The sequence below is a fragment of the Molossus molossus genome, unplaced genomic scaffold (genome assembly GCF_014108415.1).
Source record: "Molossus molossus isolate mMolMol1 unplaced genomic scaffold, mMolMol1.p scaffold_m16_p_12, whole genome shotgun sequence".
Classification (NCBI taxonomy): Eukaryota; Metazoa; Chordata; class Mammalia; order Chiroptera; family Molossidae; genus Molossus; species Molossus molossus.
Genome location: NW_023425347.1, coordinates 75,898,178 through 76,010,397, shown reverse-complemented (window position 1 = coordinate 76,010,397; position 112,220 = coordinate 75,898,178). Strand labels below are relative to the sequence as shown.

The window sequence follows — 112,220 nt, the reverse complement described above, 5'->3', positions numbered from 1 at the left end:
GTTATCTTGGGGTTAATGGTTTACAGGGCCCTCTATGACCTGGTTCCCGCAGACCTCTCCAGCCTTTCTCCTAACACTCCCCTGTCTGACTCACTCCTGTTTTTCCTAGTGTTTTCTTAGATGCCGTGTCCTCAGAAAGCCTTCCCAGGCTTCCCTGAACTGGGTCAGGCACAAGGGCAAGTTCCCCGAACATCTCTATTACATAGTATTACCTTATTCACTGACACAGCATGGAAGACTTGGAACTCTTTGAAGACAGGAATGTCTTGTTCACTGATATATATCTCTAGCACCTAGCATGGTAAATAGTAAGCACTCATTAAGTTGGCTGAAAAAATTAACAGATGTTCCTAATTATCAAGCTCTTATCTGTTTATTAGATTAGGCTCCCAAGTCCTCTATTTGCCTTCATGTTAGAGCAGTTGTGGACCTGAAAAAATATACAACTACTTTGTTGAAGCGATCATTCAAAATATCTAGAAGCTATTGATACAATAGAAGGGACCCAGCTCCTAAGCCCAGAGACCAGGGCTCCAGTCACAGCTCTGCTATTCTTTGTGCTGCTATGAGTGACCCACTCAGCCTCTCTGGGCCTCGATTTCTCCATCTGTGAAATCAAATGGTTCATCTAGATCAGTGACTTTCAAAATGTGTCCCACAGGGGAGGAGACATCAGAAGGTCCAGAGGCCCCTGGGACCTGCCCAGACCCCAAGCACTCTGTTTCAATCTATATTATATATTGGGAGTTCAGGTAAGATTTTATTTGGAGGAAGGAGAAAAAAGGATCCACAGCTCAAACAAGCTGGAAAACAACTGAACCAGATGATCACTGCCGCACATGCGGACACTGGGAACAATGGACAGCCAGGAATGCCACTTCCAAGGACATTCCTAAAAACCACATGCAAGTTCGAAGAGGGTGGGCTGGTACTTCCATCTGCCATCAGGAACCCACTGGTTTTCATGGGATTCCACCTCATTATGCAGATCTAGTAGGACACAGAGATATTTTTTAATTCACAAATAACATTTATATAAAGGTCTTTGCTGTAACCTCAATCCCCTTGATATTGACAAGGATGCACAGGCAGAAGACAGGAATGTACTGTTCTAGAGGCCTGGTGTGGACATGGCCTTACTTTTGTGTGGGAAGTACTGGGGAGTTACTATATGCCACTCAGGGATGTGTACTCAGAAGACCCGAGTTTCTCTGTCCTTTTTTGGTTAATCCTCACCCAAGGATATTTTTCCATGGACTTTTATTTTTTTATTTATTTTTATCCTCACCCGAGGACATTTTTCCATTTTTTGTTCAGATAGAGTGGGAGGGAGAGAGAGGAAGAGAGAGAGAGAGAAACATCGACGTGAAGGGACACATCGAGTGGCTGCCACCCGCACGACCAACCAGGGCCGGGGACAAACTGCAACCGAGGTACGTGCCCTTAGGGGGAACCGAACCCGGGTCTCTCTGTACCGCAGGCTGACGCTCCAACCGCTGAGCCAAACCGGCCAGGGCTCCATGGACTTTTAGATAGAGTAGAAGAGAGGGAGGAAGGAAAAGAGGGAGAGAGAAACATTAATATGAGAGACACATTCGTCTCCCACACAACCCCGCCTGGGGCAACCCAGGTAGTGCCTTCGACAGGGAATCCAATCTGGGACCATTTGGTTCACAGGCTGACACTCTAATCGCTGAGCCAAACTGGCCAGGGCAGGGTTTCTCTCTTAATCTGCCATTTAATGGCTGTCACTGCTCCGGTCACATACTGTTTGGTCTATTCAGCACCAATCCCATGTCCACCCTTTTTGAAAACTGTTTTTTCCCTCAGCCCTATTCTTCATATGGTTCTATAGAAAGTTGCCATGTTCTTAGGTAACGAGCTTTTCTGTTTAATCCAGGGGAGACAACAGAATGCAGCTCTGCTCAGAGTCCTTTCTTGAGATTTTAAAATTAGGGACATAGGCCCACTTCTTTGCAGTGGGGAAAAGCTATGAGAAGTGAGGTATGGAAACTTCCAATGACCATTTGGAGAAAACTGGTTTTCCTGGAGAAACAAGTGAAGTCAGGGTAGAGAAGAGACAGGAGGTAGAGCCAGTGCTGGTAGTGTCTGAGTCTCTGGTGCCCAGCTGCACCTAACCTGCCCTTTTTTATTATTATTTTTAATCCTCACCAGAAGGTTTTTTTCCATTGATTTTTAGAGTGTGGCGGGAGAGGGAGCGAGAGAAAGAAACATCAATGTGAGAGAGACACATCGATTGGCTGCCTCCTGCATGGGGCACAGACTGGGGCCAGAAATTGAACCTGCAACCTATATACATGCCCTTGACCGGGAATCGAACCTGCAACCCTTTGGTGCTCAGGCTGATGCACACTGGCCAGTGACCTGCCCTTTTTAAAATTGTGGTACAATAGTAAAATTTATTATCTTAATCATTTTTTTCTTTATTGATTTTAGAGAGAGAGGGAGAGAGAGAGATGGAAACATCAATGAGAGAGAACATCGACTGGCCACCTCCTACATGCCCTGCACTGGGAATTGGGCCCACAACCTGGGCATGTGCCCTGACCGGGAATCAAACCAACAACCTCTTGGTGCATGGGTCGATGGTCAACCACTGACCCACACTGGCCGGGCTGATCCTAACCATTTTTTTTTTTTTGGTGGTACGTGCTCCTAGCAGGAACTGAACCTGGAACTCTCTAGTCCGCAGGCCGATGTTCAACCACTGAACCAAACTGGCCAGGGCTGATCTTAACCATTTTTAAGTGTAAAGTTCAACCCTGGCTGGTTTGGCTCAGCAGTTAGAATGTCGCTGCTGACCAAAGTCTCAGGTTTGAGGGCATGTACCTCATTTGCGGTTTGGTCCCCAGACCTGGTCAGGGTTGTGCAGGAGGCAACCAGTCGATGTCTGTCTCTCTGTCTCTCTCTCCCTCCCTTCCACTCTGTCTTAAGATAAATGGAAAAAAATGTCCTTGGGTAAGGATTTAAAAAAAAAAAAGTGTAGCCGTGGCCGGTTTGGTTTAGCAGTGAGAGCATCGGCCTGTGTCCAGAGACCCGGGTTTGGTTCCCGCTAAGGGCATGTACCTCAGTTGCAGTTTGTCCCTACTCCTGGTTGGGTCATGCAGGTGGCAACCACTCAATGTGTCCCTTTCACGTCGATGTTTCTCTCTCTCTCTCCGTCCCTCCCACTCTATCTGAATAAAAAAAAGAAAAAATATCCTCGGGTGAGGATAAAAAAAAAGTGTAAAGTTCAGTAGTATTAAACATTGCACAGTGTTGTGCAACCAATCTCCAGGACTTTTCGTCTTGCAAAATTGAAACTCTATACCCATTGAACAATTCCCCATTTCCTCCTCTTTCCAGGTCCTGGCAACCTCTATTCTACTTCACAGTATTTGTTCTTTTTTTCCCCCCCTTAAATGATTTAAGAGAGAAAGGAAGTGAGAGAGATAGAAACATCGACGAGAGAGAACATCGATCGGCCACCTCCTGCACAACCAGTATCCTGATTGGGAATTTAACCAGTGGTGACCTCTCGGTGCATGTGTTGGGGTCAACCACTGAGCCACAACCAGCCAAATCTATTTGTTCTTTGACTGGCTTATTTTATTTAGCATGTCCTCAAGGCTCATCCCAGGTGCAGGATGTGCAAGGCTTTCCTTCCGTAGGGCTGAATAATGTTGCATTGTTTTTTTGTTTTGTTTTGTTTTTTATCCTCACCCGAGGACATTTTTCCATTTTTTGTTCAGGTAGAGTGGGGGGGGGGAGAGAGGAACAGAGAGAGAGAAACATCGACGTGAAAGGAACACATCGAGTGGCTGCCACCTGCACAACCCCAATCAGGGCCGGGGACAAACTGCAACCGAGGTATGTGCCCTTAGCGGGAACCGAACCCGGGTCTCTCAGGACCGCAGGCCGACGCTCTAACCACTGAGCCAAACCGGCCAGGGCTGAATAATGTTGCATTGTATGGACAGACCACACTGTGTTTATCTCTTCATTTGGTGAAGGACACTTAAGGGACTATTTCCACCTTTTGGCTCCTGTGAATTCTATGAACCTGGTTATACAAAACTGTCTTCCACACCCTTTTAGTTCTTTCGGATATATACCCAGAAGCGGAATCATTGGATCATATGAAAATTATATATATATATATATATATATATATATATATATATATATATTTTGATTTTTTAGAGAGGAAGGGAGAGAGAGATAGAAACATCAATGTGAGAGAGAAAAAACAATCAGCTGCCTCCTGCACGCCCTCTACTTGGGGATTGGGCCTGCAACCCGGGCATGCGCCCTGACCGGGAATCAAACCTGGACCTCTAGTCCGTGGGACAACGTTCAACTCACTGAGCCACACTGATTGGGTGGCAATTCTGCTTTTAATTTTTGGAGGAACCTCCAAACTATTTTTCTTTTTTTTTTTTATCCTCATCCTAGGACATTTTTTGATATTTTGTTCAGATAGAGTGGGAGGGAGAGAGAGAGAAAGGGACACATCGAATGGTTGCCACCCGCACGACCCAACCAGGGCTGGGTCAAACTGCAACCGAGGTACGCGCCCCTAGTGGGAACCGAACCCGGGTCTCTCTGGACCACAGGCTGACGCTCTAACCACTGAGCCATACTGACCAGGGCTCCATACTATTTTTCATAGTGGCTAATGCATTTTACATTTCCACCAACAATGCACAAGCATTCCAATTTCTCCATATCCTTATCAACATTTATTATTTCCTGGTTTTTTGATAGGTAGGAGCCAACCTAATGAATGTGAGATGTCCTTGTACTTTTAAACTTAGAACCAGAGAAAGTATCAGCACAATCTCTCAGGTTTAAAAGCTGTAAGAGGTAAAGTTTCGGTACTACTGGCCACCCTGTCTCCCACCATCTAGAGAAAGTCTGTTTGAGAGAAGAGAGAGTCTCCACAATATCAGGCTAGGTAGTACTAGTTGTACCTGGGGCCTTGAAACTCTCTTGTATTTGAACTTAATGAGACAGCTCAGTAACCCTATCATAGATTCACCTTTTTGATTAGGTTAGTTTGAGTTTAGCTTATTTGTGACCATGAGTCTTAACATAAACATCTTAGTAGAAGAGCTAATTCTTCAGAAATCTTTTTTTTCTTGTCTTGATTCCTTCTTATAAGGAGATGGGCTATAAATACTTTGTACATTTTTAAAGCTCTAAATGTCCTTGGAGAGTACAGCCTAATGGTTAGAACATGGATTTGCAGTCAGCCCAAACTAGTTTCAAATCCTAGCTCAACAAACGTTTACTGAGTGCCTTTCCAGCAGCAGACCCCTTGCAGGGACAAGTTAACAACGGACAAAAATCCCTGCCCTCACAGCTATCCCCTAGTACTCAGCAATACATGGTGTCCACTCTGTGCCTGCCACCACTGAGCCCTCTGAATATGTATGCCTGTTTACAAAACGGGGATAATAAATCACCTTGCCCATTTAAAAGGAATCGTGATAAGGTACACATGTGCTTACCACACAGCAAGCGCCCAGCGCAGAGCAGCCATGTTTGCTTTTGGACAGGGAGTCGTACCTTGCAGGAAAACTTGCCTCTATGGCTACTGAGCACCCACGGGATGTCCCATGCTTGTCTTAAAATGGGACTGACATCTTGGTAGAATTTACCTTCCAATAGGAACAAGAGATAGTATAGGTGATATATGCTGTAGTGGAATAATGAGGAGATAAAAGAATATGATATGAGCACAGACACTGGAACCACCCACCTGCTTTCAAATCCCAGTTTGCCCTTAGGAAAATCACTTAACTCTGCTACTGAGTTTCCCCAATTGAAAAACAGAACTAATAATAATGAGAATAGAGGGCTGTTGAGAGGACTTAATGAGTTATTATGTGTAAAGTACTTAGAACATAATTGGCACACAGTGCTATATAAGGTCTTGCTAATATTATGAACTGCTATGGGAACACACAGGAAGGAGAAACTAAGTCTCCCTAGAGGAGCCAAGGGAAGCTCTGTCCAAGGAGAGGACATCAGACTTGGGCCTTGATAGATGCACAGGAGTTTACTAGGTGAAGAGTAGGGTAAAGGTGAAGAAAAGTTTAAGCAACTGACCTAACCCATGAAGAAATCATATGCAAACTCTGGCTGGGTAGCTCTGTAGGTTAGAGCATCCTCCTGATATACCAAGGTTGCAGTTTCAATCCCCAAATAACACATACAAGAATCAACCAATGAATGCATAAAGAAGTGGAACAACAAATCAATGTTTCTCTCTCTCAAATCAATAATAAAATTTTTAAAAATAAAAGCAACAATGAATGCATAAACAAATGGAACAAATCCATGTTTCTCTTCCTCTCTCAAATCAATAAAGTTAAAAAAATAAGTTATATGCATTCAAATTATAACAACTAATAGCTAAAACCTTCTTGGGTGGCAGATAAAGCCGGAAGCACCATTTTTGGCCATTAGCACCGTGGACCACCAAACTAGTCAGAGCTTGCCCTGATAACTTTTGGGAACTGACACCCTTACCATAAACCAACACTTTAGTTAGCATGAACAATTTTCCCCCAGTGAAGCAGCTCCAATTTACAGCTACAGTTTACTAGGCACTGTAGTGCCAAACACTATACTGTTTTCAACAGGACCTAATTTGATCCTTACGATGTCCCCTGAAATGGAGGTAATTACTTCATTTTCTATGAGTAAACTCAGGCTGCTTGAGAAGTTTTCCCAACGTCACACAGACAGCATATTAGATAAAAGTGAAGTGTTCAGCTGCAAATACAAGTAGCACTTTCTTTCTTTATTTTCCCACGTAAAAAGAAGTCTGGGATAGGTAGTTAGAGCCCTTTGTTCAGTTATTCCACAATGCCACCAAAATACCTCCCATCTTTCCTCCCAATCATCTTTAGAGAGTTGGCATTGGTCCTGTCTCCATCAGGCTCACAGTCTTTAAAATGCTTTTATTTTATTTCATTACTTTTTTGTTGTTATCTTCACCTAGATATTTTTCCATTGATTTTTTTTTTTTTTTTTTTAGATAGAATAGAAAGAAAGATTGATGTGAGAGAGACACATCGATTGGCCACTTCCCACAGGACTCGGACTGGGTGCACGGGTTGAACCCACAACCCAGGTATGTGCCCTTGACTGGGAATCAAATCTGAAACACTCTGATCCATGGGTGAGGCTCTCACCACTGAGCCAAACCAGCCAGGGTCCTATGATGTTTTATTTTTCTTTCTTTATTGATTTTAGAGAGAGAGGAAGGGAGAGGGAGAGATAGGAACATCAATGAGAGAGAACATCAACTGGCTGCCTCCTGCATGCCCCCCAGCGGGGATTTGGCCCACAACCTGGGCATGTGCCCTGACCAGGAATGAAACCAGCGACCTCTTGGTGCATGGGTCAACGCTCAACCACTGAGCCACATCGGCCAGGTATTGCTTTTTATTTTATTTATTTATTTATTTATTTATTTATTTTTTTTATCCTCACCCGAGGATATTTTTCCATTTTTTTGTACAGATAGAGGGGGAGGGAGAGAGAGAGAGACAGTGAGAAACATCGACGTGAAGGGACACATCGAGTGGCTGCCACCCGCACGACCAACCAGGGCTGGGGACAAACTGCAACCGAAGTACGTGCCCTTAGCGGGAACCGAACCCGGGTCTCTCCGGACTGTAGGCCGACGCTCTAACCGCTGAGCCAAACTGGCCAGGGCCCAGGTATTGCTTTTTAAATTCTCATCTTAAGATCTCACCAGTTGCCCTGGCTGGTTTGGCTCAGGGGTTAGAGCGTCGGCCCATGGACTGGAGAGTCCTGGGTTCGGTTCCCACTAAGGGCATGTACCTTGGTTGCAGTTTGTCCCTGCCCCAGTTGGGGTTGTGTGGGTGGCAACCACTCGATGTGTCTCACATTGATGTTTCTCTCGCTCTGTTCCCCCCTTTCCCTCCCGCTCTATCTGAAGATAAATGCAAAAATGTCCTCGGGTGAGGATAAAAAAATATATATATAGCTCACCAGGCAAGATTTTGTAACTTTACTTTTTAAAATATTTCAGAGGTCAGCTCATACAACTCACCAATTTAACAGATGGGGAAATGGAGAGATTTGCCCCTAGCAAGCTATCAGAGCTAATTAGTTAAAGCAGCCTGGAATTCGGTGCTCTTTCCACTTTACTGATTAAGTGGAGACTGCAAGTTGCCCACCAAAATCTGTTCTCCTATTCTTTCTTGGCACATGGCTAGACTATATTTCTCAGCCTCCTTTGCAGGTAGGTGTGGCCATCTGACTACATTCTTAGCAACATAAAGTGAGCGGAAGTACCTGCACCACTGCAAGGTCCAGGCCGAACAGGATCAGGTATGCCTCCTCCGTGCTGTCCCCTTCCCACTGGCTGGACCCAGTGATAACCCAGCTCCAACCATGCAGGTGATGACAATGCACACAAGAGATTGGAGAGGCAACATGATATAAGGAACCAGTGTCCCTGAATGACCGCTTGGAGCAAAGTTGCCCCACTGACCTGGACTGCTCACTTCAGAAATGTTAACTCCCCTCAGAGTTGTTATGTGAGAAACAAACTTCTTTGTTCTTTAAGCCACTGTTTTGTAGTCTTACAGCAGCTTAGCTTTTTACCCTAATACAACCATGCAACTTTCTTTGTGCATATTCAAAACAGCTTTACAAATGACTAGTTAACCATCTGTTTAGAAAATAGCCCTAACCTTCTAAGTATGTGATAATCAAATAATGAAACTCCTTCCTATGGCTACTATCCCAAGATTTCTTCGTCTGGTTAAAGGCTACTTAACAACTGAAATGGATCATTTATGGAGACCTACCTAGTCTTTATACTTTCATGCAATTAAGTCAACAAATAGTTGACTTTCTAGATGCTGGATATATAGAAAGGTTACAAAATTTATAAAAACTTGCCTTCTAGTGAGTGTTGTTTTTAATGTTGTGCTACGTTTTGTTTTAAGCAGAAAAATCATCTTTGTAGAATGCGGAACTGAGGCTAAGTATACAAAGAATCAACCCATGTGCCTACAGATCAACTGTTCTCTTGCTTTGCCCTAAAAATCAAGCAAAATATCTTAAAGACTAAGCACCCAGCTTTCTTTTCAAAGTATTTCCTAACCGCTTCGAACTGCATCATCTGAACTGTAAGAAGTGTCTAAAGCCCAGTCAAGATTTTTACTTGACGTCAATTACATCTCGATAAAACTGGGAAAAAAGATTGCACTGCAGAGGTAGATGGACCTAAATCGCTTGCTGAGTGTTGGAATTAATTACCCCAGCCATTTAGACAGCACTGCTGCGACTGGAAACTCTGGGTACCTGGACTTGCCTGGGGATTAGCTAAGGCCAGATGGTATGAGATGGCATTCCTCATCCTCACTGCAGGCTGAACAAACAGCCCAAAGCTGGTCTCTGGGGTTCTTCTCCACTCTCCAATAAGACTTGCTGAGGTTTAGTAGTTGAGTGAGAGGTCTGTCCTGGCTTTACCACAACTTGCTCTGTGACTATGAACATTCATGTTTTGGGCCTCAATCACCCCATCTGTACAAAGTGATATGGCTCCTTTCATTTCTATGTTTATGACAACCACTAGAAAGAACTAATTTTCTTTCCTGTACTCAACAGCAAAGTCATTTGGAAGACAGCAGCCAAGAATGGAAATGCCTCAGACTAGGGCACCAAGCAGAGTTCTGTGTTCTGCCTTCCCCAGGCTCTCTGCTGCTGGTGAAGACATTCCATCTTGCTGAATTTACAGTTTCTAAGAATAGGGACACTGGACACAACCACAGTGCAGTGCCTTAAACTTTGTAGGTGCTTTCTTAGTATTAGGCATTTTGTTTTTTTCTTTCAAGTAATCCCTGATTTCCAATTGCCGAGAGCAGTGATTTTCAACTGGTGTGCCACAAGGATTTTTAAAACATACCAATACCTATTTAGTCAAAGGCACTGACTTCTTCTCCCGTCGACTGTCAAATAAAAAAATGACAACAGCCAACACAATAGCTCTGGTACAAATTAATCAAAATTATACCTATTTCTTTTTTGTCAGACTGGCAAAAATATATATATATATTTTGGTATGCTGCAGAATTGTAGTAATTAGTTTGTGTGTGCCAGGAGATGAAAAGGGTTGAAAATCACAGCCATAGAGACAGCAACGAGTTGAATGGGAAGTTGCTGCTCCAGGTATTTCAGATGGCAGGATTAAAGGGTTTTTTGAGATAGGATTATTAAAACTAGTTTTTCCTGCTTGTCCATTAAAACTTTTTAAAAGCTTTAAAACACATTTAGCAATTCAAGTGAAGAGCATTTCAGAAAGACTAAGGTACCCCCTCAAAACAGCCAGCTTAACACAGTGCTCCCCAGCCTGAGTTCTGGTCTGCCAGCTGCCCCTCAATGCCAGCTCAGCCGCTCACTGGCTGCACTCCTTTGCAGAGCCGGTTTCCCCACTGGTTGACAGAAACAGCATCTCCCTCCAGGGGCTGTGTGAGAAGATAATGTGTATAAAGTGTCGGTTCTGCTTGACTCACAGTAAGTTACATCTCTACTTGCAGTGGGAAGATGTGGCTTCCCACCCCGTTAGCTCCTGAGGTAGTTAATAAACTGGAAAAAGAATACCATGTTTAATGTAGAGAACAACATGGGGTGGATACAATGCTAATTCCTCTTTGACCAGAGAAAAGTTTATTCTTGATGTTTCAATCAGTTAAAGAGGGGTAAGGTGCAATAAAACTCAAGGGGGCGCCCTGGCTGGTTTGGCTCAGCAGTTGAAGTGTCAGCCGGCAGTCCAGAGAGACCTGGGTTCAGTTCCCGCTAAGGGCACTTACCACAGTTGCAGTTTGTCCCTGGCCCTGGTTGGTCATACGGGTGGCGGCCACTCAATGTTTCCCTTTCACGTCGATGTTTATCTCTCTCTCTCTCCCTTTTTCTCCCTCCCACTCTATCTGAACAAAACATGGAAAAATGTTCTCGGATATTTTCCCGAGGATAAAAAAAAAAATACTCAAGGGGCCCAGGACACCCTACAGACTGGGGGGAAGGGAGAAGAGAAGCCACTGAAGTCAAGTTGCAAAACCCCACTTTCCATGTCACCATACCTGCAGCCCTGGCGCCGACTCCTGCCCAGCATCATGCCGTGTCACATAAGGTGCCCCGACCAAGCCCCCACACACACTCCCACAAGCCAAGGTGTGGTGGGTCCTCACACTGCCTGCTCTTGCAGCGTGTCCTTCCTTTGCAGCCCTTATCACAGCTGTAATTCTGTAATTATTTGATCAATGTGAACTTTTCTGGTCACCACTGTATACCCAGAGTCTAGCACAGTACACGGCACATAATAAGTTCTAAAATATTTGCTGGCTGAATAAATGGGCTGGCCATAGCTTGAGAATTCCTGAGGCTGGTTTTGGCCTAAACCCTGGCATCTGAATAAAGTTCAGTACGCAAAAGTGAGTATATTGGGGGATGCTAGGGTGGGCGTCAAGGTCAAAAACAGGAGAACTAATAGAGGTGGCAGGAGAAATCCATACATACCCAGGTATTGCCAATAGGTGAGGTGACAGATGAAGACAGTATGTGCTATATGCTAACTTTTTAGTAAAGGAAAAAAATAAAAATATATACATTTGTATATTTGATTTTACTTAAAAAGCTTGAGATATGTAAGAAATTAATAAGTGATTACCTATGAGGGGAGAAAGGCATGGAGTCTGCTCTATGAGAGTCTGTGGGAGTAAAATTTCTCAATGAATGTCTTTCTATATCATTTTATTTCTGAACTATGTAAAAAGAAATCTGGTAAAAAAAAAACTTTTTTTATATGTTAGAAGAAAAAAAGGAGAGTGCAGCTATGGAATTCAGCGCTTTTATAAAGTTCAGTCAACTCTGACAGTTTTTCCCTTTACCCTCTCCTGTATGCACAGCTAAAATACATTTTTTTTTGGTACGTGCCCCTAGCGGGAACCGAACCCAGGACTCTCTGGTCTGCAGGCTGACACTCCAACCACTGAGCCAAACCGGTCAGCGCAGCTAAAATACATTTACCAAGAACTGCTTCTCAAGATCCAGAAGAAGTGTTCCTTCTTCCACAACCCCTTCTCCACCCCTCCAAAGGGAATTCTACACAGCTCTTTTTTTTTTTAAATCCTCACCCTAGGACATTTTTCCATTTTTTGTTCAGGTAGAGTGGGAGGAAGGGAGGGAGAGAGAGAGAGAGAGGGAGGGAGAGAGAGAGAGAGGGAGGGGGAGAGAGAGAGAGAGAAGCATTGACGTGAAAGGGACACATCGAGTGGCTGCCACCCGCATGACCAACCAGGGCCAGGGACAAACTGCAACCGAGGTACGCACCCTTAGCAGAAATCGAACCCGGCTCTCTCTGGACCACAACCGACGCTCTAACCGCTGAGCCAAACCGGCCAGGGCTCTACACAGCTCTTATGGCCTTTGATATTCTCTTACCTAGGTTGGTTGTCTGCGTATATATACACGATATTTATAAACCCCCTGAAAGCAAGAACCATGTCTCATTTTATCTCTGTATTCCCTCTTGCCTAGTTGGGCCTCTCATACAGCAGACTCTGAACAAATAAAATATTACTTGAGAGGGGAGTTATTGCTTAATGGGTACAGAGTTTCTGTTTGGGGTGATGAAAATGTTTTGGAAATAGTGGTGATGGTTGCACAACATTGAGAATGTAATTAATATTGCTGAATTATAAACTTAAAAATGCTTAACTTTATGTTATATGTACATATACGTATACTTAACATTGTCAGCAGCTCAGTTCAGTCCAGAAAGAGAGTTTTAACTGGAGGTAACGTAAATCTTTAGTAAAATGAATGGGGTGGGACTGAGAGAAGGGTGTCGACGGGGGGGGGGGGGGGGTAGGGGGGGAAATATCTGTAACAACAAAAAAATAATTAAAAAAAAAAACGGACAGCACGATCATAGGAAGAATGTCAAGTTTGAGAAAAAGCCATCTGTTGATAACACAGCACACTGTGTTTAAACTAGATGTGGACATATATATCTTTTTAAGGACTAAAGAGGCTCTTGTATACTTTTTCTTTAACTTTCATCAAAAATGTAGATTCAAGCCCTGGACAGTTTGCTCAGCACTCAGAACACTGGCCTGTGGACCAAAGGATCTCTGGTTTGAGTCCCAGTCAAGGGCATGTGTCTGGGTTGCAGATTTGATCCCCGGTCCCAGTTGGGGTCATCTGGGAGCCAGCCCATCAATGTGTCTCTCTCACATAGAGGTTTCTCTCTCTCTCTCTCCCCACCTCCCTTTCCTTCCATTCTACCTGAAAATCAATGGAAAATTATCCTCAGGTGAGAATTAACAAAAAAATTAATTTAAAAAAATGTAGATTCCTAACTCAATAGAAAGACAATCAATAATCAGCCATTATCACACAGGAGGACCTCAACAAATGTTGATGTCTTCAGTTTTTCAAATCCCATGTCACAGCCACCTTGGTTTGATTCTCTCCTCTATGGAATTCCAAGAACTGGTTTGGTTCACTTCACCTTCTCACTGAAGCCAGTCCTTTCCTGCCATTCACTCAAACCCAGAACTCCTGATTTGTGGGGCTCACAATACTTCAATCACCTATAAAAGTGTCTGGAAATTGGATATTTTTAGCCAAAATCAGGAACATAAAACTTTTTTTTTTTTTTTAAGGGATATAGTGAATCCTGGTATTCATCACCAAAAAGATCCTCAAGTGTAAAAAAGTGCAATCTGTGCCTCTTTTAAAAATAGAGCCTTTAAGGTTAAAAGAAAAAAATCCCTCCCTGAACTCATCATTGCCAGACACATCAGCAACACAGGAGCAGACAAGACCCGCTGTTTCCATGACAGAGAACATGACCCTTTCAAACCACACCACTGAATGAAAGAAAATGGTGGGAGCTTTCCATATAGCGTTCCTCCACCCAGTCTTGGACACAGACATAACCCTCCCTCTTGAACTGGATCCCTGCCACCTTTGCAAAGGCCACTGGACATGTCTCTTAACCACTGGATTTCAGCTCTTCATCATTCTGCCTTGGGGATCCCTTCTCTTTAAGCTCTTTGTCACAGTCTGGGGAAATACTCTGACTTTCTACGGTGGTGAAGGCATCTGAGTCCAATTTTCTTCTTTTCTTCAGTTGGTGCAAGTGGGATTTGGATTTCATATGTGCTAAAACAAAACAAAAAGCACAAAATACTCATTAGAAATAATCCTAGAAGCATATAAAATTAACTATACAACTCTTCTCTTTAATAATAACAGAATCAACACATGTACTGGTATAGCTGCTTAGCAATTCTAAAGGAAGAATATGGGCTGGCTGGTGTGGCTCAATGATTGAGTATCGACCCATGCACCAAGAGGTCACCAGTTCGATTCCCGGTCAAGGCACATGCCCAGGTTGTGGGCCAAATCCCCAGTGGGGGACATGCAGGAGGTGGCCAATTGATGTTCTCTTTCATCTATGTTTCTATCTCTCTCTCTAAAATAAAGAAAAAAAAAATTAAAGTAAAAATAAAAAGATGCCCTGGCCGGTTTGGCTCAGCGGGTAGAGAGTCGGCCTGCGGTCCAGAGAGACCCGGGTTCGGTTCCCGCTAAGGGCATGTACTTCGGTTGCAGTTTGTCCCCGGCCCTGGTTTGTCGTGCGGGTGGCAGCCACTCGATATGTCCCTTTCACACTGATGTTTCTCTCTCTCTCTTTCTCTCTCCCTCCCTCCCTCCCTCCCACTCTATCTGAACAAAAAAATGGAAAAATGTCCTCAGGTGAGGATAAAAAAATAAATAAATAAATAAATAAATAAATAAATAAATAAATAAATAAATAAAGAATACATTATATGGACAGCTAGCTAGCAGGTATCAAGTGCACCCTGCTAGGTGCTTTACATTCACTAATCCTCCCAGTAATCTTGCAGACTGTACTATGCAACTCATTTTATACAGGAGGAAACTGAAGTTCACAGAGGTTAAGGTCACACAGCAGATAAGTTCCTCAGCTTACCTATAGCTCCAAAAAGAGGCTCAATTTTCCAGAATCAGGACTCTTGACTCAATTTTTCTGTATAGGGCTTCCTGTTACAGATACATTTCAATTCGCACGACTAAAAAGCTACAAATCCAAATCCTTGTCTGTATTACAGGACAGCTGCCCTGTCCTGCCACAGGCCTGCAGCACCCAGAGATGCTCTTCTCACTTCTTCCCTTCTCCACAGGTTGCCCCCTGCTCTGACATCCCTCTGGCTGGGTCAGATAAGCCATCTGAATGACTAACCCAACAAGGCTCACATTATGCAGACACACAATGCTCCAGGCAGATAACTAGAAACCTTCTCTGATGGTCCCTTCTGAGGGTCCACAGAAGCAGTCAAGCTATTGTTGCCTGATACTGATTTCTGACCTCTCACTCCAAAAATAGTTCCCACCCTCTGACTAACTCATACAAGCTCCTTTTCACTAGCCTGTTTTGTTTTGTTTTGTTTTTCCTAAGAAAATCTTATTTGGGAACACCTAAAAAAATAGACAACTAGATTAAGTTCTATTTTCTGTGTTTTTAAGGGGTTAGAAGCAAAAATAAATAAGGAAGGGGTTAGAAGTCAAAGAAAAGTTTACTTGGGGAGAAAAAGTCAGCTTTGTTCTCCAGCTAGGGCCTAAGGCAAAAAAAAAAAGGGTGGGGGGTGGGGGGGCTTCTGGACTGGCTCTCCATGGCAGCAGGAGATAGGAGCAAGGACTTGACAGATGGCACTATAGAAGGGCTTACACAAGCTATGCTCACAAAGGCTCACAAATGTTGCTTCTCTAAGGCTATCCCTGAAGGACACTGGACAAATCCAACCACTAAGTTTCCTTTAGAAAAAACAATCAGACACTCTCTCTCTCTTCCCCTTTCATCATTATAAACCAACGACAATCGAGGCTTCTTCTGCTGCTTGGGCAATCACAGCTCTCCCCAGTCTCTGACAATGAAGTTCATTTTGCCAGAGTTACCCAGTTAATAGAACCAATCATTCTACTGGTTGGTATAGGGAGAAAAATATACTCAGAATCCCATGCAAAGCAGTACTCTGAACAGAAGGATTCTAGCCACTAGGTAGTAGCTCGACTGTGCATAGAAGAAGTGAGCCTTAAATGAGTTTCTAAATGTGATGTAAATTCAAGGCTTGGAGGCTAAGGCCCTTTGGGCTTTGACTGGACGACTACAGACACCCGACAGACTGTGACTCTGAGGCAGATCCAGGCTTCTAAAACAGAAACAAAGCCTCCATACAGGGCCAATCCTTGGTTGGTCAGAAGTATCTTATAAAGAAGATATTATCACCCTGGCCAGTTTGGCTCAGCGGTTAGAGCGTCGGCCTGTGGTCCAGAGTGACCTGGGTTTGGTTCCCACTAAGGGCATGTACCTTGGTTGCAGTTTGTCCCCGGCCCTGGTTGGGTTGTGTGGGTGGCAACAACTCGATGTGTCCCTTTCTTTTTTTTTTTTTTATCCTCACTCGAGGACATTTTTCCATTTTTTGTTTTGTTTTGTTCAGATAGAGTAGGAGGGAGGGAGGGAAGGAGAGGGAGAGAGGGAGAGAGAGAGAGAGAGAGAGAGAGAGAGAGAGAGAAAGAGAAAGAAACATCAACGTGGGGACAAACTGCAACCGAGGTACTTGCCCTTAGCGGGAACTGAACCTGGGTCTCTCTGGACCACAGGTCAATGCTCTAACCACTAAACCAAACCGACCAGGGCTCAATGTGTCCCTTTCACGTCGATCTTTCTTTCTTTCTTTCTTTCTCTCTCTCTCCCTCCCACTCTACCTGAACAAACAAAAAAGAAGACATTATCTATAACCACCGTCTTTATACATGATTGACAGCCTTGCTTTCACACTTTGCTAGGCTGAATGTTAAGTTTCCCTTAATACTTTTCATCAGTTTTAGCAACCACCACCATTTCAACATATTACCTTAAAAATTACTGAAGACTTCTGAGCAATGTACGCAGGAAGAGTAACTGCACTTTCTGCTCCCTCCCGGCTGTTTTTGCTTCTTTGGTCTCTTGAGTGAGTTGCAGGGCTTCCCTTCAATTCTACCTTAACCCACCTGAGGTCTAAACATGAAAGGCCAAGGAGCTCCTATAAGGCAGGATCACAAAAGTCGAAGGAACTCTGGGAAGTTAACGGTAGACCTTTCAGTACAAATATCTACTCTTGTTGAAGCTAGAGGGCATATGATGTTCCTTTGAAATTCAGAATACAGAGATAACTGTCCAATTTGGGAAGGCATCCATGAAATTTGAATACAGGCTCTCAGAGGAATCTGGCCCTCCCTTAACAAATACACAGACTCTAGCATTCAACCTAGCAAAGACCTTGAATTTCATGAAGTCAGTGTGACCCACCCTTACAGATTTCTCTGTACCCTTCCCCAGACTCTACCTGTCCATTCACGGTCCCCAATGATGATTCGATCACAGAGGTCACACATGTGATAACTTCTCTTGTTCTCAGTTTCATTGCATAGAATCTTTACTGGAGTGGCAGCAGGCTTACGGCCCTGAAATAACAAAAGAGGGATGGAGGAGAAACACTCATCTCAAAGAGTCTTGGATATCATTCTCTGATATTAAGGACAGTGGGACTATCCCGAGATTCCCTTTTCTCATCCCAGAGAGCAGGTGGGCTGTGAACAAATTTTAGCAACAACCTTTCTGAATATGAAAGTAGAAACACAGCCTCCAGGAACCTAAAAGCAATCAACCCTTCTGCTCTTTTCCATGGAAAGAAGGCTTGGTTCCGGACAGAGCAACAAAGGTGTAAGCTAAGGAAAGCTGTCTGAAAACCAGACAATAGACAGTGCCATGATTAATAATCACCTGGATGAAACTTTGCACAATTTCAAGAGCAGGTTCAAGAACAGATTCCTCCCACTTCGAGATATCAGATACTTCTAAACCATATACTGGGGGGACACCGGGACCAGGTCCTAAAGATGACAAAGAAAAATTGTGAGAGGTCAGCCCCCAAGACCTAATCTATTCTGCTTCCAGGACTTCAAAATACTCAAGGAAAACATGGAGGCCAAAGGAATTAACATCCTGACCATACCATTCATTCTAACCAGAAATACGAACCAAACAGCTATACACAATCCAAGACAGACCTAGAAGGCTGCCTGATCTGCAGCCAACAAGTCCAGCTATATAATCCAGAGTCTTCCAAATCAGTCAGAAAAACAATATATAGTAACAACTCTAATGACCACTGTGTGGGTTATAATATCAAGATAGCACACCATAGGAGGAAATAAACTAATAATTCAAAGTACTTCTGAATGGAGATAAGACTGGAGGTAGCCAAGAGTATAGCTACAGGCCATTTGGAGCCAACCATGTTTAGTGTCTGCTAGTAGCTTCCCCAGTGTGTGGACACACTAAATTGCCTTCTAAGCTAGGTTAAGTCAGTTGCCTAAAAGCAAAGAGCATTGCCCCCATGGACAAAAACATCAAAGTCCTCAGGATGCCAACGGCTGGCAGGTGCTAGCCTTTTGATTGTGCCAACCACAAATAAGATTCTTCTTAAAGTGGACTGGGCTGCACCTGCCACCACACGGAAAGGTGAGACTGGGAGGATGCAGGCAGCATCCACAGCACACCTGGCCTTGGCTAAGCTTTGCACCTGTTTCCAGGCCACTCTATATTTTCCTTTCCCTTCTAAGTCCTTTGTTGGGCTTCTGTGCCCTGTCTAAGCACCTTTCAACAAGTTCTCGGCTCCCAGCTGCTATTCCTGGCTTGAGTCCAAGGCCAAGCTGGGGTGGGGAAGTCCCTCTGGCTTCTTGCCAGAACCGTGTCCCAGCAGACCAGCCCTGGCCAATCACACACAGCTCCTGATTTACAGGGCAGCTGTGCCTTTCACACTAACACCAGGGCTGTGCAGGCATATGCATGAATGGGGAACCGGCATACTATGCACTGTGCCATCAACCCCTCCTGACTCAGAGATGGGGAGTTATTGTGGCTTTACCACAGAAGGAAGTTCCAAATCATTACAAAAAAACATCTTTTGTTACAGACTAATTGTAGCCCTGGGGAGAAGAGAAGCTGCATTAGAAAATTTGTAGTAGTGAACTTCAATTTCAGCTGACTCAGGCTTCCTCTATCTAACAGGACATGCAGAGAAAGCAGGGTAAGCAGAAGCAAGTGTAAAGAGCCTCTTAGCACCAGAACAACAATGGAGAGCTCTGTCAGAGAGTGAGTTGGGAGAGAGAACATTGGCAATCTGGTGGCGAACAAGAATCAAGGTGTTTATGTTCAGAGGCACCGGGGAGCAGGGGTGGAGGGCCTTCACTGTCCTTATCTATAACTGAAAGCAGAAGTAAAAGGTAAACGGGATGATTCAGAAGCATATTTTAAACGTGCCCACAAAATAGCCCGGCTAGTGTGGCTCAGTGGTTGAACATCAACCCATGCACCAAGATGTTGCCGGTTCAATTCCCAGTCAGGGTACACGCCCAGGTTGTGGGCCAAATCCCCAGTGGGGGCCATGCAGGAGGCGGCCAATCGATGTTCTCTCTCATCGATGTTTCTATTTCTCTCTCCTTCTCTCTCTAAAATCAATAAAGAAAAATAAAAATTAAAAGTACCCACAAGATAAAACTGGGGTTTCACTTATGCTTAATCTTTTAATAAGCACACAATTTCTTACCTGAGGCCAATACTAATGATGTCTAGCTACAGTTATAGCTAAAGAAAACAAAAAAGAAACAGTGGAAAGCAGAGTGTGGGCTTCAGAGTCAGGCCCGTATTCAATACTCTACTGCTTATTAGCTAGGGGATTTGGGGCAAGTACATTTAACCTGTCTAAGCCTCCATTTCCTAATCTGCAAAAAGAAAAGAAGAACACCTACCTTGAAGGCTCAAAAATTTATGTATAGAACCAAATTTAGTGCCAAGGATCAAATGAACGAGATTTTCCTTTCCTTTTCCTTATAAGTTCTATCCAACTAAAATTAAAGGTGAAACAGTCTGAAGCACCACATATCTGCATACAAAGCACTATTGGTGAAGGTTTTGTCTTTATACTGCTCATCTGGCCCAAGAACCATTTTAATTAGGAAAGCCTCCCTATAGAAATTTGATTGCTTTTCAAAATTAGAAACTAAAATCAACCCTGAGCAACAACTCTGCTGTGATGATGTTGCTATTTTGTTCTCACACCATTTGCAGCCAGCATGCATGTGTTCAAAGCATAAGGCAGACTCCTCATTGGAAAGATTTGTTTTCTGAGACATCACAAGAAAATATCCCTGGACAATCATTTATGCAACAGACACCCTTTACCTAGTCAGGTCTCCAATCTTAGAACAGGTCCAAAAACTAAAGTTCATTTTCTGGGTGGGCTGAGGACATCTATATTCTATTGAAAACAGACCCAGAAGATAAGGAAAAACATGAGACTTACTGCTCAAAAAACGATTTTTAACCCATCGGTTTTGCTTCCGGGCATATCTCTTAGTCACTTGTTTCAGAGCCTCAATACCTGAAACATAAAGTAGATATAAGAACCTATAAGCACCCTGGCCTGTTTGGCTCAGCAGTTAGAGTGTCGGCCCACGGACCAGAGTCTCAGGTTCATTTCCGATCAAGGGCACATACCTCAGTTGTGATTCGATCCCTGGCCCTGGTTGGGGTCATGCGGGAAGCAACCAATCGATATGTCTCTCTCACATTGATGTTTCTCTCTCTCCTTCCCTTTCTATCTGAAAAATCAATGGAAAAATATCCTTGGGTGAGGATTTAAAAAAGCCTGGCCAGTGTGGCTCAGTGGTTGAGCATCAACCCATGCACCAAGAGGTCACCAGTTAGATTCCCAGTCAGTATACATGTCCCTGTTGTGGGCCCAATCCCCAGTGGAGGGCATGCAGGAGGTGCCTAATCAATGTTCTCTCTCATTGATGTTTCTATTTCTCTCTCCTTCTTCCTTCCTCTCTCTAAAAAAAAAAAAAAAAAAAAAAAAAATCAATAAAAAAAGAACCTCTAAATAGTTTTCAGGCCCACCCAGCCCAACAGAAAATTAGCCACAGCAGCACACTGGTGGACACTTGGTAGACAAATACCTTAATTCTGAGCTGCAGGCCATTTGGGACTCTTCTAGCCTCAGCTCTTTCTCAGACCATACCAGCAGGGGACTCTGTCACCCAAGGATGCCCAAGGCTAGGTTAGATGGAGAAATTCACACCTTTCTTTAGGAGCTGGTTACTAGTCTCTGGTGTGCATTTTCCCTCAGTGATCAGGTATTCGTGAAATTCCTTGAAGCCGATTGATTGGAAGATACCATGTTGATAGTCCTGGCTGGGAACAGGAGAGCATCAGCAGATGAGCCATTGCATCTGAGAGCTAACAGGGTCCTTGGAGATGATCTAGCTGAGCCATTTCATCCCTTAGATGACGAAATTGAGATCCTTAGCAGTTATTGCCTCTCTGAACTCCGTCCTCCACCACCCCCACCAGCTGCTAGGTTACTTCCCTTGAAAATTAACTCCTGGGAATGCTTGACAGATTAGAAAACTGCAACTGTAACAAAGACACCAAACCTCCTTCTAACAAGCCTTGCCAACCCCAAGGACAAAGGCTAACAAACAAAAAGATCCAAAGCCAGTATTAAGCTTATAGTCTTCTGACCGTAAGCAAGGGATGGAGAGTAGGTTAAAGTAGTAAGTCAAATCCTCACCTATTTTCTGCAACTTTCTTCTGATTATAGCGTCTGTGAAAATCTCTTAGTTCATCCAAGAGCCCAGTAGCAAGCATGTCATCAACCCTCTTATCCAAGCGCTCATCTAGAACTTGAATCAAATTAGCCCATCACTAGCAAGCCTACTGTAGGTGTGTCCTATACACTTACATGATGAATGGACAGGCTGTGCAAAGAGAATCTGTTCAAATGGAAGAAAGGGTTCAGAGTCCAAAGATTATATAAATAATTCAAATTATATTAGTGACACTTAAGACTCTGCAACTCTAATAAAAACAGGCAGAACAAGCCCTGGCTGGTTTGGTTCAGCAGTAGAGCATCGGCCCACAGACCAATGAGTCGCAGGTTCAATTCTGGCCAAGGTCACGTACCTTGGTTGCAGTTCGTCCCTGGCCCTGGTCGGGGTCGTGCGGGAGGCAACCAGTCGATGTGTCCCTTTCACGTTGATGTTTCTCTCTCTTTCTCCCTTTCTCCCTCTATCTCCCTCTATCTCCCTCCCATTCTATCTGCAGATAAACAGAAAAATATCCTTGGGTGAGGATTAAACACACACACACACACACATCATGTTATATAGAGAGAAAGCATACAACTGCAGCTTTTAGGGAAGACAAATATTTTATTCTCATATGGAAGTATATCCAGTGTTTATTTTAGAGGCAGCCGAGAGGCCCCTGGGTCTACCCTTCTTACTTTTTTCCATATTTGTTACTCTAACTTTGTGTTATTTCACATTTAAGAACTCTCAGATGGCACCTTAGATAGAAATGAGAAACTTTAGTCCAAAGCCACCCTTGGTGTATCTTGAACTACTGCGCCAGACAAAGGAGCAAAGAGTGACAGGTCATAATCATTCAGATGCAGTGGTCAAACACAGCTTTATTTTAAATCAGATACCATTATTTTATGCTGAATTGTAGGACATGTTTTAATTTATAAAAATTTCATTATGGCCCTAACCGGTGTGGCTCAGCTGATTGAGCATCAACCCCTACAATGAAAGGCTGTCAGTTCAATTTCTGGTCAGGGCCCATGACCAGGTTTTCAGGTTCAATCCCCAGTAGGGGGCATGCAGGAGGCAGCCCATCAATGTTTCACTATCACATCAATACTTCTCTCTCTCTCTCTCTCTCTCTCTCTCTCCCCCTTCTCCCTTCCTTTCGCTCTAAAAATCAATTTTAAAAAAAACATTAAAAAATTTTTCATTAAGGCCCGGTCAGTGTGGCTTGGTGGATTTAGTGTCGTCCAATGGACTGAGAGGTCCTGGTTCAATTCCCAGTCAGGGCACATGCCCAGGATGTAGGCTCAATCCCCAGTGGGGCACATGCAGAAGGCAGCCAATCGATGTTTCTCCTTCACATCAATGTTTCCATCTCTCTCTTCTTTCCTCTCTCTCTCTAAAAAAATCAGTCAAAACAGCCCTGGCTGGTTTGCTAAGTGGTTAGAGTGTTGGCCCATGGACCAATGAGTCGTGGATTAGATTCAGATCAAGGGCATGTACCTCAGTTCGTCCCCAGCCCTGGTTGGAGTCATGTGGGAGGCAACCAGTTGATGTGTCCCTCTCACATCGATGTTTCTCTCTCTCCCTCTTTCTCCCTCCCTCCCACCTTATCTGAAGATAAAACAAAAAAAATATCCTTGGGTGAGGATTAAATATATATATATAAATAATTGTTCATTATGAAAACATCCTTTTCCATAAACTTATAACAAATTAATTCAATAACAAAATTTCACCATGTCAGTCATCCTCTTCTACATCTCTGCCATTGCCATTTCTTGGCCTACAATGATACCAACCCTTGTTTCTCTTCCTAAAAAGTTTGCATTTATTGAGGATTCTAGATGTGTCAGGCACATTCTGAGTGCTTTGTATTATTAACTCAACTAATCCTCAATGAAGCTGTAAGATAGGTACTAACATTATCTCCATTTTACAGGAGAGGAAACTGGGGCACAGAAAGGTAAACTAACTTGCCTTAAAACTCACATAACTAGAAGATGATGGAGCAGGAATTTGAATCCCAGTCTGGCTCAGAGACCATGCTCTTAATAACTACATTATACTGCCTGTTCTCGTAATAATCGCCTCATCTTTCCAGACCTAGTTCACAGCTTACCTATGCAAATTGGTCTCTGACTCCCCTGCAGAGAAGGCTCATCATCCCTTCTCTGTGGTCCCACAGCACTTTTAGCCCAACATTTATCACAATGTAGTATCTATCTCATTTGTTGCCCCACCAGACTGGGAGCTTCTTAAGAGCATGCACTGTCTCCTATTCATCTCTGAAATCCAAGTAGCATTCAGAATACTTGACACTTCAACCTCTTCCACAGGAGCCATCCTTCTCTTTAGCTTTCTCCTTTAGGTCTTCCCTGGATGGCAATCTCTTTTCCTTCCCACTCACCCCATCTTATCCCACCCCTGGTATTTTATCCTAGTGCCAGGGCTGCTCTTACTCCCTTTCCAGATAGAAACTGGGGAATGGCACTGTGCATTACTTACTAAGTCAACAAATAATGGTAATGAAAGTAAAATTAATAGTTAACACTTGTTTAGTGTTTATTATGAGCCACTCATGGTTGGAAGCATTTTATATATAATAATGTATTACTATAAGATCTATCTCAAATGGACCCTGGGGCATCAAAGGGCTTTTACCTGTCTGGTCAGCATGAAGCCAGAGGATGCAAGAGTTAGGGAACTTCAGAGGGCCTCCAAGGGGACCGCCACCTTCCTCTGCATGTTGACGATGAAGAAATTCACTATGAGAGATTCCTGTTTCTTCAAATACTTGCAAGCTCCTAAGTAATTTGGGGCGGGAGGGGGAGTAAAGCCATAAAAACTATTAGGAAACATTAATTCTCAAGAAAAGAGGCTATTTATTATAAAACGTCTCATTCTCATTTTTTACTGCATAAGCCCTTAAAGACACGAAAGTCCAGGTTACTACAATTCTATAGCTACTCAGAAAGGGGTACTAAAGAAAACTTTAGGTAAAGTAAGAAATAATACTATTCCTCTACACACACATCATTTTCTCTGAAATCAGTTAAACAGGTTCAGAAACAACAGGTTTTTTCTATACACACAGAATGGGACTTAATTTCAGGTAAGCAGTAAAAGAACTTGTTTGGGACACTTTGTTACAAGCCAACAAGTCTAGTCTCGCTGGAATGCCTTTCCCACAGTAGAAAAATATGTTGTACAGCCAGCTCATCAACTTTCTTTTTAAGTATGTCTAAAATTCTGACTAATTCAGTACTCTACTAGTACACTAAGGTCACTGAAAAAAGAACTCATACTTTTAAGCCACCATCTACTCTGTCAGTATCTGTTATGTTATGCAGCACTAGGTAATTTAACTCCCAAATCTATACTCTACCACTCTGAGTGATTGCAACTTATCAGCTTGAAAGTGATCTTTCCCTTCCTGACCCAATTCTACTTCCTGAAACCCTAATACAAGAGTAGAGACCCCATGTCTTTTCGTAGCACTGGCCATTCATTCAGAGGACCTATGAGGAAAAAATGTATAGTGACAGATATCTCACTTTTCTGGAGGTTAGAATACAGGCTCAAAGTAAAAGAAAGATGAGAAAAGTCCCTCAATCCTCTCTAAAGAGAGACTACAGAGCTCTTGTTTAGAATCAACTACTCTTATGAAGACACAATTCTCAACTCATTACTAGTTTAGAAGTAGAAAATGAGGAGAGGTAATAAAGAAAGAACTACTTGAGCCCTGGCTGGTTTGGCTCAGTGGTTGGAACGTCGGCCTGCGGTACAGAGAGACCGGGGTTCGGTTCCCGCTAAGGGCACGTACCTAGGTTGCAGTTTGTCCCCAGCCCTGGTTGGTCGTGCAGGTGGCAGCCACTCAATGTTTCCCTTTCATGTCGATGTTTCTCTCTCTCTCTCTCTCTCTTTTCCTCTCTCTCCCTCTCACTCTATCTGAACAAAAAATGGAAAAATGTCCTTAGGTGAGGGGAAAAAAAAAAAAAGAACTACTTGATAAAAGGAGAGGATAATATAGACCAAGCTTCAGAATCATATCATAAAACAATATAAAAATGAATATTCATCACAATGTTCCTGAGTTTTCAAAAATTTTTTTGAAAGATTCTATTAAAATGTTTAAATAAAATGTTTGGATACTAGAAATATAAACTTCATTTATCTAAAATTTCCATTATCACCAAGGAAAAAAAAAAACCCACAAAAACTTAGCTATTACTAGGTATGTGGCCCTCCAAATGGCAACTATACCAAAAAAAATCTTATTCTTCAGTATTAAAATTTCATTGATTTTGAAGAAGGAATGGGGCACAAATAGGGAAATTTTTTTCTAAAATGGCTTCTGGATGGGGTGGGGGCAATAATGAAAAAAGAATGTAGTAACATGACCTAGAACGTTCATTTGAATGGAAACACTTCATAATCCCTATCAATACCAGATGTCGCTATAATATTTAATCTGTATAACCATCCACATAATAGGCACTTCATTAGATCCTCTACTCTGCCAGACACAGAAAAATACATCCAATACATGAAGCTGTAATTTCAAAACAACCTAAGAAAACATGACCTTCTGAGTTTATTCACCACCTTTCTCTTCCGTTCTAGAAAATCTCCATGTGTAAAGGTGAACTAATCTAGGGACAGTTTATAATATCTACCACCCACTGGGAAAGCTGCTGCGGCAGAACTCAACATTGCACAGTTAATTATGATACTCAAATCACAGCTGCATGCCAGAAAAATTTATATGAAAACTGTTATACAAGCAAAGATCAAATAGAAAATGAAGCAAGATTACATAGGCCCTGAGGGAAAAGCATATTGTACATGCATTTTAAATGTAACAACAAAGTAGGGCGCAACTATTTATTGAGGGAGTTGGATGGTAGCAATAACTTAGGGGCTCCTAACCTTCCAAGCTGTAGGACATTAGTCTCCATTAACTACTATACCAAACCTCACCAAACAGGCACAGTGACTGCCCTCCAGCTCTAAAGCAAATCCAGGGTCAGCTGGCCCAGGCTTTCTTACCTGGCCACTTTGCGCTTGTCATGTGGGTGCAGCTTAGCAGCCATTTCTGGATCCACCTGGCTTAAGCGTTTGTGAAGTACATAGCCATCTTCCTTTTCAAGCTCTACTTTCCGGTCAATCACCTTCTCACTGCCCATCTCCTGGGGCTATTAAATGAAGGTTTAGAAGTAAATTTAACTCAAGAAGCACCAAGACAGTGTATGTGCCAGGGACTCAGCTAAATGTTAAGAATATAGAATAGAAATGCATCAGAAGATCTTGCCATACAGTGAGAGACAGATCGTAAACAGAAAATTCCAATACAACATGGTAGTGCTGTGAGACCACAACAAACAAAGAGAAAGGCGGACTTACGCCTAGGGAAATACTCAGGTACCCTGTTTCCTTGTCAGAAATACAAACAGGTACCGGGACTAACATTTCTACATTAACACATCCAGGATTCTAGTGTTCTCAGCAACTGTGAGCAAAGAATGGATCAGAATAGCCAGCACACTATAGCTACAAAGTCCCACCCTATGCAATAGCATCTCTATAAGAAAGGTTAGTACTGGACATCTCCCTGACACATAGATTGTTACAGCCAGAAAATGCTGAATCAGAACAGTGCACTGCTAACTTACATGGAGATGCTAATTAATCCACAGAGGAGCATTTTTCCCACACACAGCCCCTGCCCTTAGGCCTGCCTGGAGGAGCACATTTTACATATGGAGGTGGCATTTGTTTCAGAATATTAAGTAGGAAAATTAACAGTTGCTGAGTGTAAGAAATAGGCAAGAGTCAACCTTCCTCCCACTAAAATTAGTTGGCAAGTAATAAGAACCCATTTCCTTAGTGAGTTGCAAGTGAACTAAACATACCTTAGCACTGATAAGAACTTTCCAGAGCAGAGACTCAATGTAATAATTGGTTCCTCCCACGACAATAGGAATTTTGTCTCTGGCAAATATATCTTCAATGTGAGTATTAAGAAAGACATCACAATATTTAATATCAGAAGAGAATCCTGACTCACTGAGAAAAGAGAGTTATTAACAAGAAACCACATTCACTTGTCTAGAGAGTAGAGGAGAAAGGGTAGAAACCAAGATGAATTAATACTGTTTCCCATGAGTTCTCAGAATCATTTCCTATCAGTTCTGGAGGGACTTGCATAAACCAGAGACAGATAAATGATTGTAATTACTTCCAGTTCTAGAACTTTCTAGGCCTTGCTGCTAAAATTTAAAGCTTGTCTGGTATTCCAAATTGGCTGAATGAGCACAGGTTCAAGGACTCTCACAGAACCAAGTGTCAGTTGCTCAGGAAGCCACCAAGGTGACATCCTAAGGTGACACTTCTAAGGCAAAATACAAGCTGGTTCTCTAAGCCATGGCTCTTAGATTCAGTCTTCACTATTACATGGTGGTAGTGCACATTTCAGCCACTTGAGACTCTACTAGATAAACTGAGAAGCACTGGTTCTAAAGACAAATAGATTTCAATTACCAGCTCCGGTTCTTGGGCATGTTATTCAACCTGTCTGAGCTTCAGTTTTCTCATCTGTAAAATCCTCATGAGTTCTTATGAGCATTATATGTGACAAAGCAAATAAATCCACAACCACAATGCCTGAAATATTTTTTCAATTGAGTAAGCGTTCAATTTATAATTTTACTTTAGTCACTATTGTTTTTATATCACTACTACTTTGAATTTTTTTCTTTAGAACTCTGTTGAACAGATCATTATCTGCTTTAAGAAGCTTTGCTTCTGAGTATAATTGATAAAAAGACTTTCAACCCAAACAAAGACTCATTTACACATTTCTTTCCCTTGCCAGCCAGTCTGTGGGCACAGGCATAGATGACCTCTTTTCTATCAGAAGCCCACTAACTTTTAAGAAGTTGGGGTGGGGTGGAAAGATGTTAGCAATCAGGAATCATATAAAAGAAACATTATGTATTTGTTTTTTAAAAAGAGAAACAAATTCTATATTCCTCTTCTGAAATTAAGCACTGGAAGTATACAATTAACAAAGGGAAAAGGAAAAGGAAAATAAAAAAGGAAGACTAAAAACAGTGAGATTTGAGCAGGGGGGAATGGAAAAGAGGGAGAGAAATGGGGAGGAGATATGTAATGAAAAATTCTAACTTGTTTGCACAAGCCATTAAACAACTGTGATGCTGGGCAAAACCCTTCTCTCTGGGCCTCAGTATCTAGCACCTTCATCTGTCTAATCAAGAAGGCTGACTGGCTACTTCTTTAGGTACTTTCAGTTTTGATATTCTGACTGTAGGTTCTTACCTAAATTCATTAAATCACCAATCCTATAATTGACTTGATTAAATCATTCCCACTGCTGCTGCCCTTTGAAATTTTTAATTAGCTCTTCATTTTCTATAAGTTTTTCCTGAACAACCAAACTGTCCTATAGCAACAATGTATTTTGGTGATATATTTTAATTACCAAAGGATTTTCATATACCTTATCTTATCTGATACAACTGCCTTGTAAAGCAGGTAGGGCAAGAATTATTATCCACATTTAAATCTCTGCCCATTTGAGAGGCAAAAAAATACTATCTCATTATTTTGATTTGCATGGCCCTGATTAACAGCAAGGACAAACCCTTTTTCATGTTTATCACCATTTATATTTCTTCCTTTGTGAATTACTACTCATGACCTTTAGTTTCTGTACTGATTCATAAGAGTTCTTCATATATTAAATATATTAATATTTTGCCTTTCCTATGTTAACAAAAAATTTCCCCCTGGTTTGTAGTCTGTTTTCAAATTTTGTTTATGGTGGGCTGTTTTCCTTTTTTTTTTTAAATTATAAAATATCATATGCATATATAATATATATATATACATACACATACAAGAACATTTTAACATATGCACATTATGAAGCCCAGTAATAAAATAAATACTAATGAACCCAATTTAAGAAAAGAAATATTATTAATTCCTTTGAAGTTTCTGTGTATTCATTCCAATCTCAACCCCCAACTTCCCCTCTCCCTAAGGGGGTGTTTTTCATCATTCCTCTGCTTTTCTTCTTTTTTTTAAATCCTCACCTGAGGATATTTTTACATTGATCTTCAGACACAAGCAGGAGGGAGAGAGAGAAACATCGATGTGAGAGAGACACAGAGACTGGTTGCCACCTGCACAACTCCAACCAGGGCCGGGGACAAACTGCAACCGAGGTACGTGTCCTTGGCTGGAATCAAACCCAGGACTCTTTGGTCCACAGGCTGACACTCTAACCACTGAGCCAAACTGGCCCCTTACTTTTCTTTACATTATTACTGATAAGTATATACCGCTAAAGAATATATTAATACATATAATCAATATATAACAATATACTATATGGTTAGTTTTGCTTGCTTTTTAACTTTTATAATAAATGGTATGAACATATATGTATCCCTCTATAATTTCTTCCTTTTTTTTTTAATCCTCACCCGAGGATATTTTTCCATTTTTTGTACAGATAGAGTGGGAGGGAGAGAGAGGAAGGGAGAGAGAGAGAGAAACATCGACGTGAAGGGAACACATCGAGTGGCTGCCACCCGCACGACCAACCAGGTCCGGGGACAAACTGCAACCGAAGTACGTGCCCTTAGCAGGAACCGAACCCGGGTCTCTCCGGACCGCAGGCCGACGCTCTAACCGCTGAGCCAAACTGGCCAGGGCTCCCTCTATAATTTCTCAAATGTTATGTTGTTTCTGAGATTCTTCCACATTGGTTCATGCATGTAGCTATAATTTATTCATTTTCACTGCTGAAAAAGTAAACTTATATGAACAGAGCAAATTTCATACATTTTTGTAAGTAGGAATTTCAATGTTTGTGTTTTTGTTGTTTAGAGAAATGCTGTTATAGAATGAGACCTACCACATATCTCCAGGCATACTTATAACAAGATTTCTCTAAGGTAGATAGATACCTAGGAGTCTGGTTGATATATATTTTTGCCAATATAAATTCTTAATTCTTATATATTCAATTCTAACTATTTTCTCTTTTTAAAAAATTACCATTGCCCTGGCTGGTTTGGCTCAGAGAGACCCGGGTTCAGTTCCAGCTAAGGGCATGTACGTTGGTGGCCATTTGTCCCCGACCCTGGTTGGGCTGTGCAGGAGACAGCCACTCGATGTGTCCCTTTCATGTTGATGTCTCTCTCTCTCTTCTTCTCTCTCCCTCCCACTCTATCTGAACAAAAAATGGAAAAATGTCCTCGGGTGAGGATTAAAAAAAAAATTACTGCCTTGGCCGATTTGACTCAGCGGTTAGAATGTCGACCTGAGGTGCAGAGAGACCCGGATTCGGTTCCCGCTAAGGGCATGTACCTCAGTTGCAGTTTGTTCCCGATCCTGGCTGGGTCATGTGGGTGGCAACCACGCGATGTCTCTTTCACATCGATGTTTCTCTCTCTCTCTCTCTCCCTCCCACTCTATTTGAACAAAATATCAAAAAAAATTTTTTAATTAAAAAAATTTTTTTTAAATCCATAAAAATTTTATAAAAGAATACCTAGAAAGCCCTTCTCTATTCTCAAATCACATAACTATTCAATTATATTATCCCATTTGTTTTAACTTTTTTAAAATATATTTTTATTGATTTTTTTTAGAGAGGAAGGGAGAGAGAGATAGAAACATCGATGTGAGAAACATATGCCTCCTACACGCCCCCCACTGGGGATCAAGCCTGCAACCCTGGCATGTGCCCTGACTGGGAATTAAACCAGAACCTCTCTCAGTCCATGGGACAGCACTCAATCCACTGAGCTATACCAGCCAGGTATGCAACCATTTTTATATGAGGTTCGGAAGTATTCAAGATACTAATCATAGCCCCAGCCAGTTTGGCTCAGCAGTTAGAGTGTCGGCCTGCGGTCCAGAGACACCCAGGTTCGGTTCCCGCTAAGGGCACGTACTTCGGTTGCAGTTTGTCCCCAGCCCTGGATGGGTTGTGCAGGTGGCAACCACTCGATGTGTCCCTTTCATATCGATGTTTCTCTCTCTCTCTTCCTCCCACTCAATCTGAACAAAAAATGGAAAAAATGTCCTCGGGTGAGGATAAAAATAAATAAATAAATAAATAAATGAATGCATACTACCTTAGCCTGGCTGGTGTGGTTCTGTGGATTGAGCATCATACCGATGGAGGGGTCTTGGGTTTTATTCCTGGTTGAGGCACATGCCTGGTTGTAGGCTCGATCCCCAGTAGAGGGCACGTAAAAGGCAGCCAATCGATGTTCCTCTCTCACATCGATGTTTCTATTTTTCTCTCCCTTCCTTACTCTCTAAAAAAAGCACTAAAAACATATTTAAAAAAAATGATACCTTAATAAGCTAATATATATGCCCATTTGAATTTGTATCTTCTATTCTGTGCCATAAGTTTGTCTAGTATATAACTTCCATTCTATTATAATTACTATGAATTTTCACTGTTTTAATATCTGTCAGTCCAGATATTAAAGGCAATCTGGACATTAAAATATAAGGACATACCCCCTTATACTATACTCTTTTCAAAAATTACTGGTATTACCCATAACAATTTTTTCCAGTCCCCCCATCCCCACCCCAAAAATCCCTTTGAAATTCTAACTGGACCCCCATTATATTTATAAATTAATTAAGGGTGTAAAACTGAAGCTCAGTAGGGTAAATACTTTAATCAATAAAATTCACGTGTTCAAAAGAAATGGCACTAAGACTGGAACACAGATTCTCTGGTTCCTAAATCAATGTTCTCTCCACTAAAACAGTGCTTCTCACTTTTTTTTTCATCCTCACCCGAGGACATTTTTCCATTTTTTGTACAGATAGAGTGGGAGGGAGAGAGAGAGAGAGGGAAACATCGATGTGAAAGAGACACATCGAGTGGCCGCCACCCACACGACCAACCAGGGCCGGGGACAAACTGCAACCGAGGTACATGCCCTTAGCAGGAACCGAACCCGGGTCTCTCTGGACCACAGGCAGATGCTCCAACCGCTGAGCCAAACCGGCCAGGGCGCTTCTCAAATTTTAATATGCATATGAATCACCTGGTACTCTTGTTAAATGCAGATTCTGATTTAGTAGGTGTGATGTGAGGCCCCAATTCAGCATTTCTAACAAGTTCCCAAGGAATGCTGATGTTGCAGTCTGAGGACAAGACTTTGAGTAGCAAGGACACTATATCTTTCACTCCACATAGTGCTGATGGGATGCTACCCTTAGTAGTTAGATCTTGTGTGCCCCTGCTTAGAAGAAACTGTCACTAGAAAGATAACTTCTTTCTTGGCTTTGGCTGCCTTGCCATCCATCAAGCCTAGTTGATGTCTTTCTGAAGGATATCAGAGCAGTTGCCTTGTTCCTGAAGTCCACCACTGTGTAATTTGTTACCAGAGGATCCACAAAGCTGATCATGTGGTGCTGGCATAGTCTCTGCTCTTGGGTAGAAATCTTGTTAGTGATGATATCCAGGCCTTCATAAACCTAGTAGAAAGAAAATTAGCATGAGAAAGTCATCAGCCTCCATTAAATGTACACTTAATGGGTGCAAATGGTGATCAGTTCCTCCCTCCAGCCAAACACTTGACTGACCCAAAGCACCAGAGTAGATGTGATCTAACCAGAGCACAGCCACAAAACCCAAGACAAAGGAAGTAGAAGAATATAGAACATTGGCTTTCTTATCAAATACTGGTTTTCCCCACTATCCCAAACTAGAGTGTTTCTATGAAACTTTAATAAGATAAAAATGGGGTAAAATGAAGATACAATTATCATTAATTTATATGAGAAAAATTTTTTATCTTTCCCAGATCTCAAATTCAATGCATGCACAATGTCTGTATTTTGTTTACCACTAAACATAACACCCTTACAAGCTCTTTTAGGCTTTGCTAATACCTTAGAACACAACCTACTAATGGATGCACAAAATAAATTGAGATACAGCCCAGATGCTCACAGACACTGTTCGAAACTATGATGACTTGATGCTGAAATGATGGGTGTAGTTCCCATAGAAAGAGTTTGGAGTTGCCTTTTATAACAACTTCCTGCAAAATAAATAATGAAAGCTATTTCACTTTTTTCATAAAAAGCAAACATTCTCTTTGGCCCTGGTGCAGCTCAGTTGATTGAGTGTTGTCCCATGCACCAAAAGGTTGCTGGTTTGATTCCCTGTCAAGGCACATGCCTGGGTTACATGCTTGACCCCCTGTAGGGGGTGTGCAGGAAGCTGCCAATTGATGTTACATTCTCACATTGATGTTTCTCTCTCTCCCTCTAAAAATCAATAAACTATTCTTTTAAAAAATCATCTTTAGCCCTGGTCAGTTTGGCTCAGCGGTTGGAGCGTTGGCCTGTGGACCAGAGAGAGTCCCGGGTTCGATTCCCGCTAGGGGCACGTACCAAAAAAAAAAAAATATATATATATATATATATATATATATAAATATATATATATAATCTTTAGATCTTCCAGTTAGTAAAAATGGTACAGGTTTCCCCACTATCTGAAAGAAGAGCGTTTCTATGAACCCTTTCATAAAACGATATGGTGTAAGGTAAAAAGAAGCAATACTACTAATTTAAAAACCTCTTATTTAATTAATTTAAAATCCTCTTCAGATTTCTTTTGGTTAGTGATAATAGGTATTAATGTAGACCTTACTTGTAAAAGTGAAGTGGCTTTAACGTGAACTTTTGAAAAGTGGGGATACCTGTAGTGGCTATTAGCTCAGACTTAAAGATTAAAAGAGTATGTAAATCAGTGCCCAAATGAACTAATTCTGCAAGATTAACCAAAAGTTCTTTGGCCTGAACTTTAAGCATTTAAATGGATAGACTGTTTTATTTATTCTACTTATCACAAGTCTGCAGAAAGGTAACGTTTTGCATTGCTCATAGTTCTACTTCAAATGCTTACATATCTTGGGATTTAAGTGGTTCTGAAAGCTTTTTAGAATTTGTATTAGATTGATTCCATTTGTGGAGAAGTGGCGTATCTACAATAATATATATAAAACGCACAAAGTCAACTATACTTTAATAATAAATAAATAAAACACACATACACACTTTGAAGTCAGACCTTTAAATTAATACTGTACTCTGATGGAAATTGTGATATATCCAAATTACTGCTTCAGGGGGTAAGCCCATACAGTCTAAACATTCAAAGGCAATATCCTATCTGTAAAGTTCTTGATCTGCCAATTCAACTAAAAAGTTCAAGTGTATTTTTTCTAAATGCAAGGTCTCAAATGGAGAACAGATCTGAAAACACTAGTTTGAAACTAGGGATGAATGCTTTGAGATTAAATGTTCTCTCTGTAATCACTGATTCTACAGGGAGTGTTGAATGAACAAATAATAAGTTCCATAGAGCCCACAAAGATGTTAAAAGCATTTTTTATCTCACATTTCCCTGTACTTATATGGCTGTCATATAAGTACAGTACAGTATAATGGTTAGAAGGACCCTGGCGCCAGGCTGCCTCAGATCAATTCCTAGCCCTGCCACTTACTAGTTATTTGTACTTGGGAGTAGTCAGTTACTAACCTCTCTGCGACTCAATCCCTCATCAGCAAAATGAGGATGATAATGTCTACTTCATAGGGTTACTGTGTGGATTAAATGAGTTAATACATGTAAATCACTTAGTTTTTGCTTAGCACACAGTAAATGCTACCTAAAAGTCATTATATAACTACTTATATTAGAACCACTAGCACTACTATCACAATAACATAGGGAGAATGGAAATAATTTTAGTTTCACTATTTAGCATTCTGAAGCCTCTGTGCTCTTAGCTACGGAGGTTATTTATCCAGCAAGGATATAAGCTATCTTTAAGTAAAAGAAAACTATTAGTAAAACAGCACACAGAAAAAATACAGGTCATAGAGAAAGAACCAGCTCTGCCTTTAACTCATTTAATCTGTACCTGACAACAGACTTGCATCCTTACACCTGAATATTAATGGAATCTTAAATCATAGAGCGTTATTTTCTGTCTATTTGGAACAAGACTTCCTTCTGATGTTATAAAGTGCCGTAGGGTATACTATATACTGGTCTTCCATGCAAATTAAAACAACCAGAGGGGAAAATGAAGTAATAATTGTATGTTCCTCTTTCTCTTTTCTCACAGCCTTTAGTTGACTCTATTAGAGCTTAGAATTCCCAATGACCCAATGTTAAAAAATTTACATAGCAACAACTTGATTTTGCCAGATATCATAACTCTGTAATTGGAGTCTCATATTTTTTAAAACTTTTTTGTTGTTGTAAATCCTCACCTGAGGATATCTTTCCATTAGTTTTTAGATAGACTGGAAGGGAGTGAAGGAGAGGGAGGGAGAGAGGGGGGGTGGGGAGAGAAAGAGAGAGAGAGAGAGAAACATTGAAGTGAGAAAGACACATCGACTGGCTGCCACCCACATGACCCCAATCAGGGCAGGGGACAAACTGCAACCAAGGTACGTGCCCTTAGCAGGAACCAAACCTGGGTCTCTCTGGTCCGCAAGCTAACGCTCCAACCGCTGAGCCAAACCAGCCAGAGCCCGCTCTATCTTAAAAAAAAAAATCCAAAGAGCCAGTGTGGCTCAGTTGGTTGAGTGTCATCCCTTGCACCAAATGGTCGCCAATTCGATTCTGAGTCAGGGCACATGCTTGAGTTAGGGCACCTGCCTGGGTTGCAGGCTAGATGGTAGGAGACATGCAGGAGGCAACCAATTGATGTTTCTCTCTCATATCAATGTTTCTCTCTCTCTCCCCCTTCCTCTCTCTCTAAAATCAATAAAACCATTTTTTTTAAATCCTCACTTGAGGACATTTTGCATGTATCTTCAGATAGAGCAGGAGAGAGGGAGGGAGGAAGAGAGACAGAGAAACATCGATGTGAGAGAGACATATTGAGTGGCTGCCACCCACCCACACGACCCCAACCGGGGCTGGGGACAAACTGCAACTGAGGTACGTGCCCTTAGCGGAAACCAAACCTGGGACTCTCCAGTCCACAGGCTGATGCTCTAACTGCTGAGCCAAACTGGCCAGGGCAATAAAAAAATATTTTTTAACATACTTAGCCAATTATCAACATAACTAACATTTCAGCAAACATTTCTGAGAGTCTGCTATGTTCCAGGTACTCTGCAAGATGTTCAGCATTGCAAGGAAGATTAAGAAGTGGTACCTGGCCCTGGCCGGTTTGGCTCAGGGGTTAGAGCGTCGGCCTGCGGTCCTGAGAGACCCGGGTTTGGTTCCCGCTAGGGGCGCGTACCTCGGTTGCAGTTTGTCCCCAGCCCTGGTCGGTTGTGCAGGTGGCAGCCACTCGATGTGTTCCTTCACGTCGATGTTTCTCTCTCTCTCTCTCTGTTCCTCTCTCTCCCTCCCACTCTACCTGAACAAAAAATGGAAGAATGTCCTCGGGTGAGGATAAAAAAAAAAGAAGTGGTACCTGTCCTCAAGGAGTCCAGGCTAGTAAGAAACACAGACACAAATAACTGTACTATAAGGAGATAAGTGATATAAAAGTTTATAAGAGAAATATTAAAGTTTGGCCCTAGCCAGTTTGGCTCAGCGGTTAGAGCGTTGGCCTGTGGTCCAGAGATACCCGGGTTCGGTTCCCGCTAAGGGCATGTACCTCGGTTGCAGTTTGTCCCCGGCGCTGGGTCCTGCAGGTGGCAACCACTCAATGTGTCTCTTTCACGTCAATGTTTCTCTCTCTCTCTCTTCCTCTCTCTCCCTCCCACCACTCTATCTGAACAAAAAACGAAAAAATGTCCTCGGGTGAGGATAAAAAATAAATAAAGTTTGACTGTATAATCTTTTCTAAATATCATAACCCCTAAATGGTCTAGGTATCTAATTGAGTACTATACCCCTTTGTCTCACCTCTAGTGAGGTTTTATTTCCAGACTGAAAAATTTTGGGGAAAAGGTCACAAGGCTGAAATAACCTGAACTTTCCAAGTCAACAGAACTGAAGTACCCAGAGGAGCTAATGAAGATGAGGGAAAGCTACAACAGAGACCTGGAAGAACACAAGCAGAATCCAGAGTTGAGGTTGTAAACCAATGAATCTGTCCATTAGGGGACATCTGCAATGTCTGGAAACATTTCTGGCTGTCACAACTGTAGGGGTGGGGGTGCTGCTGGCATCCAGTGGGTAGAGGCCAGGGATGCTGCTCAACATCGTACAATGTACAAGACAACTCCCCATGCCCACAACAAAGAATTATCCAGCCCAGCCAGTGTGGCTCAGTGGACTGAGTGTCATCCCATGGACTGAGTCTCGGTTCAATTCCCGGTCGGGGTACATGCCCGTGTTCTGGATTCAATCCCCAGAAGGGGGCATGCAGGAGGCAGCCATCAATGTTTCTTTCTCACATCAATGTTTCTCTCTCTCTCTCTCTCTGAAAAAAAAAAAAATCAATAAAAACATATTTAAAAAAAAAAAAAAAAGAATTATCCAGCCCAAAAATGTCAGCAGCCCCAAAGTTGAGAAACCCTGATCCAAAGAAATTTCACCCTGGAGAAACTCACCAAAATCTTTACACATACAGCCAAAGATCCCACTCATGCTATAGGGTGGCCCTAATGAGTGTGCTAATTAGCAGTATCCTGGACACTGGGAAGATCATGGAGCTCTGTCTGAGTATTGGTTAGCTCTGATACCCCAACACAACCTTCTATAAGCAAGGATAAAAGCTGCCCCTCTAGTTTGGTTTCTTCCCTCCAAGTTGTAATCCTCCTTTTGACTTCACTGCCTTCCCAACCAAATTAAATCCCAAAGTCCTTCAATCACTTTCTTGCCTCTATGGATTGAAACCACAATCTTGGATTATGGATCAATACCGCTATCTACCATCTCTACTAGCTGCACCCCACCCCCCAGCTCCATGGATATCTCTCTCCCTCATATCACTAATGAACCCAGCTGCCAAATATAGCAATTTTCTACTAAGCTCCCAAAATATGTCATGGAAAAAAACACAGTCTGATATTACTGACTCTCTCCTTCATAAATCACTCTCCTTTGGGGGGTTCAATGGCACCAATCTCTCTAGCTTTTCCCCCTATCTCACTAGCAGCCCTTCCTCAGTTTCCTTTACTGAGGCTAGCCACTGCTCTATTAGCAATGTGTGTCATGGGAACAATATTGAGAAAAGGCAGTTTTTAGGGCATCTACCTGCCATTCCTATATTATAAACTTTCTCTGGATGATACTCACGGCTACTATATAACCACTTTTGTACTGATAACTCCCAATATCCGTATGTACAACCCAGTTATCTCTCATGATGCCAGACCTAGATATTTAACTGCCTAGTGAACATTCCCATTATCAATGAGTGGTATATAATATAGTGAAGTGGTTAACAGAAGGGACTCAGGAGCCAGGTTTCCTGGATTTAAGTCCTGGCTATGCCACATACCACTAGCTATGTAAACTTGGGCAAGTTATTTAACCTCTGTGCCTCAGACTTCTTACTTATAAAGTGAGAATAATCTTAAATCTCATCTCAAAGGGTTGTGAGATTTAAATAATTTATACATGCAAAGCATATGGAATAGGGCCTGCCTGTAAGAAGCAGTCAATAAACGTTAGTACCACCACCACCACCACCATCATTATCATCATCATTAATCCAAACAGGAAACTGAAACCTGGCATGTCCAAAACTGAATTCCTTATCTTCCCAGCTATACTTGATGGAACTATATAGGTAATCAAACCAAATACTTTGAAGTGATCCTAGTATCTGTCTCCTCCCACCCCATTTCCAAACTGTCTCAATTTCTATCCGTACTAGTTCCTAAAATTATCTCAAAGTTCATCACCATTACCACATTTCCCACTGCCATTACATCAATCGAAGGCATCATGATTTCTCAACTGGACTTACTCCATCAGCTTCTTCATTGATTTTCTTACCTTTAGAGCAGAGGTGGGGAACCCTTTTTCTGCCAAGGGCCATATGGATATTTATAACATCATTCTCGAGCCATATAAAATTATCAACTTAAAAATTAGCCTGCTAATTCAGTCAGGCTAATTTGGTGAGGCATGTAATGTTAGCTGGTATTGATTTCAAGGAACTTATAACAGGCCTCAGGCCCCACCCCTGCTTTAGAGTATAACCCCTCAATTTTATGTCCACACCACAGCCAGTAATCTTTCTAGGAAAAACAAAAACAAACGTGGTATCGTACAGCTACACACTCTTTTTTTTTTTTATCCTCATCCGAGGACATTTTTGCATTTACCTTCAGATAGAGTGGGAAGGAGAGAGGGAGGAAGAGAAAGAGAAACATCATGTGAGAGAGAGTCACATCGACTGGCTGCCACCCACACGACCCCAACCGGGGCAGGGGACAAACTGCAACCGAGGTACGTGCCCCTAGCAGGAACCAAACCCAGGACTCTCTGGTCCGTGGGCCAACACTCTAACCACTGAGCAAAACTGGCCAGGGCTACACACTCTTTAGTATTATGTCCCAATGAAAGCCTGCCTTGAGATGACTCCTCAGTCCTCCCCAGCTGTGCTTGTCCTCTGTGCTGCCACAGTACCCTGCATTTACCTCTATCACAGAACTTATTATACATAAATATTAAAATATTTCCTTTTTTCTTAAATCCTCACCCAAGGATATTTTCCTATTTGTCTTCAGATAGAGTGGGAGGGATGGAGGGAGGGGGGGAGGGATGGAGGGAGGGATGGAGGGGGAGAGAGGGAGAGAGAGAGAGAGAGAGAGAGAGAGAGAGAGAGAGAGAAACATCTATGTGAGAGGGACACAATGGCTCATTGCCTCCGCACAACCCAAACCAGGGCCAGGGATGAACTGCAACTGAGGTATGTGCCCTTGACTGGAACTGAACCTGCGACCCATTGGTCCACGGGACTATGTTCTAACTACTGAGCCAAACTGGCCAGGGCTAATTTTTCTTTTCTTTATTGATGTTAGAGAGAGAGGAAGAGAAACAGAAACACCGATGAGAGAGAACATCAACTGGCCACCTCCTGCACGCCCCCAATTGGGGATTGGGCCCACAACTTGGGCATGTGCCCTGACCATGAATCGAACCGGCGGCCTCTTGGTGCATGGGTCGATGCTCAACCACTGAGCCACACTAGCCCAGCTCTAAACTATTTCTACCTCTCCCACTAGACTACAAGTTCTGAAGGAAGAAATTGTGTATTTTATCTCTAACCCCAGCACAGTGCCTAATAAATAGAATATACTCAATGAATACTCAGATACTGGATATCTGAGATACAGATTGTTAGATCCTATGCTAAGAGTTTCACTTCCTATGAAGTTAGGTTGCCCTCATTTTATCAGTGAAGAAACAGAAATTAGACACATTAGGTAACCTGCCCAAAGTCACACAGCTAGTTAGTGGCAGAGGGAAACTTTGAATCCCTGTCTTCTGACTTCACAGTCAGTGTTCTTCTTCCACTATGTTGCTAATCTCTGTTCTGTACAAATCAGCTTTGTGACTTTGGGATGTCAACTTTCTCTCCCGAAACCTCAATGTCCTCACATCTAGCATCCCTTTTAATAGTCCAGGCTTCTGAAAAAAATTTTGGCATAGGAGGATAAATGAAAAAAATTATTTGTTTAAAGGATATTGGCCTTCACCAGAAAGTTGATTTTCCTTTTTGATTAAAGGAATTTGAATTTGATTATTCAACTGAAGAGAGACTGAAGAGCAAGGAAAAGGTCAGTCTCTTGGGTAACTTTTGTTTCTTAATAAAAGAATGACTTTTGTAAAAACTTACTTTACTAGGTTAGAAGGAATGAATTAGCTGCGGAAACATTACCTTTGTTTGGCAGAAATTCAACTGCAGACATGCTGACTGAATAAATCAGACAAATTGAGATGCTCAGTAAGTGGGAGAACCTGTACCTGACTTGTTCAGTCAGTCTGGTGAGAGAAGTGGTTTGGAATTTATAGTGCAGATCATGGCTTTTATTCTTGCTATGCCTATCTCTCTTTAAGGGAAAAGAGACTACAATCATAATAAGGCCACGCTTCTCAAACTGAGAAGTGCATACATAATATGTATGTGATGATGCATTCTCCCCAAGCATCAATCTTACTAAGTGGTAAAAGGAATTTGCAACATTTTTACATCTAAATAGACAGATTAGGGCAGAGAATGCAAAATTGGCACATATTTTTAAGTTGAAATATGAGAGACTTTGCAATACAGAACCTTTGCCGTAAGGCTGCTTAGAAGTCCACCTGCAGAGCAGAGATATGAGGAAATTCAGAAATCACCCATCCTCGCCCTTGCTGATTTGGCTCAGCGGTTAGAGCGTTGGCCTGTGGTCTGGAGAGACCCGGGTTCGGTTCCCGCTAAGGGCATGTACCTCGGCTGCAGTTTGTCCCCGGCCCTGGTTGGGTCATGCGGGTGGCAACCACTCGATGTGTCCCTTTCACGTCGATATTTCTGTCTCTCTCTCTCCCTCCTTATCTATCTGAACAAAATATCAAAAAATGTCCTCGGGTGAGGATAAAAAAAAAGAAATCACCCATCCAGTCCAACCCCCTGAAATTTTATACTTGAGAACACTGAGGCTCAGAGAGCTCCCCTGCCCATATAACTGGCTGGTCATTAGAGACAGGGCTAAAGCCTGGATGCTCTGCCTGTAACACAAACTGTTTCAGCTTCCTCTTACCAGTAGAAGTTTTATCCCTATTTCACTCTGGTCTGTTTGTACTGAATTCCTAGCAAGGTGAAATTAAATTCCAGAAACCGAGGATAAGACAATTACCATCCACTGAACCCCTTTCAAGGTTCTCAAGAGTAACTGTGACAAAAGACAAACAAACAAAAACTCATAGACACAGACAACAGAGTATGATAGTTACCAGAGGGAAGGGAGTGGGGATGGAGTAGTAAAGGGTAAAGGGGGTCAAAATATACGGTGACAGTGATGGAAGAAAATTTGACTTTGAGTGCTGGGCACACAATGCAATACACAGATGATGTATCATAGTACTATACATTTGAAACTTTTATAATTTTATTAACCAATGTTACCCCAATACATGTAATTTAAAAGAGTGAATGTAGCCCTGGCTGGTTTGGCTCAGCGGTTGGAGCGTCAGCCTGCGGTCCAGAGAGACCGGGGTTCGGTTCCCACTAAGGGCACGTACCTTGGTTGCAGTTTGTCCCCGGTTCTGGTTGGGTAGTACCGGTGGCAGCCACTCAATGTGTCCCTTTGGCGTCAATGTTTCTCTCTCTCTCTCTCTCTCTTCCTCTCTCTCCTTTCCACTCCATCTGAACAAAAAATGAAAAAATCCTCGAGTAAGGATTAAAAATAAAATTAGCTAAAAGAGTGAATATAATAGAAAGATGGAAATATATACACAGTCAATGCCATGTGACTATAATACTAAGACAAACAAAGTCTTCTTTTGAGAAAATAAAACTAATAATAAAATTTCCAGGCCCTGGCCAACTAGCTAATTTGGTTATAGAACATGGATCCGATACACCAAGGTTGCAGATTCAGTCTCCAGTCAGGGCACACACAAGAAATCAACCAATGAATACATAAATAAGTGAAACAACAAATCAATGTTTCTCTCTTTCCCTTCCTCTATCTAAAATCAACAAATAAAAATTTTTAAAAATAACAATAGTAAAGTTTTCATTCTGTGGCCATCTTTACAGCCTCATGACTGCCCACTTTTGGTGGTCTTAGTGACATTTTATCTTATGTATCAATACCTGTGATAGAGTCCAACAGCTGAAGTGCTCCATTATTTGGAGGTGTACGTCTAATTTAGGAGAGGCAGTAGAATATATTGGAGGCAGAATGCCTGGGTTCAAATTCTGGCTCTACTACCCAGCTGTAGCCATTATTTGGTAGGTTATTTAAGTATCTAATTTTTCTTTGCCTCACGTTTTCTCATCTGTAAAGGGAAGCAATAATAGCAACCATACTCATCACTGGGTTATTCTGAGACTTTTAGAAGAGAGCCAGGCAGATGGTAAGCACTATATTAAGTGCTTGATATTATCTATATTTAATTGGTAGGGGCTAAACAAAATTTTCCTTGGCTCTTTGTGTTGCAACCCTTGCCTGGGATTTATAAGGAGAACCAACCACAAAATACCAGAGCTAAAAGAAGCTCCAGACACCGTGACAGACAGACAGTGTATGGCCCACAAAGCCTAAATTATTTACTACCTGGACCTTAACAGAAAGTCTGCCCATCCCTGAACTAATCCAATCAGTTCCCCTCCCTAATATATCCTAAGAGGGAAGGAACTAAAGCCCAGAGAGGAGCAGTAACCTGTCCAAAGTTATATATACAGTGAGTTAGTGGCAAAGGTGGAACTAAATCCCAGTAAATAAAGAATAAAGATTAACTATAAATCAGGTGTGAATCCTGGCACCTGAAGAGTTAAGTAAATCCCCTATTTCTAATCAATAGCTATTTATTGAATACTATAAGCCTAGGCATCAGTATTTTTTTTTTTTTTTTTGGTTAATCCTCACCCAAGAATATTCCTCCATTGATTTTTTTTTAATCCTCAACCAAGGACACTTTTCCTTGACTTTCAGATAGAGTGGGAGGGAGGGAGAGAGAGAGAGAGAAAAAAAAACACATTAATGTGAGAGAGACACATCGACTGGTTGTCTCCCACACAACCCTGACCGGGCCAGAGATGAAACCTACAACCCAGACACATGCCCTTGACCAGGAATCAAACCTGAGACCCTTCAGTCCACAAGACTACTCTCCAACCACTGAGCCAAACCTGTCAGGGATAGGCATTAGTATTTTTTAATGCTCTCCAGGTGATTCCATGTAGCTGGGGATGAGAACCACTGTATCGCACTAAGCAACAAGATGTAAACTAACCCCCCCCCCCCAAATGATCAAGAAGACTGACTGGGTAGCTAACCAAAAGTATCCAGAGCTACAGAATCCCATATTTCATCTGCAATTACCTGCACATGTATGTAAGGAACTCCACAAAAAGAGCAACAGAAATGCAAAGTGAAGACAAAGAGACGCTGAGTATATCTTCTTTTACACCAGAGAGTCAACATTATTTCTTATTTAAATCTGTAAGTTCCAATAGTTAAATGGATTATAAACTTCAGACAAGAACTCATATTTAAAGAATGTTAAAACTGCCCTGGCCTATTTGGTTCAGCGGTTAGAGCGTTGGCCTGTGGTCCAGAGAGACCCGGGCTTGGTTCCCGCTAAGGGCACGTACCTCAGTTACAGTCTGTCCCTGTCCCTGGTTGGGTCATGTGGGTGGTGGCCACTCGATGTGTCCCTTTCACGTGGACATTTCTTTTTTTTTTAATCCTCACCCAAGGACATTTTTTTCATTTTTTTTTGTTCAGACAGAGTGGGAGGGAGAGAGAGAGAGAAACATCGACGTGAAAGGGACACATCGAGCGGCTTCCACCCGCACAACCAACCAGGGCCGGGGAAAAACTGCAGCCGAGGTACGTGCCCTTAGCGGGAACCGAACCCGGGCCTCTCTGGACCGCAGGCCGACGCTCTAACCGCTGAGCCAAACCGGCCAGGACTCACGTGGACATTTCTTTCTCTCTCTCTCTCTTCCTCCCTCTGTCTGAGCAAAAAATGGAAAAAAAAAAAAAAAGGAATGTTAGAACTGCCCTGGCCTTGGCCAGTTTGGCTCAGCGGTTGAGGGTCAACCTGCAGACTTGAGAGTCCAGGGTTCGGTTCCCGCTAGGGGCACATACCACACACACAAAAAACTGCCCTGGCCGGTTTGGTTCAGTGCTTAGAGCGTCAGCCCAAGGACCAATGAGTTTTGGGTTTGATTCTGGTCAAGGGCATGTACCTTGGTTGCAGTTGGTTGGGGTCCTGTGGGAGGCAACCAGTCGGTGTATTGCTCTCACGTCGATTTCTCTCTCCCTCCCTCCCTCCCTCCCACTCTACCTGAAGATAAACAGAAAAATATCCTCGGGTGAGGATTTAAAATAAATAAATTTAAAAAAAGAATGTTAAAACGAACTTGTACTCCTAAAAGTGTACAAGAATATACTAACTTAAAACTTTTATATGGCAAAAAAGTCATAAAAGTCAAAAGACAAATGACCAACTGTAAAAATACTTCCAATACATGAGACTTCTACAAAGGGTTATAATTTGCCCTGGTCGGTGTGGCTCAGTGGTTAAGAGTGTCAGCCTGTACACCAAAGGGTCGTAAGTCCAACTTCCAGTCAAGGGTACATACTTGAATTGCAGGCTCCATTCCCAAGTGCAGAGCCAACCTATTGATGTGTATCTCTCACACCGATGTCTCTTTCTCGCTCTCTCTCTCTCTCTTCCCCTCCCTTCCACTTTCTCTAAAAATCAATGGAAAAAAATATCCTCCAATGAGGGACAACAAAAAAGGAGGGGGGTTGTTATAACTTGCAATACACAAAGACCTCTTACAAATCAATAAATACAAGGATGAAAACCATTATCTAGAAGTGGACACAATAGGTATGAAGAGGAAATTCAAAACAGAAAAACACAAATGGTCATTGTACCCTTAAAAGACACTTAACCTAAGAAATGAAATCCATTTCTTGTTTACTAGACTGACAACATTGAAAAAGACAGGTAACACACAAATTGCAAGGGTGAGGGGGAAACAGACATACCACTGGTACAAATCTTCTTGAAAGTAGTCTGGCAATATGTATCAAAATGTAATGTGTGCAACTCAACAACAAAGAACACCAACTCAGTTTAAAAATGAGCAAAAGACCTAAGTGGATATTTCTCCAAAGAAAATACACATATGGCCAACAAATACATGAAAAGATGTCCAACATCATTAGTCATTAGAGAAATGTAAACAAAAACCACAATAAGACAACTTTCACACATACTAGGATGGCTATAATTTTTTTTAAATGAAAATAAGTGTTGGAGAAGGTATGGAGAAATTAATAACTTCATACATTGCTGGTGGGATGTAAAATGATGTAGCCACTGTGTAAAAAGAGTTTGGCAGTTTCTCAAAAAGTTAAACACAGAATTACCATATGATCCAGCAATTCCACTCCTAGGCACTTGCCCAAAATAACTGAAGACAAACAAATACATGTACACACATGTTCACAGTAGCACTATTCACAACTGTCTAAAGGTGCTAATGTCCATCATTAGATGGACAAACTGTGTTCTGTACATACAGTGGAATAGTATACCATATTCAACCATAAAAAGGAATGAAGTACCAATAGTACTACAATACAAGCAAAGCAGCCAGGATGTATACTGTATGATTCGATTTATATGAAATATCCAGAATAGGTAAAATCTACAAAGACAAAAAGCAGACTGGTAGTTGTCAGGGGCTGAGAAGAAGGGGAAATGGGGAGTAACTGCTTAATAGGTATAGGGTTTTCTTTTGGGGAGATGGAAATATTTTGGAACTAGACAGAGGTAGTGGTTGCACAACATTGTAAATGCACTAAATGTCACTGAATTCTTCATTTTAAAATGGTTACTTATGTGGAGCACTTCCAGTGCCAGGTAGACAGTAACCACAAAGTTCAACCCCTTGGTGACCTCGGATCACAACAAAAACTGCAAATGCCATTTCAACATCCCCTCCCACATGCACCATAAGATCATATTGCCCCTGCTCTCCAAGGAACTGTGGCAGAAATACAACATCCGCTCCATGCCCATTCCCAAGGATGATGAAATCCAGGTGGTTTGAGAACATTACAAAGGTCAGCAAATCGGCAACTTAGTAAGGGTGTACAGAAAAAAACATGACGCCCAGCTGGGGCGGCTCCGGACTGAGCATTGTCCCATGAACTGAGAGGTCCTGGTTCGATTCCAGTCAGGGCACATGCCCAGATTGCAGGTCTAATCCTCAGTAGGGGGCATGCAGGAGGCAGCCAGTCGATGTTTCTCTCTCACACAGATATTTCTCTCTCTCTCCCCCTTCCTCTCTCTCTAAAAAATGAATAAAACATGTAAAAAAAAAAAGAAAGAAACATGTCATCTACATCAAGCAGGTACAGAGTGAGAAGGCTAACTGTCCATGTGGACATTCACCTGAGTAAGGTAGTTATCACCAGGCAAAAACTAGACAGAGATCGGAAAAAAATTATTGAATGCAAAAATTATTGAATGGAAAGGAGAAAGGCAAATATGCCCTGGCCGGTTTGGCTCAGCTGTTAGAGCGTCAGCCTGCGGTCCAGAGAAAGGCAAATATAAGGAAGAAATTTTTAAAATGCAGGAACAAATATAACCTGTTGTACAACCATGGTTTAGCTGTAGATTTTTACCTGGTGTGTATTCCTTTGAAACTTTTCAAATGTCTCTAGAATAGTTCCTTTCCTTCCTGTTTTGTTATTGATATGTGGCTCTGTAAACCTATTGTTGCTCTTTTGATTAATTTTATCAATACAAATTAGAAATGTTTAATTCCTAAAAAATAAAATGATTATATGAATTTCACCTTAATAACAAAAATAATATAAAATAAGCATGTGCTCTAATAAAGGTCTTAGAAAATTGGAAGAAGAAAAATAATGTATACATCATTTCATCTTAGGAATTTACCCTGAAGAGAATCACACAAGTGCAAAAAGATGTATGTGCAAAGGTGTTCATCTCACCATTATTTATTACAGCAAAAAAAACTAAACCCTCTAAATGTCCTTCAGCAGAAATCTGGTTAAGTGAATTAATGATATACCCATGGAATTCTACACAAAAATTGACAATAATGTAGACAGAGAGCTTGCATTATCCAATTTCAAGACCTATTATAAAGCTATGGTAATCAAGACAACATGATATTGACAGAAGAAAAGACACAGATCAATGAAATAGAACAGAAACAGTCCCCACACAAACACAGTCCATTGGTTTGTGACAAAGGCGTAGGTAATTCAATGGAAAAGGGATAGTTTTTCAACAAGAGTGCTGGTATGACCTGGCCAGGTAGCTCAGCTGGTTAGATTGTTGTCCCAATACACCAAAGATGCAGAGTTCGATCCTCAGTCAGGGCACACACAAAAATCAACCAATGAGTGCACAAATAAGTGGAACAACAAATAAATGTTTCTCTCTCTCCCTTCCTCTCTAACATCAATCGATAATTTTAATAATAAAAATAGCCCTGGCCAGTCAAGGGCACATATCTGGGTTGCAGGTTCAGTCCTGGGCCCTGGCTGGGGCACATGCTGGAGGCAACTAATCGATATGTCTCTCTCACATTAATGTTTCTCTCTCTCTCTCTCTCTCTGCCTCCCTTCCACTCTCTCTAAAAATCAATGGAAAAAATATCCTCAGGTGAGGATTAACAAACATAAAAATAAAAATAACAAAATTAGCCCTAGCCACCAGTTTTGCTCAGTGGTTAGAGCGTCAGCCCACGGACCAGAAACGCCTGGATTCAGTTCCCACTGGGGGCATGTACCTCAGCTGCAGTTTGTCCCCCAGCCCTGGTTGGGGTTATATGGGTGGCAACCACTCAATGTGTCTCTCTCATGTCAATGTTTCTCTCTCTCTCTTCCTCCCTCTCTCCCTCCCACTCTATCTGAAGATAAAAAATGCAAAAATATCCTCAAGTGAGGATAAAAAAAAACCTCAAAAACAGTGCTGGTACAACTATCCATATATATCTCACACCTTATACAAAATTCACTCAAAATAGATCACAGTACTAAATATAAAATTCAAAGCTATAAAACTTTAAAATAAGCCCTGGCCGGTTAGTTCAGCGGTTGGAGCATCGGCCTGCGGACCAGAGAGTCCCAGGTTCGGTTCCTGCTAGGGGCATGTACCAAAAAAAAAAACAAAAAACAGGAGAAAAACCTGCATGACCTTGGATTTGACAGTGAGTTTTTTTAAGATATGCTACCAAAGACACAAACCATAAAATAAAAAGATAAATAAATTAGACTTTGAATTTAACACTTTTTCTGTGAAAGACATTGTGAAAATGAAAAAATAAGCCACAGAGTAGGATAAAACATTTGCAAATAACATATTTAATAAAAGATTTGTACTCAGAATATACAAAGAACTCTTAAAATTTAACAATAAGACAAACATCACCCCCCAAAAACGATTTGACGGACATTTCACCAAGATACACAGCAAATAAGCATATATGAAAAGATGCTCATACAACCCAACAAAAGGAAGACAAAGAACCCAATTCAAAAATGGGCAGAGGGCCCTGGCCGGTTTGGCTCAGCGGTTGGAGCGTCGGCCGGCGGTACAGAGAGACCTGGGTTCGGTTCCCGCTAAGGGCACGTACCTCGGTTGCAGTTTGTCCCCGGCCCTGGTTGGTCGTGCGGGTGGCAGCCACTCGATGTGTTCCTTCACATCGATGTTTCTCTCTCTCTCTCTTCCTCTCTCTCCCTCCCGCTCTATCTGAACAAAAAATGTCCTCGGGTGAGGATTAAAAAAAAAAAAAAAAAAATGGGCAGAGGACCTAAGCAGATACCTCTCTGTGCAGGACATGCAAATGGCCAAGAGACATATGAAAAAATGCTCAATGTCACTAATCATCAGAGAGATGCAAATTAAAATGACTACAAGGTACACCTCACACTTGCCAGAATGGCTGCCATCAACAAATCATCAAACAACAAGTGCTGGCAAAATGTGGAGAATGCAGACTGGTGCAACCACTATGGAAAACAATATGGTGATTACTCAAAAAATTAAAAATTGAACTGTCACTTGACCCAGTGATCCCACTTCTAGGAATATATCCTAAGAAACCTGAAACACCAATCAGAAAGAATATAGGTACCCCTATGTTCAGAGCAGCACTATTTACAATTGTTAAAATCTAGAAACAACCCAAGTGTCCATCAATAGATGAGTGGATAAAAAAACTGTGGTACAGCCTGGCCGGTGTGGCTCAGTGGACTGAGCATCATACCATGGACTGAGAGGTCCTGGTTCGATTCCTGGTCAGGGTACATGCTCAGGTTGTGGGCCAAATCACCAATGCAGGACATGCAAGAGGCAGCCAATTGATGTTCTCTCTCAATGTTTCCATCTCTCTCTCCCTCTCCTTTCCTCTCTCTCTAATAAATAAAGAAAAAAAAAGCTGTGGTACATATACACAATGGAATACCATGCAGCTGTAAGAAAGAAAGATCTCTTATCCTTTGAGACGACATGGAGGGACCTGGAGAGTATTATGCTAAGCGAAATAAGCCAATCAGAGAAAGAAAAGTATCACATGATCTCACTTATTTGTGGAATATAATGAACAAAATAAGGTGATGAACAAAATAGACCCAGAGACACAGAAGTAAGTTTCAGACTGACAAACTTCAGAGGAGGAGGGTGGGGTAGGAAAGAAATAAACCAAAGAACTTATGCATGTAAGCATAACCAATAGACATAGACAATAATGCTGTGGGGGGAAAGGGGGACAGGAGGAGGGTGTCAATGGGGGAAAAAGGAGAAACATCTGTAACAACAATAAATAAATAAAATAAAAAGATGCTCAACATCATTAGCCTTTAGGGAAATGTAAATTAACTACCATGTGTGATACCAGTACACACCTAAGTGAATAGCTAAAAATAAAAATTAAAAAAAAGAGCCCAGCTGGTGTGGCTCAGTGGTTGAGCATCAACCCATGCACCAAGAGGTCACCGGTTTGATTCCTGGTCAGGGCACATGCCCAGGTTGTGGGCCAAATCCCTAGTGGGTGGCATGCAGGAGGCGGCCAATCAATGTTCTCTCTCATCGATGTTTCTATCTCTCTTTCCCTCTCCTTTCCTCTCTCTCTAAAATCAATAAAGAAAAAAAAAAAAGACAATACCAAATGCTGGAGAGAACAGAGGAACAGAAATTCTCATTCACTGCTGGTAGAAATGCAAAATGGTATAGTGATTTTGGAAAATAGTTAGTGGTTAGTAGTTTCTTTTTTTTTTTTTTATCCTCACTCAAGGACATTTTTGCACCCACTTTCAGAAAGAGCGGGAGGGAGAGAGGAAGAGAGAGAGAAACATCAATGTGAGAGAGACACATCTACTGGTTGCCACCCACAAAACCCCAACCGGGGCGGGGACAAACTGCAACAGAGGTATGGAACCAAATCTGGGAAATGGAGAAAGAGAAGCACAGATGTGAGGTCATAATATTGATCAGCAGCCTCCTGCACGCCCCTCACTGGTGATGGAGCCAAAACCCAGGCATGTGCCCTGACCGGAATCAAACCGATAACCTTTTACTGCATGGATGATGCCCAACCAACTCAGCCATACCAGCCAGGGCGAAAGAACTTTAAATGTACTTTGCTAAGTGAAAAAAGGCAGATGTCAGCCTGGCCAGTGTGGCTCAGTAGACTGAGTGTTATCCCATGGACTGTGAGAGGTCCTGGTTTGATTCTCAGTCAGGGCACATGCTTGTGTTACAGGTTCGATCCCCAGTGGAGGGTGTGCAGGAGGCAGCCGACAGGTGATAAATGTTTCTCTCTCACACTGATGTTTCTATCTCTCTCTCAAAAAAAAAAAAAAAATCAATTAAGAAAACATTAAATAAAATTTTAAAAACAAGCAGACGCCAAAGGCTGCATATTGTATTACTTTCATGTATATGACATGCTGGAAAAGGCAAAACCACAGGGAAGGAAAACAGATCAGCTGTTGCTAAAAACTTGGGTAGCTAGAGAAACTGACTATAAAAGAGGCTACACAGGGCAGTTTTTGGAGTGATGGTGGATACCTAAATGCATTTGTAAAAACACAGAGAACTGTACACAACAAAAAATGTACTTTATGCAAAATTTAAAAAAATAACCAGAATGGCTGAGAATGCAAACTGCAACAAATGAATCTATTTTACAAATGTATGACATAACCTCAGTTGTTAAACCAAAAGAGTTTACAGAGGCTGCTAAATGTCCTTTGAAGGGCAAAATTACCCCTGATTAAGACTACTGACGTAGACTTGTATACATTAACGCATAAAGATATCTATAACATACTGCTGAGAAAGAGAAAAAAAAGACACAGAACAGCATGAAATGTATGCATCAACTTATGTAAAGACACACACACATGGATGAAACTTGAGGACATTATGCTAAGTGAAATACGCCAGTCATAAAAAAAAAAAACAAATACTATATCATTCCACTTATATAAAGTACTTAAGAGTAGTCAAAATCATAGATCGAGAAAGTTGAATGGTGGTTGCCAAGGGCTGGAAGAAAGGAGGAACGGGGAGTTATTGTTTAGTAAGTATAGAGTTTCAGTTTTACAACATGAAAAGAGATATGAAGATGGATGGTGGAGATGGTTATACAACATTATGAATGTATTTAATACCACTTAAAAATAGTTAAAATAGTAAATTTTATGTGTATTTTACCACAATAAAAAAATTGGAAAAACAAAACACATATAAATACATAGACAAATGTCTGGAAGGATATGCACCAAAATGTTAAAATGGTTATCTCTGGATGCAAAACTATGGTGATATTTCCTTTGTACTTACTTTTCAGTGTTATTTGGATTTTTTTCAACAAGCATGTATCCTTTTTTCCAAACAGAAAAAAAAGGCTTTTTGTTCTCCATCATTTTGTTCACAATGATTCTTTTTCAGTAAGCAAAATCCTATTAGTCTGTCTCCAAAATGTCAAAATGGTTACCTGTTATCCCTAGCCACAGCCCAACTCCAGCTTCTTTCATCCAGGCTATTTTAATGGAATCCTAAATTATCCCTCCCTAACCCACTGTCCACCCAGTCACTAGAGTTACCTTATGAAACAGATTTACTATCACTTCCCTGTTTAAAACCCCAACCTTCATAGCATGCCTTTCAAGGGCCTCTAAAATTTGTTCCGAATCTATATTTTTAGTTTGACCTCCTACAGCTGTCTCTGAAGTATCCTAGATGCCAGGTAGTTGCTGATCACTCCTTGAAAACATACTATGCATTTTTTTACTCCTCCTTTACTTTGTTCATGCTGTCCTTTTTTTATTTATCCTCACCCGAGGACATTTTTGCATTTATTTTCAGACAGAGCGGGAAGGAGAGACAGAGGAAGAGAGAGAAACATTGATGTGAGAGAGACACATCAAGTGGCCACCACCCACACAACCCCAACTAGGGCTGGGGACAAACTGCAGTAAAGGTACGTGCCCCTAGTGGAATCTCCGGTCTGCAGGCCAATGCTCTAACCACAGAGCAAACTGGCCAGGGCTGTTCATGCTGTTCTTTTGTCAAGAATATTATTTTTCCTTCTCTGCCTGATGAAATGTATACAGAGGTAAGAAAAGAATGGGATGGAAGATGAATGGATAAATCAATAGGAGGAGGTGGAGAAAAAAAACACAGAATAGCATGGAAATGATGTTTCAAGAAAGTAATTTTTGGTAGGAGTGAACTGATTACAGTACCTACCTCATAAGGTTGTGGTGAAAATATTAAATGAGATAATATATGTCAAACTTCAAGAAGTGTCTGGTATATATATTATTATTTTCAGTATTCTTATTCTTACTGATGGTGCATTGCTAAAAGCTAGAACTCCAGCTGCCACAATGAGGAGGAACAGTGGTGAGGCTCCAGCAGGGATCCAAAGGTAAGCAGGAGACAAAAAGGACCCTAGTCTGATTCAAATTTATTAAACAAACTACACATGAAACCAAAACCAATTAGGTTAAGCCATACTAAAGGACATACAGAGCACATAGTTGAATTCCTATTCACACCAAATAACTTTTACCCCTCAAACATATATTCTCTTTTGAAATAAGGAGAGCACCTCATGCTCACAAATATGAATCTGCAAGTCCCATTATGTTCCCCTTTGGTTTCCTATTTGGCCAGTAATCACTTCTCTTTCCTTACAAAACATAGGAGGTCTGACTATAAAGTTCTTCCCATAGCTGCAAAAAAAGTGAATATAGCCCTGGCCAGTTTAGCTCGGTAGTTAGAGCATTGGCCTGCGGAACAGAGAGTCCCGGGTTCGGTTCCTGCTAAGGGCACGTACCTTGGCTGCAGTTTGTCCCCGCCCAGGATTGGGGTCATGTGGGTGGCAACCAGTCAGTGTGTCTCTGTCACCTCGACGTTTCTCTCTCTCTATTCTCCCTCTCTCCCTCCCGCTCAATCTGAATATAAATGCAAAATAGTCCTCAGGTGAGGATAAAAAATGTTTAAAAAGGTGAATATATATGTACAACCCACCCATGGTTAACACTGTAACTAAAGGAAAATTAAATTCATTCACAATAGAGGTGAACCAAGGAATCTTAGAAACTCATACATAGCCCTGGCCGGTTTGGCTCAACGGTTAGAGCGTCCGCCTGCGGTCCGGAGAGACCCGGGTTCGGTTCCCGCTAAAGGGCATGTACCTCGGTTGCAGTTTGTCCCCGGCCCTGGTTAGTCGTGCGGGTGGCAGCCACTCGATGTGTCCCTTTCACATCGATGTTTCCCCGTCTCTCTCTTCCTCTCTCTCCCTCCCACTCTGTCTGTACAAAAAATGGAAAAATGTCCTCGAATGAGGATAAAAAAAAAAAGAAACTCATACATACATAATTTTATTTATTTATTTCTTACATACATAATTTTAGATGAGTTAAACATTTTTGAGATCTCCTTCTTCACTTCTAATCAAGCTTAATCTTCTTAAAAGATTGCCCCAGCCCTGGCCAGTTTGGCTCAGCTGTTAAGAGTGTCGGCCCACAAGACCAAAGGGTCGAGGGTTCAATTCCCAGTCAAGGGCACTTACCTGGGTTGCAGGTTCGATCCCCTCCCAGATGGGGTGGTGCAGGAGGCAACCAATCCATGTCTCTCTCTGTCTCTCCCTCCCACCCTCCCTTACATTCTATCTAAAAATCAATGGGAAAATATCTTCGAGTGAGGATTAACAAAAACAAACAAACAAGATTGTCTCCAGGTAGCCCCCATCTCTTCTGGTTAACAAGTTTTCATAACTTTTATTTCATATGCTAGTGAGGCACTGTGATCCACTATCCCATCTCTCCATTCATATCCCTCCCCAAAGCATCCCAGATCTCCCCTGAGCACTATCAGACAATATTCCTTTAGTAAAAAAACACTGCTCCTAAATGATGTCCCAAAACAGACAAAAAGAACACAGAACTCCAGCCCTGGCCATTTTGGCTCAGCGGTTAGAGCGTCGGCCTGCGGTCCGGAGAGACCAGGGTTCAGTTCCCGCTAAGGGCACATACTTCAGTTGCAGTTTGTCCCCGGCCCTGGTTGGTCGTGCGGGTGGCAGCCACTCGATGTGTCCCTTCACGTCGATGTTCCTCTCTCTCTCCCTCCCACTCTATCTGTACAAAAAATGGAAGAATATCCTCGGGTGAGGATAAAAAAAAGAACACAGAACTCCAGATCTATTAAATGACACACAGTTTGCTTACTACTCAGACTGCCAAAAATCATTTGCTTCTCTTGTTGTAGGTTTAGACAAACAAACACAAACACAAATGGAACACAAATGGAACTGTGCTCCTACGTATGACTACTGCTTCTCCAGAGGACTTGAAGAGCTAAGGCATTAGAGATACTTCCACTCTATAAACCAAATAGAACACTTTGTTTATTTTCTCTTGGCTATAGTTAAGCAGTCTGTATTTCCAGGCTGTCATTGTACATCTTCTGGCAAATGCCTTCAAGTTTCTCAGTACAATGTTTCAGCCAGTCACTGAAGGCGATGCACTCACTGTACCTTGAATTTACATGCCAAGAAAAAGACTCAGACTGAAAAGAAGACCTTCAGTATCACTTTCCTGCAATATATGAGACACTACAAGAATTAGAAGGCCCAGATCCAATTCCCAGGTGTGCAAGTCTTGCAGTATGATCTCCAGTCTGCTCTTTAATCTTTCTGTACCTTAGTTTTTCCACCCTGGAAAACAGGGATTGTATTACCTGCTCCTCCCTGAATTTAGACTCTTACTGCTGACTGAGAACATTTGTTTCTGTAATTTGTAAAACTGTGGTTTGGAAAACTCAGAAAATTAAGCACAAATGTTTCTCACTTTTGTCAGACTTGCCATGCAGAATCCATAGAACCTAGCAGGAGTCCCTAAGCAAGTAATCACTCAGAGGGCAGTTCTGACTTCCCACTCAACAAATAATACACACACGAATGGGAAGCAAGCCCTGGCTGGTTTGGCTCAGCGGTTAGACCACTGGTCTGAGGACCAGAGAGTACCGGGTTCGGTTCCTGCTAAGGGCATGTACCTCAGTTGCAGTTTGTCCCAGGCCCCGATTGGGGTCGTGTGGGTGGCAGCCACTCAATGCATCTCTCTCACATTGATGTTTCTCTCTCTCTCTCCCTCCCTCACTCCCTCCCATTCTATCTGAAGATAAATGCAAAAATGTCCTTGGGTGAGGATTAAAAAAAAAAAAAGAATGGGAAGCAAGAGGCCAGGCAGGACCTCCAGACGCTACATTGCTACCTACAGAAGCAAGTCATCAAGTCATTATATTAGGTTCCATGACAATATTATCCCCCAAGACATACTACCCTTAACACTCCATTGCAGTTTTACCTCAAAGAAGCCACCCCAATACTTAAAGCACTGAATTATTCAATATTTACCCCAAACGAGCACTTTTCCTGGATGGGAACTAACTCTCTTGGTAGGGGCTCCCTTGGGGTGACCCTTCAGTTAAGGTAGGACCAATGGATGACACTCCAAGTATGAAGTGCAAGATGATTTAAGGCAGAATTTATAATCCTTTTTGAGTTACTAGTACACTTCTGAAATACAAAATTCTGGACAGCATTCTAAAAGGAGTTATTAAAATGAAAATACTGGCTTTTAAAAAGATCAACTTGGAAACTTGAAAAACTTTCTAATTATGACACTTTCCATTTGGTCACCCTTTGGTCTGTGCAGCTATTACAACAAAGAAGTTCACTGCACTGTCTAGGCTCTCCACAAAGCCAAGTTTCCCCTTTGCTCCAGTAAACATTCTCAATCTTTGCAATCATTGAATTATTGACATTAAATTATATCTCTATCTAGCCCTGGCCGGTTTGGCTCAGTGGTTAGAGCGTCGGCCTGCGGTCCTGAGAGGCCCGGGTTCGGTTCCCGCTAAGGGCGCGTACCTCGGTTGCAGTCTGTCCCGGCCCTGGTCGGTTGTGCGGGTGGCAGCCACTCGATGTGTTCCTTTCACATCGATGTTTCTCTCTCTCTCTCTCTGTTCCTCTCTCTTCCTCCCACTCTACCTGAACAAAGAATGGAAAAATGTCCTCGGGTGAGGATAAAAAAAAAAAAAAAATTATATCTCTATCTAGTTGCAGCATGTTTTATCCCCCTAAGCAATGCATCATGTGGCCAACATTCAGCTCAACACTCCACTTGACAGACATCACTATGAATTCACATTATGATTCACAATATGAATCCTAAAATACATTTTATATCCTGATCAAAATATAGCACACCCTTGTGAAAGAAGAGTGGCATACAATTTAAGAAATACTCTCTAGCCCTGACCGGTTTGGCTCAGCAGTTAGAGCGTTGGCCTTCGGACCAAAGAGTTGTGGTTTCAGTTCAGGCCAAGGGCACATACTTCGGTTGTGGTTCGCCCCCAGCTCTGGCCAGGGTCATAAGGGAGGCAACCAATCAATGTGTCCCTCTCACATCAATGTTTCTCTCTCTCCCTCTCACCCTATCTGAAGATATTTGAGAAAATATCCTCAGGTGAGGAAAAAAATGAAAGAAATACACTTTAATGACTGAATCCCACAGCTCCTGCTTCATTTAAAGGGGATGGCTTTGTGTGGATAAAGCATTGGGTGTGGAAAGTAGAGACAGATGTTCAACTCCAGGTCTGCTACTTACTGGTAAGACCTTGAGCCTCTTTTCTTTTTACTGATTTGAGAGCGAGAGCAAGCGAGAGAGAGAAAACACATTGATTTGCTGTTTGACCCTTCCATGCATTCACTTGTTGCTTCTGTGCGTGTACCTCCACCAGAGTTCAAATCTGCAACCCTGGCACATTGGGGCAATGCTCCAACCAACTGAGCGACCTGGCCAGCACTAGACTCTTTTCTCATCTGAGAAATAATAACATCTACTTTACGAGATTATTGTGAAGATAAACAGTGCTTTACAAATTTCAGTTATTATTATTATTATGCCTATAGATTTATTCAAAAACAAAAATGTTCTTTCAAGGAACTGATGATCTAACATTAAAAATGTCACTTTGGCCCTGGCCAGTTTTGCTCAGTGGTTAAGAGCATCGGCCTGCAGTCCAGGAAGAACGTCACTTTGTTCACATGCTCACCAAACATTTTCTGAGTCAATCTCAAGTCACTGAAATCATCATCTCCTTCCATTGGCTACAAAACAAGCAAAACAGCATTACACTCACAGGGGCATGGTAAGCAGAGAAAGAAATAAAGAACTGAATATTCACAGTCAATGGGGCAGAAATACCTTATTTCATTATTTGGACTAAAATTAAAATCAAAAGTCAAAGTTTTCCAATGGGGACCAAAAGGAAATGTTACAAATACCCAAGATATAATAAAAATTAAATACAACCTACAGCTAATTCAGAAAGCTCAATAATCATCAAAGTATTTTTCATATGTTAATAATCCTCATGGTGCCCTAGCCAATTTGGCTTAGTGGTAGAGCATCGGCCTGTGGACCAGAGAGTCCTGGGTTTGGTTCCCGCTAGGGGCACATACAAAAAAAAAAAAAGAAGAATGTATCATTTTAATAAAGCAGGTCAACAAAAACTGTCTTCTTTTTTATCTATCTATCCAAACTGCACCTACTTTCAAGTCTCTTTTCAGAGAGCTTTCCATGACTATGCCACCCTTCACTGATTTCTCTCTTCTCAGAAATTCTATGGTTTATCATTAAATCTAACACTTAAAGCCTCTCTTCTCCCTATTCTGTCCACATTGCAAAGCATTGTTAATATCTCAGTTCAAACACTTACTGTTTTGTTTCATGTTTAGCTGGACTAAAGCTTCTTGAGAACAGGGATTACAGTTGTTTTTCCAAAAGGGCCTTTCAGAACAGCATCTATCATATCTTTACCACTTACTATGTGCCATATATTATATTAAGTGCTTTACATACTTTATCTCGTTTAATCAGTACAATAATGTTGTGTTATTGATATTACCCTTCCTATTTTACAGAAAAAGAAACAATGGTATGAAGATGTTAGGCTGAAGTCACTTATCCTACAAAAGATAGGGCTGAGATTTGAGCTCAAATCTTTCTCTAGAAGTTGGCACAAAGTAGAGATCACAAACAAATATTTGCTGAATTATCCTAATCATTTCATATGTGTTCATGGTTGTATCTCCCCAAATGAACTAATGAGGATAAAAACCTTGCCCAGAGGTTTATGACGTGAAGTGGGGAGGACTCCCCTTTCTTGCGGAATACCCGTCAGGTGTTAGGTTCAGGCCTGCTATTTCACATCAAGTACATTTACTCTATAAAAACTCCTAACTGGCCCTGGCCGGTTTGGCTCAGCAGTTAGAGGTTAGAGCGTTGGCCTGCAGTCCCAAGACACCTGGGTTCGGTTGCAGCCACTTTATATGTCCCTTTCAGGTTGATGTTTCTCTCTCTCTGTCTCTATTCCCCTCCCACTCTATCTGAAGAACAACAAAAAAGTAAATGGAAAAATGTCCTTGAGTGAGGATAAACAAAAAAACTCCTAACTGTAACTTCTCTCCAATAAATAGCACCTGTAATTTCTCCATCAGAGATTTACCCAAAATGTTACTCTCAATCCAATCACAAATGCTTCCAGGTGCCATGTGTCCTACATTCCTACTAGGCCTCCCTCTGACTGAAGGAAGAGGACAAAGCCTCCTGCTTCCCAACTGCCAGTAGGTTAAAAATCTCAGCTTTTTAAAACAAGCATTTACCACGTGCCTGCCCTTTTTAGGAACAGACCACCCTGCTCTCTATTCTAACACTCATGATCTCAGTTATTAAATAACCACTGCCCTGTGAGGTAGGTAGCATTTTCTCCAATTTACCGATAAATAACGTCCCCCCAAAACGACATTAAGGTAATGTGGCCGATGGCTGATGGGGGCTGTAATCCAGGTCTCCCGACTATCCACTCTAATCCATTCCCTCAGCAGAAACTCATAGATGGTAACCAATTTATCCTTGGGCACAATAAATAGCAAACGCTCTAGAATAATTTTCATTCAAATGGTATTTATTTGACATACAAATGTCCACCTTGTAGGTTCAAATATTATCTTCTCCACCTATTTGGTTTTTTTGTTTGTTTTTTTGGTACGTGCCCCTAGCGGGAACCGAACCCGGGACTCTCTGGTCCGCAGGCCCACGCTCCAACAGCTGAGCCAAACTGGCCAGGGCGAAATATTATCTCCTCCACCTATTTGTTATGTGACACGGAGAAAGTCTGTTTCACCTCCTTCGGTGAATTCCCTCATAAAGTAAATGGAGATAATAGTACCCACCAAACAGTAATTCGTGAGAAGCAAATGAGATGATGAAAGCGAACCACCTGGCACTATGTCTGACAGATAGTGGGTGGTTAGTAATTACTGGTTCTCTTCACCGGCCTCCTCCACCCCACAAGCTTCGAGGTTCACGCACTACCACCATGCTACAGGGTATCCACTCTGGCCAGAGGCCTGCACGCGCGCAGCCTCGGGGCTTCACAAGCCGGGACCAGCCGCACTGTCATACCTGCATGGAGTCAGCGCTGACGATCTCGCCACCGAGCCTCTGGCCTAGCTGCAATGCCAGGGTGGATTTGCCGGTGCCCGTGGCCCCGAGAATCACTACAAGAGGCAGTGTCCGTTGCAGGCCCCGGAACCCAGGACCCACAGAAACTGCTCGTGCAGCCGCCGCCGCCGCCGCCATCTTTAAGACAGCTGCGCTTGCGCGGGAGCAGCTGTCCCCATGACAACCGTCAGTGCGCCTGTGCAGACCTAGGGCTCAGCAGGGAGGGTGAGAGAGCTGCGGGATCAAGGTCCCCAAGCTTGAGAGGCTCCCAGACTTGACTGCCATCGACTAAGTGGTGTCTGAGCTTCACCTTATCAACTCTCTCATGTGGGAGCTGGCGGTCCTATCTCAAATAGATTTATTCCTATTATTCATTCACAGCACCCAGTTATTTTTCTTCATAGCACTGATTACAATATAAAATTATAAACTGACCTCTTGTCTATGGTCTGAGGTTCCACTCCAGGCTGTTACATAAAAGCAAGGAACAGATCCTGCCTAGGTCATTGTTGAATCTCCAGTACCTAGCACTGTACCTGACACGGAATAGGCACCTAATATTGTTTTGTTTTTTGTTTTTTTATCCTCACCCAAGGACGTTTTTGCATTTATCTTCAGATAGAGGGGGAAGTGGGGAGGAGAAACATCCATGTGAGAGAGACACATTGACTGATTGCCACCCACACGACCCTAACCGGGCGGGGACAAACTGTAATTGAGGTATGTGTCCTTAGCGGAAACTGAACACGGGTCTGTCTGGTCCGCGAGCCTACGCTCTAACCGCTGAGCCAAACCAGCCAGGGCTGTTTTTGTTTTTTAATGAAGTTCTACACATGTCAGACATTTTTAAATAGGGAGTTGCTGCTTTTTATTTATTTATTTTTAATTGGTTTTAGAGAGAGAGAGAAAAAAAAACATTGATTTGTTGTTCCACTTGTTTATGCATTCATGAGTTGTTTTTTTGTACGTGCCATGACTGGGGATTGAACCCGAAACCTTGGCGTATTCCTCAAACCAACTGAGCTAGGGGCCAGGGCCAGCTACCCAATATTTTTAAATGGAAAGGAGAATGGCTTGTGTATCTAGTGCTGGAGCCAGTCAGCTCAGAGGTGTGGCATTCTCTAGGATCAGATCTGCCCTGTAGTTGGGCTAAGATGGCTGCTCTAATGTTTTCATCCCACAATGTAAATTCAGACACAATCAGAAGGCAGGGAAAAACTTTCCATTTCTTTGGGGAAAAGATGCAAGAGATGGGATGAGAACAGTGACAAACAAATAAGTAAACAACCCACAAAATATGAAGAGAAAAAGTAAAGAAAGCAGAAGGGAAAAAGTAGTAGCAATCCTTAGATTTAAAGTGGGGGTAAGGCCCTGGCCTGTGTTTCTCAGTTGGTAGCAGTGTCCTCTCATACACTAAAAGGTCACAGGTTTGATTCCGGGTCAGAACACATACCTAGGTTGGGGGTTGGATCCCTGGCCCTCTTCTGGGTGTGTTCGGGAGGCAATCCAATCAATCTTCCTCTCTCACATCAATATTTCTCTTTTCTCTCTCTCTCTCCCTCTGTTCCTCCTCTCTAAAAATCAATGAAAATGTCCTCAGGTGAGGATTAAGAAAAACTGGGAGGTGAGGAGAATTAGGACCAGAAAGGACCAAAATCTAGGGGACTTCACAGCCTTTAAGAAAGGGCTTTGTAATCAGATGGACCTGGGTTCAAATCCTTGTTCTATCACTTATCAGCTGTGTGACCTCACACAATTAGCCTCAATTTTTGTATCATAAATACCTCTCAGGATTACCATAGGGAGAAGATGAAATAATGTCTCAAAACTGTCTGTTACAATGCTCTGGCACAAAACAACCGCCATTTGTTGAACACTCTGTATTATTATGATAGTAACACCCCATCTGCCTCACTAAAGAGGTAAGAGCAGCAGCCTAAGGGCCGAGAAATTTTCAATAATGTGTAAAAGTGTCTAAATACCTATTGTACTAACCCCTTCTTAGCCAATTTTGGAGTTAATTGCTTTCTCCCTGAGATTACTTGTCTCTGCCTAGCTCTCAGATCACGTCACCGGGATCCCTTGGGCCAGAGGAATTACTCTTGGAAGTTTAGAGCATATGTGAGAGTGTCTGCCAATATGTGGCCTGCCCGGAGTAACTGCAAATACATTTCTCAATCCCTTGGATCACCATTGTATAATGGCCATTCTTGTGGCTACACGTATTGTTTGGAGAACTCCAGATCCCAGGATCTCCATACCTCCCTTTCTCAATCCAATCCGCTTTGATCAAAAGCCTTGTTCTCTCCAATTTGTGGTACCTGCCTGGGGCTGGTTTTAAAATCAAGATGTGTGGCCATATATTGGCAGACACTCTCAACATGATGGTTGTTAACTGTAGAGACTTTGCCTGGAGACTTTCAGAGGGTACAGTTACCATGACAACCAATAGAAAGATGACAGGCTGGAGAAATGATGCAAATAAAGCAAAAGGGAGGCTAATTTCATGATGACAATCTGACCATGACAGAGTATGCTCACTCACAGATGGGAAAGCACTGTCCAAGTCATAACCAGGTGACTGTTACTAGAGAAAGGAAAAAAGAGGGGGGTGGAATTTACCACTGAGAGACCAGAAGAGGGAGAGGCTGGTTGCCAAGGCAACTGGGAAGAAAGGAATGAAAAAATGGGGCTTTACCACAGCAGCAGAAAATTGCTTCTAGCTAAGCAACACAAGACTGTTGCTATAGAAACAAAGAGAACAGGGATCCTGTAGACCATGGGGAGAATTATCACTAAAATGCTGAGCAGGAAAGACTCCTAAATCAGAATGGAGCTCATGGTCCAAAACAATTGAGAAGCGAGAAAAACAGTGTACCACTTCCATTCATTGTAATTCTACCATTCCTACCAAAAGAGAATGGGAACACATTTTGTAATACCTTTACAGTATTTTATTTGTACCTTTTTCTCCCTAATGATCCTCTCAACTCTAAATTATACTAAGAATAGTTCCTGCAAGGTAATCGGTAACTTGAAATTCTAATTGGAAAGATTAAGTTCAAGGGAAAATCAGGAAATTGAAGTCTATGACCAAGAGTTAATAAGTATTTCTAAAAACAACATAAAACTCTCGCTAATGGGAAGCTTTGCAGGGTAATAAGATGACAAAAGGAAGTCAGAAAAGCTATCTGTAGTCGTGCCCAGGTATTAGCTTTGACCCCCTCTCTACCTTTTATGAGGCCAGATGGGATGTAGCTCAATCTATTCTGTAAAATAGCTCAAGAGGAAAGGGAGCCTCTCACTTGAAGTGTATGTATTTATGTAGAGGTGAAGGATGCAGAAGCCCTCCCCCAACATTCTCCACTTCGTACAGATTATTTTGTGTAAAGAAATTCTAGTTTAAATATGTTTTTATTGATTTTTTTAGAGAGAAAGGAAGGGAGAGAGAGATAGAAACATCAAAGTGAGAGAGAGATAGAAACATCAAAGTGAGAGAGAAACATTGATCAGCTGCCTCCTGCACACCCCCCACTGGGGGTGGAGCCTGAAACCTGGGCGTGTCCCTGACCAGGGAATTGAACTGGGACTTCTCAGTCCATGAGAGGGTGTTCAATCCACTGAGCCACACCGGCTGGGCAAGAAATTACAGTTTAAAAGGCAAAACTGTTGGAATAGGTTCCTCTGGAAGAGCATATCTAAAATGTAGGAATGAGGTACTAGGGATGCTCAAATTACTTGGAGGGTAACAATTCCTTGCCTGCCCTTCTGAAAGTCCACAGCCAGCCACCTAATTATCACCCACAGTGTGTGAATGTTGTACCCTAGGGGCAGATGTATAGTCAGGCTGGGCCCCTCTGCACCTGCCTCACCTTCTTTAGGAAATTGAAAGCAGCACATTGGGTTGGATGCACATGGGAACGTGGCAGAAAAGGAGAAAGGGAGAAGTGCAGAAAGGTAGAAGGGAAATCTGAGTGATGACCCATTAGTGTTTATAATATTATTTTCTATCTTTTGTCTATTTGAAACAAAACAAAAAAATTTTTTTTTTAATTTTTGGAAAAATAAAGAAACCTAAGAAGAGGGCTAGCCCAGCCAGTGTGGCTCAGTGGTTAAGCGTCGACCAATGCACCAAGAGTTCGCCAGTTCTATTCCTGGTCAGGGCACATGCTCAGGTTGTGGGCCAAATCCCCAGCGGGGGTTGGGGGTGGGGGAGGCGCGCAGAAGGCAGCCAATCGATGCTCTCTCTTATTGATGTTTCTGTCTCTCTCTCACTCTCCCTTCCTCTCTCTCTAAAATCAATAAAGAAAAAAAAAAGAAAAAAGAGGGCTAAAGGTGAAACCATTAGAGTGGAAGGTCCATTAAAAGTGTAGCATCCAGATAGCTCAAATGTTCAGGATGGCACTCTGGGGGATGCTATGACAGTCTGGACAGAAGGAGCAGTATGCCACGGGAGGACTGAAGCATCTGTTTCTAAGGTAAAAAGAAAGTTGGGTCAAAGACAAACATTAGCTTTTTGGTAAAACCCAAGATGCCTCTGCAACCTAACCCCATACTAATTAGGTGTCCTAAATAAAAACAGTTTCTGCAGGAGTATTTCATGATGAACTTGATGCCTGTATTAGTTTACTGGGGTTGCCAGAAAAAACTGTCAGGGACTGGGGGGTTTAAAACAATAGAACTGTATTCTCTCACAGTTCTGGAGCCAGAAGTACAAAAAACTAAGGTGTGGGCTGGGCCATTCTTTCATGCTTCCCTACAGAAAAATCTTCCTTTGCCTCTTCCAGCTTCTGGTGGTTGCTGGCAATCCTTGACATTACTTGGTCAGTGGCAGCATGACTCCAGTCCTCCCTCTGAATTCACATGGCCCTCTTCTCTGTTTGCATGTCTTTGTCCAAAATTCCCTTTTTAAATTTTTTAAAAATTTTTTAATTGATTTGAGAGAGAGAAAAAAACATTGGTTTGTTGTTCCACTTATTTATACATTCATTATTTGCTTCTTGTATGTGCTCCGACAGGGGATTAAACACACAACCTTGGGGTATCAGGACGATGCTCTAACGAACTCAGCTGCCTGGCCAGGGCCTGAATTTCCCTCTCTTTAGAACACCAGTCATTGGATTAGGGCCCAGCCTAATCCAGTATGACCTCGTTTTAACTTGATTACATCTGCAAAGATCCTATTTCCAAATAAGGTCACATTCACAGGTTCTGGATAAACCTGAATTTGGTGGGGGGTATTATACAACCCAGCACAATGTCTGTGAGTAATCACAACACCTTCCATTGGTTTGGTGAATTGCTGTTTCCATTACTGTTTCCATTGGTGATTGGTTCGTTCAAATTTGGAAGCACCAGAATTGCTAAAAACAGCCCTGGCCGGTTTGGCTCAGCGGTTGGAGCGTTGGCCTGCGGTACAGAGAGACCCGGGTTCGGTTCCCGCTAAGGGCACGTACCTCGGTTGCAGTTTGTCCCCGGCCCTGGTTGGTCGTGCGGGTGGCAGCCACTCAATGTGTCCCTTTCACATCGATGTTTCTCTCTCTCTCTCTCTCTCTTCCTCTCTCTCCCTCCCGCTCTATCTGAACAAAAAATAGAAAAATGTCCTCGGGTGAGGATAAAAAAAAAAAAAGAATTGCTAAAAACAAGCAAGGAGAAGAGAGTAGAGTTCATTATGTTGCAGGGTTTATGTTACACTTAAAACTGCTTCAGAGAATAAGGAAGTGTTCAAAGGGTGCTCACTTCGGAAGCCTGCATACCCACAGGGCATCCCTGAAGTCTGCAAAATCAGAGGGGGGGAGGGTGGCATGCAAAAGGGGAAATGATGGAGAGCCATCAGGGGTCCTTGCCATTCTAATCTCAGGGCTCTTTTTTTTTAAAATATGTAATGCCTCAAAAATATGTGTGTCATCCTTGTGCAAAGGCGATGCTAATCTTCTCTATATTGTTCCAATTTTCTTTTATTTATTTTGATTTTTTTATTTTATTTTATTTTTAGAGAGAAGGGAGAGAAACATCAATGTGAGAAACACCTTCTGCACACCTCCTGCATGGCCCCCACTGGGAACCGAGCCAGAACCTGGACATGTGCCCTGACGGGGAATCAAACCAGGACCTCTCAGTCCATGGGACGATGCTCATTCCACTGAGCCACACCAACCGGGCTATTTATTTATTTTGTATCATTCCAATTTTAGTATATGTGCTGTCAAATCAAGCACCTCAGGGCTTTTTTAAGCTTTCTCCTGTACTCCTCTGGCCCTTCTTTTCTTTCTCATGGCTTGGCATTTGGGACCTTCATCATCTCTATATCCTGATGAGTTCCAAGCCTGTGTCTTCATTTCAAACCCTTTTCTAAAGCTTCAGTGTCACATTTCCCACTTCCTCTTTTGGATGACCCCATCACTTCAATCTCTGTGTCCCAAACCACGATCAGTTTCTTTCCCTGACTTCCTATTTCAAAGAATCACAGAGGATGTTTGCTATTCAAAGGATCCTCTTAGAAATCTAGCGCAATCCCTCGTTTTGTAAAAATGAGACCACTCAGCCAGCAAATCAGACTAGATTTCTCCCCTTTCCCTAGGTCCCATGAAACCTTCCCAACCTCCTTTCCCCAAACCTATTTCCTTTGCTTAGATCACCTTCTCTTCTTCACTTAGCCAAATACTACTGGTATTCTAGTTCCTGTCAAAGTCACAATATCCCCAACAAGAACTTTCTTAATGACTCCAAAGTGCTCTCTTCCCCTTCTGAGCTTTGTAACCCTTGTCTGAGACACATTTGCTTTATTTTGCAATCATGCCTGCATGCTCATAAACTTTCATAAGAAACTATAGCTTCATCTTCATTGCTCTTAACTATGTAGGAGGTACTATTTTAGTACCTCCTTTACATATATTTATTTACTCTTCACAACAGTTCCAAGAGGTAGGTATTAATATTATATCAATTTCCCCCTGACTGGTTTGGCTCAGCGGTTGCAGCATCACCCCATGGACCAAAGAGCTGCGAACTTAGTTCCAGTCAAGGGCACATACCTCGGATGCAGTTCAATAAATGGAAAAGTGGCAGGGAGGGAGAGAAAAAAATCCATGTGAGAGAGATACATCAATTGGTTGTCTCCCACATGACCCCAATCAGGGCCAGGGATTGAACCCGCAACCCTCTGGTCCACAGGCCAATGCTCTAACTGCTGAGCCAAACAGGCCAGGGTTTTCCAATGTTTTTTGAAGTGTGACCTCAGGATTCTACCTCCCTGCTTGCTTATCAGCAATGTAGATTTCTGGCCCAGACCTACTGCATCAGGGTCTTGGAGGTAGTTAGATTCTAAAAAAAAACACTCAGGTTTGAAAATCTCTGCCTGAACAAAATAGGCATTAGAGGATTTAATGACTGAGTGGAGTCAGTTGACTCCAGCTCAGATTGAAGGCACAACAGTGCCAAGTAAGGACAAATGGAGGACACATGCACAGAGACTTGTAGCTCCTGCCTGCCATGCATCATGGGATGCTGTGGACCCATCACAGACTCAGGTCTTTGCCCTCTCTCAAACCCTCGCTACTGCTTTCTGGATAGTTTACTGCCTCTTGGGGCATCAATATGTGTACCCAGATTACTTTCAAGTACTCCTTTTGGGAAGCTTTCTTATTTTACCAATCTCTCCTGTCACCTTTCAACAGGATGAATCTATATTCTAGGTGCGGCTTATTAAATGGTTTAAATAACACTAATCATTTGAGGGAAAAATACTTGCAAATTACATCTCTGACAAGGGATTAATATCCATAATATATAGAGAACTCCTAAAATTAAAACAAAAACAAAAATCCAGTTCAAACTGTGCAAAGAACTTAAGTAGCCATTTCTCCTTTGAAGAAATACAAATGGCCCTGGCTGGTTTGACTCAGCAGTAAGAGCGTGGGTTCAATTCCTGGTCAAGGGCACATGTCTAGTTTGCAGGTTCAATACCCAGCCCTGGTTGAGGTTGTTCAGGAGGCGGCCATTTGATGTGTCTCTCTTGCATAGATGTCTCTCTCTCCCTCCCTCCACTTTACCTAAAAATCAATGGAAAAATATCCTTGGGTAAGGATTTAAAAAATAAAATGGCCAATAACACATGGAAAAATACTCAACATCACTAATCATTAGGTAATACAAATCAAAACCACAACAGCTACTACCTCACATCTGTTAGGATGGCTACTATAAAAAAAATAAATAAATAACAAGTGACCCTGGCTAGGTAGCTCAATTGGTAGAGTCATCCTGATATGCCAAGGTTGCAAGTTTGGTCCCCAGACAAGACACATACAAGAACCAACCAATGAATGCACGAATGGTTGGAGCAACAAATCGATGTTTTTCTCTCTAAAATCAATGTTAAAAAAAAAAAATGGTTAGCCCTGGCCGGTTTTTGGCTCAGTGGTCAGAGCATCGGCCTGCGGTCCAGAGAGACCTGGGTTCAGTTCCCGCTAAAAGCACATATCTCAGTTGCAGTTTGTCCCCAGTCCTGGTTGGGTCATGCGGGAGGCAGCCACTTGATGTGTCCATTTCACGTCGATGTTTCTCTCTCTCTCTCTCTCATCCTCTCTCTCCCTCCCACTCTATCTGAACAAAAAAAAAAAAAAAGGAAAAATGTCCTTGGGTGAGGATAAAAACAAAACAGTTAAGATGGTAAATTTAAGTTATGTGCACTTAACTACAATAAAAATAATTGGGGAAAAAAGATAATAGCGAACACATTTATAAGAATGCTTATCATGAGGCAAGCACTGGACTTAACACCCCACATGCGATAACTCACTACAAAAAACTCTGATCATTTACTGAGCACTTACTATTGCTCACAATCCAATGAAGCAGGTGATATTTATACCTGTTTTACAGAGACTGGGGCTAGGAGGGGTTAATAATTTGCCCATGGTCACACAGCTGGAAAATGCAGAGCCAGGTTTAGAAATGAGATCTGTTGAGTGTGAGAGACCACTTACCCATACTGCTTCCCACATTTAAAGGTGATCCATCACTTCCTGGGCACCTACTGGATCCCTGGCCTCGAGTCTCATTGTTTTTAATAACTCACTTGATTAGAGACTTTAAGAACATATTTACATTTCCGCAGAAGAATGGTAACATTATTTCAGTTGACTCCTTTAGCAGCAATTCTAAATAAAAACAAGAGCTGCCCACTGTGCTTAAAGTAGAAATGCCCACACCCCCATGGAACTTCAGCTGACACATTTAGATACCTCCGCTTTACCCCTCCTGAGCCACCCAGTCATCAATCATCTCCCAATTGGTTATCTTATCCTTAGAAAGGAACCTCTTTACTCTCATTCCCTCCTATCGCCTTCCAGATCTACAAAGGCATCCCCATCCCCTTTTTCTTTCTAAAGTGAATATTTTGCAATATACTGACCCTAGGAATACTTTAGACGAATTCAGCATGTCTAAGATAGCTCAACCTGTCTCAGTTCACCCAAAATAGCTGCCGATAGAGGCAGGAGTTAAGCACATGCATTAACCTTTTATTGTCTAACAGGATGACTTTCTTTTCTACACCAAGGGTGGCTTCTCCGCTGCCACTTACTTATTGTCTATGTCCACATCCCCAAGTTGGGCATGTGTTCTCCGAAATCCAGGAATAAAGTCCTGGCTATTTTCAGACAAAGATAGAGGTAGGAGTCTGGAGAAATGAGCTAGGAAGGAGCTTAAAATACTTCACATTCCAGAAACACCCTCCCTTCCCCCCAGGAGATGGCTTTATTCCCACTTCTTTCTCAGCAGAGCTGGACTCAAAGGAGCTGAAGCTTGGAGTCAGGCAGCTGGTGCTAGCTGTGTGGGCTTAAATGACTTTAATGTCTCTGAGCTTTGGTTTGCTTATCTGTGAAATGGGATGACACCATCCTGTTCTCTAGGTTACTGTGAGGATTAAAAATGGGAAACAACTAGCATTAGTGCCTGTACCTAAGGGTCCTGAGTCTGGAATTCTTTCAAGGTCTTGTAAAGGGAGAGAAGTCCTACAAATTAGTCTCTTGACAAATGTCCTCTAAAAATAAGGATGGGAACAGAATCGACAATAACTAAAAGGGAAATTAAGACAAACCCCAGTAATCCAAGTCTGTTTTTATCTAACAGCTACTTATAAACTGGGTTTGGTGATGTAGGGGCAGTGGGGGTGGAGTGGAAAGTTTATCAGCAGGAGTCTGTTTGGGATTCTGATTTTTGTTATGTGACCTTGAGTGAGAAAGCTGGGCTCCAGTACCATGTGGCAGATAGTGCTTTCTTACCAGGTTGTGATGCAAGTCCCTTGATAAATGAGGAATTTAAAGCTTTTTTTTATTCTACTCCAGCTCCACAGGAGTCCAGGCAAGTAATACCAACCCAGGTTTTAGCTATAAGGCAAAAGTAGCTGAGGCAAAGCTCCTTCTCCCACCATGATGTTCATGGCCTTTCTAAACAGTAACTGTTTTACTTTCAGTCCCACAGGGACCTCTCTAGGGCAAGGTTAACCCTCCCAGCCCACTAATGGGCAGAGGGGCTGGTCATGGAACATTTGCTCCACTTCACCCCAGTAAGTGGGAGGCACAACGGCCCCATGGAGAGAGCGTTCCAAGAAGCAGTTAAGTGATGGAATTCCATGTTTACCTCCTCCACATGCCCCATGCTAACAACCCAGGCTGATCATTACTATGCAGTGGTTAAGACTTCTGGCTGCAGAGTTTGGCAGAGCTGGTTTCAAATCCCAACTCATTCACTTACTAGCTGTGTAACTGAGCAGTTTTGTTTCGTTCTTAGAACCTCAAGTTTCCTCTTCTGCAGTCCTGGCATGTAGTTGGTGTGGCATAATATGGAGAAGTGAGCTTAGACACAGTACTCTGTAAGGAAGAGATATTAAATTTTCTCCTCTTGCATTTACAGCAAGTTTATGAGAACTATGGGAGGGAAAGAGAGCCTTCATTTTCTTTCATTAACTCCAGGAAAAAAGAAAAGAAAAATCACATTAAAACAAAAATTAACAGAATTTTTTCCTTAAGTCCCGTCAAGGGTCACACCACGGCCTGGCCTGTTTGGCTCAGCAGTTAGGTTAGAGCCTCATCTGAGGACCGAAGGGTCATGGGTTCAATTCCCAGTCAAGGGCACATACCTGGGTTACAGGTTCAATCCCTGGCCCTGGTTGGGGTTCTGTGGGAGGCAACTAATTGATGTGTTTCTCTCACATTGATGTTTCTCTCTCTCTCTCTCTCTCTCTCTCTCGCTCTTCCTCCCTCACCTCCCTCTTCAGGAGAGGAATAACAAAACAAAACAAAAAAAGGGTCATACTACTAACATAAGAGCAGTACCACCCTAAAGAATATAAAGCTTTACAGTTTAGAAGGTGGTTTTATCATCTCTACTTCATTTAATACCTCCCAAATCCCTGCAAAGCAGTATTTATCCCCATTTTACAGATAAGAAAACTAGGACTCAGAAAGATAAAGCTAAAGACACAGAACAAGTGGTAGAACCAGGATTTCAAGCCTTCTAAAGCACAAATTCAGCACTCTTTGCAATTCACAAGAGAATTCATGTTCACAAAGTGCCGAGCCTACATTGTTTAGACATGTCTGAAATGGCATTTCAGGAACCCAAAGTGGAATGACCAGGTTAGCAACATGGTTAGAGAAATGCAACCCTTTGGCTCCCTGTGGCGACCCTGAAAAAGTCTTCCTTGGCACAGGGAGAATCCGTTGGCATAAGCTGCCCCAACTCTGACACGTTTGAGAAATCTTTTATTAGATGTCCCAGAAGGCAACCTTTTAAAATCAGGTGATCAATAATAACAACTAAATACATAATTTCAGGTAAACTTGCCTTTCAAAATAAATCAGACTCTTGCAACAGAATTACCCAAGAGGTTTTTTTCTTGTACAAAAACACCACCACTTTGCAAAAGGCATACAAAAATACAGTATAAAAAAAAAAAAAAAAAAGACTGCTCCCAGCATAATACCCAACAGCAGCTTATAAAACACAAGCTATTCAGGTGAGACATCAGTAACCTACTTCCCACCCATTCTCCAAAAACAGTTCCATAAGTCAGTTGGCTCCAGAAAACCATGCTCCAAAAAGTAGAGAGACTTTTCCCACTGGGGTTCTCTAGGACTGGGAAGCAATCTCAGAAACAGATCATCTTGCATTATAGGTTTGGAAAGAGCAGATGGCTTTCCAAAGCTACATAGAGCCCTCTACCATCCTTCCCTCCATACTTTCAAACCCACAGCCAGCAGATACCTGCTGTCCTGGGCAGAGTTCTGGAGGGGGCTGATCCTTCTTCCAGGCTAGGCTTATGGGCTCCTGAGGTTGCCCACAAGACACTACAGGGTTGGGTTGGGTGCCTTTCGCAGACTGAAGGTTGCACCTGGAATTCACCTGGAGATGCCAAGTCCAGCTGGGGCAAAACCCATCATGGTCCACTAAACAGAGCTCCCACCAGGAAGCTAGGCCACCTTCTGGGGCACTGGATGAGTCCCAGCAGCTCTCCCAGTAAAAACTTCAGTAAGGCCCAGATTCTGGGAAAGGGATCTGACTCATGTCAGGCTGGCAAGTGGCCTAAGAGTGGCTGCAGAGACACAAGTTCCTTGGAGTTGCAGGAGAACAGGTTTGCATGGTTCTAGTAGAACTTCAAACTTATCAGTCAGGGATTGAGATGGGAGGGAGCTGGGAAAGAGGAAGCGGTACAGTTCTCACTACTGAAGTGCCTGACAACGGCCTTGAGAAGATTCCAAGACGGAAGACACCTGGGTAGGGAACAAGTTCACAGCCAGGACTGCAGGCCTTCCCTAGGCTAGGACTCATTTCCCTGTGTCTTGGGAAAACATTTTGACCTGTGGGAAAGGGGTGCTATAAAGCCCATTGCATAACAAAGACAGAAGGAAACAAAAAAGTCCCTTGTGAGGACAGAATGGTCCTTCCCTCGGAGGAAAGGGCCCAGAGGGTTTCAAGACAAAGAATCTAGAGGCCAAGCTCTTTAAATGTTCTCAAGGTCGCAGCATTGAGAGTGGGAGGAGGGGTGTCATCTAACATCATAATATATATATGTATATATTAAAGGTTTCCAACTCCTCAGCTACTGTAAAGTGTCTGACAGTGAGGTAACAGTCCATGTTGATCAAGTCTGAGAGCTTGTCTTCACCCAAGACAGCTCGTGTGTCTCCTGGAAAAAGGAGCCTCAGGGAGAGCGTCCAGGCCCAGCTGTCCCAGCATCACCAGAGACACCAGTGGGAGCATCCTTTCCCAGCCTAGAGCTCATCCGGAGTGTGAGATTTCATGCAGGCTGGAGGCCCCAACAACGTCCACCACCTGTTGCATAGCATCTGTCAGGCTTTTCTTCAGAGCTAGTGAGCTAGGCAGACCCCAAGGCTCCTTAGTCAGCTGCCTGCCTGAGAAGCCAAAGGCGCCAGAGAAGACAGTGCTCCCGTGAGTCAGGGAAGAGGGAGAGCTGGGTTTCCAGGTTTCCAAGAATGCAAGCCCTTATTGTGTGCACCGGCTGCAAAACATCCTGGGATTTACTGTCCAGACTGTCCCACCGTAACCAAAATGTGCAAATTACTAAAGGGGAGAGGGGAGGTTAAAAAATAAACTTAGGTCTTTGTAAGACAGAGCAGTCAGGCTTTTTGGTCAGTCAGTAGCCACTGAGGTATGCGATTCTTTTCTGCAGTTGCTGCTGCCGGCATCGGAGCTGTCTTTTCTCCGAGGCCATCCTCTTCTCGGCCCCCACCAGGGCTTGCAAGTATTCCAACGCCTTACTCAGGATCACCACTTTGGGAGCCTTGGAGCAGCTGGCCAGGGTGGGTACTTGGTCCCTCAGGGCCAAGAACCTTGAACGGAGATCATTCCGCCTTTTGCGCTCCAGGAAGTTGTGGTTCTTCCTTTTGGTCACATCCTCAGTGTCAGAACTGACAGGTTTGAGGTGGCAGGCCTGGGGAGCCTCACTTTCTGTAGGCGGGGGGCTTTCAACCTCTTCATGTACCTCATCTTCCTTTTCCTCTGGAGCATCTCTCTCCAGAGCCTCTTCTTGGGGACCTCTGTCTGGAGCCCCTCCTTGGGAGCAGCTTTCTGGAGGAAAACGGGCGGCATAGTTGTGTTGCTGTTGATGGATGGAGATGTGGAAGTGTTTCATGCAGGGGTCCAATGGGTCTGCTCGCACTGTGATGGTGACTGGCTTCCGTACGCCCAGGGACTGTCTCTTCTCCACTGTCACCACATCAATTTCTTCACCCTCTGTCCAAGAAGAGAGATCAATAGAAAAACACACCCCATGAAAAAAACACATACAAGGACCCTATGCTGGGGCTTGGGAAAGGAGGTGACATTTTCCCAATTTAGATATAAGCAAATTGAAGTGAAGAGAAAGACAGCTGATTCATTTGTAATGGGGTAAAGGCAGTGTGAAGAGAAAAGGAGGGGAAACAAGCAACAAGGAAAATATTCTCCAATTTCCTTTTGCACAGCAAGGCTTAGATAAGAACAAAAGGCAGACCCAAGCCAACAGCCCCCAGCCTGCACAGGCTCTCCCCTCCCCCACTGAGAGGATGGAGAGAAAGAGCTATCAGCCTGGGACAAAGTTTAGCTATAAAGATCTTCCCCAGTCGGGCTCTTTCATGCCCCATCAGAATTGTAAATGAGGGGTCTGTGGGCAGAGTTGCCCTTTGTTCCTGCCCAGCACAGCCTGCACTTGGGGAATTGTTACTTTTCACAAGTTATAAATCCTATTATTCCCCCACCTCTCTATTCTACTATCCCTTTCAGCTGAAGATTCAGAGAAGGGAGGGTTACAACACATCTCTCCTCACCCACAGAGGGGAGGGAAAGGTTTCCCTTAGGGGCATTTTGCTCCTGGGTTCAATGGATTTCTAAAGTCATCCATCATTTATAGGTTGCCTGCCCCGCCCCCTTCCCTGGACCAGAACAGGGTTGGATTTGTAATCGCAGGTCAGCAAAAGCAGCAGGAACTTCACAAAGGTACAAGCGACCATTTCCAAGCTACCTGTGTGAGGGGCAAGAACTGAGCAGGAGAATATCCCCATACAAGGGCTGAAACACCAGAGACCTGGACATGCCCCTGTCATTCCCTGGCTTGAAGGTCTCTCCGGTTACTCCTACCAGGAGAGGGGCATTTAGGGGGGAAAACCTTCCTGCTCCACACGTTTCTCAGCCCCCCACCTAGAAGACCACCTTAATGCATTTCAGTCTGACAACAGAAGAACTCAGTTCTGTCTCTTGCATATCAGGAAGCTTGAGCCCCTTTGTCAGGAAGGCTTCCATTGTGTGGACAATCGCATTATTTCTCCATTAATAAAACCTGACCATTCAGCCCTCCTGGCCCCAAGGCCTGTGATTGGTTAGCTAAGCTGTGTTTGGAATGCTGTTTTACCCAGCCCCTGCCCCCTATTGGCTGAGCTTTGCCATCAGTCACTCTCCCCACCCCCCTCATTGTTTGCAATCTGTTGCATTTTGTTCTGGGCCATGTGGCCTGTGAACCAGGAGCTTGCAAACAGGTTCAGGTTAAAGGGCAGGTCAGAAAATAATTCAGGAGGCTTCCCCACATCCCAAACCTTTAATATTTCAATGTTAAACCTCATGGCTGGGAAGGTTAAAGTAAGAAATAATGTAAGAGCAGGATTCTCATTTTCAGAGAGTAGTGTCTACTCTACCCAGGCAAGGAAATTCTTTCAGCTGGACAGTCAAAGCCAACCCCCTCATGTGCCAAGGGAGAAACAGAGCTGTATCAGCCAAGTCCACACATCACCTCTACAATGTTCTGGACCTCAAACTAAGATCTCCAAACTCCCCAAACAGTGCCTTTCCCACTGTACCACTCCATCAGCCTTTGTAGATGTACATCTTTATTGGTTTCTTGATCTCAAAATTCCCATTCTGGCCATTAAACAAACACAAGCTCTTGATGTAGAAAGCCAGCAGGTTTAAAATGACCTTAAATACAGTGGCCTGGAAAAAAATGACTTTTAATTTTCCTTGTTATCCTTATTTTTCCCTTCAAGTGCATGACAACTCCCATACCTCACTCCCCAGTTCCCTCTAAATGGTCATGTAAAAGTTACTATTAAGTGACAGGGAGTTTTCTCTGTCCTGATTTACCTGATGTTGGCCTCAGTCTGCACCCCATAAAAGCACCCTCTCCACTATTTCTCACAGGTACAGAAGTCTGAGAAGAGGTTAGGCTAACATTGTAGTCTGGTGGCACGGGATTTGAGTCTGTCCTCAGTGAGGTTTACACTTGCATTCAAGGGTGGGGGAAGGGGCCTGGAGCTCCATATCCTTGACCCCAGCATCTAGCCCAGAGTTTGCAAAAAGTAGGCACCATTGAACGTTTTTCGATTGCAAGGAGGCAGCTGAGGCTCTCAGATGGCTTGGGAGGGAATTAAAGGGGCACCTTTCCACGTCAGGCCAAAGCAACAAGGTGATGTGTGACCTTTCTCAGATAAACTACCATTAAGACCTTCTAAACATCAAGAAGTACCTGGTTGTGATGGAGGGTTGGGCAAAGAGGCTGGCTAGATGGCAGGAAGCTGGGGCTCACATCTAGTCATTTCCCATCTCTAAGCCTCAGTTCTTCCATCTGTTAAATGGGGAGAGTTCATTCCTCCCCAACCTGTCTCATGGGTAACGGTGTGAATGCACAAATGATAATGAGTGGGAGCATTTTAAAGTAAAGCAGACAGGAGACTAGGTTTTTAAAAGGATTAAGGCTTTGGCTTTGCCCAAAAGGCTCCTCAGCTTCTTCGCTCCCTAGGGGAGTGTGAGTTTCCCAGGAAAAGAGGCAGCAACAAAAAACTTCAAGCCTGGAGTGATCTTTAAGGGACCCCCTTCCAGCCTCCGGAGGACAGAAATACCCTACAGTCCAATCCCAGTATTGTCCTCTCTAAGCTCCATGCCTCACCCCGTCTCCCTTGTTCCCTGGGGTTCCAATCATCATCAAAGAAACGCTGGCTCCCACGCCACTTCTTCAAACTGTTTACTAACACACCCACGTGCCAGACAGACACCGCTGGGGGCTACACCCGCAGCATCAGCCAGAAAAAAGGGGGAGGTGGCCGAAGGGCTTGCAAGACCAAGTTCCTGACCTCAGACAGTGGCAGAGTTTTGGCCACCCACGGGGTGCCCCCCTCTTGATTGGCCCAAGGCGGTCCTTACCCGAGTCGCTAGGGCTCTCGGACCCCGAGCAGGCCTGGGTCTTGGGCTCGCTCAATGGACAGGGCGCAGCGGGCACCGGGTTGCTGACTTCGAGGCTGGGAGCGCAGTCCGGGGCGGCCGGCACCTTGGGTGGGTTTCCCCGGGGCGCGCCGGTGGCGAGCCGGTCGCTCACCGCTCTTTCCAGCCTTTCCCGTGCTGAGAAGCCGCTCCACATGCAGTCGCGGCGGATGATAGAGGCGTAGTTCCTGCCCCAAGCTTTTGAATGGCCCCGAGATTCTGCCTCATCCCCGGCGCCCCCTCCGGGCCACGGCTCCGGGGGACCAATTCCAGGGGCCGAGTCCCCGGCGCCGGGACCCGAGCCCCAAGGCGGCGACGTGGGGGGCGACGGCACCAGCTCGAATTTCTTCCAGATGTCCTCGCTGGGCGCCGTGGAGCGGTAGAAATCCTCCCCGCAGTCATAGTCGTAGAAATAGTGCTGGTACGAGTCGAAGTCCATGTCCGCTCCCTGCAAGAGGGAAGGGGGGACGTGCTGACTGGGGTACGGGCCCAAGGAGGGAGGCGTTCCCAGATCCCCAAGCACAGCCGACTGCAAGGCTCTCGTCCTTTCCGAACCTCTGGGCTTGGAACCCACGCCTTTCCCTCGCGTCCCGGGAAGCCGGGTCCTGGGTCAGCGTGCCCAGGGAAGCCGCTCACAGAGCGCGTACGCGGCTGCAGCGAGCGAGTTCAAAGCAAACTTTGCCAGCGCCGCCCGGAGCGCAGCTCCCAGGGCCCGGCCGGGCCGGGCGGGGGCGCGCTGTGCCCAGAAAGCAGCCTGCAGCCCGTCCCCCGGGACCCGTGTCCGTCCCCCGACCGCCCCTAGTCTCACCTCGCTCCGGCCGCCCGCCACTGGGAGCGGACACGCTCCGGGCCGGCTCGGGGCAGCCGGGTAGCCCGCACCCAAGCACATGCGCGCTACTAAGCGCGCGGCCCGCATTCAAGAGCGCGCCCCCCGCGCGCGCCCTCCTTCCCTCGCTCGTGCACGGAGGCGCAGACGCTACCGGGATAGGCGCGGGAGCGCGAGATGCAGGCGCATTGTTTCCCGGCTGCCTTATATCTCGTCGCGCGCCCAGGGCTCTGGGACCCGGGGGCGGGCCCTTCGGGACAAGCCCCTCCTCCAACTCGCCCCCTCCCGACAGTCGACAGGTGGGGATGGTGGAGTCTCCGCCCCACCCCTGCTGGCTGCTCTCTCCCGCTCTATTCTAGTCCCTATACCCCCCAAATAAATTGCACACTGGGGAGAGCAGGGCAGGCGGCAAACTGATGCAGCCCGGCGGTCGCCTGGTGGGGACGTGACTCTTTACCAAGACTCGGGCAGCCCCAGCAGACCGAACCAAAGCCGCAGTCCTTGCCCACTCGGGGCTGGGGACTAGGGCTACACCCCGCTGCGCCCCGCCCCGCCCCGCCCCGCAAGCCTACTTCCCAGGCCGCGCCCGGTTTAGTTCAGGTGCGTCTGGCCCGCGGGGGTTAGGTGGGGAAGCAATTGCACCTCCACGGCGCCATCTGGCGGCTCTCAGCCCTGAACTGGGGCTGATTCCCAGCGTCCACACCGGTTGACCGGTTTCTTTAGCTAGGTAGGTGTTCAAACTTGGACCCCATCGAAGCGAGATGGTGAAGATTCCGGACTTTGGAGCCTGAAACTTAAGTGTTGTTTTTTTTTTTCTTTATTGATTTTAGAGAGAGAGGAAAGGAAAGGGAGTGATAGAAACATTGATGAGAGGGAACATTGACTGGCCGCCTCCTGCATACCCCTCACTGGGGATTTGGCCCACAACTTGGGCATATGCCCTGATGGGGAATCTAACCGGCGACCTCCTGGTGCATGGGTAGACATTCAACCACTGAGCTACACCAGCCGGGCTGAACCTTCACTTTTCCGTGCCTCAGTTACATCTATAAAACGAGAGGATGGTACTACCCCACAAAATTGTGATTTTTTAAAAATTTATTTTTTGTTAATCCTCACCTGAGCATTTTTTCCCATTGATTTTTAGATAGAGCGGAAGGGGAAGGGAGGGAGAGAGAGAGAAACATGATGTGAGAAAGACACATCATTGGTTGTCTCCTACAAGACCCTTGACTTGGGCTGGAGTTGAACATGCAACCTAGGTACATGCCCTTGACTGGGAATCAAACCCACCTCTGCAGGCCAACGCTCTAACTGCTAAGTCAAATTGGCCAGGGAGAATAGTGATTTTTTTTTTTTTTTTTTTAAGAAGATAGAGTATCTAGAGAAGAGAATCAGGTCAGGAGGAGAGCCAGCAAAACAGATTTAGCCCTTTGTGCAGTGGTGAGGAGAATGTTCCCCCAGGACCAGGACCTGCTGAGGTGCTCCTCCCTCACACCACACACAAAACACTCTGTAGAAGCTGTACTAGTAGAGGGAAGAATGGAGATTTGGAGTCTGGAAACTTTGTTCAAGCCCTTACTTTGCTATTTGCTAGCTGTAGAGTCAAGACCACTGTTTGCTTACCTGTAAAATGGGAACATTGCTTGCAGCTGCCTCTCTGGCCAAGATAATGGACATATAAACCCTTTATGTCATCTTCCATGTAGACTACTTTCAGTAAAAGAAGAAAAGCTAAACTACACAGTTATTCTACCTATGCCAAGGAACGTAACTTGGAATAGCTGCCAATTAATTTAGAATGCTTTACCTGGCATTCAAGGTCTCGTCCCTGTCTCCAAGCTGCAGCCTGATTGCCTGCTGTCTGTCTCTTTCCCTTCCACCCCTGTAGTCTAAGAACATGAATTGCTCAATTTTGGCATCCCAGCAGAGGGAAAGGAGAAGTACAAGCAGTTCAGTGTTGTTGGAACATGGGACACACGATGTGAGTTGATATATGAGTTGGGAGAAGGCAGGAAAGATGATACTCTCAGCTTTGGATGTGTTGGGTCTAAGGTGCATGTGGGACGTCTTTGAAAGTGGCAGCTAGCTCTTACTAGCTTTGTAATCTCAGTACCTAAAACAGCTTCTGGCAGGTATTTGTGAACTTACTGAGTGATTCAGCCAACCAAATTTTATTGAGACAGCCTGTGTGTCCTGCTTTGTGCTGAACAAAAGGCACAAATCAGGAAAATTTCAGGTCTGGTTGCAGCCCTGAGGCAGTGGGCTTGGAAATGCCTTTTGGTGACTTGTTCTCTGGTCCACAAATACTGTATCTGAAATGGTTGCTGTACCTGAGTTCTTGGTTAGAAATGACAGAAACCAACCCTAGGTAAATTTAAGCAGAAAATCACTTTGTTGAAAGGATTTTGGGTTTAGAATCCATGGGAAGCTGGGAATCTATGCTTGGAAAATGGGTCTTCTTTCTCTGTCTAGACAAGACTCCTTACTCAATGATCCTTCCCCATGATTCACTGTAGTAGGTGATATCTGGAGGTGACTCCACCTCAAGAAATAGGATAAAGTAAATTAATTTGTCATCTGAGAGCTCGTTCCTTCACTTGGCACTTGTTTAATGTTGTTCTTCTTCACCAGACTCTAAGCTCAGTGAAGGCAGGATCAAATATCAGTCTTGTTGACTGCTGTAACTTCTGAGCTTAGAATAGACCTGGCACGTCATGGGTGTTTTGTAAATGTTTTACCTGTCTGACTGGACTCAAACCTCTAATGTTTTAAACTAGAGATGTGTTGCCCTGGCCAGTCGGTGTAGCTCAGTTGGTTGGATATCATTCCATGCACCGAAAGGTTGCCAGTTCAATTCCTGGTCAGGGCACGTGCCTGAGTTGGCAGATCAATCCTTGGTAGGGGGCATGCCAAAGACAGCCCATCAGTGTTTTGCTCTCACATTGATGTTTCTCTCTTTTCTGCTCCCTTCTTTTCTTTCTAAAAATCAATAAAAAAAAGTCCTGGCCAGTTTGGCTCAGCGGTTAGAGCGTTGACCTGTGGTCTGGAGAGACGCGGGTTCGGTTCCCGCTAAGGGCACATACCTGGATTGCAGTTTGTTCCCAACCTTGATTGGGTCGTGTGGGTGGCGACCACTCTATGTGTCCCTTTCACATCAATGTTTCTCTCTCTCTTTCTCTCTCTCTCTCTCTTTCCCTCCCACTCTATCTGAACAAAATATCGAAAAATGTCCTCAGGTGAGGATAAAAAAAAAAATCAATAAAAAAAATCTTTTTTTAATTTTTATTTTTTGGTATGTGTCCCTAGTGGGAACCAAACCCGGAACTCTCTGGTCTGCAGGCCTACGCTCCAACCACTGAGCCAAACCGGCCAGGGGAAAAAAATCTTTAAAAATAAATAAAATAAAATAGAGATGTGTCAGGTTCTGGAGGCAAGGTCTGGGGAAGGGGTGGCCAAGATGGCAAGAAGAAGCCCCTGAAGCAGCCCAAGAAGTAAGCCAAAGAGATGGATGAGGAGGGTAAGGCATTTGAGCAGAAGCAAAAAGAGGAAGGAGCAGAAGAAACTCCAGGAGCTAAAAGCGAAGGTCACAGGGAAGGGAAGGGCCCCCTGGCCCCAGTGGTATTAAGAAATCTGGCAAATAAATGGTGTTGGGGAAAAAAGTAAATAAAAGAAAAGAAAAAATAAATAATTTTTTTAAAAAAAGAAAGAAATCTTGCCCTGGCCAGTTTGGTTCTGTGGTTAGAGCTTTGGCCCTCGGACCAAAGAGTCTCGGGTTTGATTCTAGTCAAGGGCATGTACCTTGGTTGTGGTTTGTCTCTAGACCTGGTCAGGGTCTTGCCGAAGGCAACCAGTCAATGTGTCTCTCACACATTGATGTTTTTCCTCTGTCTGTCTGTCTCTTTCTCCCTCCCTCCCACTCTACCTGAAGATAAATGGAAAAAATATCCTCGGGTGAGGATTAAAAAAAAAGAAATCTGACAAAGCCCTCTCCCTCTTCAGGGCACACCCATGACTTCTCTGTCCCCTCCCTCTTCCCCAGGCCCATTACCTTTATCTTTGTCTCTTTTAAGTTCCAAGGGCCCTGCCCTGGCCGGTTTGGCTCAGCGGTTAGAGCGTCAGCCTGCGGTCCAGAGAGACTCGGTTTTGGTTCCCGTTAAGTTCCAAGGGCCCTTCTTTTGCCTCAGTAACTTGTTTCCTAAGCCCATTTCTTCTATGGCTCATTTCTTTTACCTCTGTGACTTTCTAAATAAACTTTCTCTTATAAAAAAAAAAAAAAAAGAAAGAAAAAAGAAATCTGGCACTGGCAAAAAGCAAGCTGTTCCTTGTGCCTGGGTCAAATGGTGATCCTTAATTCCATTCCTGGGGTTTGTGTGTGTGTGTGTGTGTGTGTGTGTAAGAATAGTTTATTGGCCCTGGCCGGTTTGGATCAGTGGTTAGAGCGTCGGCCTGCAGTCCAAAGAGACCCGAGTTCAGTTCTTGGTTGTAGTTTGTTCCTGGCCCTGGTTGGGTCGTGCGGGAGGCAGCCACTCGATGTGTCCCTTTCATGTTGATGTTTCTCCCTCTCTCTCTCCTCTCTCTTTCTCTCTCCCTCCCACTCTATCTGAACAAAAAATGAAAAAATGTCCTCGAGTGAGGATAAAAAAAAAAAAAAAGAATAGCTTATTGATTTTAGAGAGAAACATCAATGTTAGAATGCAGTATCAATACGCTGCCTCCCAGAGGCCCCCCACCAGGGATCAAACCGGAAACCCTGGCATGTGCCCTGATCGAAACTGAACCAGCAAAGATGCTGGTCCAGGAACACGGGAGATGGAGACATCATTCTTTGAAACCACCCAATTCAACCCCCCACTTCACTGGGGCTGTGGATCACCGAGCATCCTGCTGAAAACCACTCTGTTCCCTGTATAGATTCACCCCAGGGAGAGAATACACTCATCAGCGAACAAGAAGATCCAGTCTGCATCAATGCTTGGCTTCCCTTTATAAATTAATGAATTGGTATTTGATTTGAAATATCTGTCTCATGAGACTGCTTAATGTGTATCTGTTTGTTGAAATGCTGTGGCTTTTAGGGCTCACAGCTCTGGTTTCTGTGGAGATGTCTAGACCCAGGATGGTGATGAATTCACCAAGGTAACAAATGCTACCCTAGGCACACTCAAATTTATTTTTCTTTTATCCTCACCCGAGGACATTTTTGCATTCATCTTCAGATAGAGCGGAAAGGAGAGGGCGGGGAAGAGAGAGAGAAACATCGATGTGAGAGAGACACATTGAGTGATTGCCACTCACATAACCCCAACCGGGGCCGGGGACAAACCGCAACCAAGGTACCTGCCCTTAGTGGGGTCCGCAGGCCGACGCTCCAACTGCTGAGCCAAACTGGCCAGGGTTAGGCACACTCAATTTTTAATTTTCTTTATTTTTCTTAAAGATATTTAATCAAAATAATACATGTACATAGTGTTTAAAAAATCAACTAGATGTATGACAAGGTTAAAAAAAAGAGGCAGTCTTCTGCCCTGCCTTCTCCACCCCTCATTCCCACTCCCCAAAGGCAACTCATCTTTTAGCTGTTTTTCGTCCCTATATTTACTTCCATATTTTGACCAATTCAGATAATCTGTTATTTCCTGATTTAAAAATTCTTGACATTTTATTATTTATTTTTATTTTATTTATTATTATAATTTTGTTTTAATCCTCACCCAAGAATATTTCTCCATTTATCTTCAGATAGAGTGTAAGGGAGAGAGAAAAAGAAACATTAATGTGAGAGAGACACATTGACTGGCTGCTTCCCGCACCACCCCGACCAGGGCCGGGGACGAACCGAAACCTAGGTACATGCCCTTGCCCGGAATCGAACCCACGACTCTTTAGTCTGAGGGCCGTCGCTCCAACCACTAAGCCAAACTGGCCAGGGCCTCATTGACATTTTAAAATAGAATGAGAGCCCTGGCTGGTTTGGCTCAGCGGTTAGAGCGTCGACCTGCGGTCCTGAGAGACCCGGGTTCGGTTCCCGCTAAGGGCGCGTACCTCGGTTGCAGTTTGTCCCCCGCCCTGGTCGGTTGTGCAGGTGGCAGCCACTCGATGTGTTCCTTTCGCATCGATGTTTCTCTCTCTCTCCCTCCCACTCTACCTGAACAGAAAATGGAAGAATGTCCTCCGGTGAGGATAAAAAAATAAAAAATAAAAAAAAAATAAAATAGAATGAGAAGATGTAGCTCTTATATTTCCCTTTACACCCCCACTTGGTCTTCCCTTATTCTTCCAATAGAATTATAGTTCAAATTTAAAATAAATATTCAATATTTATAGGATTTTGGCTATATGGAATACTCTAACTACGTTTCCTTTCTTATATATTTTTTTCAGAGTTAAATTGTCTCATTTTTTCTTTTGTATATTACTTTAACGATACACATTCCCACTAGAGCTACAAAGATCACTTCACATGGTCAAACATGTCAGGTTCCATTTTTTTCTTGGAAACATCCCTCCTTGGAGCCTTTGTCTTTCTGTTCCAATTTGAACTTATCGATCTCTAGCCCTGCTCCACAACTGTCATTCTGCAACTTCCCTTCACTATCATCCTGGAAATTCCCTTTGCTTCTCTCCTGTGTCGGCTCCCCTGTTTTCTGGAACTCATTTCTTGATTTACTTCCTCACATTGGTAAAGCACAACGTCCTGCAGCTGCCTGAGAAAGGGTACCTGAGAAGTAAAAGTTTTGAGACCTTGCATTTCTGAAATTGTCTTTATTGTACTTGCACCTTTGGTTGATAGTTTGATTGGGTATAGAGTACTAGAATAGAAATAATCTTCCCTCAGAATTAAAAAAAAAAATCCTTACCTGAGGATATTTTTCCATTTATCTTCAGCTAGAATGGGTGGGGGGGGAGAAACATTGTTTTGTTTTTTTGTTTTTTAATCCTCACCCGAGGATATTTTTCCATTTTTTGTACAGATAGAGTGGGAGGGAGAGAGAGGAAGGGAGAGAGAGAGAGAAACATCGATGTGAAGGGACACATCGAGTGGCTGCCACCCGCACGACCAACCAGGGCCGGGGACAGATTGCAACCGAAGTACGTGCCCTTAGCGGGAACCGAACCCGGGTCTCTCCGGACCGCAGGCCGACGCTCTTAACCGCTGAGCCAAACTGGCCAGGGCGAGAGAGAGAAAAATTGATGTGAGAGAGACACATCGACTGGTTGCCTCTGCAAGACTCCAACCAGGGCCAGGGACCAAACCGTAGCAGAGGTATGTGCCCTTGACTGGAATCGAACCCGAGACTCTTTGGTCCGAGGGTCAACACTCTAATCACCGAGCCAAACTGGCCAGGGCAGAATTTTTTTAATTAAATTTAAAAATTTTAAACATTAAAAAAATATATTTTAATTGATTTTTGAAAAAAAAATATTTTTTTATTGATGGTAGAGAGAGAGGAAGGGAGAGGAAGAGAGAGATAGAAACATTGATTGGCGCCTCCTGCATGCCCCCCACTGGGGATCAGGCCCACAACCTGGGCATGTGCCCTGACCGGGAATCAAACCAGCGACCTCCTGATGCATGGGTTGATGCTCAACCACTGAGACACACTGGCTGAGCTTTTAATTGATTTTGAGAGAGAGAGAGGAAAGGAGAGGGAGGAAGGAAACATTGGATTGGCACGCACCTTACCAGGAATCACAACCGGGGCATGTGCCTAGACTGGGAATGGAACCAGGGTGATGCACTCCAACCAACTAAGCCACGCCGGCCAGGGCTTCCCTCTGAATTTTAAAGGTATTGCTTTCCAGTTTCTTAGTAACCAGTGTTGCTACTGAGAAGGTTAATATCGTTGTTTAATCTCTAAACCATTGTATGTGACCTGTTTCCTCTGGAAGCTTTTAGGATGTGCTCTTTGTTTTGGCATTCTGAATTTTTTCAGTGATGTGCTTTGGAGTGGGTATGTTGTATAATAAAGGATTTGACTGGCCCCTGTGTGAGTTTCCACCACCACCCGCCTTAGGAGGTAGCCTTGAAATCTTTGGAATTTCCTGAGTGATAGAACAGCCTGTTATTCATGGTGAGCCTTAATGGTTTACGCTAATGAAGGTACTCCTGGTCGGTGCTTAGATAATTTAAGATGATTTGGGATAAGGGTTGGCCAAGTCAGAAAGGCCAATTATGTGATTACAGGGTTGAGGCTTTGAGCCATGTGTTATCAGCCTAACTTCTGGGAAGGGGAAAGGGGCTGGAGACTAAGTGGGCAATGATTCAATCAATCATGCCTACATAATGAAACCCCAGTAAAAACTCTGGACACTGAATCTCAGGTGAGCTTTCCTGATTAACAATACTATTTGTATATTATTACACATCCATGTGCTGGTAGGGGTCTAATCTTTCCCATTTATTCCTTTCTCTCTTTCTCTCTCTCTCTCTCTCTCTCTCCAGCCTTCACCACTAATTCCAGAACATTTCATTACTGCAAAAAGAAACCCCATATTGCCCTGTCCGGTTTGGCTCAGTGGTTAGAGCGTCGGCCTGTGGTCCAGAGAGACCCGGATTTGGTTCCCACTAAGTGCACGTGCCTTGGTTGCAGTTTGTCCCTGGCCCTGGTTGGGTTGTGCGGGTGGCAGCCACTCGATGTGTCCCTTTCACGTCGATGTTTCTCCCCCCCCCCCCCCGCCACTGTATCTGAACAAAAAGTGGAAAAATGTCCTCGGGTAAGGATAAAAAAAAAAAAAAAAAGAACCCCATATTAATTAAGCAGTCATTCCCTTCCCTTGTGAGTTTATATATTTTTTCCTAATCTATTTGCTGTCATTTTAAAGGAATTTCAGGAGTGAGTAGAGATAAACACATGTGATCAATCCTCACATACAGCCAGAAATCTGCTCTTCCTTTCAAACTGCAACAATTCTCATTTTCATTAGGTAGATTCCTGAGCCAGGTTGTCTGAGAGGGCTTTCTGGAGGAGGGAAATTTGATCGGAGCCTTCAAGATGTCTAGGATTCCAGTGGAAGTTAAGGAGATGAAGGTGGGAGAGGATGAGAAGGGAGAGTTAGGGAGGGGAAAGGGGGAAGGAAAGGAGAGGAAGGTCTTTGGTGAAAGCACTAGGAGAATTTAATCAGATTAAAGTCTGGTTTCTTATCCCATGTCTGTGGTTCTGTTACTTCTGTCTGAGTTTCAGTGAAAAGTAGTCCTTTCCTTCAAACACTAAGGAATGTGCCCTTGCTTTAATTTCTTTTTCTTTTTTTTCCCTTTATTGATTTTAGATAGAGAGGAAGTGAGAGAGAGAGAGAAACATCGATGAGAGAGAACATAGATCGGCTGCCTCCTGCACACCCCCTCCTGGGAGTCGAGCCCGCAACCCAAACATGTGCCCTGACCAGGAATCTAACTGGGACCTCTCAGTTCATGGGAGGATGCTCAGTCCACTGAATCACACGGGCCGGGCCTGACTCAGTTTCCCCATCTGTAAACTGATTATCCCTAGCAGCATTATTGGAGAATTAAATGAAATATTATTTGCAAAGTGTTTATCACAGAGCCTGGCCCAGAAAAGAATTTCAAAAACCTTGGTTTTCTCTTTCTTTCTTTCTTGAGAGATTAAAGGTAAGCAGTATGAATGGAGTCTCAACCAAGGCCTTGAATACCTGCCTAAGACTGATGCTAAAAGCCATGCAGAATTATAAGAGGTTTGTGAGTGGAGGAGTGACACAGATATACCTGTGCTTTGAAAAGATCACTTCTGGAAGAAGAGAGTCCAAGTGTAATGCAGGAAGGTGAGTCCCTGAGCCCCAACTCTGCATCTAATTGACTCCATTTTCTTATATGTGACCAACACATATGAATGATTTTCATCAGTGTTTCCCCAGTGGGCTCTGAGTTAATGTAGATACTTAATCCCTAACACAAACAGGGTCTCTCAGCCCTGGCCAGTTTGGCTCAGTGGTTTGAGCCTTGGCCTGAGGACCAAAGAGTTATGGGTTTGATTCCGGTCAATGGCACATACCTAGGTTGCGATTCAGTCCCTTGCCCTGATCTGGGTTGTGCAGGAGGCAACCAATAGATGTGTCTCTCTCACACGATGTTTCTCTTCCTCTCTCTCTCTCTCTCTCTGAAGATAAATAGAAGAAGTATCCTTGGGTGAGGGTGAGGGTTAAAAAACAAAACTAGCCCTGGCCAGTTTGGCTCAGCGGTTAGAGTGTTGGCCTGCGGTCCAGAGAGACCTGGGTTCAGTTCCCGCTAAGGGCATGTACCTCGGTTGCAGTTTGTCCCCAGCCCTGGTTGGGTTGTGCCGGAGGTGGCCACTCGATGTGTCACTTTCACGTTTCTCTTCCTCTCTCCCTCACACTCGATCTAAAACAAACATGGAAAAATGTCCTCGGATGAGGATAAAAATTAAAAAAAAAAACTAAACAGAGTCTCTCAGTTTGTCTTCTTTGAGACAGATCTCATGGGAGGGGGTTCCCCATACTTAGAGGGCTGATGTAGCCAGCCTGAGCTGCCACATGGGAGATAAGATAGGATTTTTGAAAAGCTCTAGAGATTGTGATAATGGCTGAAGGCTAGGGGGCTGCCCCTCTGAGAGGGGAACACCAAGTGCCTAGTGCCTGAAGACACTGTGAGACCATATGGATCACCCTTAAGAAACTTTTCTCATGCCAGATGATAAACCTCATCCTCAGCCTGCTTTGGGTTCTGAGCTCTGGGCACAGGTAGAGCAAGAGAATCACCTGGAATGACTCTTCTGTCCACTAGAGGGAAACCTAGGCTAGAGAGATGGTGAGTCTTGAGGCCAGAGGAAGCAGGAGCTGCCAGTCCTTGGACCTGAGTGACTTAGTTCAGTACTGTGCTGGACTCACTTGTACTAGTTCAGTGAGAGCTGGTTGCATTTTCAGGAATTGTGGAAGCTGGTGGTTAAACACAGTCATTGAAAATTAAATTCTATAGATTGGCCGGTGTGGCTCAGTTAGTTGAGTATCATCCCAGGCACCAGGAGGTCACCCAGTCTATTCTTGGCCAGGGCGCATGCCGGGGTTTTGGGCAATCCCCAATAGGGGGCGTGAAGGCAGCCAATTGATGTTTCTCATCAATGGTTCTATCTTTCTTTCCTTCTCCCTTCCTCTCTCTGAAACCAATAAAAACATATTTAAAAGGAATATTTAAAAATTAGATTGCAGCCCTGGCTGGTTTGGCTCAGCGGTTAGAGCATCGGCCTGCGCCCCGGAGAGGCCTGGGTTCGGCTCCTGCTAGGAGCATGTGCCTCAGTTGCAGTTTGTCCCCGGTCCTAGTTGGGTCGTGCGGGTGGCAGCCACTGGATGTGTCCCTTTCACGTCGATGTTTCTCTCTCCCTCTCTCCCTCTCTCTCCCTCCCGCTCTACCTGAATAAAAAAATGGAAGAATGTCCTCGAGTGAGGATAAAAAAAGAAATTAAATTGTATAAATGTACACTTAAATAAATTATAAAAACCAAGATAATAAAGACTATAAACTACCATCATTCCTTACGTATTTTACTATTATCTATTGTACCTGTTATGGTGGAAGTACTATATAATGGTATGCTACTGTCCAATTCCACTTTGGTGGCTTGAGATTGGCTGTGGTGGAATATTTATTCCATGGAAACCCACAAATGCTACATGAGACAGACCAGTAAGCCAGAACAAGTGGAATAGGGAAATTGAGACAGAGAGCTGAACAAACTGACAGAGCAATTTACAGCAGACACAGAAGGTCACTTCCTTAGAAATAACATCTAGGCCTCAGTTGTATTTCAGCTTCATACCCAGAAGAGCAGCAAAACCAGGTAGACAACACCAGAACCAGCTGCACTGACTAACAACCCCCTGCCCTGACACTGGCCAGTTAGTGAAGCCCATGACCCTGAAGGAGCTCATCTAGAAAACTGATGAATACTCGGCTGAAACTCTCCGCTGAGACATCCCTTAAGATTTAAGATTCCCACCTGCAAGAGAGAAATAAAAGCCTCAAGACAAAGGACCCAGAGCTAGATCTCCTTCCCAGGAACACACCTGTGCCCAGCCATGCATCTCCTAGACTCTAAGGCACCCCATAAGCCTTGCAATCAGGGCAGCAATAGGCAGTGGCATTCATCCCAGGAAAACCCCCTGAACCTGTCCCCAAGGCCTTTTCTGTGACTTCTTAGTGAATCAAAGCAGACCAGCCTAGGCTCATTTCCTCAACCCTTTCTTGTTTCACTGTCTCCGGCTTTAATAAACATCCTCTAAAATTCACCTGGACTCATGTTATGAAACTTTTCCTGCATGAAGCCAAGAACCTATAGGCTACCGGCCCAGCCCTAGGCAGACCCACTCAGGGCCAGGTCCCCTTTCCGGTAACACTACATACTAGGGTTTCTCCCCATCCTATGCTAGCTGTTAGATTTTTTTAATCCTCACCCGAGGATATTTTTCCATTTATCCTAAGATAGAGTGGGAGAGAGGGAGAGAGAGAGAAACATTGACTGGTTGCCTCCTGCAGGACCCTGGCCAGGGCCAGGGACCGGGACGAACAACAACCGAGGTATGTGCCTTAGACTGGACTTGAACCTGTGACTCATTGGTCTGTGGGCTGATGCTCTGACCACTGAGCCAAACCCACCAGGGCATTGTTAGATATTTACTAGGATATCACTGCCTAGGGCTTTCCTACATTAGGTCTTGTGGGAGGAGATAAGCTTTTCCAGAAGTCTTGCCAACACATACGCACTTAGAGATGTCCCCATGGAGGAAGCACCCAATTTAGAAGGCAGAGGCCGTAGATGGGTATAGCGGGAGAAGCATTGTTGTGTTGTTGGGGGACCTTGACCCAGAGATCCTCACCCAGATTGCTTTGTGCAGTCTGATCCCCATACATGAAAGCTCTCTGTACTGAAGGGCTCAGGCAAGCCTTTCTGTCTGCCCAGCAATGAAGCAAGTTCCTAGATCATGCAGCATTAGTAAGTGTTCCCTCATCAGAAGAGGTGCTTCCTGAGGGGTAGAAAAGTGCCCACCTGGATGTGTATCCCCGGGCTTGGCTCATGTCCCTGAGCCAAAATGTCAAATTGGCTACACAGAACACTGTGCAGGAATAGACAAGACACTGGAGGCAAACAGATCTGGGCTCCACCACCCCAACCTGCATGACCTGAGGACACTTAAACTAATCTGGTCTTCAGTTTCCTAACTTGTCAAATAGGAATAAAAGACTAATCATGCATGGCTGTTGTGAAGATTAAATAAGATTATTCATGCAGCCTTGGCCAGTTTGGCTCAGCAGTTAGAGCGTCAGCCTTCGGTCCAAAGAGACCCGGATTTGGTTCCTATAAGGCACATACCTCGGTTGCAGTTTGTCCTCGGCCCTGGTTGGGTCATGCAGGTGGCAACCACTCGATGTGTCCCTTTCATATTGATGTTTCTCTCTCTCTCTCTCCCTCCCACTCTATCTGAACAAAAAATGGAAAAATGTCCTCGGGTGAAGATAAAAAAAAAAAGATTATTCATGCAAAGCTCTCAGCTGGGCATTCCATCACCTAGAAGGTGTTCCAAAATGTAGAAGCTATTGTTACCATACTTGAGGAGGGTGGGGTGGGTGCTGAATTTAAATGGCCTCTGAGGCTCAGCTGGTGTGGCTCAGTGATTGATCATAGACACATGCACCAAGGGGTTGCCAGTTCAATTCCGGATCAGGGCACATGCTCAGGTTGTGGGCCAAATCCACAATTGGGGGGCATGCAGGAGGCAGCCAATTGATGTTCTCTCTCATCGATGTTTCTCTCTCTCTAAAAATCAATGAAGAAAATCAATGAATGAATGAATAAATAAATTGGCTCTGAGTGCCTGACCACCCTGACACTTTGTGTCAAGGAAGTAGGGGCAGGAGGAGAAGGACCAGGAGGCAACAAATGCGTGGTAGCACCGCTGGCAGACGTGTCCCAAGCACAACCAGGAAGTGGAATTGGGACGGGGAACCAGACCCTCTAAGAGAACGCTGGGTGCCCGGCAGAAGGCGCCTCCTTCATAACTCCCTCCCCAACTCCAGGGCAGGGTGGGGCTTTGGGGCCAGAGGGCGGGCAACCGGACGTCGCAGACCCCCGGCTGTGCGCGGGAAGCAGCGGCCAGGGCTGTCCTGGAGCATCAAAGCAGCGGAAGGGAGGGAACAACCCGCACCTGCATTGTGCAAGCCTGGCTCCCCTCTGAGTCCCCACGGACCCCTGGAGCGAGCTCTTGGCCTGCGCGGCTAGGGCAGGCCCCACGGCTTTCAGGAAGGTAGTAACTGGGCAAAGAAGACTCGATCTGCATTTTAGTTCCTTTATTCCTACATACAGTCATTCGTGCATCCATCAGTTACTCAGCTGCGGCAGGAGATGGTGAGCTAAACAGCCCATGATCCCAAGGACCTTCACAGTTCGTGGCTCTGTGGTTAGATGGCTGGGTGGAATCCTGGCTCCTCCACTCACTAGCTGTGTAATTTGGGCAAATTACTTAACCCCTCCGGGCGTCAGCGGATGGAGTGCTGGATTAAATGCGGGGAGAATTTGGTAATCATTACTTTCTTGAGTGTTGGATTAAATGAATTCCATGTGAAGCATTTGGAACCATCTGCAGCTAAGCACTCCTTACGTGCAGGATTTTTTAAAAGTTATTGATTTTAGAGAAAGAGAGGGAGGGAAGAAGACAGACAGACAGATTTGTTTTCTACTTATTTATGCATTCATCAGTTGCTTCTTGTATGTGCCCTGATCAGGACAGAACCCACAAACTTGCGAATTGGGATGAAGCTCTAACTGACTGAGCTACCTAGCTGGGGCTAGAATTTTTTTTTTTTTTTTAAATTTTTTCTTTATTGATTTTAGAGAGGAAGGGAGAGGGAGAGAGGGAGAAACGTCCATGAGAGAGAACATCGATTGGCCCCCTCCTGCATGCCCCCCACTGGGGACATGCCCCACAACTTGGGCATGTGCCCTGACCCAGAAACGAACCGGTGACCTCTTGGTGCATGGGTCGACGCTCAACCACCGAGCCACACCAGCCAGGCGTTTTTTTTTTTAAGATAATTTTTATTATTGAAAACATCATCTTAAGAGTGCTGTGAAAGATGCACTAAAGGGGCCCAAAGTTGTATACTGGAGGTCTGAACAGTGGATTTAAAGATTTTTTATTTTACAAGAGTATTTTTTTTTAATCCTTATCCGAGGACATTTTTGCATTTATCTTCAGATAGAGCCGGAGGGAGAGAGGGAGGGAGAGAGAGAGAGAAACATCAATGTGAGAGAGACACATTGAGTGGTTGCCACTCACAGGACCTCAACCCAGGGCCAGGGACAAACTGCAACCGAGATACGAACCCTTAGTGGGAACCACACCAGGGACTCTGGTCCGTGGGCTGACGCTCTAACCTCTGAGCCAAACCAGCCAGGGCTACAAGAGTATTTTTGAGCCAAACTGATGACATGCACGGGAGCAAGATCTTATATGCTCCTGGATTTAAAGATTTTAAAAAGCTGATTACCAACATTTAAAAATTGTGACATTTCATCTAAAACTCAGATTTTGGCTTTGGTTATCAAGATCAAAGGTCTGGGAAGCTTGTACTTCTAATGGGTATAAATAAGCTTCTAATGGGTATTACGCTAGAGGCAGTCTCTCTCTTTTTTTTTTTTTTTGGTAGTGTATTTTTGTATGTCTTTTGCAAAGTGGTTTTAATTGTACCAGAGAAAAACTCTTGGGCAATTCCACTATTGCAAGGATCTGCAATGCAAGTTTTGAAAGGCAGACATTGTGATTATTGATTGCTTGATTTTAAAATGTTACCTTCTGGGACATCTAATAAAAGATTTCTCAAATATGTCAGAATGGGGCAGTTTGTGTCATTGGAATCCCCTGAATCAAAGAGAAGCTCTGTATGTGGTTGAATTTTCACAGCTAGGCGAGAGGCCAGAAATAGTGACTGGGTGGAAGCTGTGGAGTCCTGACATGGAAGTGGAGTAGAAAGAAGGAGCAGACAGGTGACAGGTACTTGGTAGAACTGACAGAGTGTAGGTCGTGGAGGAGAGAGAGGAGGCAAGGCTGACTCAGTTTTCTGGCCTGGAACAGTGGGTGAGCGGTAGACCCATTCACTGACCTGAGGGTTCAGAGGAAAAGAATGAATTTGCTTTTAGCCATGGGGGTGTCTGAGAGTCTGAGTCTGTCATGAGGAGATCAGTGGGACATCAGGGGTCTGGTGGTCAGGAGAGAGGGCTGGGCTTAAGATGTGCCTTGAGCCCTGGCCAGTTTGGCTCAGCGATTGGAGCGTCGGTCCACGGATCAGAGAGTCCCAGGTTCTGTTCCCGCTAGGGGCACATACCTCGGTTGCAGTTTGTTTCAGGCCCAGGTTGGGGTCGTGTGGGTGGCAACCACTCAGTGTGTCTCGCTCACATCAATGTTTCTCTCTCTCTCTCTAAAAAAAGGATGTGCCTTGGGGCCTGGCTGGTGTGACTCATTGGATTGAGTGTTGACCCCTGTATTGAGAGGTCACTGGTTGGATTCCTGGTCAGGGCACATGCCTGGGTTGCTGGCTTGATCTCCAGTAGGGGGTGTGCAGGAGGCAGCCGATCAGTGTTTCTCTCTCATTAATGTTTCTCTCTCTCTAAAAAAAATCAATAAAAGCATATTGTAAAAGATGCACCTTGGGGAGATGGGAGGCCTAGAGAGTGGGTAAAATCACTCCAGGGCTGTGCAGGAAGAGTAGGAGGCCTAGGGTAGCAGTTCTCAACCTGTGGGTCACAACCCCTTTGGGGGTCGAACGACCCTTTCACAGGGGTCGCCTAAGACCATGGGAAAACACATATTTCTGATGGCAATTCATAACAGTAGCAAAATTACAGTTATAAAGTAGCAACGAAAATAATTTTATGGTTGGGGGGTCACCACAACATGAGGGACTGTATTAAAGGGTTGCAGCATTAGGAAGGTTGAGAACCACTGGCCTAGGGTGAACCCTGAGTTTTGTTTACATTAAGGGATTAAGGACAGTTGAGGGATTGGATAAGGATTTGAAGGGATTGGAAGGATGTTAAAGGAGGCAGAGAGGAGTTTGCAAGACTGCAATATCCAGTTGTCTCCTCAGATGGTCTCTTTTTTTTTTTTTTTAGGAACCACTTGGTTATTTGCTTTTTACTTTTGTTATTGTAATAAAATATACAGAACATCAACTTTACCATCTAAACCATTTTTAAGTTTTATTTTTCAATTAAAGCTTACATTCACTATTATTTTGTATTAATTTCAGGTGTACAGCATAGTGGTTAGACAACCATATACTTTATCAAATGTTCCCCCTGGAATTTCTAGTACCCACCTGGCACATAGTTATTACAATATTATTGACTATATTTCTTATGCTTTTCTTTACATCCACGTGACTATTTTGTAACTACTAGTTTGTACTTTTTTGTGTAAACATAGCTTACTTTATTTAAAAAAAATTTTTTTTTTAATTTCTTTATTTTTTGGTACGTGCCCATAGCGGGAACCGAACCAGGGACTCTTTGGTCCGCAGGCCGACACTCCAATCGCTGAGCCAAACTGGCCAGGGCTATTTTTTTTTAATTTTAAATGTATCTCCTCAGATGGTCTTAACGTTCATTCTGCAGGGCTGGACCCTCTCTAAGACCTCCCTGCAGTGGTGGACCGAGGAGTAAGTGAACAGAAGGGATTCTGACTGGAGTATGCTACAATCCAAATGAAGGGGGAGGTGGGGCAAGACCTCGGTCAAATTTAGGACACCTCAGTGCCCTCAGAGGCTCCTTCCTGCTCCCTAAGGTCACTTGGTGGGCTTCTGGGACACTACTGGGAAGGGGGCTCAGAGGAAGGACCCAGCTGTGCCTCACTGGCTGGAGAGTGAGAAACAGGGCACCCAGGACATTCTTCTCAGCTGAGGAGAAGTTGGGTGGCTGGGGGTGCCTGTAGCTGCCACATGGTAGGATACCTGCAGGCCAGGCTAGGGAGCCCCACACCTTGTGACCAGGCTATATTGTGATTGTCATTGATAGAGGCCAGCTATCTTGCTTGGGAGCCAGAGATTTGGGCTGGGGCAGGGCTGAGCTTTGAAGCCTGCATTGACTCTTACTGTGTGCCGGACACCACGCATATTTTGTCTCATTTTCATGAGAACCCCGTGGAGGAAATAAAATTTCTCCCATTCTATACAGGAGGAAGCCGAGGCTCAGAGTGCACAAGTAACGTTTAAGGACACGCGGCTGGTGAGAGGTAGAGTTGGGAGGATGAGGCTGGATGGAGCTCGGGCTCTGATCCTGTGGTTTCTTCTGAGGTGGCCCCACTGCTGCAACGGCCTCTCAGCGCCCGGACACTTGGGCTCTACCCGGGGTGTCTCCCGCCTTCACTCTTTTCCTCACCCTCAATCAAAACACCCCCCCTACAGATCTTGCATACGTTCCCTTCTGTCCATTCCTGGAGGGGTTTTTTTCTCCCCCAAACTATAATGGAAAGTTTATTTAGAGAGTCACAGAGGTAGAAGAAGTGAGCTGTAGAAGCAATGGGCTCAGGAAACAAGTTACAGAGGCAAAAGAAGGCCCTTGGTGCATAGGAGAGAGAAGGGTAAAGGTAGCACACCTGGGGGAAGAAAAGGGGGTGGGGAAAGCTGCGGGCATGCTCCGGGGAGGGAGAGCTGCCTTGGAGTTACTGCCCCAGTTTGGGCCTCATGATCTGCCCTGGCTATTACATTAGCCTCCTCTTTGGTCTCCCTGCCTTCCAGTTCTCCCACCCCCACCCCAGGCCCTTCTCCACATCCGCAGCCAGAGGGCCTTTCTAAAACACAAGTCTGACCATGTCACTGTCTTAACACCTGCCAAGGATGACCCGTTGCTCTTTGATGAAATCCACATTCCTGAGCAGGTGGACGCTGATCACCAGCCTCAGAAACCTTGTGCTCACTGCTCCCCTGGTCTGCTCCCGCCAAATACGATGCTAGTTCATCCTCCTCTGAACAAATCCTGGGCTGGACTGTCTCACCTCTGGACTTTTTTCCAGCTGCCTACTCTGCCTACCACAATCTCCCTCATCATCTCTGCCGCCTGACGTTGAGTCGGCTTTGTAGAGGGCCCTTTTGCTGGAGCCGAGTGTGCCTTGGATTCAAGTTCTTTGTGTTCCTGTCTCTCTTTCCTACTGAATAGCATGAACAACTGTGTGACCCTCCCTCTTTGCCCAGCAGAGTACCTGAAATACTGGGGAGGTTTTGTATGTGTGGCTTCCATCCTCCATCTCCCATCCTCTCCATCCTGGCCTCTGGCTCCTGGTTCAGCCCTTTGCTCTGGCTTGGATTCACTCCAGTGATGGTGGCAGCTCCAGGTCAGACTCTTGACTCAGCTCCAACTCTGATTCTAGCTCTGATCTACTTTAAGCTTTAGCTCTAGCTCCTGGCTTGACACCAACTTTGACTCAATACCCAGGACTAATGTTTGTTTAGCCTATGGCATTGGGTTCAAATTTACAACCCATCCAACTGTTTCCTACTCTCCCGATCCCCGCTTCACTTTCCTGGCTCCCTGGTTAGGAGGAGGGACAGCAGGAGAAGGCTAGAACAGAGCCCCAGATGGCCTCCCCACTTCTGGGATAACCCCATCCCTGGAGCCACCTTGCTGCAGCATCCTGGCCCAACCTCAGGGCCCTGGCCAGTGCTATGGGGACACATAGTCCCAGGTTCAAAACAAGACCATACCATTTACTGGCTGTGAAGATTTAAGCACCTCCTTGGGCCCCCATTCTCTTGTCTATGAAATGGAATAATAGGTGATGTAAGAATGACAGGAGACAATGCCGTAGAGGTCTGGACACACCGCCTGGCACAGAATAGATGTCAATAACCGTGTGGGCCTTTCCTCTTCACCCTGTCCCCAGGTCTGTAAGGTCAGCTCCTGTAGGTGCCCTGCACATTTCCCAGAGCACATTATGTAAGGGCTTTTCAGTAACTATTATACTCGTGGGCCTGGCACAGCCTTGCGTCCAGACTTCTTGCTTGGACTGTTGTCCCTACAGCCTCTTGGGCAGTGGGAGCAAAGCCAAGGGACCATACTGGATCTTCTGCCCAGAACTCCATGTCCCTGACGTCAGGAACAAACACAGATCCGGAGAGTACTAGGGGAAAGGCTGGTCTCTCTTCTGTGGCGCTCTCTTGTGGGTTGAGTATTTATATTTGGACTGGGGAAGTATGCGTGCTTTCTTCTCACCTCCGATTGCCTCGCTGAATCTCTGGCTCATCAAAACTCAGAAGGCAGGAATTCCTATGGATAAGGGAACTTGGGGACCCTGCCCCCCAAACACAAGAATCAACAGCAGTGGTGGGATCTGGGTGAGAGAATGTGTAGGTATGGATGTATGTGTGGCATGGTGTGTGGTAAGTATAGTCATGTTAGAATATCACATGTAGTGTGTATATGTCTGTATGCTATGTGTGTGTTTATAAGTGATATGGGTAGCTGGAGGGCTGTGCTTATATGTAACATGGGTGTAGTGTGTATATGTGACTTTTGTGTATGAATAACTATGTATATGGAGATAGATGTAGACCTGGGTATGTATGTGGTGTATCTGTATGTGATATGTGTCTCATGTGAAGTAGGACAGGGGAGAGTGGGAGTAAGAGCTACATTAGGCAGTGGGAAGGTGTTGGTGTGTTTGGGATTTTCTACTAAATTCTCTGAGGTGGCCTGAGCCATGGTCATTGTGCCTCGCTGCAGGAGCAGAGAAGGGCAGTAGGGGCAGAGTAAGGTGGTTGGGTCTGTTCTCTAAAGAGCCAGGATCCTTCACACCCAGCTGACTGCCCTGCCCTGATGTCTGAAAAAAAAAAAAACAACCCGGGGAAATAAATACAACCTTTGGAAGTCTTGGTGATGTGTCTGGGAGAATGCTCCAGCTGGCAGTTCATGTGGGCAATGCCCTGCCTTTGACCAGCGGTCGAGGCCAGTGAGGGCAATGCCCTTGATGCCGCTAACAGGTCCTAGGTGATTGCCTCAGTACTGCAGCCCTGCTCCAGAGCCGCCAGAGCCTCCCTGCTGATTAGCATCTCTGGAAGCTCCAGGTCCAAGAAGGAAAGTTTAGGGACTTCTAAGGCCAAGCCACACCCAGGCTTCTGATCTCTGGAGGACCTAATTTTAATCCCAGCTGGCCCCTCCCTGCTCCACCTGTAGGGGTGCCTCACTCTCAGAATGGCTCTTTAGATCATATGATCCCCAAATCACTTGCATTTTCAAGAAGGCACTCTGCAGACTACTGCCTAAAAGACTGCTCTGCTGGCTCTGATTCATCCCTCAAAATTCAGGTTAACTGTCAGGATGCTTTCTGAGACTGAAACTACTAGTTGTCCTCTAATACCCATGATCCTTCTAGTCCTTAGTCATAGAACCTTGCTTTTTAGCTGGGCACAGAGTTGGCCTGGAGTAAAAACCTTATTTCTCAGAATTCCTTGCAGCTAGGCATGGCTTGTGACTAAGTGCTGGTCAACAGAAGTTGTGAGCAGAAGTGTTTCGTGTAACTTCCAGAAACTATTTTTAAAGGGAAAGTGTGTTGTTTACACACCTTCCTAAAAAAAAAAAAGTGTTTTTCTTGATTGGAGAGAGAAAGAGGGCGGGAGGGCGGGAGGGAGGGAGGGAGAGAGAAACAGTGATGAGAGAGAAACAACAAATGGCTGGGAGCCCGCAACCCAGGCATGTGCCCTAACCAGGAATCAAACCAGTGACCGCTTGGTGCATGGGATGACATTCAGCCACCTGACACGAGCCATACTGGCCAGGGCCACACTTTCATCCTTCAGACTGACAGAATGCAAATGCGATGACCAGAAGTTGAACAGCCATACTGGGCAATGAGATAGAAGCTCATGTGAGGGATGGCAGAAGGCGGTAGAGCCATAGCACCAGGCTCTGATGGTTATGGATCCACCATACTAGCTCTGGAATAGTTATTTCCCGACTTTTAACTTATTGTAATGACTGTTATTTGGGGTTTTCTGTCATCCACAGCCAAACCCAAGTCTAATTGATACACTGTTTTTTATTATTATTAAGAGATTTTCTTTTTTAATTCTTTTTTTTATTGATTTGAGAGAGAGAGGAAGGGAGAGTGACAGAAACATCTATGAGAGAGAACATTGACTAGCTATCTCCTGCATGCTTCCCACTGGGGATTTGGCCCACAACCTGGGCATGTGTTCTGATCACGAATCGAACCGATGACCTCTTGGTGCATGGGTCAATGCTCAACCACTGAGCTAACCGGCTGGGTTTTTCTTTCTTTTTTTTTTTAATCCTCACCCGAGAATATGTTCTTATTGATTTTAGAGAGATAGGAAAGGAAAGAGAGAGAGAAATATCGATCGGTTGCCTCTCATACATGCCCTGACCTGGGATCGAAACTGCAATCTGGGTATGTGCCCTGACCGGGATTCAAACCCGAAACCTTTGGTGCACAGGGACAATACTTCAACTAACTGAGCCACCCAGGCAGGGCCTAACTGATACACTTTTGTTGCATCAGCTACGTCTTCTCTTGTCCCCTCAGCTCTCTGCCAACACACTCCACTCTAATTGCCTAACTCTATCTGCTCACAAGACTGAGCTCCCAGGGGGCAGTGTCCATGTCATTCACCAAGTACAGTGTCTAACAAACCAAAAAATGTTAGTTGTATTAACAACCATGTGAAATACACACTCAGGCATCCAGAGTTGGGGGGAACTATAGATTAGGGGGTTATAAATATACATATGGTCACTAGAGGGGTGGGAGAGAATGGGGTAAAAAGGAAAGAGGAGTAAAGAAAGAAGTCCTTCGAGCTCCAACATTTAAGGTCATGTGAGGAGGAAAAGATCTATAATGAGGCTGAGAAAAGCAGTAAGTTGGCAAGGACTGGGCAAAGGGCTTCAGAGCAGGTGAACTCAGAGGGCATGTCATCATGTGGTTTCCTCCAGCAGCTCCTATCTCTGAGATAGGAACAGAGAAAGAAATCAGCTGGGTCTGACCCACATTGAAGGCAGGGGAAAGTGTTGGCAAGAGAAATGCCAGCCCTGTGGGAAGAAAGACAAAGTAAAACTAGGAAGAGCTGTAAGGTTGGGTGAGGATAGAGGGGTGGAGGGATGGGAGGTCCTATTGGGGTTGAAAAACAGGAGATACGGACATGCAGGCATGAGGGAGCTACAAAGAATTTGACATTTTTTCAGGGTATAACCAGGCCATGCCATGCCTAGGATAAAAACAAGGTCACCAAATAGTTTTTGTTTCTATAGGACTTCAGCCTCCTTCAAAGTCTCCCTGGAGAGCTCTGGGAATCCCCGGGGATTTTCATTTTTATCCAGAGAGTTCATTCATGAGGCTTAACTTCCTATTTTCCACTTCTCTTTCTCAAGAGAAGTTGGTTCCTGTCATGCTAATGCCCATTGAAGGCGTTGCTGCTGGTGATGCTTAAAGGGGGCTAATGTGATTGCTGGTGCCCACCTGAGTCTGCACTGAGGCTACCCCTGACCAAAGTTAAGGGCACTAGTGTTGAGGGAAGCAATGGCCAAGGGCTCAGGATTCCAGAGTCTAGGACATCTGGGTTTCCATCCTTGCGTTGCCATTCACTGGCTCTGACCTTGAGTAAGCTGACTAACTTCTCTGAGCCTGAGTTTTCTTATCTGCAAAGAGGAGGATAATAAAGAACCTACTTCATGGGATTGTTGTGAAATGAAAATGAGAAAATATATGTAAACCACTTACAACAATGCCTGGTATAGAGTGGGTGGCTAACGGATATTGGTGATTATGATTTTTTTGTTATTTACAGTTGACCCTTGAACAACACATTTGTACTGCATGGGTCCACTTATATGTGGACTTTTTTTCATACCACTAGCCCTGGGTTTTGCATCTGCAGTTGGGAATCTGTAGATGTGGAGGGCTGACTGTATGCATTGTTCTATGCCATTTTTGTTGTTCTTGTTAATCCTCACCTGAGGATATTTTCTTCATTGATTTTTAGAAAGAGTGGAAGAGAGGGAGGAACGGGAGAGAGAGAAACATTGATGTGAGAGAGACACATTGATTGGTTGACTCCTGCATGAGCCCTGACCAGGGCCAGGATTGAACCTGCAACCCAGGTATGCACCCTTGACTGGGAATCAAACCTGTGACCCTTTAGTACTTGGGCTGATGCTCCAACCATTGAACCACACCAGCCAAGGCTCTATTCCACTTTTTATAAGGGACTTGAGCATCCCCATACTTTGCTATTTGCAAGGAATCCTGAAACCAATTCCTTGCAGACACTAAGGGAAGACTGTGGTTACGTTTTTGGGGAGTCTAAAGTTATATGTGGATTTTTTACTGCACAGGGAAGGGATTGGCACCCCAACCTCCATGTTGTTCAAGGGTCAACTGTATAATCCTTCTTGCACTCATGATCTCATTTGACAAGCCATAGACATCTCCCCCACATGTGCCCAGTGCTTCTGCCAAAATATATTTCCTGATATTTCCCAACATTTAGCATGTTCCCTCACCCTGCTGTTCCCTCACCCTGCTGTGACATACTGTTTCCTGTGACTGGGTTGCCCTTCACTCCTCATCTGCCTGGCAAACTTGCCCTTCAAGCCTCAGCTAATACATAAAATCTTTAAAGGATTTGCCAAGACTTTCCAGGCTGGGTCAGATACTTCCTCTGGGTTTGCACATGACCAGGGCTATCTCATGGCATAACTCCAGGGGGACCAGTCATATAGACCCCTAGCGTTTTACATACGTGGCAACGTTGCCCATATCTCTCCTGTTTCCCTCTCTCCTAATTTTTATCAGACACTTACTATAATGATTTATTTACCTGTTGGTCTCTACCTCTAGACTCTGAACTCCTCAAGGACTCTGCTGACACAGTGTCAGGGCTCAGTGAATGCTCCTCTGAATGAAGGGATTCTGCATGCATCCCTGCATTTTGGGGTTCCCAGTTTGGCTGAGGAGACAGAACGAACACACATAAAACATGTCAAATATTGAGCATGACCAGAAGGTTCACAGCCCTGTGTGTTTCAGATCGAGGCTTCTCTGGGACAGACAAACAGAAAGGGATGATGCAGTGGCAGAGAGGGGGACTGGAGCTGAGACATAAAGAATGAGTTTGTGCCCTGGCCGGTTTGGCTCAGCGGTTAGAGCGTTGGCCTGCGGTCCTGAGAGACCCGGGTTCGGTTCCCGCTAAGGGCATGTACCTCGGTTGCAGTTTGTCCCCGGCCCTGGTTGGTCGTGCGGGTGGCAGCCACTCGATGTGTCCCTTTCACATCGATGTTTCTCTCTCTTCCTCTCTCTCCCTCCCACTCTGTCTGTACAAAAAAAAAAAAAAAAAGGAAAAATGTCCTCGGGTGAGGATAAAAAAAAAAAAAAAAAAATTAAAAAAAAAAAAAAAGAATGAGTTTGCACTTGGAAAAGCCAATGCCCCACACTTTGGATTGCTGTACTCAGGAGTGGGAAGAATTCCAGCTTTCCCCCATGACTTTTATCTGGGCCAAAGCGAAGGAAGTTATCTTTTCAAAGCTCTTACAAGGAGGGACCATCATGGATTGATGCTCTTTGCCAGGCCCATTTTTTTTTTTTTTAATCCTTACCCAAGGACATTTTTGCATTTATCTTCAGTTAGAGCAGGAGGGAGAGAGGGGGAAGAGAGAGAGAGAAACATCAATGTGAGAGAGACACATTGACTGGTTGCCACCTACACAACCCCAACCGGGGCCAGGGACAAACTGCAACAGAGGTACATGCCCTTAGTGGGACCCAAACCTGGGACTCTCTGGTCCATGGGCCGATGCTCTAACCGCTGAGCAAAACCGACCAGGGCCCAATTTATTTATTTATTTTTATTCATTTATTTATTTATTTATTTTTTTATTCTCACCCGAGGACATTTTTCCATTTTTTATTCAGACAGAGCGGGAGGGAGAGAGAGAAAGAGAAACATCGACGTGAAAGGGACACACCAAGTGGCTGCCACCCGCACGACCCAACCAGGGCTGGGGACAAACTGCAACCGAAGTACGTGCCCTTAATGGGAACCAAACCCAGGTCTCTCTGGACCGCAGGCTGATGCTCTAACTGCTGAGCCAAACTGGCCAGGGCCAAATTTTTTTTTTTTAAATGCATGGTAGGCTGAGGCACAGCCTGAAGCAAGAGGATATATATATCCAAAGCAACTGACATTGCTCTAAAAAATAATTTGAGTTATCCCCACTATTGGCAGCGATCAGATTATGGGACTCATAGGAAAGTGGTTTTTTCCCTCAATGTGGATTTTTTGTTGTTAGTAATCCTCATCTGAGGATATTTTTCCATTGATTTTTTTTTTGATAGACTGGAAGAGAGGGAGGGAGAGACAGAGAAACACCGATGTGAGAGAGAAATGTCAATTGCTAGCCTCCTGCATGACCCCGAACCCACAACCCAGGTACATGTCCTTGACTGGGAATTGGACCCAAGAGCCTTCAGTCAGTGGACTGACACTCTAACTGCTAAGCCAAACTGGCCAGGGCCTCAATATGGATTTAAAAAAATACTGTTCTTTCCTGGTCGGTGCGGCTCAGTGGACTGAGTGTCGTCCCTTGCACTAAGAAGTCACCGGTTTGATTCCCAGTCAGGGCACATGCCTGAGTTGTGGGCTTGATGTTTCTATTTCTGTCCTCCATTTCTATCTAAAAATCAATAAAAATATATTTTAAAAAATACTGTCCCTGAGAATAAACTCTTGTCTTTTGTAGGTGTGTGTGTGTATTTGATCTACCTTTAACCACCCCTCTGTCATCCCCACTTGCCCCAAAAGGCCAAGTCTGAACAATGAGGAGGAGGCATAACTCCTCACTTCTCACTTGTAAAGAGACTTTAAAGGAACAGGACACTGAGAGTAAAAAATGCCAAACCCACCCTAGGCTATCTGTCTGAAGCTCATTTCCTGCACCTCTCCATCCTCCTGCTATGATATTCTAGACTAATTAACTCAGATTTTGGGAAGTGTTCTGCTAAGTGTTTATCTTGTAGATCCTATTGCATTTGCTTAGGGGGTAAGGTTTCCTGCACAGAGTTCACTGGAGATTTTGCTTGGTGCAGAACTGAGAAGATGGTCTCTTTTTCTGGGTGTGAGAGAAGGAAGATCTGAGACAGGAGAATAAAGTTAGGAACTGAGTGTACTCATTAGGGGACATCCTGTTAACAGGTTTTGGTTCTTTTTTCCCTGGACAGTAATGTGATATGTACAACTTCAAATGATTCCTTCTAGTTGTATTTCCCTACAGGAATCCTGCCCCTTCGGTGAAGTCTGTCGCATGCACGTGACCTTGTGTTGATGGGAGCATCATGGAGTGAGCATGTGCCGCGGTGGGGCTGGGCAGGAGTTCTGCTGGGCTTTAGGCTCCGGAGCAGATGAGGGAGAAAGGGGAATTTCCTTGAAGAGAAATAAGATATGAAGCAGTCCATTGTAAGGGAGAAGGTAGTAAGGGCAAAGGGTAGGACTTAAGCAAAGGCTTAGGTGAACCCTGGGAATTACATTTTCTGGGGACAGAGAACTTCAAGCCCAAATTCTGGCTGGAAGAGAGGGTGGGGTGAAGTCTCAAGGAATGAGGTAGAAAAGGTGGGGGTGGGAGCCCCTCAGTCTCGGTCTCAGCCCCTGTTGCAGCCTGCTTCCCACTCCCTCCTTCCCTCAGGGACGCAGGCTGTGGGCTGTGCCCATGCTTCCTCACTGCTCTATGCTCTGTGGGAAGTTCCTAGATAACAAGCAGGATGGATTTTGGCCACCTGAAGACACCTCCACATACCACCTGCCCTACCCTTTACCTCTCATTTTTTCCTGATGATCAAGGAAGTCCTCAAGAAGCTCAAGGAAAGCTCCTACCACCTTCCCTTTGGCCCTCTCTACCACGAGGAGGGAGCAAAACTGAATCTCCAGGAAGAGGAGTAGAATGAGGGGAGATACTCAAGAATTTGCTACTCTCCCTTCTGCGACCCCCTACTCCCACCCAATGTAGTAAGCCCAGAGTTCAGAGGGCAGAGACCGCAGCTTACCACCTAAGGTTAGACCCAAGTCCAGCCCAGCTCCAGAGTTCAGCCCAGAACCTAGAACCTAGAGCCCAAACAAGCCCAGCTCTGGTCCAACGTCCCGTTCAGAATCCAGAACTAAAGCATGGATTCTAGAATTCAGACTGCAGAGTCCAGAGCACAACTCAGTCCAGGCCCAAACACCAGCCAGAACCAAAAACCAGGGCTTAGAACTTAGATCCAAGCCCTGGGCCTATCACCCAGATTATAGCCTAGAACCCAAAGCCAGAGGCCCAAAGCTCAGAGCCTAGAATTTAGACCAAAGCTCAATCAAAATCTAGAGCCTAGAGCAGCCCAGATTTCAGTTTAGACCCTATCTAGCCAAAAGTCTACAACCCAGCCATGACCCATCTTAGCTCCAGATCCCAGAGTCCAGCCTAATAATTAGAACCCCATAAGTAGAACCCCACCACATACGGCCCAGAGCCCTGTAGATCTCTGGTGCTCCCCTTAGGAGCAACCCCAAAGGGAGAGATCAAGACTGTAAGATGAGGAAGACCGTGAACTTGGAGGAGTCCAGGATGAGAAGGTGCAGGGACACTGGTTAATGGGGGGTGTCTGTGTGTGTGTGGGTACCAGGTATCCCAAGTGTCGATGTAAGAAAGATCCAAACCTGTAGAGAATTTTTATAAGAGTTTGAGCCAGACTGATGACATGTGCTAGGGAACAAGATCTCAAATGTTCCAGAGAATAACAGTTTTGCAGCTTCTTTTATGCATCTGAAATTAAGGAGAGGATGTAAGGAAGATTGAAGAAAGCAATGAGGGGATTGGAATACAGGATAATCAACAAGATCATGTGCTTTCTTTTTCTCCCCATTGATTCCATTGATTTTTTAGAGAGAGTGGAAGGGAGGGAGGGAGTGGGAGAGAGAAAAAGAGAGAAACATCAATGTGAGAGAGACACACTGATTGGTTGCCTCCTGTACACGCCCTGACCAGGGTCAGCAATCAAAGCTACAACCCAGGTATGTGCCCTTAACTGGGAATTGAACTCACAACCCTTCTGTTTGAGGGCCAATGCTCTAACCATTGAGCAATACTGGCCAGGGCATGATTTGTGCTTTCTTAAGGGTGGTTATGACCTCGATTTAACTTCTTAAATCTGAAAGGTATGTTCACAAAAACAATGGACAGGGCTTGCTTAAGGCAAAGATAAACCTTTTATTTTACTTATTTTATTTTTTATTTTTGAGGGAGATAAAGAGGAACGACAATGTGAGAGAGAAACATTGATCGGTTGCCTCCTATATAGCCCTGACTGGGGAAATCAAACCCACAACCTAGGTATGTGCCCTGACCAGGAATCAAAACCCCAGCCTTTTGGTGTATGGGACAAAGCTCCAATTAATTGAGCCACCTGGCCAGGGCGGCAAAGATAAACCTTTTAGTAAAAAGCTATATGCCTAAAAAAAAGTTATATGCCTAGCCCAGGCCAGTTTGGCTCAGCGGTTAAAGTACTGGCCTGCAGACCGAAGAGTCACAGGTTTGATTCCGGTCAAGGGCATGTACCTTGGTTACGGTTCCTGGCCCTGGTTGGGGTCATGCGGGAGGCAACTGATCAATGTGTCTCGCTCACATTGATGTTTCTCTCTCTCTCTTTTCTTCCCTCCTCCCACTCTATCTGAAGATCAATGCAAAAACATCCTTGGGTAAGGATTAAAAAAATTTTGAAAAGTTATATGCCTAGCCCGGCCGGTGTGGCTCAGTGGATTGAGCGTTGTTCTATGGACAGAGAGATCCTGGTTTCCCAGTCAGTGCACATGTATGGGGTGCAGTGGGGGGTGTGCAGGATGTAGCTGATTGATATTTCAATCTCTCTCGCTAAAAAAAAAAAAAAAATCAATAAAAAATATTTTTAAACAAAAGTTATAAGCCTAGGTCCTGGCCCCGTGTAGCTCAGTTGGTTGACCTTGGTCCTGTACACTGAAAAGTCACTGGTTTGATTTCCAGTCAGGGTACATGCTCAGATCTTGGGTTTGGTTTGTGCAGGAGGCAATGTCTTGCATCAATATTTCTCTCTCTCTCTAAAAAAAAATCAATAAAAACATTTTTTTTTTTAAAGGGAAAAAAGTTATATGCCTAGGACATGATCCACCGTGACCTGGCAGTTAGCAACCTGTAAGGTGACTTTCCACAGAACTCCTTTTTTCATTCACACAGGGAATCTCTGGGAGTTCTTCATGCCTCTCCTCCCCCTGATAACTGAGGCTCAGAAGACAGACCCATCACCCAGCCCATTCCTGAAGACTCTCTGTGGAGTGGTCTATATCCTTGTGGGAATGGATCAGCCCTGAGGCTTCTCCTGCCCCACAATTGCCCAACCAACATGCAGGCAGCAACTGACAGCCTCAGGTGACTTCAAGGGTCCTCAGCTACTTCCTCCCCAAAGAGCCTCTCTTGGGATCCTCAGGAGTCCCTCCTTCCAACTTTCTGCCCTGCTTCCCCCCACAGGACAAACAAAGGGGCTAATGGGGAACAGGCTGAGGTGTTCCTAACACAACAGCTGTTCCAGGAAGCTCTTGTTCTGGGGCCTTCCAATTGTACCTCTTCAACCTGACCATTTCCTGGCCTCGGGCCTTAGATCATCGCATGCAGGATGTAAACTTACTGGTGGCTATTGCGCTGAGACTTGTTAGGGCTGGGTTCCTTTTCTGAAGAAGTCTAGGTGGTGGGTCTGCTAGTTAGGGACTGAAGAGATCTTACTATTAGATAACAGATACAAGTTATAGTGCTTGGCAACACTGGCATCTGAAAACATCTTCCCTTAGTAACAATCTCCTAGCACCAACACCTCAACCTGGTAATCCTGCCCTAGCAGCATTCTGCTCTGCTAAAAATGCCACCTTGAGACCCTGACATAAAGCTAACCCTGAGCCATTCATATCAAATTTTCTCCTCTCTGACTTGTTATTTTACTTGGTGAGGTTTTGCCCAGGGTACTAATAATGATAATGATAATAATAAACCCTTTGAAGTGCTTACTATGTGCCAACCACTATTCTAAGTACCCCACTTAATCCTCATGACAACCCTATAAGATAGGTACAATTATTTTTCCCATTTGACAGGTGGGGAAAGTGAGGCTCAAAGAGATTTACTAATTTGCCCAAGAGTAAACTGTAATGGTAGAGATAGGCTATGAAGCCTGGTAATCTGTCTCCTGGGGTAATCTGTATGCTGCTCTGCTTCCCAACAAGCTCAGGGGATCTGGTGATCTTCCCCAAAGGCCTTCAGGAGAGTATGCTAAGGTATATGAAGAAGCCCACAAGGCTGGGCATAGTGCCCTGAGAGGGCACAGACAGGTGAAGAGCAACAAGGGGAGCACTGAAGTTCATTTGCCTTCGGTCATGAGGCTGGGCTAGACCCAGAAAGGGTCAAGGATGGCTAGGAGGGTGTTCCTACCACAAAGTGGGGAGCTGTTTGCTCCTCAGGGAGAAGCCCTTCTTCTCACTGCTGTTCTAGATGGAATATTGCTATAAAGAGTGGACCCAGCCCTGGCCAGTTTGGCTCAGCGGTTAGAGCGTCAGCCTGTGTTCCAGAGAGACCCGGGTTCAGTTCCCGCTAAGGGCATGTACCTCAGTTGTGGTTTGTCTCCGGCCCTGATTGGGTCGTGTGGGAGGCAGCCACCCAATGTGTCCTTTTCACATCGATGTTTCTCTCTCTCTCTCTCCCTCCCACTCTATCTGAACAAAAAATGAAAAAATGTCCTCGGGTGGGGGTAGAAAAAAAAAAAAAAAAAAAAATGGACCCAGGTCTCTGCTCCAGGCTCCTGAGGGTAATAGGGCTGGTAAGGTTACCTTATGCCCATCATGGACTAGAGGCTCAGCAAAGCCCCTTGGGCTCCAGGCCTGGTGGTGTGTAGGTCAGAGAGTAGGAGGGAGAGTGGCCAAGAGGGCCAATGGAGACACATGGTCAGGACTGTATGCACCTGGAGGACAGCATCCCTAAGTGACAAGTCTACAACCAAATTCATTGATAGAAACAAATGCCTGACTCTGGGGTTATAAAACTAGTCCCTGCTTCTCAGGTTCATCATCTGTAAAGTGGGGGCAACAAAAAATACCTTCTCTAGTGGTGTTGTGAGGAATAAATGAAATGGTATAAATGACAAGTGCTTGCCTAGTGCTTGCCCAGCATACAGTGGGTGCTCAATAATTGGGAGCTGTTGGATTAGTAGTGCCCTGATTTGGTTAATGGTAAATGAGTGTCCATAGTGGTGTGTTATGGGGCTCTGTCCTGATCAACGGTATGCATGGTGAAGATGAAGTCCCAAGGAGCAGACTGGATCTAAACTTAGAGAGGGAGCCCTGGCCGGTGTGGATCAGTTGGTTGAGTGTCATCCTGTGCACTGAAAGGTTGCCGGTTCAATTCCCAGTCAGGACACATACCAAGGTTGTAAGTTCTGGGCTCGTATGGGAGGCAATAAATCAATGTTTCTCCCTCTCATAAATGTTTCTCTTTCTCTC

At 44.1% G+C, this 112,220-nt stretch overlaps 2 protein-coding genes and 1 pseudogene across 7 annotated transcripts; all 3 read right to left on the bottom strand.

Moving 5' to 3' along the window:
- Positions 1-5,189: 5,189 nt before the first annotated feature.
- On the bottom strand, positions 5,190-61,722 carry TRIT1 (tRNA isopentenyltransferase 1). Of its 6 annotated transcripts, XM_036256244.1 has the most exons (12): positions 44,821-44,934; positions 33,181-33,321; positions 27,690-27,788; positions 26,827-26,972; positions 24,439-24,581; positions 21,756-21,867; positions 21,264-21,376; positions 20,487-20,564; positions 17,903-18,012; positions 17,466-17,583; positions 14,024-14,220; positions 5,190-5,663 (listed from the first exon to the last, which is right to left on the bottom strand). In XM_036256244.1, the coding sequence occupies exons 1-11, from the start codon at positions 44,920-44,922 to the stop codon at positions 14,051-14,053; spliced, it is 1,332 nt and encodes a 443-aa protein (XP_036112137.1). In that variant the 5' UTR covers positions 44,923-44,934; the 3' UTR covers positions 5,190-5,663; positions 14,024-14,050. The 6 variants fall into 6 exon arrangements, with proteins under 6 accessions (XP_036112137.1, XP_036112135.1, XP_036112139.1 ...); XM_036256242.1 differs by lacking the exons at positions 5,190-5,663; positions 44,821-44,934 and adding an exon at positions 61,543-61,722 and having other exon boundaries at positions 13,392-14,220; XM_036256246.1 differs by lacking the exons at positions 5,190-5,663; positions 44,821-44,934 and adding an exon at positions 59,129-59,202 and having other exon boundaries at positions 13,392-14,220.
- A 5,732-nt stretch (positions 61,723-67,454) lies between these two features.
- LOC118627330 lies at positions 67,455-67,551 on the bottom strand (annotated as a pseudogene).
- A 7,177-nt stretch (positions 67,552-74,728) lies between these two features.
- MYCL (MYCL proto-oncogene, bHLH transcription factor) lies at positions 74,729-79,747 on the bottom strand. The gene is made up of 3 exons (XM_036257049.1): positions 79,640-79,747; positions 78,775-79,279; positions 74,729-75,840 (listed from the first exon to the last, which is right to left on the bottom strand). Exons 1-3 carry the CDS (start codon positions 79,745-79,747, stop codon positions 75,242-75,244), a joined length of 1,212 nt encoding a protein of 403 aa, XP_036112942.1. The 3' UTR covers positions 74,729-75,241.
- Between the last annotated feature and the right edge of the window lie 32,473 nt (positions 79,748-112,220).

Bases quoted from the DNA above. Each gene is read 5' to 3' on its own strand.
- MYCL (XM_036257049.1), bottom strand. From the start codon at position 79,747: ATGCGGGCCGCGCGCTTAGTAGCGCGCATGTGCTTGGGTGCGGGCTAC. The intron at 79,280-79,639 runs GTGAGACTAGGG...TCCCTCTTGCAG, and splicing joins TGGCGGGCGGCCGGAGCGAG to GGAGCGGACATGGACTTCGA. The intron at 75,841-78,774 runs GTAAGGACCGCC...CTTCTTGGACAG, and splicing joins CGAGAGCCCTAGCGACTCGG to AGGGTGAAGAAATTGATGTG.
- TRIT1 (XM_036256242.1), bottom strand. From the start codon at position 61,719: ATGGCGGCGGCGGCGGCGGCTGCACGAGCAGTTTCTGTGGGTCCTGGG. The intron at 18,013-20,486 runs GTAAGTCTCATG...TGTCATCTTTAG, and splicing joins TAAAAATCGTTTTTTGAGCA to GACCTGGTCCCGGTGTCCCC. The intron at 17,584-17,902 runs GTGATTATTAAT...TTGTTATTTCAG, and splicing joins TTGTGCAAAGTTTCATCCAG to GGCCGTAAGCCTGCTGCCAC.